At 44.2% G+C, this 119,556-nt stretch overlaps 1 long non-coding RNA gene and 3 pseudogenes across 1 annotated transcript; 3 read left to right on the top strand and 1 right to left on the bottom strand.

Annotated features, from left to right (window-relative positions):
• Window positions 1-11,302: 11,302 nt before the first annotated feature.
• On the top strand, window positions 11,303-13,098 carry LOC124023817 (annotated as a pseudogene).
• Window positions 13,099-20,551: 7,453 nt separating this feature from the next.
• LOC124023818 lies at window positions 20,552-45,882 on the top strand (annotated as a pseudogene).
• LOC124023819 lies at window positions 36,504-37,259 on the bottom strand. Its single transcript, XR_006836801.1, has 3 exons — window positions 36,929-37,259; window positions 36,686-36,826; window positions 36,504-36,556 (listed from the first exon to the last, which is right to left on the bottom strand). It is a non-coding gene; the product is annotated as an uncharacterized LOC124023819 (long non-coding RNA).
• A 5,358-nt stretch (window positions 45,883-51,240) lies between the features above and the next one.
• LOC124023816 lies at window positions 51,241-113,311 on the top strand (annotated as a pseudogene).
• The last annotated feature ends 6,245 nt before the right edge of the window (window positions 113,312-119,556 follow it).

The following is a 119,556-nucleotide window of genomic DNA, read 5'->3' as shown; positions in this document are numbered from 1 at the left end:
GTTTTGACCATAGACTGTATAATATATCACCTGTGTTTTGACCATAGACTGTATAATATATAACCTGTGTTTTGACCATAGACCGTATAATATATCACCTGTGTTTTGACCATAGACTGTATAATATATCACCTGTGTTTTGACCTGAGTTTCAACACATTGGCCATGCTCCAGACTCTATGAGAGAACTGACGTGGTCTCAGTGTATATTTCTCCCTGATCTGATCTAATCAGGGAGAGATGTGACCTGGGTAAGCAGCATGGAGGTTATACACTAGCATTCAGGCAGGGTCACGGCGTTTCAACATATATCACATCCTACAGCTGTCCCTCTGAGGGAGATTTGCTAATGTCTTTTAGAAAGTTCATGGGAAAATATGGTTAGGTCAGTTGGAGAGACACTGGCCCATTTTAGCTTATCCAAAGACACACAGATCATCTTACTAAATTAGGTTTTGTCTACATGTTTAGAATATGTCAATTAACATTAATTTGGTTAAATAAAAACATACAATATATAAATAACCAGAAGGAACTATTTTTCTCTCGGGTTGAAATTCCTCTCCCCAAATGTTGCCAGTAACAGACACTTTTAGATTACATCAACATCCGTTCAAACGTTGTAAAATACTTTGTTGTACCAATCCATCATTATAAATCTCTGAGAAGAGTCTCAACTGAGGACATTTTTACTCCGTAAACCCAAACACTGTGGCCACCAAAATAAATAATGTGACTTCTCAATGGTCAGCAACCAGATTTTCTGTCAGCCAGTCAGTCAGTCAGTCAGTCAGTCAGTCAGTCAGTCTCAGTCAGTTAGTCAGTCAGTCAGTCACTCACTCAGTCAGGCAGGCAGTCAGTCAGTCACTCAGCCAGTCAGTCAGTCAGTCAGTCAGTCAGTCAGTCAGTCACTCAATTCGCAGTCAGTCATTCAGTCAGTCAGTCACTCACTCAGTCAGTCAGTCACTCAGTCAGTCAGTCACTCAGTCACTCACTCAGTCATTCAGTCACTCCAGTCAGTCAGTCAGTCACTCACTCAGTCACTCACTCACTCACCAGTCACTCAGTCACTCACTCAGTCAGTCACTCACTCACTCACTCACTCACTCACTCACTCAGTCAGTCAGTCAGTCCTCAGTCACTCAGTCACTCACTCAGTCAGTCAGTCAGTCAGTCAGTCAGCCAGTCACTCAGTCAGCCACTCAGTCAGCCAGTCAGCCAGTCAGCCAGTCAGTCAGTCAGTCAGTCAGTCAGTCAGTCAGTCAGTCAGTCAGTCAGTCAGTCAGTGTCAGTCAGTCAGTCAATGCTGATCTTCTTGCTCTGTGTACTATCTGCTTAAGTATATTACCCAAAACCCACCCGTCTTTCACCATCACCGCTGAGAAAAGAGAGGAACCCATGAGAATAGGCAACATGGCGGACATACGCAAATATCCCTTTTGTTTATCGGTTCAACATGTTTGAGCATTAATTCCATTAGTCGAGGATACAGCATGATTGTCTAATCTCGTGTGTGCCCAGTGGTGGATCCTGTGTGACTCTGCCTGATGGATGTTAAGGCACAAAATCATTTATAGTCAAACTGCCTCCACACATCATGTTCTGTGTGACTCTGCCTGATGGACGTTAAGGCACAACATCATTTATAGTCAAACTGCCTCCACACATCATGTTCTGTGTGACTCTGCCTGATGGACGTTAAGGCACAACATCATTTATAGTCAAACTGCCTCCACACATCATGTTCTGTGTGACTCTGCCTGATGGACGTTAAGGCACAACATCATTTATAGTCAAACTGCCTCCACACATCATGTTCTGTGTGACTCTGCCGTTCAACATAATTTATAGTCAAACTGCCTCCACACATCATGTTCTGTGTGACTCTGCCTGATGGACGTTAAGGCACAACATCATTTATAGTCAAACTGCCTCCACACATCATGTTCTGTGTGACTCTGCCTGATGGACGTTAAGGCACAACATCATTTATAGTCAAACTGCCTCCACACATCATGTTCTGTGTGACTCTGCCTGATGGACGTTAAGGCACAACATCATTTATAGTCAAACTGCCTCCACACATCATGTTCTGTGTGACTCTGCCTGATGGACGTTAAGGCACAACATAATTTATAGTCAAACTGCCTCCACACATCATGTTCTGTGTGACTCTGCCTGATGGACGTTAAGGCACAACATCATTTATAGTCAAACTGCCTCCACACATCATGTTCTGTGTGACTCTGCCTGATGGACGTTAAGGCACAACATAATTTATAGTCAAACTGCCTCCACACATCATGTTCTGTGTGACTCTGATGGACGTTAAGGTTTCTTTACCTACTTTACCCAAAACATGTCATATGGAAAATCTTCAACAATACAATAGTCTTCTGTTTTTAAAGGCTTGATAGGGAAAATGCTGCAGTATCTTTTCAGATGGTGTTTTGTTCTCAGGGCCCCTAGGCTGCTTATAGGAGGAGATCCCACAATCTGAACAGATCTGTTTTGTTCTCAAGGCCCCTAGGCTGCTTATAGGAGGAGATCCCACAATCTGAACAGATCTGTTTTGTTCTCAAGGCCCCTAGGCTGCTTATAGGAGGAGATCCCACAATCTGAACAGATCTGTTTCTGTTTCTCAAGGCCCCTAGGCTGCTTATAGGAGGAGATCCCACAATCTGAACAGATCTGTTTCGTTCTCAAGGCCCCTAGGCTGCTTATAGCAGGAGATCCCACAATCTGAACAGATCTGTTTTTTTTTAAAAAGAGGCCCTCTGACTTAAAACACTTAAAGCCACAGAGCTGTTTGAGGTATACAGACTCAAACAGAGACAGCAGTTTAGGCCAGGCGACACAGCAATATGTGAGAGGAGGAAGTACCAGTGAGCTCTATCTATTAAGCCAAACATCCTTCCATCTCTAAATGGATCAACGCTGTTTCTGGAGTGCAATGGACATGCCATTATGGTCTATATATATTTGTCTGTGTATCAAAATAAAAGAAGGGAGAAAAAGGACAGGCATGGGGATGAATGACGCTGTAAACTGACACACAATAAATGAACACAATAAAAATCCCAGTGAGAGCCTGGTAAAACCAACCTCAATCAAAGTTGAGAGATCTAGGCTGGCATCACTCTGGCGCCAGGAGGCCCCTGGATGGAAACTCCATTCCCGGGGACTGAGGGGACGCCAGTGGCTCCAGGCGGGCACAGTGGGCCAGGGCCTCACAAGCAGGGGTGAGGGCTCACACGCTGGGGCTGGCACAGTAAACAATGACACTACTAGGCAACCACATTCTCACGCCTTCCGCCCAGCAAGGCAGGCAGGCAGGCAGGCAGAGTAGGGGCATGGGAATAATAACTGGACTGGGCAACCTGGACTCAGGGGTAGACATAACATAGTAAATGTAAATCCAGTCATTTATTTGTGACTGTCCATCATCCATTTTGTATGATCTGTTACTTTTACAATTCATATGATATGTTATGAATTCCAATGTGTTGTGGCTAACACTAATTAGGGCTCATGGTTCCACCTGTCACCAGAGGATGGCAGAGACCGTCCTAGAGACATTAACGCCACTCAGGTGTGTCCAATTTACTCATTATGAATTCCTGTGTTTTCTGTTGTCCTTTGCAGAAGCTTGAAATATTTCCTGAGTGAGTTTGAGACTTAGTGTTTGCTTTTTTTCCCTTTCCAGTGTACTGTGAAATATTATGTTTATCCTTAAATACTGATTACTCATCTGGACTCTTTGCACCTGGGTCTAACCTTACCACGTCACATTAGGAGGCTAGGTGGCTAACGTTAGCTAGGTGGCTAACGTTAACTAGGTGGCCTAATGTTAGCTAGGTGGCCTAATGTTAGCTAGGTGGCTAACATTAGCTAGGCTAGGAGTTAGGGTTAGGGTTAAGGTTAGGAGTTAGGTTAAGGGTTAAGGTTAGGGTTAGGGTTAGCTAACATGCTAAGTAGTTGCGAAGTAGCTAAAAAGTAGTAAGTTGTTGCAACATTGCTAATTAGCTAAAGTTAGCTAATCTCAACCGAGATCAGATTTGAACACTCAACATCTAGGTTGCTAAATGTTCTCATAATACGCCTACCTATTCACCCTGACCAACCACCCTACTTTTTGTTTTAGCCTTTAGCCTTCTTAAGTAACCTTCAGTCTTATGTAACCATATCAATCGTAACATATCATACAATTTTGAGTGTTTACTATGTTACGTCTAGTTTATGAGACCAGGCTGGACTGGGAGTACTCCTTCATGTTCAGTATTTTTAGAGCCAACCTCAATGCTCTAGAAGTGTTTAACCTGGAAACAAACCACCACTGAATAAAAAAACGGTTTATTTTGACAGCTAGTCTAGTAAATAAAGGATGTTGCTGAAAAGATTAGATAGGGCTTCCTGAAAGACCTTGGAGGGTTGTGAACTTGTGACCTAACATTGTGTCATGAGCGTTATGTAATGCCCAAAGGACATTTTCAAGCAGACAGAACAGAAAGTCATATTCAATAGTCCAGAAGCTTTTCATGATTCAAGTGTGAGTCCTGCAAACATGAAACTCGTCAGGATTGAGGGACGAGAACCACCGTATTCCTTCCGAAGGGATTACTGAGCCATAAAGGTTGGTAGAGAGATCACTACTAATTTGATGCCTCCTTTACCCCTGTTGGGTTGGGAGTCAACTATTTGTCTTTTAACTGTCTAATGAATATACACATTTATTTGGGAGATTCATGATTCAACTGACTTCAGCCGGCTGAAATGGGAGCTGTAGTGTAATATTCCGAAAACAAACCCTTCTGTTTGAAGACATCTGAAAGAGTAACTGCTGTGACAAGATTCTACAGTATGTTGTGTCTTCTCTGGGAAATAAAACAACCATTTCTCAAGAAGTAACGGGACAACAAATAACACTCTGTTGCTACGTCTGTTGGGTATCAAGATAACATCTAAAAATTATTTTTAAAATGATCTTCGTAATGACGTAACATTTTAGTACTGCCAAATACACACTCCATCCACCCTCCATCATGAATGTCATACCAGTTTGATAAATGAACACCAAAGCCATGTTAAAATAACATAACATGTACATGTGTCCAGAGGCAAGAGAGAAAGGTCAGGCTAGAGAAGGAAGCTAACCTTTAACCTGACTGGTGTGAGAACAGAGAGATAAGACTTTAACCCTCTTCTCTCCATGGCCATGGTCTGTGGGAATGGCCACAGTAAGATCACATCCCTGCATTGTCCTCTACCACACGATACACACACACACACACACACACACACACACACACACACACACACACACACACACACACACACACACACACACACACACACACACACACACACACACACACACACACACACACACACACACACACACACACACACACACACACACACACACACACACACACACACACACACACACACACACACACACACACACAGACACAGACACAGACACACACGCCAGGTCGCAGTTGTAAATGTGAACTTGTTCTCAACTGGCGTACCTTGTTAAATAAAGGTGAAATAAATCTAAATAAAACACAGTCGGTAGAAGGACTTTGGTGAAAGGGCAGTTTACTGTCAGGGCCGTATACACAAAGTGTCTCAGGGTAGGAGTGGGGATCTAGGATCTGTTCATATAATATTATTAATTATGATCTAAAAGGCTACACTGAACCTAGATCAGCACTCTGAGACGGTTTGTGGACAAAGGGCCCAGGTTTCCACGTTTCAATCACTTCTATTTCTCTTGATGAGTGGCAACGTTGATGTCCTCTCTTCTCTCCCATTATAAAACCAACATGGAAACGTTCTGACATGTATATTAATTGACCGTGGGATAAGCACTGAGAACAGAGCTGAACAGAACAAAACAGGGTAGGACCCTCAGAATGGCATAATGTCTCAAAGTGGACCTGGATTTACAGGGAATTAAACACAGTCTCAGAGACAGAAAAGGGTGTTTATACAAGATGGCGGCTAAGGCTGACCTTTCCTGCTGCCCAGTTCCTGTTCCTGCCCACATTGGTAGTCCTGTGCCTGGGCTGAGGCCTAGGATCCTGTTGCTGCCCATATTGGTAGTCCTGTGCCTGGGCTGAGGCCTAGGATCCTGTTCCTGCCCATATTGGTAGATGGGCTGAGGCCTAGGATCCTGTTCCTGCCCATATTGGTAGTCCTGTGCCTGGGCTGAGGCCTAGGATCCTGTTCCTGCCCATATTGGTAGTCCTGTGCCTGGGCTGAGGCCTAGGATCCTGTTGCTGACCATATTGGTAGTCCTGTGCCTGGGCTGAGGCCTAGGATCCTGTTGCTGCCCATATTGGTAGTCCTGTGCCTGGGCTGAGGCCTAGGATCCTGTTGCTGCCCATATTGGTAGTCCTGTGCCTGGGCTGAGGCCTAGGATCCTGTTCCTGCCCATATTGGTAGTCCTGTGCCTGGGCTGAGGCCTAGGATCCTGTTCCTGCCCATATTGGTAGTCCTGTGCCTGGGCTGAGGCCTAGGATCCTGTTCCTGCCCATATTGGTAGTCCTGTGCCTGGGCTGGAGGCCTAGGATCCTGTTCCTGCCCATATTGGTAGTCCTGTGCCTGGGCTGAGGCCTAGGATCCTGTTGCTGCCCATATTGGTAGTCCTGTGCCTGGGCTGAGGCCTAGGATCCTGTTCCTGCCCATATTGGTAGTCCTGTGCCTGGGCTGCCAGGATCCTGTTGCTGCCCACATTGGCAGTCCTGTGCCTGGGCTGAGGCCTAGGATCCTGTTCCTGCCCATATTGGTAGTCCTGTGCCTGGGCTGAGGCCTAGGATCCTGTTCCTGCCCATATTGGTAGTCCTGTGGCTGAGGCCTGGGATCCTGTTGCTGAGTCCTGTGCCTGGGCTGAGGCCTAGGATCCTGTTCCTGCCCATATTGGTAGTCCTGTGCTCTGCTGGGGCCTAGGATCCTGTTGCTGCCCATATTGGTAGTCCTGTGCCTGGGCTGAGGCCTAGGGATCCTGTTGCTGCCCATATTGGTAGTCCTGTGCCTGGGCTGAGGCCTAGGATCCTGTTGCTGCCCATATTGGTAGTCCTGTGCCTGGGCTGAGGCCTAGGATCTTAATTTGATCCAGTTTGCTACAGCAGGAAAATAATCTTGCCTCAACAGGAAATGTGAATTATTATGTGAATGACAATTAATGGACATTCTTTGTAGGGGCTGATACATTTTTCATTGGGGCGAATCAAGTCTGACATATTAAAGTGAAATCACAAACTTTACAATCTTTTTCAAACCTCAAAATACACTATAGGTTTGCATTTCCTTCTGTACAGGAACATTCTCAAAACAAAAGTGTGATCAAATGAAGATCCTCTGCCAGTAGGTCCTGGGCCTCCTTCAGCCACTTATCCTCCCCCGTCCAGTCCCCATCATTGTGTTTCCACACACAACAGCACAATGGATCATTCATTTTGTCAGGGCTCTGACACGGCGATGGGACAGCTGATATGTATCTGAGTGGCACCACAGAGAAACATACATTTCATTGTTTATCTTTGATTGTCACAAGAACACAAACATCCTCTCAGCTTACTGAGTCTCATTGGATATGTCATTGTTCCATAGGGGGAAACAAATTCATTTAGTTTCCAAACAACTGGCATTTAAGGGTGTGTTTGTTTATGTGTCTGCATCTGTCTGTCTCTGTGCATATGTCTGTGTGGAAAAAAAGTAGTCAGTCTCTCAGACCCAGTCACGCATCATGCCAGTAAGGCGGTCAATGCTACAACTTGTCTCATCAGATAAATAAATGGTAAGGTTCGCCATCTAGTGGTTCGTTTCATGACTGACTATTTACCTTGGTAACCCGGGACACACTGATGATGTCATAGAAGAGTTGACACAATGTTTTTAGCAATGTGTACATAAGGCTCTCATGACACACTGTTAAAGCAACTGTCAACTAATCGAGTAGTTGTCCACCGCATTCAACAGTTGGTCCTGGGTTCCCAGATAAAACAAATAGAATTTAGTGATAAAGTGATCAACAAGAAACAGAAACAAACACAAACAACAACAACATGCATATTACATAACCACATTCTCGGTCTAGCCTGGAGTTTGTTCTGTTTCATCCATATACGTTTGGATTCCAGGCTAGGTTTCATTATTAGTGCCAGTCAGTGGAGGCTGGTGGAAGGAGCTATAGGAGGACGGACTCATTGTAATGGATAGAATGGAATCGATGGAATGGAGTCAAACATGTGGTTTCCAAACTTTGATGTGTTTGATACCGTTCCATGTATTCCATTCCAGACATTACAATGAGCCCGTCCTCCGTAGCTCCTCCCTCCCTCATCCACTGGTGCCAGTGGCCTTGGCCTGTGATGCGCCTGCTGACATTTTGAGGAGTGTGACCCTTCACCCGCCACTGGTCTCCTGGAACCACACATGTATATCTCTCTGAAGTACACTGTCTACCCTGTCTGCTCCCTTCCACCAGTCCCATAGCACCACCCACTGCAGGACCAGGCAGCACATGACTCTGTCTCTCAACATTACTGGAAGGGCTGGGACAGGCAGGTTCAGAGAAGTCTTGCATCACCACAACCTCATGCGTTTGTTGTGGTACTCTAGGGATGCTGGAGTGGTCAGTTACATGGCTGTTGATATACTCAAACTGTGAATGTATATTTTATGAGTGTTTTCTGGGGTGAACAGATGAAAGGATGGATGATCTATTCATGATTCAACATCAAATGTTGTGTACTAGAAAGCACCATTCAGTGATGATATCATATGCACAAGATAATAAGGAAGGTGTGATATCGGGCACAGCATCCACAGGTGAGCTATCTGGGCTACAGGTGAACTAAACTACAGTACCTGTGAACCAGTGCAGGTAGAGATGACAGTCAGTATACTGTGTGTCTGTCCTAAACTACAGTACCTGTGAACCAGTGCAGAGATAGTATACTGTGTGTCTGTCCTAAACTACAGACCTGTGAACCAGTGCAGTAGAGATGACAGTCAGTATGCTGTGTGTCTGTCCTAAACTACAGTACCTGTGAACCAGTGCAGGTAGAGATGACCGTCAGTATACTGTGTCTGTCCTAAACTACAGTACCTGTGAACCAGTGCAGATAGGGATGACAGTCAGTATACTGTGTGTCTGTCCTAAACTACAGTACCTGTGAACCAGTGCAGGTAGATGACCGTCAGTATACTGTGTGTCTGTCCTAAACTACAGTACCTGTGAACCAGTGCAGGTAGGGATGACCGTCAGTATACTGTGTGTCTGTCCTAAACTACAGTACCTGTGAACCAGTGCAGGTAGGGATGACAGTCAGTATACTGTGTGTCTGTCCTAAACTACAGTACCTGTGAACCAGTGCAGGTAGGGATGACAGTCAGTATACTGTGTGTCTGTCCTAAACTACAGTACCTGTGAACCAGTGCAGGTAGGGATGACAGTCAGTATACTGTGTGTCTGTCCTAAACTACAGTACCTGTGAACCAGTGCAGGTAGGGATGACAGTCAGTATACTGTGTGTCTGTCCTAAACTACAGTACCTGTGAACCAGTGCAGGTAGAGATGACAGTCAGTATACTGTGTGTCTGTCCTAAACTACAGTACCTGTGAACCAGTGCAGATTAGGATGACAGTCAACGTGGCACAACCTGACACAACACTCCTCCATGGTGGTGTCTGATACCTGTCCCTAAACTACAGACGATTGGCCCCATCTTCTTCTCTACGCCATATCCAGCATGTTGACATGATTACACCCACGTGACTAATGTCCCCCTACACCTCCAACGTGGCACAACCTGACACAACACTCCTCCATGGTGGAAATGTTTGGGATACCACCCCTGCAACCAAGCCCATGTGCATGAGTACACCCCCCTGTGTACAGCACCTGTTATTTTGTTGTTGCTGGTTTTCAGAGCGGCTCAATGAGTACCATGGATGTTCTTTGTTGTGGTGTGTGATGTGGACAGTGTTGCACAAGCTGCTGTGATCACCCGGACTGGGTCGACCGTGTCCTACTGGGGTGTCAATGAGGGCACATAACTTTAATGTTTAACTTTGTTTACAACCCCCAAACTTTCCAGAGTTGTGCAACACACACACACACACAATGAGGGATCTTTTAATGTCTTTTTGTGCAAACACACACACACACACACACACACACACACACACACACACACACACACACACACACACACACACACACACACACACACACACACACACACACACACACACACACACACACACACACACACACACACACACACACACACACACACACACACACACACACACACACACACACACACACTGTCTTTTAGGCTATGCAGGGGTACAGGGTAAAGGAAGAGGGGGAGGGAACCTGGCAGAGGATAGGACATGACATTCTATTTCTATAATGTGTACTACCAGCTCAGTCACTCTTCTCTGTAGACATATAGTAGAGCAATATGGCACATTCTACCTGCTCTATTACAAACTATGTGGATTCTACAACTTGTGTTCATTCTATTTCTATAATGTGTACTACCAGCTCAGTCACTCTTCTCTGTAGACATATAGTAGAGCAATATGGCACATTCTACCTGCTCTATTACAAACTATGTGGATTCTACAACTTGTGTTCATTCTATTTCTACGTTGTTTAATCTGTCAAATCTGTATTTTTTCTGTCAGCCACGGATTACATTTACAGTCTGCTAGAGCATCTTCAAGAAAACCAGCATGTTTACAATTTCTCTGTATAACAGCAGAATGTGGACATGTTTATGTTATTACTAATCTCCATTAACCCAGAAGCATAATTTGGTCAGATGCTTATTTTTATGTTGACGTAGTCTGTCCACGAGAGATGAATTTATAACATACCTGATGTCTGGCTATGAGAAGGCATATGCATTACGTCTGACCTATTTCTGCAGAGGCCGAAAGGGGTCAATCTAAGATGTAAACAGATGTGAACGACCCTAATCGTGTTTTGTGGTGTGGTGGGTGACCTGTTGTTATTGGGGTTGTTTGGCCAGTTGTCTATTGATTTAGCCCCTCCCACAGAAAGAGAGAGAGAGGGGAGGGCGGGACGGTGGGTGTTGCTAAGTATGACGGCCGGGGCCAGAAGGGGTTAATTATCTCAGAATTGAGCCTTGCAAACAAGCAAAGGGTGGGACCCGTGCCTCAGACCGCGTGGAGGCTCGGGTGTCACGGCCAGCCCAGCAGTATAAATTGTCAGCTGTGGCCCGGAGAGTGGCTAGATCAAAATAAACCAGTGGAGAAAGCAGTCACTATACCAGACTGCAACAGAAGGAGAGACAGACAGAGAAAGAGCCACACCACCTAAGACAAAGCGCCTAGGCCACCCACTCAGAACATTAAGGACTTATACCTTGTAAGAACAGAGAAACACATCTATCCAGACATGGATATCCAGACCGGCCAGGTGACGCACCAGCCCAGCCCCAGGGAGAGCCTGGAGAGCCAGCTGAGCTGCCCCATCTGCCTGGAGATGTTCCAGAAGCCCGTAGTCATCCTGCCCTGCCAACACAACCTGTGCCGCGGCTGCGCCAGCGACCTCTACGACTCCCGCAACCCTTACCACTACTCCGGGGGCATCTTCCGCTGCCCCACCTGCCGCTTCGAGGTCGTCCTGGACCGCCACGGCGTCTACGGCCTTCAGAGGAACCTGCTAGTGGAGAACATCATTGATATCTACAAGCAGCAGCCGGAGAGCGGCGGCGGAGAAGTAGGAAGTAACGTTGCAGACCCACCGCTGAAGGACAAAGACACCAAGGAGCCCATGTGTACGGAGCACGAGGACGAGCGCATTAATATTTACTGTGTGACCTGCCAGACGCCCACCTGCTCCATGTGCAAAGTGTTCGGCCAGCACAAGGACTGTGAGGTGTCACCCCTGCAGAGCATCTACGATACCCAGAAGGCCGAGCTGCGGAACGCCGTAGATCTCCTTGCGGCGGGTAACAGCTGTGTCCAGGCCGTGATGGCTCAGATGGAGGACACATGCAAGAGCATCGAGGAGAACAGCCAGCTTCAGAAGAGACGTCTGGGGGAGAGCTTGACTTGCTCTATGCCATCCTGGAGGAACGTAAGGGCCAGCTCCTGGAAAAGATCACCCAGGAGGAGGAGAGGAAGCTGGGGTTGCTGAGGTCCCTGGTGGAGAGGTACACGGAGCAGCTCCAGGCTAGTATCAACCTAAAGGAGAAGGCGGCCCAGACCATGGAGAAGGGCAATGCAGCCGAGTTCCTGATTAGTGGGAAGGAGCTGATTGCACAGGCCAAAGAGGCAGCTAAAGGCTCCAACTTAGAAAGGCCCGAGCCTGGGTTCGAGAACATGGAGCACCTTACACTGTGCACAGAAGAAGTGGAGGTCATCTTGTACCAAATGGGCTTTGGACTGGGGGATGATGATGATGATGATGTGGTGACAGAGGAAGAAGAAGGAGGAGGAAGAAGAAGAGGAGGAAGAAGAGGAGGAATAGTAAAACTCTAACTCAAGACTGTATTAGAAGTACTGTATTATTGCAGTTGAGGAGAGGTTTGGGCTAAGAGATAAGGATTGGTTTGATGAACAAGCTGCTTTTTAGAAAGAGTAACTAGTTATTTATCAACTAGTTATAACTAGGATATTCACTGTGGTGAATACACAATTTAGAGCCAAGGTGGAAAGTGCAATTCTGAAACGTAGATTTTTTTCACTAACAAAATGCAACATTTTGTTTAGACTTGTTCTTTTTTTTATACTTTTGTATTTCTCCGTTTAACCGGTACTGTTTGTTGATATCTACTGAAATCTCATGGAAATAACTAAGTTTACACTTGAACTCTTTTCACATAATGTACATTGCTCAAGTCTAGACTAGATTGAAAAATAAAATCAAAAATATAGCAAAGCATTATTCATGTTGTGTATAATAATATATCGTTGTCTGTCAAACTATTGAAAACTTGAATTGCTGCAAAATGCACTTAATTCACTTGGTGTTGTTTTTTTAACACAACTGTAATTTTTCTAATGTAATTAACAGTTTAAATAAATAAAGTGTTGTGGAAATACTTTGCTCGTCCTGTCAATATCCCACACCTCACCGACAGGGCTTTATTTAGATCTACACATTTACATGGCTCATGAATTTAGACCGTAGCCTTACTTAGTGTTCTTGCTAGTGAAAAATAGGGTCTATTTTTACAGGGCTAGAATGGGAGAGGTGGTGAAGGGCCTTAAAGGTCTGGAATAGATCAGTGTAGGGTGGGTAGAGGATTGGTGGGGGTCTCATGTTTCCCTCTCTGACCTAGCCTCTTTTCCACTTGTCTTGATCATTCCAGTTGCTGTCTGACTCTGTCTGGTATGCCTATAGGTCAGAGGTCAAGCCTGATACCATTATCGGACATGAATGGAAAATAAAAGGGGTAGCAGCAGCACTTCACACAAACGGTCTGCGAGTCGAGACCACTTTGACCAGGGGTTATTTCTGATGGACAACGTACATGTTAAGCTGGTCACATGAATCCTTTGGTACATGCTCTGCATGCTAGTGCGATGACAATGTATTGAGTCAATAGGAGATGTTTGTGGTTTGAAGCAATGTACTGTAATCCGTTATCACTGTGGATCCTCTTCTGCAGATCGTCTATAAAACGATGACTTCAAATGATAGACGATGTTTAATCCATTCGCCATTCAACACCAACGACACATTTCTCTACAGTACAGTTCCCAGCGTGTGAATAGACTTGTGGGTCGTTCCATTTGACTCCAATCCCTTTTGACACAGCCCTTTAGTTTGGATGTAACTTCCCAGACATATTTACCCCTGTTAGAAGTGTCCGAAAGGGGCCTTTTGAACCAGAATGACTCAACATTTAGGAGATAGAGGTGCTTGAAGTTGAGCCATTTTGCAGACGCCTCCCTACCATGAGACATCCATGTCTATATTCTAGAGTCTACTGTGTCTCAACCGATGACTGGAACAACACAAACACATCAGATGACGTAAAATAGGATCTAAGCTACAACATGAAAATGAAAAGAATCGGAGTTTACGTGTTTTTAGATATTTGATGTTAAAGGAAAAATCATTTTAATAAAAACATTGTTTTTTAAAGAAAATTATTACATTTTTGACAACCCTGTTTGTAAGCTTTTAAATTATATTAAACTCAACAGTTTATATTTTCCAGTGATGAAGACATGGATGTCTCATGGCATAGTGGAGTATGAGACATGAGTCAACTTTGAGCACCTCTTATCTCCTAAATGCTTTGGCATTCAGGTCTGAAAGTTGCAAATATGTAGAGAAAATTGAGTTCAAATCAAAAAGGGTGCAGTCAAAAAGTGATTGAAATCAAATGGAACGACCCTTTTATGTAAGTAGCTGACATCAACATCAACAGCAGTGAAACTGTGTGGAACCAAAGCCTGTATCACCATCTCTAGTGGAACTAGAATTCATTTCTCTGACGTTGGTAGGGCTGTATCTTTATGGGAACGACCTGACTGCCCTCTGCTCTGGAGCCATCCATCTGACTGCTATCAGCCTCTCACTGACCCTGTGGTGCTGGTGAAGAACTGATAAAGACAGTCAACAGGCTGTCAGGCTGCACTCACTGAGAGAGCACAGAAACCTCACCACCACCACTCACTGAGAGAGCACAGAAACCTCACCACCACCACTCACTGAGAGAGCACAGAAACCTCACCACCACCACCACTCACTGAGAGAGCACAGAAACCTCACCACCACTCACTGAGAGAGCACAGACACTCACCACCACCACTCACTGAGAGAGCACAGAAACCTCACCACCACTCACTGAGAGAGCACAGAAACCTCACCACCACTCACTGAGAGAGCACAGAAACCTCACCACCACTCACTGAGAGAGCACAGAAACCTCACCACCACCACTCACTGAGAGAGCACAGACACCTCACCACCACTCACTGAGAGAAACCTCCCACCACTCACAGAGCACAGAAACCTCACCACCACCACTCACTGAGAGAGCACAGACACCTCACCACCACTCACTGAGAGAGCACAGAAACCTCACCACCACTCACTGAGAGAGCACAGAAACCTCACCACCACCACTCACTGAGAGAGCACAGAAACCTCACCACCACTCACTGAGAGAGCACAGAAACCTCACCACCACCACTCACTGAGAGAGCACAGAAACCTCACCACCACCACTCACTGAGAGAGCACAGAAACCTCACCACCACTCACTGAGAGAGCACAGAAACCTCACCACCACCACTCACTGAGAGAGCACAGAAACCTCACCACCACTCACTGAGAGCACAGCACACTCACTGAGAGAGCACAGAAACCTCACCACCACTCACTGAGAGAGCACAGAAACCTCACCACCACCACTCACTGAGAGAGCACAGAAACCTCACCACCACCACTCACTGAGAGAGCACAGAAACCTCACCACCACCACTCACTGAGAGAGCACAGAGCACAGAAACCTCACCACCACCACTCACTGAGAGAGCACAGAAACCTCACCACCACCACTCACTGAGAGAGCACAGAAACCTCACCACCACTCACTGAGAGAGCACAGCACAGAAACCTCACCACCACCACTCACTGAGAGCACAGAAACCTCACCACCACCACTCACTGAGAGAGCACAGAAACCTCACCACCACTCACTGAGAGAGCACAGAAACCTCACCACCACTCACTGAGAGAGCACAGAAACCTCACCACCACTCACTGAGAGAGCACAGAAACCTCACCACCACTCACTGAGAGCACAGAGCACAGAAACCTCACCACCACTCACTGAGAGAGCACAGAAACCTCACCACCACCACTCACTGAGACAGCACAGAGCACAGAAACCTCACCACCACCACTCACTGAGAGAGCACAGAAACCTCACCACCACCACTCACTGAGACAGCACAGAGCACAGAAACCTCACCACCACTCACTGAGAGAGCACAGAAACCTCACCACCACTCACTGAGAGAGCACAGAAACCTCACCACCATCACTCACTGAGAGCACAGAAACCTCACCACCACCACTCACTGAGAGAGCACAGAGCACAGAAACCTCACCACCACTCACTGAGAGAGCACAGAAACCTCACCACCACTCACTGAGAGAGCACAGAAACCTCACCACCACTCACTGAGAGAGCACAGAGACCTCACCACCACCACTCACTGAGAGAGCACAGAAACCTCACCACCACTCACTGAGAGAGCACAGAAACCTCACCACCACTCACTGAGAGAGCACAGAAACCTCACCACCACTCACTGAGAGAGCACAGAAACCTCACCACTCACTGAGAGAGCACAGAAACCTCACCACCACTCACTGAGAGAGCACAGAAACCTCACCACCACCACTCACTGAGAGCACAGAAACCTCACCGCCACTCACTGTAGTGACTGTACAGTACCAGCCAATGTAGGCAGAGCCCAGAACCCCCCCCCCACCACCATCACCACCACCACAACCACTCTACTCTACCATGCAGCTACTGAGCCAGGAGGCACACAGTGTTATGTAGGGAACCAAATATTTTGTGTGTTGCCGCTGGCTAGCAGTTTATGTTAAATGTCTGTCACCAAAGACTATGTACGGTTAGTTATGTCCTACCACATTAGACTGCAGGCTACTGTAAAACAACCCATACTGTCCTACCATATTAGACTGCAGGCTACTGTAAAACAACCCATACTGTCCTACCATATTAGACTGCAGGCTACTGTAAAACAACCCATACTGTCCTACCATATTAGACTGCAGGCTACTGTAAAACAACCCATACTGTCCTACCATATTAGACTGCAGGCTACTGTAAAACAACCCATACTGTCCTACCATATTAGACTGCAGGCTACTGTAAAACAACCCATACTGTCCTACCATATTAGACTGCAGGCTACTGTAAAACAACCCATACTGTCCTACCATATTAGACTGCAGGCTACTGTAAAACAACCCATACTGTCCTACCATATTAGACTGCAGGCTACTGTAAAACAACCCATACTGTCCTACCATATTAGACTGCAGGCTACTGTAAAACAACCCATACTGTCCTACCATATTAGACTGCAGGCTACTGTAAAACAACCCATACTGTTCTGCCATATTAGACTGCAGGCTACTGTAAAACAACCCATACTGTCCTACCATATTAGACTGCAGGCTACTGTAAAACAACCCATAATGTCCTACTGTATTAGACGGTAGTCTACTGTAAAAAAAAAAGAACTGTACTACCGTATAAGACTAAAGTCTACTGTAAACCAACCCATACAGTCCTACTGTATTAGATGTTAGGCTTCTGTAAAACAACCCATACTATACTGCCATATTTGATGGTGGGCAAAAAAAGACATACTGTCCTACCGTATTATACAGTAGACTACTGTAAAACAACCCATACTGTTTTACCGTATTAGATGGTAAGCTACTGTAAAACAACCCATACTGTATTACCGTATTATACAGTAGACTACTGTAAAACAACCCATATATTGTGTATTAGACAGTAGGCTACTGTAAAGCAACCCATACTGTAATACAGTATCATATGTAGGCTACTTAAACAAACCCATGCTTTACTCTCATATTACATGGTAGGCTACCGTAAAACAACTCATACTGTACTAGACGGTAGGTTACTGTAAAACAACCCATACTGTACTAGACGGTAGGTTACTGTAAAACAACCCATACTGTACTAACATATTAGACGGTAGTCTAATGTAAAACAAGCTAGACATGACGAAGGCGACGGCTGCGTTTCCTGACTCTGCAAACAAAACTTCACACATCTGTCTTCAAGCTTCTACTCTTTAGACCACTCAGCCCAGGCAGAGTGTGAATGTGAACTGACTGTATGGAATTTAGATCAGCTGGAATTGTACACCATAATTGTCAAAGTAATAATAATAATAATAATATATGCCATTTAACTTGTCAAAGTAGCATTGACATGATCTGAGATGATAAGTATATTTGAGATGGTGGTGTATTCTTGGCTCTCTGCCACGTCCAGGTGGTCAGTTATAGACCTATGGAAACCTGCCAACGTGTGCAATGCCTATAGCTGTATGAAGCCTATAGGTCTCACGTGTCTGGTATGTGAGAGTGCATGGCCTAGGGCCTAGGGCCTCATATTACAGACGGTGTATGTGGATGTACAGTGAGGGCCACGACAGGCACCAGACAATGTGGCCCTGTCAATCTCAATCTAATGCAGTGTACAGCATGGTTTACATAGGAGAGGAAAAGTCGTTTTGCTGTTATATCATCGTACAAATGCAAATTTGTTACAGCTCACCTTAGGTTGGCAAACTGGGCATCAATGACTAGTCAATTCACTAAAGCTCAAGTAAAACTGGCCCTTGACTCTTACATGTGTACAGTCACTACAGTACAGCTGGCCAATCAGCTAACCTTTGCCTTTCATTTCTAATCTTAGATCTTTCTAAAGGTCTGCTCTCTACTGTAACCTTAAAGTGTATTGACCTGCTCCACATTTGGGCTTGATTGGGCTGCAAGGTCGATCGACTTTGTGCTGCAGTGGCCAGCTCTTTCTAAGTGTAGCAGCCAGCAATGCAGCAATGTTTTACTAGGTAAGAGTAGTGCCAAAGTATGAGTGCTGATCTAGGATCAGTTTGGCTTTTTAGATTATAATGAGTAACATGATATGGACAGAGGGGTCCTGATCATAAATCAGCACTTCTAAGTGTAGCAGCCATAGCAATGCAGAGTCTTACTAAATAAGAGTAGGACCAAAGTAAGAGTGCTGATATACGATCAGTTTGGGATTTTAGATTATAATGAGTAATATGACATGGACAGAGGGGTCCTGATCATAGATCAGCACTTCTAAGTGTAGCAGCCATAGCAATGCAGAGTCTTACTAAATAAGAGTAGGACCAAAGTAAGAGTGCTGATATACGATCAGTTTGGGCTTTTAGATTATAATGAGTAATATGACATGGACAGAGGGGTCCTGATCATAGATCAGCACTTCTAAGTGTAGCAGCCATAGCAATGCAGAGTTTTACTAAATGAGAGCTGGACATCCCCTGAAAGGCTACCAGTGCCCTGCCGGCTGCTAATTTTAGAGCCTTGAATCAGACTGCCCCTGTTAAGCCAGGAAGTGGGCCAATGCTTTAGTTAGACGGATGGTTGCAGGGAGTCGGGGACTAAAAGAGGACCACATAATGTGTAAGGACCTTTCAGACCTTCAAGGCTTGTGTTTGGCCCTTGAAACGACAACTACAGCATACTGTCTCAATGACCAAACCTAGCCAGCATGCATGGTTGAGTCCTTTACTGATAAAATATCATACAGTACATTTATATGAATTACTGTCGAAGGAATTATTTTGTTGAAAAACTATATTTTTGTATTTTAGTCCCAAAATCTTTTGCATGTCAGCGGTGAAGCGAATTGTCAGTTGCCACATCATGATGATGATGCGTTTTGAGACAGTTTGCTACAGCAGGAACATAATCCTGCAGCAACAGGAAATGTGAATGATTATGTGGATTTCATACATTTTCCGTAAGGGAAAATCAAGTCTGAAATTTCTGTCTGAAAAGTGGAAATTACAAACATCAGAAGCATTTTTAAAACTTCAAATGAACTACAAGTTGTATATTTCCTGTAGGAAAGTTCTCTTGCAACAGGGTGATCAGATTAAGATCTTACATCTGTATCCTGTCCACCACAATAAGTTGCCATCAAATACAGGGGAAAGGAATCAAGTTTCCAGAAACAAAGTCTTCCTGACTGGGCTAATGTGCCCTCTTCCCTCTGTGTGGACAGCCAGTGCTATCTTTATGCTGCTAAGGGCACCTTTCTCCAGCACACTGTCAACAATAGAGGCCTTCATGTTGTTGATGCTCTATTTGATGGTTGTAACTTATCACTGTTCAAAATAGCTTTTCACACCAAGAGTGCAGTGAGAGTGCAGTCACCAATGTGCAGTGAGAGGTAAAAATGGGATTAGGAGTGAGTGAAACTCAAGCCTAGACGTTTGGTGAGTATTATAGCAACACAAGGTGTCAGTGGTCTGTGTTGAAACAGGTAGAATAATGCAGACATTTAATGAAGTGATAAAGCCAGAGAAGTCTGTGTTTGGAGGATATATTGGCATGGGCAAAGTTGGCAAACCGTGCTAATATATCCTCCAAACACCGGCTTCGAGGGCATTATTGCTTATTTAAATATACAACGGGTTAAAGAACATATTCAAATAATGATTGACATATTTTCATTAAAAAAATATTCTGATGTATTTATTCATATTCACATAATAACACATGCTATTTAAAATATTACACAACTCTTCAGTGTCCTTATTCATTTATCAGGAAAATATTTTGTTTTCTAATAGCTGTACTCATATTTACTCTGTTGGGGAAAACATACTTACTGATATGATGTTATTTTGGTATCTTTTGGGGTTACTGCCATCCGAGGCCCTTACATCAGTATATTATGACTGAATTCAAATTTGGCAAAAATACAGGCCATTTTGACCTGTTATTTAGTTGTTAAAACTACTTGGGGTTGGAGGAGGGGTGAGAAGCTCGCTCATCCTCTCTCTTCTGTGAGACTCAGAGCATGTGATGAACAACCGACTTCTTCAGGCCATTCGCAGATGTGTTGCCTCAACTCCAGGGAATTAACAGCTGACCTCACAGCTGTCTGCTCTGCGCCGGGCGTAAAGGTAATTCATGATATTAATATGCTAAATCAAAGATTATGGTTTTTGTAGCATACGTGATTTCATTTCCATGCAGCGTATTTTCTCTAGAAAAGTAAGTACAAGAAAATGTATAAACATGAATTAGAAAATCTATTCAGAAGTTGCTTTTTAAATCAATCTGGTGATATATTCTGGTTGACTAGACTGACCGCTGGCTGCACTCACAGTAAAACGATGTTAAGATGAGGGGTCAGTCTAGTCAACCGGGCTAATCTGGTCCACCCTGTGGAGTAAGTGGACATTTATCAGGGGTGTCAATGTATCCTTATGTTGTGTTAGCTTGGGTACATGGGTGATAAACCCATATTCTCACTAGTTTTGGTTACTTTACAGGGACCATATTCTCACTAGTTTTGGTTACTTTACAGGGACCATATTCTCACTAGTTTTGGTTACTTTACAGGGGCCATATTCTCACTAGTTTTGGTTACTTTACAGGGACCATATTCTCACTAGTTTTGGTTACTTTACAGGGGCCATATTCTCACTAGTTTTGGTTACTTTACAGGGACCATCTCTGTGTTGCTGTAGAGTACTGGTTCATATTCTCCATAACCATGGACCTGACCGCGCTTTCAGACGACGAGGCCAAGCACGTCTGGGAGGTCATACAGAGAGACTTCACCCTCAGGAAGATAGAAGAAGAGAGACTGGGGTAGGTCACTTTTCAAAAAGGTTCAATATCATATTTCAGAGGTTTAGTGAGAAAATATTAAATTGAATCAATGTTGAAGGGTGGAAGGCTTGGATGTGTTTTTCAATAGCATATCTGACATAACAAACCCCTTGTCTGTATGTGACATATAAAATCATGAAGTCTTACGCTGACAGCATTTAGGACTCTACAACATTGGATACTTATTGTCTGTCTTTTATCTGAATGCCAACACTATAGATTCCATACGAGTCGATCACACTGAGGTCCTCAGCGAACTATATATTAGCCATATGTTTTCCACTGTGTGTGTGTGTGTGTGTGTGTGTGTGTGTGTGTGTGTGTGTGTGTGTGTGTGTGTGTGTGTGTGTGTGTGTGTGTGTGTGTGTGTGTGTGTGTGTGTGTGTGTGTGTGTGTGTGTGTGTGTGTGTGTGTGTGTGTGTGTGTGTGTGTGTGTGTGTGTGTGTGTGTGTGTGTGTGTGTGTAAGTGTAAGTGTAAGTGTGTTCAGGCTTCTGGAATGTAAGTGTGAAACAGGCCTGCTGTTGTGAGTCAGCTCATCACAGTGATCATGGCTTAGTCACAAGGCCCGTTCTGCCTGTACTGTGTCCCAGGGAAAACAAGTTGCCAAGAGGCCTATTCTCTCTGGGACACAAAGACTCCTCTGTCTGTCTTCCTCATCTTGTCATACTTTTAAAGGAAAACAGACTTCCTGCCAGACATCACTTTATTTTATTCACAAACTGTCAGAAGGACATTGTGTTAAATGTTCTCGATAAGTTATGTAATGTAGTCCCTGCTGAAACTGACCAGAACAGAATGGTACATTATAAGTGTGATTCTGCATGCATGATTCCACAGAGCCAATTTTAAACTGATTTATTATAATCCATGGAGTTAACAGGGACTTAATGTTATATTCTTAATGCTATATACTAATCTACTGTATACTGATTTAATGCTATATACTAATCTACTGTATATATAACTATATATTCATCTACTGTATAATGATTTAATGCTATATATTAATCTACTGTATACTGATTTAATGCTATATACTAATCTACTGTATAATGATTTAATGCTATATACTAATCTACTGTATAATGATTTAATGCTATATACTAATCTACTGTATAATGATTTAATGCTATATACTAATCTACTGTATAATGATTTAATGCTATATACTAATCTACTGTATAATGATTTAATGCTATATATTAATCTACTGTATAATGATTTAATGCTATATATTAATCTACTGTATAATGATTTAATGCTATATATTCATCTACTGTATACTGATTTAATGCTATATACTAATCTACTGTATAATGATTTAATGCTATATATTAATCTACTGTATAATGATTTAATGCTATATATTAATCTACTTTATAATGATTTCATGCTATATACTAATATACTGTATAATGATTTAATGCTATATACTAATCTACTGTATAATGATTTAATGCTATATATTAATCTACTTTATAATGATTTCATGCTTTTTTTGTTAGTCTATTTGCGTTGTTTGTAACTTATTTCTTGACTTATTTTATACATAATGTTGCTGCTACAATGTCTTATGACTGAAAATAACTTCTAGACAACAGGACTGCGATTACTCACCACGGACTGGCAGAATCCTTTTTTCCCTTTCACGACGCCTGGTTATACGATGTACCGGCAGGATAGAACAGTGGTGTCTGGTAAGACAAGGGGCGGCGGACTATGTATTTTTGTAAATAACAGCTGGTGCACGATATCTAAGGAAGTCTTGAGCTATTGCTTTCCTGAGGTAGAGTTTCTCATGATACGCTGTAGACCACACTACCTACCAAGAGAGATTTCATCTGTATTCGTCGTAGTTGTTTACATACCACCACAGTCAGAGGCTGGCACTAAGACAGCATTGAATGAGCTGTATTCCGCCATAAGCAAACAAGAAAACACTCACCCAGAGGCGGCGCTCCTAGCAGCCGGGGACTTTAATGCAGGGAAACTTAAATCCGTTTTACCAAATTTGTATCAGCATGTTAAATGTGCAAACAGAGGAAAAATAACAATAAAGTGGTCAGATGAAGCAGATGCTAAGCTACAGCACTGTTTTGCTAGCACAGACTGGAATGTGTTCCGGGATTCCTCCGATGGCATTGAGGAGTACACCACATCAGTCACTGGCTTCATCAATAAGTGCATCGATGACTTCATCCCCACAGTGACCGTACGTAAATACGCCAACCAGAAGCCATGTATTTCAGGCAGCATCCGCACTAAGCTAAAGGCTAGAGCTGCCGCTTTCAAGGAGCGGGACTCTAACCCTGAAGCGTATAAGAAATCCTGCTATGGCCTCTGACGAACCATCAAACAGGAAAAGCGTCAATACAGGACTGAGATCAAATCGTACTACACCGGATCGTCGCTCGTCGGATGTGGCAGGGCTTGCAAACCATTACAGACTACAAAGGGAAGCACAGCCGAGAGCTGCCCAATGACACAAGCCTACCAGACGAGCTAAACTACTTCTATGCTCGATTTAGGCAAATAACACTGAAACATGCATGAGAGCACCAGCTGTTCCGGAAGACTGTGTGATCACGCACTCCGCAGCCGACGTGAGTAAGACCTTTAAACAGATCAATATTCACAAGGACGTGTACTGCAAGCATGCGCTGACCCACTGGCAAGTGTCTTCACTGACATTTTCAACCTCTCCCTGTCTGAGTCTGTAATACCAACATTTTTTAAGCAGACCACCATAGTGCCTGTGCCCAAGAACACTAAGGTAACCTGCCTAAATGACTACCAACCCGTAGCACTCACTTCTGAAGCCATGAAGTGCTTTGAAAGGCTGGTCATGGCTCACATCAATACCATCATCCCAGAAACACTAGACCCACTCCAATTTGCATACCGCCCCAACAGATCCACAGATGATGCAATCTCTATTGCACTCCACAATGCCCTTTCCCACCTGGACAAAAGGAACACCTATGTGTTTCCAAGATGGCGTAGCAATCAGATGTCTTTGTCCTCGTCTTGTCATGTCCCGTGTATATATATTTATATTTTTTTCTTTGCATATATTTTCTTTTTTTCTAAACCTCAACTTCAAAATACTCTCCTGCAACACGCCTCACCCAATTTGGTGTGGATCTGCTTTGTTTCTAAAGTATTTTTCTTTACTTCTGAACCGGAATCCCCCAACAGAAGCAGCCAGCTAACTAACTACTAGCTAGTAGTCAGCTAACCACTGCTAGTGGTCATCAGCTAACCTATAGCTCGGAAAACTCTCGGCAGTTTGCACAACTCGATTCAAACCAGAGCATAACGGACCTATTTTCTCTCCATATCCCCGGATTCAAGCTCTGAATGGAACCCTACTAATCCATCACGACTGGTCTATCGACGTAACCGCACGAGGAGGCTATAACAGACTTCCTCCGTCATGACGTCCCTCTAAGGCCTTCTGCTAGCTTGCTAGCCCCGGCCTGCTATCTGTCTGAATCGCCGTCTCTCCAGCCAGCCTATCTACTCACTGGACTCCTATGATCACTCGGCTATGCATGCCTCTCCCTAATGTCAATATGCCTTGTCCATTGATGTTCTGGTTACTGATTATTGTCTTATTTCACTGTAGAGCCTCTAGCCCTGCTCAACATGCCTTAGCCAACCCTTTAGTTCCACCTCCCACACATGCGGTGACGTCAGCTGGTTTAAATGTTTCTAGAGACAATATCTCTCTCATCATCACTCAATGCCTAGGTTTACCTCCAACGTATTCACATCCTACCATACCATTGACGGTACATTATGCCTTGAATCTATTCTATCGCGCCCAGAAACCTGCTCCTTTTACTCTCTGTTCCGAACATACTAGACGACCAGTTCTTATAGCCTTTAGCCTCTGTTCCTCTGCTGATGTAGAGGTTAATCCAGGCCCTGCAGTGCCTAGCTCCACTCCTATTCCCCAGGTGCTCTCATTTGTTGACTTCTGTAACCACAAAAGCCTTGGTTTCATGCATGTTAACATTAGAAGCCTCCTCCCTGAGTTTGTTTTATTCACTGCTTTAGCACACTCTGCCAACCTGGATGTCCCAGCCGTGTCTGAATCGTGGCTTAGGAAGACCACCAAAAACACTGACATTTCCATCCCTAACTATAACATTTTCAGACAAGATAGACCTGCCAAAGGGGGCAGAGTTGCAATCGACTGCAGAGATAGCCTGCAGAGTTCTGTCTTACTATCCAGGTCTGTACCCAAACAATTCGAGCTTCTACTTTTAAAAATCCACCTTTCTAGAAACAAGTATCTCACCATTGCCACTTGCTATAGACCACCCTCTGCCCCAGCTGTGCCCTGGACACCATATGTGAACTGTTTGCCCCCCATCCATCTTCAGAGTTTGTGCTGCTAGGTGACCTAAACTGGGACATGCTTAACACACCGACCATCCTACAATCTAAGCTTGATGCCCTCAATCTCACACAAATTATCAGTGAACCTACCAGGTACAACCCCAAATCCGTAAACACGGGCACCCTCATAGATATCATCCTAACCAACTTGCCCTCCAAATACACCTCTGCTGTTTTTAACTAAGATCCCAGCGATTACTGCCTCATTGCCTGCATCCGTAATTGGTCAGAGGTCAAATGACCACCCCTCATCACTGTCAAACGCTCCCTAAAACACTTCTGCAAGCAGGCCTTTCCAATCGAACTGGCCCGGGTATCCTGGAAGGATATTGATCTCATCCCGCCAGTAGAGGATGCCTAGTTATTCGATAAAAGTGCCTTCCTCACCATCTTAAATACACATGCTCCATTCAAAAAAATGTAGAACCAGGAACAGATATAGCCCTTGGTTCACTTCAGGCGTGACTGCCCTCGACCAGCACAAAAAACATCCTGTGGTGTACTGCATTAGCATCGAACAGCCCCCGTGATATGCAACTTTTCAGGGAAGTTAGGAACCAATATACCCAGGCAGTTAGGAAAGCTAAGGCTAGCTTTTCAAACAGAAATTTGCATCCTGTAGCACAAACTCAAAAAAACGTTCTGGGACACTGTAAAGTCCATGGAGAATAAGAGCACCTCCTCCCAGCTGCCCACTGCACTGAGGCTAGGAAACTCTGTCACCACCGATAAATCCACTATAATTGAGAATTTCAATAAGCATTTTTCTACGGCTGGCCATGCTTTCCACCTGGCTACCCCTACCCCTGTCAACTGCCCTGCACCCCCCACAGCAACACTCCCAAGCCTCCCCATTTCTCCTTCACCCAAATCCAGATAGGTGATGTTCTGAAAGAGCTGCAAAATATGGACCCCTACAAATCAGCCGGGCTAGACAATCTGGATCCTCTCTTTGTACAATTATCTGCCAAAATTATTGCAACCCCTATTACTAGGCTGTTCAACCTCTCTTTCGTATCGTCTGAGATTCCCAAAGATTGGAAAGTTGCCGCGATCTTCCCCCTCTTCAAAAGGGGAGACACTCTAGACCCAAACTGCTGCAGACATATATCTATCCTACTCTGCCTTTCTAAGGTCTTCGAAAGCCAAGTTAACAAACAGATTACCGATCATTTTGAGTCCCACCATACCTTCTCCGCTATGCAATCTGGTTTCAGAGCTGGTCATGGTTGCACCTCAGCCACGCTCAAGGTCATTAAATTATATCATAACCGCCATCCATAAATGACATTACTATGCAGCCGTATTCATCGACCTGGCCAAGGCTTTCGACTCTGTCAATCACCACATTCTTATCGGCAGACTCAACAGCCTTGGTTTCTCAAATGACTGCCTCGCCTGGTTCACCAACTACTTTCATTGTGTCAGTGTGTCAAATCAGAGGGCCTGTTGTCCGGACCTCTGGCAGTCTCTATGGGGTGCCACAGGGTTCAATTCTCGGGCCGACTCTCTTCTCTGTATACATAAATGATGTCGCTCTTGCTGCTGGTGAGTCTCTGATCCACCTCTACGCAGACTACACCATTCTGTATACTTCTGGCTCTTCTTTGGACACTGTGTTAACTAACCTCCAGATGAGCTTCAATGCCATACAACTCTCCTTCCGTGGCCTCCAACTGCTTTTAATTGCAAGTAAAACTAAATGCATGCTCTTCAACCGATCGCTGCCCGCACCTGCCCGCCCGTCCAGCATCACTACTCTGGATGGTTCTGACTTAGACTATGTCGACAAGTACAAATACCTAGGTGTCTGGCTAGACTGTAAACTCTCCTTCCTGACTCACATTAAGCATCTCCAATCCGAAATTAAATCTAGAATAGGCTTCCTATTTTGCAACAAAGCATTCTTCACTCATGCTGCCCCAAAGCCAATTCCCCTTTGGCCGCCTTTCCTTCCAGTTCTCTGCTGCCAATGACTGGAACAAACTGCAAAAATCATTGAAGGTGAAGACTCATATCTCCGTCACTAGTTTTAAGCACCAGTTGTCAGAGCAGCTCACAGATCCCTGCACCTGTATTGCTTGCCTCACTTCTAGGGAGTTTTTCCTAGCCACCGTGCTTCTACATCTGCATTGCTTGCTGTTTGGGGTTTTAGGCTGGATTTCTGTACAGCACATTGAGATATCAGCTGATGTACGAAGGGCTATATAAATACATTTGATTTGATTTGATTTTATCTGTAAATAACCCATCCAACTACCTCATCCCCTTACTGTATTTATTTATCTTGCTCCTTGCACCCCAGTATCTCCTCTTGCACATTCATCTTCTGCACATCTGTCACTCCAGAGTTTTATTGGTATATTTTAATTACTTCGCCACTATGGCCTATTTATTGTCTTAACTTGCCTCATTTGCACACACTGTATATAGACTTTTTCTACTGTATTATTGACTGAATGTTTTTTTATTCCACTTGTAACTCTGTGTTGTTGTATGTGTCAAACTATTTTGCTTTATCTTGGCCAGGTCGCAGTTGTAAATGAGAAATTGTTCTCAACTAGCCTACCTGGTTAAATACAGATGAAATAAATCAAATCAAATAAAAATGTGAGAATGTTATTCATTGACTACAGCTCAGCACTCAACACCATCGTGACCTCAAAGCTCATCAATAAGCTAAGGACCCTGGGACTAAACACCTAAACACCACCTCTGCAACTGGATCCTGGAGACTCCTGAACATCTAGTCAAATGGCTATTTGCATTGCCCCCCCCCCTTACACCACGGCTACTCTCTGTTGTCATCTATGCACAGTCCCTTTAATATCTCTACCTACATGTACATACTTCCTCAACTAACCAGTGCCCCCGCACATTGACTCTGTATCGGTACCTCCTTGTATATAATCTGGCTATTGTTATTTTACTGCTGCTTTTGTTATTTTACTTACTCTTTAATGACGTGTTACTTTAACTCTTATTTTTATCTGTATTTTGTTTAAACTGCATTGTTGGTTAGGGGGCTCGTAAGTAAGCATTTCACTGTAAGCTCAAGTACACCTGTTGTATTCGGCGCAAGTGACTAATAGAATTAGATTTTACTTGATATATACTAATATACTGTATAATGATTTCATCACTTCTCTATCCCCTCCCCTCCTCCTTCTCCTCTCCTCTTCTTCCCCTCCTCTCCCTCTTCTCCGCTCTTCTCCTCCTCCCCTCCCCTCCTCCTTCTCCTCTCCTCTTCTTCCCCTCCTCTCCCCCTCCTCTCCCCTCTTCTCCGCTCTTCTCCTCCTCCCCTCCCTCCCCTCCCCCTCTCCTCTAGGGACCTAAAGACTAAGATAGAGAAGGAGGACACTAAGATTGAGCTGCTGGGTACTCAGACCACCCTGGTAGACTCTCACTGTATCCGCTGTCTGCAGCCCTTTAAGTTCCTGGTCAACAGTAAGCGACAGTGCATAGACTGTAAGATGTACACCTGCAAGGCATGCAGCCGCTACAACAAGAAGGATCACGGCTGGGTGTGCGACCCCTGTCGTATGACAAGGTGGGGGCCGTGGGTGTCAGGGCATCCTGAACACACAGCATTAAGAGATTCTCCTGAACACATAGTAATAACAGATGAGTTTGGAAACATTTGCAATCGTGTTTGACTGACCAGGTCTTGAACCCAGATCGTCTGTATCATTATGAAGCTTCAGGCAGTCAGAGAAGAGGGCCAACTCTTAAAAGGCTAGTGATAATATATAGTTAGAGAAGAGGGCCAACTCTTAGAAGGATAGTGATAATATATAGTTAGAGAAGAGGGCCAACTCTTAGAAGGATAGTGATAATATATAGTTAGAAGAGGGCCAACTCTTAAAAGGCTAGTGATAATATATAGTTAGAGAAGAGGGCCAACTCTTAAAAGGCTAGTGATAATATATAGTTAGAGAAGAGGGCCAACTCTTAAAAGGCTAGTGATAATATATAGTTAGTTAGAGAAGAGGGCCAACTCTTAGAGAAGAGGGCCAACTCTTAAAAGGCTAGTGATAATATATAGTTAGAGAAGAGGGCCAACTCTTAAAAGGCTAGTGATAATATATAGTTAGAGAAGAGGGCCAACTCTTAGAAGGATAGTGATAATATATAGTTAGAGAAGAGGGCCAACTCTTAAAAGACTAGTGATAATATATAGTTAGAGAAGAGGGCCAACTCTTAAAAGGCTAGTGATAATATATAGTTAGAGAAGAGGGCCAACTCTTAAAAGGCTAGTGATAATATATATTTAGAGAAGAGGGCCAACTCTTAGAAGGATAGTGATAATATATAGTTAGAGATGAGGGCCAACTCTTAAAAGGCTAGTGAGTTAAGGGCCAACTCTTATAGATAATATATAGTTAGAAGAGGGCCAACTCTTAAAGGCTAGTGATAATATATAGTTAGAGAAGAGGGCCAACTCTTAAAAGGCTAGTGATAATATATAGTTAGAGAAGAGGGCCAACTCTTAGAAGGATAGTGATTATAATAGTTAGAGAAGAAGGGCCAACTCTTAAAAGGCTAGTGATAATATATAGTTAGAGAAGAGGGCCAACTCTTAGAAGGCTAGTGATAATATATAGTTAGAGAAGAGGGCCAACTCTTTAGTGATAATATATAGTTAGAGAAGAGGGCCAACTCTTAGAAGGATAGTGATAATATATAGTTAGAGAAGAGGGCCAACTCTTAGAAGGATAGTGATAATATATAGTTAGAGAAGAGGGCCAACTCTTAGAAGGATAGTGATAATATATAGTTAGAGAAGAGGGCCAACTCTTAGAAGGATAGTGATAATATATAGTTAGAGAAGAGGGCCAACTCTTAGAAGGATAGTGATAATATATAGTTAGAGAAGAGGGCCAACTCTTAGAAGGATAGTGATAATATATAGTTAGAGAAGAGGGCCAACTCTTAGAAGGATAGTGATAATATATAGTTAGAGAAGAGGGCCAACTCTTAAAAGGCTAGTGATAATATATAGTTAGAGAAGAGGGCCAACTCTTAGAAGGATAGTGATAATATATAGTTAGAGAAGAGGGCCAACTCTTAGAAGGATAGTGATAATATATAGTTAGAGAAGAGGGCCAACTCTTAGAAGGCTAGTGATAATATATAGTTAGAAGAGGGCCAACTTCTTAAAAGGATAGTGATAATATATAGTTAGAGAAGAGGGCCAACTCTTAGAAGGATAGTGATAATATATAGTTAGAGAAGAGGGCCAACTCTTAGAAGGCTAGTGATAATATATAGTCAGAGAAGAGGGCCAACTCTTAGAAGGATAGTGATAATATAGTTAGTTAGAGAAGAGGGCCAACTCTTAGAAGGATAGTGATAATATATAGTTAGAGAAGAGGGCCAACTCTTAGAAGGATAGTGATAATATAGTTAGTTAGAGATAATATAAGAGGGCCAACTCTTAGAAGGATAGTGATAATATATAGTTAGAGAAGAGGGCCAACTCTTAGAAGGATAGTGATAATGATAGCCAACTTAGAGAAGAGAGAGGGCCAACTCTTAGAAGGATAGTGATAATATATAGTTAGAGAAGAGGGCCAACTCTTAGAAGGATAGTGATAATATATAGTCAGAGAAGAGGGCCAACTCTTAGGATAGTGATAATATATAGTTAGAGAAGAGGGCCAACTCTTAGAAGGATAGTGATAATATATAGTTAGAGAAGAGGGCCAACTCTTAGAAGGATAGTGATAATATATAGTTAGAGAAGAGGGCCAACTCTTAGAAGGATAGTGATAATATATAGTTAGAGAAGAGGGCCAACTCTTAGAAGGATAGTGATAATATATAGTTAGAGAAGAGGGCCAACTCTTAAAAGGCTAGTGATAATATATAGTTAGAGAAGAGGGCCAACTCTTAGAAGGATAGTGATAATATATAGTTAGAGAAGAGGGCCAACTCTTAAAAGGCTAGTGATAATATATAGTTAGAGAAGAGGGCCAACTCTTAGAAGGATAGTGATAATATATAGTTAGAGAAGAGGGCCAACTTCTTAGAAGGATAGTGATAATATAGTTAGTTAGAGAAGAGGGCCAACTCTTAGAAGGCTAGTGATAATATATAGTTAGGATAGTGAAGAAGGGCCAACTCTTAGAAGGCTAGGATACTCTTAGAAGGATAATATATAGTTAGAGAAGAGGGCCAACTCTTAAAAAGGCTAGTGATAATATATAGTTAGAGAAGAGGGCCAACTCTTAGAAGGATAGTGATAATATATAGTTATAGAGAATAGAGCCAAGAGTCCTGTTCAGGTGACATGGTCAGGAAACTATTCTAGCTCTATGGGGTTCATATACATTCCATTGATGATGGGGTTCATATTGAGACTGGAGTGACTCTCCTAGCTCTATGGGGTTCATATTGAGACTGAAGTGACTCTCCTAGCTCTATGGGGTTCATATTGAGACTGGAGTGACTCTCCTAGCTCTATGGGGTTCATATTGAGACTGGAGTGACTCTCCTAGCTCTATGGGGTTCATATTGAGACTGGAGTGACTCTCCTAGCTCTATGGGGTTCATATTGAGACTGGAGTGACTCTCCTAGCTCTATGGGGTTCATATTGAGACTGGAGTGACTCTCCTAGCTCTATGGGGTTCATATTGAGACTGGAGTGACTCTCCTAGCTCTATGGGGTTCATATTGAGACTGAAGTGACTCTCCTAGCTCTATGGGGTTCATATTGAGACTGGAGTGACTCTCCTAGCTCTATGGGGTTCATATTGAGACTGGAGTGACTCTCTCTATGGGGCTATTGAGATGGGTTCATATTGAGTGACTCTCCTAGCTCTATGGGGTTCATATTGAGACTGGAGTGACTCTCCTAGCTCTATGGGGTTCATATTGAGACTGGAGTGACTCTCCTAGCTCTATGGGGTTCATATTGAGACTGGAGTGACTCTCCTAGCTCTATGGGGTTCATATTGAGACTGGAGTGACTCTCCTAGCTCTATGGGGTTCATATTGAGACTGGAGTGACTCTCCTAGCTCTATGGGTTCTATGGGGGTTCATATGGGGTTGAGACTGGAGTGACTCTCCTAGCTCTATGGGGTTCATATTGAGACTGGAGTGACTCTCCTAGCTCTATGGGTTTCATATTGAGACTGGAGTGACTCTCCTGGGGTTCATATTGAGACTGAGGAGTGACTCTCTCTCTAGCTCTATGGGGTTCATATGAGACTGGAGTGACTATGGGGGAGACTGACTCTCCTAGCTCTATGGGGTTCATATTGAGACTGGAGTGACTCTCCTAGCTCTATGGGGGTTCATATTGAGACTGAAGTGACTCTCCTAGCTCTATGGGGTTCATATTGAGACTGAAGTGACTCTCCTAGCTCTATGGGGTTCATATTGAGACTGAATTGACTCTCCTAGCTCTATGGGGTTCATATTGAGACTGGAGTGACTCTCCTAGCTCTATGGGGTTCATATTAGCTCTATGGGGTTCATATTGAGACTGGAGTGACTCTCCTAGCTCTATGGGGTTCATATTGAGACTGGAGTGACTAGCTCTATGGGGTTCATATTGAGACTCTCTCTAGCTCTATGGGGTTCATATTGAGACTGAAGTGACTCTCCTAGCTCTATGGGGTTCATATTGAGACTGAAGTGACTCTCCTAGCTCTATGGGGTTCATATTGAGACTGAAGTGACTCTCCTAGCTCTATGGGGTTCATATTGAGACTGGAGTGACTCTCCTAGCTCTGGGGTTCATATTGAGACTGGAGTGACTCTCCTAGCTCTATGGGGTTCATATTGAGACTGGAGTGACTCTCCTAGCTCTATGGGGTTCATATTGAGACTGAGTGACTCTCCTAGCTCTATGGGGTTCATATTGAGACTGAAGTGACTCTCCTAGCTCTATGGGGTTCATATTGAGACTGGAGTGACTCTCCTAGCTCTATGGGGTTCTATTGAGACTGGAGTGACTCTCATATTGAGACTGGAGTGACTCTCCTAGCTCTATGGGGTTCATATTGAGACTGGAGTGACTCTCCTAGCTCTATGGGGTTCATATTGAGACTAGCTCTATGGGGTTCATATTGAGACTGGAGTGACTCTCCAAGCTCTATGGGGTTCATATTGAGACTGAAGTGACTCTCCTAGCTCTATGGGGTTCATATTGAGACTGAAGTGACTCTCCTAGCTCTATCGGGTTCATATTGAGACTGGAGTGACTCTCCTAGCTCTATGGGGTTCATATTGAGACTGAAGTGACTCTCCTAGCTCTATGGGGTTCATATTGAGACTGAAGTGACTCTTGTGTTTACCTTGCAGGGTCCTGAAAATTGGAACAGTGGGATGGTACCATGACAACGTGCGCACCCGTTTCAAGCGCTTCGGCAGTGCCAAGGTGATGAAGTCTCTTTACAAGCGACTCAATGGAGAGGGTGGGTTCTTTTTGTTTGATTATTGATTCATTGTGCATACTTCTAAATGTAATCACATGTTACAGTTGTGGTTGTTGTTGAGAGTGTCCAAGTGTCACATTTTGGTCACCAAATGATCAGGAGTGTGACACATGGCTGGCTGTAATGAAGAGTCACATGGTAGGGCCTGTAATTGACACCGGGGTGACACAGCCATGCTATGATGACATATGGTCACCACTGGCAGCTGGTGGGAGGAGCTATAAGAGGACGGGCTCATTGTAAACAGAATGGTATCAAACACATTAAACATATGGAAACCACATGTTTGACTCCGTTCCATTGATTCCATTCCAGCCATTACAATGAGCCTGTCCTCCTATAGCTCCTCCCACCAGCCTCCACTAATGGTTACATGTAGCGTTCTAGAACTGGGAACAGTGTTCTAGAACTGAGTGACTGTTGTCTGTTCTGTATTCTAACAGTCCTCTTGACCCAGACCTCACATAGGACGAAGAGATGATTTGAAGTACAGTACCAGTCAAAAGTTTGGACACACCAACTCATTCAAGGGTTTTTCTTTATTTTGACTATTTTCTACATTGTAGAATAGTGAAGACATCAAAACTATGAAATAATCTAGAATCATGTAGTAACCAAAAAAGTGTTAAACAAATCAAAATACATTTTCGATTCTTGCCTTGAAGACAGCTTTGCACACTCTTGGCAGCTTTGCACACTCTCAACCAGCTTCACCTGGAATGCTTTTCCAACAGTCTTGAAGGAGTTCCCACATATGCTGAGCACTTGTTGGCTGCTTTTCCTTCACTCTGCGGTCCAACTCATCCCAAACCATTTCAATTCGGTTGAGGTCAGGTGATTGTGGAGGCCAGGTCATCTGATGCAGCACTCCATCACTCTCCTTCTTGGTCAAATGGAGGTGTGTTTTGGGTCATTGTCCTGTTGAAAAGCAAATGATGGTGCCACAAAGGGCAAACCAAATGGGATGGCGTATTGCTGCAGACTGCTGTGGTAGCCATGCTGGTTAAGTGTGCCTTGATCATCCATTCATCCAGATCATCCAGATCATCCATTCACCTACTCTGCGTCTCATAAAGACGTGGCGATTGGAACCAAAAATCTCACATTTGGATTCAACAGACCAAAGGACAGATTTCCAACGGTCTAATGTTCAGTGCTCATGTTTCTTGGCCCAAGCAAGTCTCTTCTTATTATTGATATCTTTTAGTAGGGGTTTCTTTGCAGCAATTCGACCATGAAGGCCTGATTCACGCAGTCTCCTCTGAACAGTTGATGTTGAGATGTGTCTGTTACTTGAAGTCTGTGAAGCATTTATTTGGGCTGCAATTTCTGAGGCTGTTAACTCTAATGAACATATCCTCTGCAGCAGAGGTAACTCTGGATCTTCCTTTCCTGTGGCGGTCGTCATGAGAGCCAGTTTCATCATAGCGCTTAATGGTTTCTGTGACTGCACTTGAAGAAACTTTCAAAGTTCTTGAAATGTTCCGGGTTGACTGACCTTCATGTCCTAAAGTAATGATGTCCTCTCGTTTCTCGTTGCTTATTTAAGCTGTTCTTTCCATAATATGGACTTGGTCTTTTACCAAATAGGGCTTCTGTATACCACCTCTACCTTGTCAGAACACAACTGATTGGCTCAAATGCATTAAGAAGGAAAGTAATTCCACAAATGAACTTTTAACAAGGAACCCTGTTCATTGAAATGTATTCCAGGTTACTACCTCATGAAGCTGGTTGAGAGAATGCCAAGAGTGTGCAAAGCTGTCATCAAGGCAAAGGGTGGCAACTGAAGAATCTCAAATATAAAATATATTTTGATTCCATATGTGTTATTTTATAGTTTTGATGTCTTCACTATTATTGTAATATGTATAAAATAGTAAAAATAAAGATCTTGGAATGAGCAGGTGACTGGTACTGTCTATATAACTATTAATAACAGAATATCACTTCTCTCTGTCTGCACAGGCGCCCGTCGTGACAGTGACACACAAAGCATGCCTGATTTCCGCAGTAAGTAGAATAGACGAAGGCAATGGGAAAAATATATCAATATTTCAACATACCTGAAAACTGCTTAACCCTGTGGTACTTTTGCATATCATAGTGGAGTTGACAACACCAGCATAAGCACTATGATATGCAAACGTAACAAGGGTTACACAATTTGAGAAGAAAAGAAGTCACCCCTTCTTCTCCCTCTCTCCCCTGTAGATGACAGGTACAATGGTCATGATGAGGACTATGCAGAAGCAGAAGCTCAGCGATACAAAATGGTAAACAGTTTCTCCTCTCAATATCGTTCTGGAGAAACTGGATATCATATCCCAGACTCACCACTTCTCTTTATGTCTCCATCCTGTTGTTCTGTCAGATGCGAAAGAACAAGCGCCTGCTCTCTGTTCATCCCATGGACTTGGATGTGGATATAGAAGAGTATTTTCCACCCCACTCTCGCACTCACTCTCGTCGACAATCCTACCAGGTAGACGGACAAAACAGTCCTGGTTTCTACTAGCCAAAAGTAGTGTATTGTGGGAATAGGGGGTTATTTAAGGTTGTGATGGTTATGTCACCTACAGCAGATCCAGGAGGAGCGAGGTGGTGGTCACCGGGGTGACATGGAGTTCATGGATTCCATGCAGCAACAACAACACCGCATGAACCGTAGGAAGAGCCTGGATAGGTACAACATGCGCCCTGGTAAGCAACAAGCACACACACACTCCCACACAAACACAGACATTAAATCAGAGCTGGTTAGTTTGCGATGTAATGGCATTACAATACTAAAACAACAGTAATCTCACGCCAAACCGACATTTTGTAATATAACCTGAGCTAAAGCGATGGTCCTCAGACGATGGGCAGTATGGGATGGTGCGTGCCCGCTCCCTATCCAAGATCAGCTCCTCTATGAACCGCCAACACTATGTGGACACGTCAGAAGAGGAGGAGGGAGGGCGCAACACCATGTACCAGACCCCCTATCGCCGACGCCCTTCCTACAGCCGAGTTGGCTCTCACGAGAACCTGCAGGCCCCAACACAACAACCGGTAGGATGTGTGTTGGTGTGTGTGTGTGTGTGTGAGAAGGAGAGAATGAAATAGAGCTGAAACAGAGATGAGACAGATGACGTCTCTCTCCACTATTAAACTACCCTGACATGAGACAGATGACATCTCTCTCCACTATTAAACTACCCTGACATGAGACAGATGACGTCACTCTCCACTATTAAACTACCCTGACATGAGACAGATGACGTCTCTCTCCACTATTAAATGACCCTGACATGAGACAGATGACGTCTCTCTCCACTATTAAACTACCCTGACATGAGACAGATGACGTATCTCTCCACTATTAAACTACCCTGACATGAGACAGATGACGTCTCTCTCCACTATTAAACTACCCTGACATGAGACAGATGACGTCTCTCCACTATTAAACTACCCTGACTTGAGACAGATGACATCTCTCTCCACTATTAAACTACCCTGACATGAGATGACGTCTCTCTTCACTATTAAACTACCCTGACATGAGACAGATCTCTTCACTATTAAACTACCCTGACAGATGAGACAGATGAGACAGATCTCTCTCCACTATTAAACTACCCTGACATGAGACAGATGATGAGACAGATGAGACAGATGTCTCTCTCCACTATTAAACTACCCTGACATGAGACAGATGACATCTCTCTCCACTATTAAACTACCCTGACATGAGACAGATGACGTCTCTCTCCACTATTAAACTACCCTGACATGAGACAGATGACGTCTCTCTCCACTTCACTACCCTGACATGAGACAGATACGTCTCTCTCCAATTACCCTGACATGAGACAGATGACATCTCTCTCTTCACTATTAAACTACCCTGACATCTCTCCACTATTAAACTACCCTGACATGAGACAGATGACATCTCTCTCCACTATTAAACTACCCTGACCATAGAAAATGAGCCACATTAACTGAGAAACAAGGGTGGGCTTGTCCTTCCACTCAAGCCTGGGAAGATGGATTTCAAACACTGTTGGGCTGATTTACATTGTACATGTATTTATTGGAAGTTTTGTGTCTCAAGTGATGCATGCTGGGGTTTTTAGTGGATTGAACTTCAGAGAGCAGAACAAAGACAACTTTGTTTCTTGATTTGGATAATTAAAGATTTTTTTAAATTTGTATTTTATTTTATTTTACCTTTATTTAATTAACCAGGAAGGCAAGTTGAGATCAAGTTCTCATTTACAATTGCGACCAGGCCAAGATAAAGCAAAGCAGTTCGACACATACAACAACACAGAGTTACACGTGGAGTAAAACAAACATACAGTCAATAATACAGTAGAAACAAGTCTATATACGAGCAAATGAGGTGAGATAAGGGAGGTAAAAATAAAAAGGCCACGGTGGCGAAGTAAATACAATATAGCAATTAAAAACACTGGATTTGCAGTAGGTGAATGTGCAAAGTAGAAATACTGGGGTGCAAGGGAGCAAAATAAATAAATAAATACAGTAGGGGGTGAGGTAATTGTTTGGGCTATTTATAGATGGGCTATGTACAGGTGCAGTGATCTGTGAGCTGCTCTGACAGCTGGTGCTTAAAGCTAGTGAGGGAGATAAGTGTTTCCAGTTTCAGAGATTTGTGTAGTTCATTCCAGTCATTGGCAGCAGAGAACTGGAAGGAGAGGCGGCCAAAGGGGGAATTGGCCCTGGGGGTGACCAGTGAAATACACCTGCTGGAGCACATGCTACGGGTGGGTGCTGCTATGGTGACCAGCGAGCTGAAATAAGGCGGGACTTTACCTAGCAGTGTCTTGTAGATGACCTGGAACCAGAGCGTTTGGCGACAGGTATGATGCGAGGGCCAGCCAACGAGAGCGAACAGGTCGCAGTGGTGGGTAGTGTATGGGGCTTTGGTGACAAAACGGATGGCACTGTGATAGACTGCATCCAATTTGTTGAGTAGGGTGTTGGAGGTTATTTTGTAAATGACATCGCCAAAGTCGAGGATCGGTAGGATGGTCAGTTTTACAAGGGTATGTTTGGCAGCATGAGTGAAGGATGCTTTGTTGCAAAATAGGAAGCTAATTCTAGATTTAACTTTGGATTGGAGATGTTTGATGTGAGTCTGAAAGGAGAGTTTACAGTCTAACCAGACACCTAGGTATTTGTAGTTGTCCACATATTCTAAGTCAGAACCGTCCAGAGTAGTGATGCTGTATGGGCGGGCAGGTGTAGGCAGCCATCGGTTGAAGAGCATGCATTTATTTTTTACTTATATTTAAGAGCAGTTAGAGGCTACGGAAGGAGAGTTGTATGGCATTGAAGCTCACCTGGAGGGTAGTTAACACAGTGTCCAAAGAAGGGCACACTGAACTCTATAGGAAAAGTAGTTGGTGAACCAGGCGAGGCAATCATTTGAGAAACTGAGGCTGTTGAGTCTGCTGATGAGGATGTGGTGATTGACAGAGTCGAAAGCCTTGGCCAGGTCAATGAATACGGCTGCACAGTATTGTTTCTTATCGATGGCGGTTATGATGTCGTTTAGGACCTTGAGCGTGACTGAGGTGCACCAGCTCTGAAACCAGATTGCATAGCAGAGAAGGTACGGTGGGATTCAAAATGGTCGGTAATCTGTTAACTTGGCTTTCGAAGACCTTAGAAAGGCAGGGTAGGATAGATATAGGTCTGTAGCAGTTTGGGTCAAAAGTGTCCCCCCCTTTGAATAGGGGGATGACCGCAGCTGTTTTCCAATCTTTGGGAATCTCAGACGACACGAAAGAGAAGTTAAACAGGCTAGTAATAGGGGTGGCAATAATTTTGGCAGATCATTTTAGAAAGAAAGGGTCCATATTGTCTAGCCCGGCTGATTTGTAGGGGTCCAGATTTTGCAGCTCTTTCAGAACATCAGCTGACTGGATTTGGGAGAAGGAGAAATGGGGAAGGCTTGGGCGAGTTGCTGTGCTGGGTGCAGTGCTGTTAACCGGGGTAGCGGTAGCCAGGTGGACAGCATGGCCAGACATAGAAAAATGCTTATTGAAATTCTCAATTATGGTGGATTTATCGGCGGTGACAGAGTTTTCTATCCTCAGTGCAATGGGCAGCTGGGAGGAGGTGCTCTTATTCTCCATGGAATTTACAGTGTCCCAGAACCTTTTTGAGTTTGTGTTGCAGGAAGCAAATTTCTGCTTGAAAAAGCTAGCCTTGGCTTTTCTATGCCTGTGTATATTGGTTTCTTACTTCACCGAAAAGTTGCATATCACGGGGGCTGTTCGATGCTAATGCAGAACGCCACAGGATGTTTTTGTGCTGGTTAAGGGCAGTCAGGTCTGCAGAGAACCAAGGGCTATATCTGTTCCTGGTTCTACATTTTTTGAATGGGGCATGCTTATTTGAGATGGTAGAAAGGCATTTTGAAAGAATAACCAGGCATCCTCTAACTGAAGGGATGAGGTCAATATCCTTCCAGGATACCCCGGCCAGGTCGATTAGAAAGGCATGCTTGCTGAAGTGTTTCAGGGAGCGTTTGACAGTGATGAGTGGAGGTCGTTTGACCACTGACCTATTACGGTGTCTTTGTAGGGCAAGTTGGTTAGGTTGATATCTATGAGGGTGCCCGTGTTTATGGTTTTGGGGTTGTACCTGGTAGGTTCATTGATAATTTGTGTGAGATTGATGGCAACAAGCTTAGACTGTAGGATGTAGAATAGGGTGTCTCTCCTGTCATTTTGTATTGGTCTCACCTCACTTGGTCTCACCTCACTCCCTCCTGTCCTGTCATTCTCACCTCACTTGGTCTCACTCCTCTCCTGTCATTTTGTATTGGTCTCACCTCACTTGGTCTCACCTCACTCCTCTCCTGTCATTTTGTATTGGTCTCACCTCACTTGGTCTCACCTCACTCCTCTCCTGTCATTTTGTGGTCTCACCTACCTCACTCCTCTCCTGTCATTTTGTATTGGTCTCACCTCACTTGGTCTCACCTCACTCCTCTCCTGTCAATTGTGATAAACAAGCGAATGTCAGCCATAGAGAGTCTCCTGAACCGGCTGGAGTCCAAGATGACTCTACCCCCGACGATGAGGTAAGAAAGGGTTAAAAACCTTACTACTGCTCTCCTAACAGAGCTTCTTATTGCTTATTGCCTAACCCTTTCTTGGAATAATCATATTAGAGAGAATCACAGCTGTTCATCAAAGGGTAACTTGTTAGCTAACTCTGGCCTTAACCTGTTGTTGCCCAACTAGAGTTGGGACATAAGCAATTCAACTCCTAAACATTCAAGTCTTAAACTGACGAGAACCTAGATGGAACTGACCCCAACCCTGTTTCTGTCCACCTGGAATAAAGTCAAGAAAACTGCCCAGAACAGAGTTCACTGGAGATGCACTGTTGAGGCTCGAGGTTCCAATAGCAGCAAAATGGAAAATAGTCTAGTAAGTCAATCCTGTTTGTATCCACAGGAGACGCCCCCGACCGCTGCACAGATAGAGGAGGAGAAGCTGAGGAGGAAGCTGAGCGAGCTGGCAGGGAACATCAGTGTTCCGTCCTCCGACGAGGAAGCAGGAGGGGGGAAGAAGACCCCTTTATTAAAGAGGGCCGCTGTGAAGAGTAACCTCCCAGTCCTCCCCCTAGAGCCCCTCAGTTCCTCCAGCGATGAGGGGCCCACCGAGGCTCAGCAGGTGAATTTTGGGGGTCCTGTTACCCTGTTACATCTCAGACACACACCAAAAAGCTGTAGCGGAGGTGATAGGATCCAACCACTGATGTGTATAAACCCTGGATTGCTGATGCTATGTAATGGCCAATGAGATGTTTTCAAGCCCCCTGCCTCCATATTGGGACTCTTCCATAGGAGAACTACATAGGAGAACTAGGAGAACTCCATAGGAGAACTACATAGAGAAACTAGGAGAACTACATAGGAGAACTACATAGGAGAACTACTTAGGAGAACTACATAGGAGAAACATAGGAGAACTACATAGGAGAACTACATAGGAGAACTACATAGGAGAACTACATAGGAGAACTACATAGGAGAACTACATAGGAGAACTACATAGGAGAACTACTTAGGAGGAGAACTACATAGGAGAACTACATAGGAGAACTACATAGGAGAACTACTAGGAGAACTCCATAGGAGAACTACATAGGAGAACTACTTAGGAGAACTACATAGGAGAACTACATAGGAGAACTACTTAGGAGAACTCCATAGGAAACTAGGACATAGGAGAGGAGAACTACCATGGGAGAACTCCATAGGAAAACTACATAGGAGGAGAGAACTACATAGGAGAAACTAGGAGAACTACATAGGAGAACTACATAGGAGAACTACATAGGAGAACTACATAGGAGAACTCCATAGGAGAACTACATAGGAGAACTACATAGGAGAACTACATAGGAGAACTACTTAGAGAACTCCATAGGAAAACTAAGGAGAACTACATAGGAGAACTACATAGGAGAACTCCATAGGAGAACTACATAGGAGAACTACTTAGGAGAACTGGGAGAACCATAGGAGAACTACATAGGAGAACTACATAGGAGAACTCCATAGGAAAACTACATGGGAAAACTACATAGGAGAACTCCATAGGAGAACTACATAGGAGAACTACATAGGAGAACTCCATAGGAAAACTACATAGGAGAACTACATAGGAGAACTACTTAGGAGAACTCCATAGGAAAACTACATAGGAGAACTACTTAGGAGAACTACATAGGAGAACTCCATAGGAGAACTACTTAGGAGAACTCCATAGGAAAACTACATAGGAGAACTACATAGGAGAACTCCATAGGAGAACTACTTAGGAGAACCCATGGGAATTAGGAGAATGGAATTCTACAGTATTTCAATAAAATGTATCAAGAACAAAATAACATGTATTTAGGTATTTCTTTTTCAATAAAATGTGGGGACAAAATATCATTTAGGTACAACATATCAACAATAAACAATAAACATTTTAAGGAATACATTTTGTATTTTTATGTTCAGTTCACATGAAATAAATGTGTTTTTGTTTTTTTGTATTTTTTTACCCCTTTTTCTCCCCAATTGTTGGTAAGTCTTGTCCCATCGTTGCAACTCCCCTACGGACTTGAGAGAGGTGAAGGTCGAGAGCCATGCGTCCTCCGAAACTCGACCATGCCAAGCTGCACTGCTTCTTGACATACTGCTTGCTTAACCCGCCACAATGAGTCACGAGAGCGCAATGGAACAATGACATCCCGGCCTGCCAAACCCTCCCTGAACCCGGACGACGCTGAGCCAATTGTGCGCCGCCTTATGGGTCTCCCAGTCACGGCCGGCTGCAACACAGCCTGGGATTGATCCCGGGTCTGTAGTGACGCCTCCAGCATTGTGATGCAGTTCCTTAGACAGCTGCGACACTTGGGAGGCCCCACATAATGTCATTTAAACGTATGCATTAAAGTGTCTGTAATAGAATATACTTGTCAAAAACCAATGTAGACATTAATAAATGCAGGGGGAGTACCAAAATGGCCGTATGGTGGCATCAAAACAACACCCCTGTCAGTCATCTAGGGTTTACATCATTGGCTCCAACCAGGGACCTCTCGTACGCAGAGCTAACATCTTAAAACAATCCCTATCACTCTTTCTAGCACTAATACTCACACTTGTCTTTTCTCACTCGCACTTCAGCACTTTGCTGATAGCTGCTTTACTGAGGAAAAGTTGGACTTACTATGACTGTGATATGTGGTTGCACCAACCGTCAGTCCCTCTGGATAAGAGTCTCTTGCTAAATGACCGCAATGTCAATGTAAATGTCTTCACCATTAGACCAAGACAAAATTCTTGTGGTCTCAGGGTGACATGTGGGCTAGCAAGTCTCAGGCAGGGCTACCTGATCACGAAAGTGTGATTCCAAATCACCTCCGCTACATATAGGAGACGTAGGTACTTTCCCACCGGCTAATTTCTGTTCCCTTACATGGCTTTCAGAGATCCACCGCGGCGGCCCTCTGTGACATCACCAAAGAGTTTCTAAGAACCATTAATGCCGCTGAAAGCGCCATGAACGAGTACTTCCCCTCAATAACGTCTAATGACAGCCCTATGATAACTGACGTGGCTGACGTAAGGAAAGCAGCTGAGTCTTACAGAGAACTTGAGGAAAATGTAAGCTTAAAAATCACACTCTTTTCCTCCTAAGCAATCATAATCCAATCAAAATAGCTGTGTGTCAAGTGTAGGTCTGGAGCCTTTTGTTTAAAGCATGCGAAGAGACGTCTTGTGTTGTCTTAAAGCAGAGATTCGCTTTGTATTCCAAGCAGTCTGGAAACTGTTAGCTTGCTAATGGTGTTTGGTTAGCAGCTCGTCTGTAAGGGTACATTTGTGGTGGTTGTCCTGTGCCCTGTTCCAGGTGTACATGACCTCAGGCAAGTCCTTTGATCTGGAGAAGAAGCTGAGGCATCTGGAGCAGAGTGCCAAGAACCGCTTCGGAGGGGCCACAGACTCGGAGCTGTCTGACCTGGAGGACGTGGTGGCTCTGACTGCACATCGGGTCCAGAGCACTGAGAGTGAGGTAGGTGACGAGGCTCTACTGCGGATTCTACTGAGCAGGCTTTCTACTCAACAGGGATGTGCTGTATGGACTGAAAAGCACACTGTGAACTGTAGATTTCCAAGAACCATTGTGGCCTACAGAGACGCATGAAGAAATAACAATAAAACACAAGAGCTCGTTTAGTTGATCTATTATTTTCAGATAACTTGTTTTCCTTCAGAAGGGGTGTAATTTGTACTTTCTGTCTTTTCCTTCTCTCTTAGGTGTCTGATTTGGAGAACAAACTTGCTGCTCTAAGGGCCTCAGGGAAGAAAAAGGTGAGTATGTTGTGCAGTTCAATAATTCTCTTCAGACCCTCTTGGCTTGCTTTGATGCTTATTGTTGTCGCATGCTGTTGTCTAAAACAACTATTCTATCTGACAGATATCAGGTTCACAGAACAGGAAAAGGTTTAACCAAGACTTCCCCACAAGTAAGGCCCAAAGCATATTGTGATGCCCCTAATATGTTGTCTTTCAGTCCTGACCAACTGTGCTTATGACCATCTCCTCTTGTTTCCACCATCAGAACCCAGCAACGGCTCAGGATCCCTACGGAAATCCAATCACATGTAGAATGACTGTACGACGAATACGCCCAATGAAACTGTCTGTATTGTCTTAGTTACTGAAATATACCTTCAACCTTATCTGTCACTGATCCACTGTATATCTGATGTAAATCTCATATTCACATTGTTACAGTATGTTAATGGTATAACCACACCCACAATGCACAGTAGTTCTGTGCTGTAAAAGCAGGCTACACCATAGCTGTGTTCAATGCAAAAACAACCCTGGTTTACTGCCTGAAAGTCATACGCATTATAAAGTATCCTCTCAGTCTCAATGTCTCTGATGTCTAAACTCATGAAATGCTCTGATGTGATTGGTCAAAAGGGCAATTTGTGGGAAAAGATATCAGAATTGGGCTTCCTGCTGCAAAACAGTCTAAGTTTCCTGATTTAAAAGATGAATCTGTGCCATATAGGCTACCAATATTCAAGCAGAGGCCAAGGTGACTTTCTGTGTTAAAATGGAGTTTGATTAGTGAACACTGGTAAAGTGGTAGTTACTGTAGACTATCATGACCTAGTCTAATAATGACCTTTTGGGTTGCATGGGATTCTGGGAAACAAGCACCACGACTTACTATCTTACATCACCAACTGTGTTACATTCAAATAACAGAGTGTCTGTTACATATTGTCTTAGTACATATCTTTCTGAAAAAGTGAAATGTTGTCTTGACACTGACCAGACAAATATGATATGAAATAACAAGTTATCTAGTCTGGATAATGATCTCTGTTTTCTCTCAATTCATATAAAAAAATATGTCTGAAACCGTTTTCAAGACAATTATAAATATTGCAGTAGGATGAATATATATATATATATACTGTATCATTTGAAAAGCTGCAGTGCGTTTGTTGTCACTGGGCTTCTGCTTCTAATAAATTGTATCACATCTGTTTGAGTGTTTCTATTCTGAGGGGATCTTAACATACACTACAGGTAAGAAGGCCCGTTCTGCCATGCCCATATTGGTATAGTGATTGCAGGCAGACACGTGCTGCCACATTTGAAAAGCTAGTGACACAGCGTTTTCACATTCATACATTATTGCTTTTTAAACAAACACGTGTACTTTTAAGATTTGATTAGACTGTAATAACATATCAATGACACTAAAAACATCAATTAAACTGTAAGACCATATCAATGCACTCCACACTGCCCTTTCCCACCTGGACAAAGGAACGCACTATGTGAGAATGCTGTTCATTGACTACAACTCAGCGTTCAACACCATAGTGCCCTCAAAGCTCATCACTAAGCGTGGTCCTGTAGCTCAGTTGGTAGAGCATGGCGCTTGTAACGCCAGGGTAGTGGGTTCCCCCTGGACCACCCATACGTAGAATGTATGCACACATGACTGTAAGTCGCTTTGGATAAAAGCGTCTGCTAAATGGCATATATTATTATTATATTACTAAGCTAAGGGCCCTTGGACTAAACACGCCCCCAGGTGGTAAGGGTAGGTGACAACACATCCGCCACGCTGATCCTCAACACAGAGGCCCCTCAGGGGTGCATGCTCAGTCCCCTCCTGTACTCCCTGTTCACTCATGACTGCACTGCCAGGCATGACTCCAACACCATCATTAAGTTTGCTGATGACACAACAGTGCTATGCCTGATCAACGACAACGATGAGACAGCCTATAGGGAGGAGGTCAGAGACCTGGCAGTGTGGTACCAGGACAACAACCTCTCCCTCAATGTGAGCAAGACAAAGGAGATGATTGTGGACTACAGGAAAAGAAGGACCGAGCACGCCCCTATTCTCATTGACAAGGTTGTAGTGGAGCAGGTTGAGAGCTTCAAGTTCCTTGGTGTCCACATCACCAACAAACTAACATGGTCCAAGCACACCAAGACAGTCGTGAAGAGGACACGACAAAAACTATTCCCCCTCAGGAGACTGAAAAGATTTGGCATGGGTCCTACAGCTGCACCACCGAGAGCATCCTGACTGGTTGCATCACTGCCTGGTATGGCAACTACTCAGCCTCCAAACGCAAGGCACTACAGAGGGTAGTGCGTACGGCCCAGTACATCACTGGGACCCAGCTTCCTGCCATCCAGAACCTCCTCTCTATACCAGGCAATGTCAGAGGAAGGCCCTAACAATTGTCAAAGACTCCAGCCACCCCAGTCATAGACTGTTCTCTCTGCTACCGCATGGCAATCAGTACTAGAGCGTCAAGTCTAGGTTCAAGAGGCTCCTAAATAACTGCTACCCCAAAGCCATAAGACTCCTGAACAGCTAATCAAATGGCTACCCAGACTATTTACATTACCTCCCCTCCCCCCGGAACGCTGCTGCTACTCTCTGTTATTATCTATGCATAGTCACCTTAATAACGCTACCTCCATGTACATATTACCTCAATTACCTCGACACCGGTGCCCCTGCACATTGACTCTGTACTGGTACCCCCTGTATATAGCCTCCACATTGACTGTGTACTGGTACCCCCTGTATATAGCCTCCACATTGACTCTGTGCCGGTACCCCCTGTATATAGCCTCCACATTGACTGTGTACTGGTACCCCCTGTATATAGCCTCCACATTGACTCTGTGCCGGTACCCCCTGTATATAGCCTCCACATTGACTCTGTACCGGTACCCCCTGTATATAGCCTCCACATTGACTGTGTACTGGTACCCCCTGTATATAGCCTCCACATTGACTCTGTGCCGGTACCCCCTGTATATAGCCTCCACATTGACTCTGTACCGGTACCCCCTGTATATAGCCTCCACATTGACTGTGTACTGGTACCCCCTGTATATAGCCTCCACATTGACTCTGTACCGGTACCCCCTGTATATAGCCTCCACATTGACTGTGTACTGGTACCCCCTGTATATAGCCTCCACATTGACTCTGTGCCGGTACCCCCTGTATATAGCCTCCACATTGACTCTGTGCCGGTACCCCCTGTATATAGCCTCCACATTGACTCATTGACTCTGTGCCGGTACCCCCTGTATATAGCCTCCACATTGACTCATTGACTCTGTGCCGGTACCCCCTGTATATAGTCTCCACATTGACTCATTGACTCTGTGCCGGTACCCCCTGTATATAGCCTCCACATTGACTCATTGACTCTGTGCCGGTACCCCCTGTATATAGCCTCCACATTGACTCATTGACTCTGTAATGGTACCCCCTGTATATAGCCTCCACATTGACTCTGTCCGGTACCCCCTGTATATAGCCTCCACATTGACTCATTGACTCTGTGCCGGTACCCCCTGTATATAGCCTCCACATTGACTCATCTGTGTAATTGGTACCCCCTGTATATAGCCTCCACATTGACTCATTGACTCTGTGTAATGGTACCCCCTGTATATAGCCTCCACATTGACTCATTGACTCTGTGTGTACCCCCTGTATATAGCCTCCACATTGACTCCCTGTGCCGGTATATAGCCTCCACATTGACTCATTGACTCTGTAATGGTACCCCCTGTATATAGCCTCCACATTGACTCATTGACTCTGTAATGGTACCCCCTAGTCCACATTGACTCATTGACTCTTGGATAAAAGCGTCTGCTAAATGCCTCCACATATAATGGTATATATATAGCCTCCACATTGACTCATTGACTCTGTGCCGGTACCCCCTGTATATAGCCTCCACATTGACTCATTGACTCTGTAATGGTACCCCCTGTATATAGCCTCCACATTGACTCATTGACTCTGTAATGGTACCCCCTGTATATAGCCTCCACATTGACTCATTGACTCTGTAATGGTACCCCCTGTATATAGCCTCCACATTGACTCTGTAATGGTACCCCCTGTATATAGCCTCCACATTGACTCATTGACTCTGTAATGGTACCCCCTGTATATAGCCTCCACATTGACTCATTGACTCTGTAATGGTACCCCCTGTATATAGCCTCCACATTGACTCATTGACTCTGTAATGGTACCCCCTGTATATAGCCTCCACATTGACTCATTGACTCTGTAATGGTACCCCCTGTATATAGCCTCCACATTGACTCATTGACTCTGTAATGGTACCCCTGTATATAGCCTCCACATTGACTCATTGACTCTGTAATGGTACCCCTGTATATAGCCTCCACATTGACTCATTGACTCTGTAATGGTACCCCCTGTATATAGCCTCCACATTGACTCATTGACTCTGTAATGGTACCCCCTGTATATAGCCTCCACATTGACTCATTGACTCTGTAATGGTACCCCCTGTATACAGCTCCACTATTGTTATTTACTGCTGCTCTTTAATAATTTCTTATTCTTATCTCTTACTTTTTTATATGTATTTTCTTTAAAACTGCATGGTTGGTTAAGGGCTTGTAAGTAAGCATTTCCCTGTAAAGTCTACTACTGTTGTATTTGGTGCATGTGACAAATACATTTAATTTGATCTGAATGACACTAGAAAACATCAATTCAACTGCAGTAACATATGAATTACACTAAACAAACAATCATTCAGGACAAATCTGTCATCTGTCCTCACTACAGGATGGGAGACCAGATGCTGCTGGAAATGGTGTTGGAGGGCCAGTAAGGAGGCATTCTTTCCTCTGGTCCCCAAAAATATCCCAAATTCCCGCCCTCAGGAGACTGATTGGGGACACTGCCCTGTGTAGGGTGCTGTATTTTGGATGGGACGTTAAACGGGTGTCCTGATTCTCTGAGGTCATTAAAGATCCAATGGCACTTATCGTAGGAGTGTTAACCCTGGTGTCCTGGTTAAATTCCCAAGCTGTCCCTCATACCATCACAGTCACTTAATCATCCCCAGCTTACAATTGGCTCATTCATCCCCCTCCTCTCCCCTGTAACTATTCCCCAGGTCGTTGCTGTCAATGAGAACATGTTTTTAGTCAATTTACCTGGTAATGAAAAGGTAAAAGTGGTTAGAGCATTAGGCCAGTAACTGAAAGGTTGCTAGATCAAAACCCTGAGCAGACAAGGTCAAATCTGTCGTGAACTGTTCCTAGGCTGTTCCACTGTTCCTAGGCCGTCATCGTAGTTAAATGAAATATAGGAAGTGATTTCCCCGCAGTAGCTATGGATTGGCACTGAGCTCTCAGGTCTTATCTTTCTCCACTAGAGGGAGTAATTTCCCACCAGTTCCTATGGATTGGCACTCAGCTCTCAGGTCTTATCTTTCTCCACTAGAGGGAGTAATTTCCCACCAGTTCCTATGGATTGGCACTCAGCTCTCAGGTCTTATCTTTCTCCACTAGAGGGAGTAATTTCCCACCAGTTCCTATGGATTGGCACTCAGCTCTCCGGCATAAACAGAAGGCGTTCATCTAGTTTACTGACTAGACATGAGGTCAGAGTTAACGTTACAGATTAAAATAGTCTGATATTATAATTCAGGTTTGAATCAGAAATGCATATAAATAAAGGAGTAAGATGAACACAGCTATTCAGAGAATTGCCATACAGTCCTATGCCACAATTTTGACATGGCAAGTGAGATTTATTTGGTTGAACTCAGTGCTGACCTTCCTTCTAAAATAGCAGTAGGATAATAGTCTGTTCGCATCGAGACTATTGGAGACGTCTAAAAGACCGTGTCAACTGAACGCCCTGCTTCGTGCATTCCAGGGTAATTCCATTCGGGTCATTAGACTACAGAATATTTGTTAAGGCATCACACCATTCTCAAACTATACGATACATTCTGAACGAAAACACCACAAAGGAACTGCTTTGACTATTGTATGACCAGTAAAATTCGACTGTTTGGAGGACACCCATCCCGTCCATACTGCGGCCACCATCTATCTCCAGCAGGCTCGAGGCTCTGCCCCGGAACGTGTATTCATCCCGCTGTGGTCATCATCCGGGATTGCGCTGCAATAAAACTTTCGTCCATCTGCTTTGACATCTCGGCGACTCCCGCGTTCTCTGCTAAAGCGAAGAACGAGGACATTATTCATTCAATGGCTATTAGGTCTTACCTACAGAACGATTATTTATCAGGCTCGTTTGTGTTTTTTTTTTTTTGTTTCATACCGAAACTATGATATGATGACAATTGCATAGGATTAGCTAGATGACAATTCGTTTTCTAATGTTCCCAAAGAGGGAAGCATGATGCTATGAGGGTGTTTTGACACATCAAAGTGACGCGTGTGATGTTAGTTGTTTATCAGCAACAGGAATCAAGGATATTCGTAATGCAGTTTGTTACGTTTGAAGGCGGTTACATTGAAACAATGTACCATAATGGCATCACGTCTCGTGCCTGGGAAGCGAATTGATGATGGATTGTTGTTACATTGTAGCTACCCGATTGTAATAGTTTACTTCTTTTTGCGTGTTATTGGTGAGCTATTTTTCCATTACGTGGAGATGGTGATTATATTTTTCCAGCGTGCCCTTCATCGTCATCATTCGACTCCTGTGTTCCATTTTTGAACTTCTTCGAGGCTGACACGTATGCTACAGTAAGGATTTTATCACAGAATACACAAACATGGGAACTCAGATTACTGGCACTGGAAGAAAAAGAATCCCCAACAGGGAGAGACTGACCGCAGAGGACGATGCCCTCAATCAAATCGCTCGAGAGGTAAGTTTTGGGATATGTTTTTTCTTTCTTATTTTGGGAGGCAATGCTCGTCATACTGCGCCAAACCTATTCCACGGAGTGCCTTCAATTTAAGCCTATGTTATACATATAGATATTATGTCAACATAAAGACACGAGCATGTCTATCATACATGTAAAGTATAGCCTAGACCAGACGTTCCCGACCTGGGGTAGTATAGGACCCCTGGGGGTACTTGGCCTATCCACAGGGGGTATTTAAGAAGACCCTTGAGACTATAACCTTACTGGTAAAATGCACACGAGGGGGTACTTCAGGGGTACTCCGGACAGAGCTAAATTTAGTTGGTGGTATAGTAACCGAAAAAGGTTGGGAACCACTAGCCTGGGCTACACTAGGACTATTCAAAAAGCATGCATCAGTTGCTGCAGCCCCACACCCTCCTCAACTGACGAACACAGCGTGGTAATTATTATTCACTGGGGGTAATGGATGTGGCTCGTGCTGCCTCTCCGATGCTGTATGCAAGACATTCCCTAGACTAACAGACAAAGACGCATTATTTGTAAAAGGAAACACGGACATTGTTTGCTTGGCCTACATAAACTGGCATGTGGCTGGACAGTGGATCAAAGTGACACAATGAATGGGGGATTGTTGAGGGGTAAAATTGCTTGATAAAGACAGATGGGGATGACCTTCGTGGCAAGGACACGTTTGCACGTTGAAATGGGTACCAACTGTAATGTCAGACTTCCTAGCTATTGATCCATGTCCTATTCATCTTTCACCTATCATCTATCACCTGTCATCTGTCACCTATCATATATCATCTATCATCTATCATCTATCATCTATTCATCTATCAGGGCTATCATCTATTCATCTATCAGTCATCTGTCACCTATCAAATATCATCTATCAGATGGGTCATCTATCAAATTCATCTATTCATCTATCATATATCATATATCATCATGGAGGCTGGAATGAACTCTGCCTTGTTGTAGGACCTGGGGACTAGGCGTTGTATGGCATGGTGTCATATCACCCTATCACCTCTGTCATATATCATATATCATATATCATCTTCATTCATCTATCATCATCTATATCATCTATCATCTATCATCTATTCATCTATCATCTATTCATCTATCATATATCACCATATATCATCTATTCATCTATCATATATCATATATCATATATCATCTATCATCTATTCATCTATCATCTATTCATCTATCATCTATTCATCTATTCATCTATCATCTATCATATATCATCCATATTCATATATCTATCATCTATTCATCTATCATCTATTCATCTATCATCTATTCATCTATTCATCTATCATCTATATCTATCTATCATCTATTCATATATATCATCTATTCATCTATCATCTATCATCTATTCATCTATCATCTATTCATCTATCATCTATTCATCTATTCATCTATCATATATCATATATCATCTATCACCTATCATCTATCATCTATCATCTATTCATCTATCATCCTCATCTATCATCTATTCATCTATCATATATCATCTATCATCATCTATCATCTATTCATCTATCATATATCATCTATTCATCTATCATCATCTATCTATCATCTATCACCTATCACTATCTATCATCTATTCATATCTATCATATTCATCTATATATCATCTATCACCTATCATCTATCATCTATCATCTATCATCTATCATATATCATATATCATCTATCACCTATCATCTATTCATCTATCATCTATCATCTATCATATATCATCTATTCATCTATCATCTATCATCTATCATATATCATCATATATCATCTATCATCTATCATCTATCATATATCTATCACCTATCATCTATTCATCTATCATCTATTCATCTATCATCTATCATCTATCATCTATCATCTATTCATCTATCATCTATCATCTATCATCTATCATCTATCATCTATCACCTATCACCTATCATATATCATCTATTCATCTATCATCTATTCATCTATCATCTATCATCTATTCATCTATCATCTATCATCTATTCATCTATCATCTATCATCTATCTATCTATCATATATCATCTATCATCTATCTATCATATATCATCTATTCATCTATCATCTATTCATCTATCTATCATCTATTCATCTATCATCTATCATCTATTCATCTATCATCTATCATCTATCATCTATCATCTATCATCTATCATCTATCATATATCTATCATCTATCATCTATCATCTATCATCTATTCATCTATCTATCATCTATTCATCTATCATCTATTCATCTATCATCTATCATCTATTCATCTATCATCTATCATCTATCTATCATCTATTCATCTATCATCTATCATCTATCATCTATCATCTATCATCTATTCATCTATCATATATCATCTATTCATCTATCATCTATCATCTATTCATCTATCACCTATCATCTATTCATCTATCATATATCATCTATTCATCTATCATATATCATCTATTCATCTATCATATATCATCTATCACCTATCATCTATTCATCTATCATCTATCATCTATCATCTATCACCTATCTATCATATATCATCTATTCATCTATCACCTATCATCTATTCATCTATCTATCTATCATCTATCATATATCATCTATCATCTATCATCTATCATATATCTATATCATCTATTCATCTATCATCTATTCATCTATCATCTATCATCTATTCATCTATCATATATCTATATCATCTATCACCTATCATCTATCATATATCATCTATTCATCTATCACCTATCATCTATCATCTATCATCTATTCATCTATCACCTATCATCTATTCATCTATTCATCTATCATATATCATCTATTCATCATCTATCACCTATCATCTATTCATCTATTCTATCTATCATCTATCATCTATCATATATCATATATCATCTATCATCTATCACCTATCATATATCATCTATTCATCTATCATCTATCATCTATTCATCTATCATCTATATCATCTATCACCTATCTATCATCTATCATCTATTCATCTATCATCTATCATCTATTCATCTATCATCTATTCATCTATTCATCTATTCATCTATCATCTATTCATCTATCATCTATCATCTATCATCTATTCATCTATTCATCTATCATCTATTCATCTATCACCTATCACCTATCATCTATTCATCTATCATCTATCACCTATCATCTATTCATCTATCATCTATCTATCTATATCATCTATTCATCTATATATCATCTATCATCTATCATCTATTCATCTATTCATCTATCATCTATCATCTATTCATCTATCATCTATCATCTATCATCTATCATCTATCATCTATTCATCTATCATCTATCATCTATTCATCTATTCATCTATCATCTATCATCTATCATCTATCATCTATCATCTATCATATATCATCTATTCATCTATCACCTATCATCTATCATCTATCATCTATCATATATCATCTATTCATCTATCATCTATCATCTATCATATATCATCTATTCATCTATCATCTATCATCTATCATATATCATCTATTCATCTATCACCTATCATCTATCATCTATTCATCTATCATATATCATCTATTCATCTATCATCTATCATCTATTCATCTATCATCTATTCATCTATTCATCTATTCATCTATCATCTATTCATCTATCATCTATCATCTATCATCTATCATCTATCATATATCATCTATTCATCTATCATATCATCTATTCATCTATATCATCTATATCATCTATCATCTATTCATCTATCATCTATCTATCATCTATTCATCTATCATCTATCATCTATCATCTATCATCTATCATCTATCATCTATCATCTATCATCTATCATCTATCATCTATCATCTATCATCTATTCATCTATCATCTATTCATCTATCATATCATCTATTCATCTATCATCTATCATCTATCATATATCATCTATCATATATCATCTATCATCTATCATCTATCATCTATCATCTATCATCTATCATCTATTCATCTATCATATATCATCTATCATCTATCATATATCATCTATCATCTATCATCTATTCATCTATCATATATCATCTATTCATCTATCACCTATCATCTATTCATCTATCATATATCATCTATTCATCTATCACCTATCATCTATTCATCTATCATCTATCATCTATCATCTATCTATCATCTATCATCTATCATCTATCATCTATCTATCATCTATTCATCTATCTATCACCTATCATCTATCATCTATCATCTATCATCTATCATCTATCATCTATCATCTATCATCTATTCATCTATCATCTATTCATCTATCATATATCATCTATTCATCTATCATCTATCATCTATTCATCTATCATATATCATCTATTCATCTATCATCTATCATCTATCATCTATCATCTATCATCTATCATCTATCATCTATCATCTATCATCTATCATCATCTATATCATCTATCATCTATCATCTATTCATCTATCATATATCATCTATTCATCTATCATCTATTCATCTATCATCTATCATCTATCATCTATTCATCTATCACCTATCATATATCATCTATCATCTATCATCTATCATCTATCATCTATCTATTCATCTATCATCTATTCATCTATCATCTATTCATCTATTCATCTATCACCTATCATCTATTCATCTATCATATATCATCTATTCATCTATTCATCTATCATCTATCATCTATTCATCTATTCATCTATATCATCTATTCATCTATTCTATCATATATCATCTATTCATCATCTATCATCTATCATCTATTCATCTATTCATCTATCATCTATCTATCATCTATTCATCTATCATCTATCATATATCATCTATTCATCTATCACCTATCATCTATTCATCTATCATCTATCATCTATCATCTATTCATCTATCACCTATCATCTATCATCTATCATCTATCATATCATCTATTCATCTATCATCTATCATCTATCATCTATCATCTATCATCTATCATCTATCATCTATCATCTATCATCTATCATCTATATATCATCTATCATCTATCATCTATCATCTATCATCTATCATCTATCATCTATTCATCTATTCATCTATCATCTATCATCTATCATCTATCACCTATCATATATCATCTATTCATCTATCACCTATCATCTATTCATCTATCATCTATCATCTATCATCTATCATCTATCATCTATCATCTATCATATATCATCTATTCATCTATCATCTATCATCTATCATCTATCACCTATCATCTATCATCTATCATCTATTCATCTATCATCTATTCATCTATTCATCTATCACCTATCATCTATTCATCTATCATCTATTCATCTATCATATATCATCTATTCATCTATCACCTATCATCTATTCATCTATCATATATCATCTATTCATCTATCATCTATCATCTATTCATCTATCATCTATCATCTATTCATCTATCATATATCATCTATTCATCTATCATCTATCATCTATTCATCTATCATATATCATCATATCATCTATCATCTTCATATATCATCTATCATCTATCATCTATCATCTATTCATCATATATCATCTATTCATCTATCATCTATTCATCTATCATCTATTCATCTATCATCTATCATCTATCATCTATCATCTATTCATCTATCATCTATTCATCTATCATCTATTCATCTATCATCTATCATATATCATCTATCATCATATATCATCTATTCATCTATCATCTATTCATCTATCACCTATTCATCTATCATCTATTCACCTATCATATATCATCTATTCATCTATCACCTATCATATATCATCTATTCATCTATCACCTATCATCTATTCATCTATCATCTATTCATCTATTCATCTATCACCTATCATCTATTCATCTATCATCTATTCATCTATCATCTATCATCTATTCATCTATCATATATCATCTATTCATCTATCATCTATCATCTATTCATCTATCATATATCATCTATTCATCTATCTATCATCTATTCATCTATCATCTATCATCTATTCATCTATCATCTATTCATCTATCATATATCATCTATTCATCTATCATATATCATCTATTCATCTATCATCTATTCATCTATCACCTATTCATCTATCATCTATTCACCTATCATATATCATCTATTCATCTATCATCTATCATCTATCATCTATTCATCTATCATCTATCACCTATCATATATCATCTATCATCTATCTATCATCTATCATATATCATCTATTCATCTATCATCTATCATCTATCATCTATCATCTATCATCTATCACCTATCATCTATTCATCTATCATATATCATCTATTCATCTATCATCTATCACCTATCATATATCATCTATTCATCTATCACCTATCATATATCATCTATTCATCTATCACCTATCATATATCATCTATTCATCTATCATATATCATCTATTCATCTATTCATCTATTCATCTATCACCTATCATATATCATCTATTCATCTATCACCTATCATATATCATCTATTCATCTATCACCTATCATCTATTCATCTATCATCTATTCATCTATCATCTATTCATCTATTCATCTATCACCTATCATATATCATCTATTCATCTATCACCTATCATCTATTCATCTATCATCTATTCATCTATCATATATCATCTATTCATCTATCACCTATCATCTATTCATCTATCATCTATTAATCTATCACCTATCATCTATTCATCTATCATCTATTCATCTATCACCTATCATCTATTCATCTATCATCTATTCATCTATTCATCTATCATCTATTCATCTATCACCTATCACCTATCATATATCATCTATCATCTATCTATCATCTATCATCTATCATCTATTCATCTATCATCTATTCATCTATCATCTATTCATCTATCATATCATCTATTCATCTATCATCTATTCATCTATCATCTATCATCTATCATCTATCATCTATCATCTATCATCTATCATCTATCATCTATTCATCTATCATCTATCATCTATTCATCTATCATCTATCATCTATCATCTATCATCTATCATCTATCTATCATCTATCATCTATCATCTATTCATCTATCACCTATCATCTATTCATCTATCATCTATCATCTATTATCATCTATTCATCTATCATCTATCACATCTATCATCTATTCATCTATCATCTATCATCTATCATATATCATCTATCATCTATCATCTATCATCTATTCATCTATCATCTATTCATCTATCATCTATCATCTATCATCTATCATCTATCATCTATCATCTATCATCTATCATCTATCATCTATCATCTATTCATCTATCATCTATCATCTATCATCTATCACCTATCATCTATCATCTATTCATCTATCATCTATCATCTATTCATCTATCATCTATATCATCTATCATCTATCATCTATCATCTATCATCTATCTATCATATATCATATTCATCTATCATCTATCACCTATCATCTATTCATCTATCATATATCATATATCATCTATTCATCTATCACCTATCATCTATTCATCTATCATATATCATATATCATCTATTCATCTATCACCTATCATCTATTCATCTATCATATATCATATATCATCTATCACCTATCACCTATCATCTATTCATCTATCATATATCATCTATCACCTATCATCTATCATATATCATATATCATCTATCACCTATCATCTATTCATCTATCATATATCATCTATATATCATCTATCACCTATCACCTATCATATATCATTGGCAGGGTAGCCTAGTGGTTAGTGTGTTGGACTATTAACCGAAAGGTTGCAAGTTCAATTCCCCGAGCTGACAAGGTACAAATTTGTCATTCTGCCCCTGAACAGGCAGTTAACCCACTATTCCTCATTCTGTCATTGAAAATAAGAATTTGTTCTTAACTGACTTGCCTGGTAAAATATATATTTTTTAAATCATCTATCCATCTATCATCTATCATCTATTCACTGATCATCTATCCATGATGCTTATTAAAGAAGCAGGAAAGCGAGAGAGAAAAAGATAGATGTAGGTCATACTGCAATGAGGGGTGCATCTCAATATGAGAGGGAGTCTGAACTGGTTTCCTCCTCTCTTTACAACAATTTGAGGTCACACGATAGGTGAAAACAAATCAGTGCAGACAGGAGGTAAAGGAAACCACATCATATCCACATTTAGCAGATGCTTTGAAACACTTTTCATGTGGCAATCACAGCAGGAATTGAACCCACAACCCGAGCATTGTAAGCATCATGCTCTACTTACTGAGCCACAGAGGACCACATTTGATGTGAGATGATGTTTTTTGGGTGGAGGAAACACAATCAGAAGTTGATGGGGATACAATCATAGGGAGATTGACAGACAGTTTGTCATCATACCATATTGAAGTCTGGCGCAGGTAGCCTAGTAGTTAGAACTTTGGGCCAGTAACTAAAAGGTTACTGGATCAAATCCCTGAGCTGACAAGGTAAAAATCTGTTGTTGCCCCCCCCCCCTGAATAAGGCAGTTAACCCACTGTTCCCCGTTAGGCTGTCATTGTAAATAAGAATTTGTTCTTGTCTAGTTCAAATAAAAAGTCCAGGACTCGAGTAAGACTCCGGCTAGTATTTGTAAGGACAGGCTTCTGACTAACTATAGACTGAAGTCTGTTGACCAGTGACCACAACATCTTGAAAATATTGACTGGCCACGCCCGGTGCCCATTGCAAATGGCCTCCAAAATGTCACTAGAGCCCAGCTCTTACATTTTCATCTGGTTGATTTTATCAACATGTAACCGCGGTCCTTGATGATGTTAAAACAACTCACCAGTGTAATGCTGTGCTGTAGGTTCTGACCAGCCACGACTGTAAACTGAAGTAAAAGCCTCACTATGTGGACCATAATATTCCCCCTGAAAGGTTCTAAACGTCCTCACTAAATATCAAAGGGCTTGTTATGCTCTGCTGCTCCCCTGCCATTCTTCTACATAAAGAAGTATACAGGGTAATAAGTCAATGTGCAGTAAGAATCATATGTGTCGGTACAGAAACACAGAAAGGTTCTATCAGTCAGAACCACTAGTCAGATCCTTGAACACATAAACGTCCCTAATTGTCATGGGTGTGGTGGGAGCTAAGCAACCAGGAAGGCAGAGTTTTGTTTAGTGCTGACATCAGAGGGCTTAGTCACCATATGAGTGACAACATGATGTGAAGGGCCTTCAGAAGACACTCCCACCCGCATGCTAATGAGAATACAATCTGAAATGGGATGTTGGGATGTTGTCATCCTGGAATATAATAACACACTGTGTGCCTCATAACAGTGTTGACAAAGCCATACAGCTGTTCTTAAGCAGAATATTTGGTTGTTTTGAACACACACACACACGCATACACATACACACACACACACACACACACACACACACACACACACACACGCACACGCACACGCACACGCACACGCACACGCACACGCACACGCACACACACACACACACACACACACACACACACACACACACACACACACACACACACACACACACACACACACACACACACACACACACACACACACACACACACACACACACACACACACACACACACACACACACACACACACACACACACACACAGAGGAATTTTCAAATGCAACTACTGCAATATAAAATATGCTTCCTCCAGTCCTGTCTCTCTCCCATCTCTACACACTATAATCTATGACACTGATAAGACTCCATAATACTCCAGTCCTGTCTCTCTCCCATCTCTACACACTATAATCTATGGACACTGATAAGACTCCATAATACTCCATCCAGTCTGTTGGACATGGTTCTCAATGAGACATCAAGTGTCTCTCAAACCAAACCAAGTGCAGTGAGGCCTGAAGCCCCCAGTCATGTGATAACAAGCCGTTGAGAGCTGCAGATGACAGACAGACATCATTAATCCAGGGCCCAGGCACGATGATACTGCCATTCTGCTGTCATCCAGTGATATTCAAGGTACCTGCTAGTCATATCATTAGTGCCAGAGTGTTGTTTGACAGTGATATTCATCAGGTACCTGCTAGTCATATCATTAGTGCCAGAGTGTTGTTTGACAGTGATATAGTGCCAGTGTTGTTTGCAAGCAGGTACCTGCTAGTCATATCATTAGTGCCAGAGTGTTGTTTGACAGTGATATTCATTAGTGCCAGGGTGTTGTTTGACAGTGATATTCATCAGGTACCTGCTAGTCATATCATTAGTGCCAGTCATATCATTAGTGCCAGAGTGTTGTTTGACAGTGATATTCAGCAGGTACCTGCTAGTCATATCATTAGTGCCAGAGTGTTGTTTGACAGTGATATTCATCAGGTACCTGCTAGTCATATCATTAGTGCCAGAGTGTTGTTTGACAGTGATATTCATCAGGTACCTGCTAGTCATATCATTAGTGCCAGAGTGTTGTTTGACAGTGATATTCAGCAGGTACCTGCTAGTCATATCATTAGTGCCAGAGTGTTGTTTGACAGTGATATTCAGCAGGTACCTGCTAGTCATATCATTAGTGCCAGAGTGTTGTTGTGATTGACAGTAGTCATATCATTAGTGCCAGTGATATTCAGGTACCTGCTAGTCATATCATTAGTGCCAGAGTGTTGTTTGACAGTGATATTCCAGGTACCTGCTAGTCATATCATTAGTGCCAGAGTGTTGTTTGACAGTGATATAAAGCAGTACCTGCTAGTCATATCATTAGTGCCAGAGTGTTGTTTGACAGTGATATTCATCAGGTACCTGCTAGTCATATCATTAGTGCCAGAGTGTTGTTTTGACAGTGTCATATCATTTCAGTGTTGTTTGACAGTGATATTCAGCAGGTACCTGCTAGTCATATCATTAGTGCCAGGTGTTGTTTTGTTTGAGGTAGTGATATTCAGCAGGTACCTGCTAGTCATATCATTAGTGCCAGAGTGTTGTTTGACAGTGATATTCAGCAGGTACCTGCTAGTCATATCATTAGTGCCAGGGTGTTGTTTGACAGTGATATTCATCAGGTACCTGCTAGTCATATCATTAGTGCCAGAGTGTTGTTTGACAGTGATATTCAGCAGGTACCTGCTAGTCATATCATTAGTGCCAGAGTGTTGTTTGACAGTGATATATGTCATATCATTAGTGCCAGAGTGTTGTTTGACAGTGATATTCAGCAGGTACCTGCTAGTCATATCATTAGTGCCAGAGTGTTGTTTGACAGTGATATTCATCAGGTACCTGCTAGTCATATCATTAGTGCCAGAGTGTTGTTTGACAGTGATATTCATCAGGTACCTGCTAGTCATATCATTAGTGCCAGAGTGTTGTTTGACAGTGATATTCAGCAGGTACCTGGTAGTCATATCATTAGTGCCAGAGTGTTGTTTGACAGTGATATTCAGCAGGTACCTGCTAGTCATATCATTAGTGCCAGAGTGTTGTTTGACAGTGATATTCAGGTACCTGCTAGTCATATCATTAGTGCCAGAGTGTTGTTTGACAGTGATATTCATCAGGTACCTGCTAGTCATATCATTAGTGCCAGAGTGTTGTTTGACAGTGATATTCATCAGGTACCTGCTAGTCATATCATTAGTGCCAGAGTGTTGTTTGACAGTGATATTCATCAGGTACCTGCTAGTCATATCATTAGTGCCAGAGTGTTGTTTGATCATTTGCCAGAGTGTTGTTTGACAGGTACCTGCTAGTCATATCATTAGTGCCAGAGTGTTGTTTGAGACAGGCCAGATTCAGAATCCTTAGTCAATGGTGTTAGGGGGTGTGTCCCTGTGGAATTAGGAGGAATTAACAGATAGACAGCTCCAGTATTAAAAGGAGGGGGGGGGGGGCAGTACAGGGGTCCATGGTGGGCTTGGGTCGGGGGTATGTGAGGGGGAAGCGATGGGCTTTTGGCTGACTTTCATGTTCTAGCTGGTGAAGTCTGACCTACTGGACAAGCTGACAGCTGTTCCCTTGGTTGCACATTTATGTGTGTATTGGTGTGTGTACATGTTTATGTGTGTGTGTCCACTTCTGTGTGTGCGGGTGTGTTTGTGTATATGTGTGCATGCGATCTGTGCACGTGTGTGTTTGTGTGTAAAAGCACTCAGCAGCCCCTCTGCACCAGGGGATTGGACTGTGTCTATGCCAGTGACCTGCATCTCTTAAGCCTCTCAGCATCATCCACATCCTGCTTTAATCGCAGGTTGACATTTATTGTCACGAGTCTTGTTCTAAAGGCAGAACTGAACAATTTCCCCTTAGATAGACCAGCTGGAAAGTCAAAATTGGCTATATTGTAAAAATGACTGAAAACAAAAATGTGCTTTTTGATCTTAATTTAAGGTTAGGGTTAGGCATTAGGGTTAGCAGTCTGGTTAAGGTTAGGGATAAGGTTAGGGTTAGGCATTAGGGTTAGCAGTCTGGTTAAGGTTAGGGATAAGGTTAGGGTTAGGCATTAGGGTTAGCAGTCTGGTTAAGGTTATGGATAAGGTTAGGGTTAGGCATTAGGGTTAGCAGTCTGGTTAAGGTTAGTGATAAGGTTAGGGTTAGGCATTAGGGTTAGCAGTGTGGTTAAGGTTAGGGATAAGGTTAGGTTCAGGCATTAGGGTTAGCAGTGTGGTTAAGGTTAGGGATAAGGTTAGGTTCAGGCATTAGGGTTAGCAGTCTGGTTAAGGTTAGGGATAAGGTTAGGGTTAGGCATTAGGGTTAGCAGTCTGGTTAAGGTTAGGGTTAGGCATTAGGGTTAGCAGTCTGGTTAAGGTTAGGGATAAGGCATTAGGGTTAGCAGTCTGGTTAGCAGTTCTGGTTAGGTTAGGGTTAAGGTTAGGGATAAGGTTAGGGTTAGGCATTAGGGTTAGCAGTCTGGTTAAGGTTAGGGATAAGGTTAGGGTTAGGCATTAGGGTTAGCAGTCTGGTTAAGGTTACGGTTAGGCATTAGGGTTAGCAGTCTGGTTAAGGTTAGGGATAAGGTTAGGGTTAGGCATTAGGGTTAGCAGTGTAGGGATAAGGTTAGGTTCAGGCATTAGGGTTAGCAGTGTGGTTAAGGTTAGGGATAAGGTTAGGTTCAGGCATTAGGGCGGTGGCCCGTTCCTGTAGGTTCATGCTCTACAACATCCGCAGAGTACGACCCTGCCTCACACAGGAAGCGGCGCAGGTCCTAATCCAGGCACTTGTCATCTCCCGTCTGGATTACTGCAACTCGCTGTTGGCTGGGCTCCCTGCCTGTGCCATTAAACCCCTTCAACTCATCCAGAACGCCGCAGCCCGTCTGGTGTTCAACCTTCCCAAGTTCTCTCACGTCACCCCGCTCCTCCGTTCTCTCCACTGGCTTCCAGTTGAAGCTCGCATCCGCTACAAGACCATGGTGCTTGCCTACGGAGCTGTGAGGGGAACGGCACCTCAGTACCTCCAGGCTCTGATCAGGCCCTACACCCAAACAAGGGCACTGCGTTCATCCACCTCTGGCCTGCTCGCCTCCCTACCACTGAGGAAGTACAGCTCCCGCTCAGCCCAGTCAAAACTGTTCGCTGCCCTGGCCCCCCAATGGTGGAACAAACTCCCTCACGACGCCAGGACAGCGGAGTCAATCACCACCTTCCGGAGACACCTGAAACCCCACCTCTTTAAGGAATACCTAGGATAGGTTAAGTAATCCCTCTCACCCCACCCCCCCTAAGTTTTAGATGCACTATTGTTAAGTGACTGTCCCACTGGATGTCATAAGGTGAATGCACCAATTTGTAAGTCGCTCTGGATAAGAGCGTCTGCTAAATGACTTAAATGTAAATGTAAATGTAGGGTTAGCAGTGTGGTTAAGGTTAGGGATAAGGTTAGGTTCAGGTATTAGGGTTAGCAGTGTGGTTAAGGTTAGGGATAAGGTTAGGTTCAGGCATTAGGGTTAGCAGTCTGGTTAAGGTTAGGGATAAGGTTAGGGTTAGGCATTGGGGTTAGCAGTCTGGTTAAGGTTAGGGATAAGGTTAGGGTTAGGCATTGGGGTTAGCAGTCTGGTTAAGGTTAGGGATAAGGTTAGGGTTAGGCATTGGGGTTAGCAGTCTGGTTAAGGTTAGGGATAAGGTTAGGGTTAGGCATTACGGTTAGCAGTCTGGTTAAGGTTAGGGTTAGGCATTAGGGTTAGCAGTCTGGTTAAGGTTAGGGTTAGGCATTAGGGTTAGCAGTCTGGTTAAGGTTAGGGATAGGGTTAGCAGTCTGGTTAGGGTTAGGGCATTAGGGTTAGGGTTAGCAGTCTGGTTAAGGTTAGGGATAAGGTTAGGGTTAGGCATTAGGGTTAGCAGTCTGGTTAAGGTTAGGGATAAGGTTAGGGTTAGGCATTAGGGTTAGCAGTCTGGTTAAGGTTAGGGATAAGGTTAGGGTTAGGCATTAGGGTTAGCAGTCTGTTTAAGGTTAGGGATAAAGTTAGGGTTAGGCATTAGGGTTAGCAGTCTGGTTAAAGGTTAGGGATAAGGTTAGGGTTAGGCATTAGGGTTAGCAGTCTGGTTAAGGTTAGGGATAAGGTTAGGGTTAGGCATTAGGGTTAGCAGTCTGGTTAAGGTTAGGGATAAGGTTAGGGTTAGGCATTAGGGTTAGCAGTCTGGTTAAGGTTAGGGATAAGGTTAGGTTAGGCATTAGGGTTAGCAGTCTGTTTAAGGTTAGGGATAAGGTTAGGGTTAGGCATTAGGGTTAGGTTAGTCTGGTTAGCAGGTTGGGGATAAGGTTAGGGTTAGGCATTAGGGTTAGCAGTCTGGTTAAGGTTTGGGATAAGGTTAGGGTTAGGCATTAGGGTTAGCAGTCTGGTTAAGGTTAGGGATAAGGTTAGGGTTAGGCATTAGGGTTAGCAGTCTGGTTAAGGTTAGGGTTAGGCATTAGGGTTAGCAGTCTGGTTAAGGTTAGGGATAAGGTTAGGGTTAGCAGTCTGGTTAAGGTTAGGGATAAGGTTAGGGTTAGGCATTAGGGTTAGCAGTCTGGTTAAGGTTAGGGATAAGGTTACGGTTAGGCATTAGGGTTAGCAGTCTGGTTAAGGTTAGGGATAAGGTTAGGGTTAGGCATTAGGGTTAGCAGTCTGGTTAAGGTTAGGGATAAGGTTACGGTTAGGCATTAGGGTTAGCAGTCTGGTTAAGGTTAGGGATAAGGTTAAAGGTTAAAATCCTCCTCCTATGACTTTGTGGCTGTGCCAGCTAGTACTCTGCAGACTTGCCTCCAGAACAAGATTTATGAAGAAAAACGTGAACCTGCACTTTAATCACTGCTGGAGTAGTGGCATGGCAACAGTAACCAGCTTTTACTGTATTCTGGCTAAATCATTAATCATGTCTCACAACATTATTTGACCCATTTAATCTAAAAGGGATTCCCAACGAGTGAGGTTGGGTGAGGTGGCAGGCGATTAGTGAAGTGTGATGAACAGGCGATTGGTCTAGACTTCCAGCTACCTTTGACCTCCCATCAGCGATCATGATTCAATACATCTACTGAGCCAGAGGCCTAACCTTCCTTCCTTGAAGTGCTGTAGTCACTGTTGTCTGAAATGATCAGGTGAACGTGAAGGTTTGACTGCTTAGCTTACAGCGACACAGGTATGCCAGATATCTGAAACATGGAGTCATTGCTACATGTACCGGCTCTCTTAACTTGTCCTCCCAGACTGTGTTAACATTAGGGGATGTGACTGTACTGCCACCCTTCTCCTTCCCCTCACTTCCATCAGCATGTTGGGCATCACGGCAGAGCAATTTTGTCCATTAAGTGTCTTTATAATATGGTCTAAAGAGCCTAACACACACACACACACACACACACACACACACACACACACACACACACACACACACACACACACACACACACACACACACACACACACACACACACACACACACACACACACACACACACACACACACACACACACACACACACACACACACACACACACACACACACACACACACAGCAGAAGTCTGCTGCTCTTCAAAGTGCATATATCTCTGCATGAGGCTCCTCCTAAGAAGATTACCACAGTAAAATTCTGCTATGTATATATCAGCGCTCTGGCCTGTACAGGGATGTATCAGACAGACAGACACCATGTGTTCTCTGGATGGACATTAGTCTCAAACAACCCAGAAAACTCCAAGCTAAGTGCTCAACCCCCACTACTGCTTCAACACAGCATGAGACTAGAATGTGCTGTTATAGTATTATGGGGTTGTCACAACACACCTGAATGGGAAACTCTACTCTGCCCCCCAACAAGGCCTCATGAGCACAGCATGAGACTAGAATGTACTATAAAGTACAGTGTGTTACGCTTTTACTAAAATATTTAGGTTAAAGTGATCAACTGTTTATAATGATCACATTTTCCTGCACTTATGTGTTCACGATGGGGCGAAGCATAACTTTCATTGAGGTCAATGGCAGAACAGAGAGAGGATTTCGTCCTAACGGGAAGTTAGGATTTGCCCCTATGAGAGGAGTGCACTGAATAACTTCCAAGAGACTTTATTTTCCAGTAAGTGTTGAGGTGGCCCTTCCCTCTGCTCTCACTCAGAGAGCCTGGCTATGAATAGATCCGTAGGGATGCATCATGCCTGTGAAGGTCTTGACACTGGTGAAGGAAAACATCTGGAGTTACAAATCTGTTCTGCTTTTAAATCTCGATGAGGTCTGTTCTGGATGGGAGCTGCTGCTGTCCAGGCCAACTAGTGTAAAGCTTCCAGGCCTCTAATAGTACTGACCAGTGTTGCTGCTCTCCAGGCCGACTAGTGTAAAGCTTCCAGGCCTCAAAACTAGCCACTGGTCAGTACTATTTAAACTGAGCAGTCTTTAAGAACTGGACTCGCGAGTGACTCAGCGGTCTAAGGCACTGCATCTCAGTGCAAGGGGTGTCACTACAGTCCCTGGTTTGAATCCAGGCTGTATCACATCCGGCTGTGATTGGGAGTCCCATAGGGCGGCGCACCATTGGCCCAGTGTCGTCTGGGGTAGTGCTTCCAGGCCTCTAATAGGTTGTCATTGTACAGCTTGTGGTCCTGTAAGACTGACCATTTGTTCTTAACTGACTTGCCTAGTTAAATAAAGTGCTGCTGTTCAAAGAAACCAGGGGACTGTTTTGTCTGGAAAGGGATGAATGCAGCCAGTTGTAAACATCCTGGATGATATTTCTGGTATTTCTGTCCTGTATATAGGCCCACAATATGCCATCCAACGTTACTCTTTTGTGTGACCAGAGATATACAGTTATGGCTTGAAGCTTAGACACCATTTTCACAGGTTCACCTTTCATTACTTTTTCCCCAATGAAATGGTATAAGTACTGTTAACTTAGTCATTCACTTTATTGTCACATGTCCCTAAACTTGAATTTGATTTAGTGGTGATATTTCCAAAGATCCACTTAGTTTCACAACCCTAGTGGTTAAAATGACAGTACGGAGGGTAGTGTATACAGCCCAGTACATCACTGGGGCCAAGCTTCCTGCCATCCAGGACCTCTATACCAGGCGGTGTCAAAGGATGGCCCTAAAAATAGCCAAAGACTCCAGCCACCCTATAGTCATAGACTGTTCTCTCTGCTACCGCATGGCAAGCAGTACCGGAGCACCAAGTCTAGGTCCAAGAGGCTTCTTAACAGCTTCTAATCCCAAGCCATAAGACTGCTGAACAGTAAGAAAATGGGCTATTTACATTGACCCCCACCTCCACCCTTTTTTTACGCTGCTGCTACTCGCTGTTTATAATCGATGCACAGTCACTTTACCCCTACCTATATGTACATATTACCTTAATTACCTCTACTAACTTGTACCCCCACACATTGACTGAGTACTGGTACCCCCTGTATATTGCTTTCAATGAAAATGACAGATCTATAACTCAATTCCTCTGTGGATGTGGTTGTGTCACCCAACAAGTGACATATTACAGTTGTAAGGCAGGCTATGATGTGAATGAGTGTCTGCAATGATCCACGATGCTTAATCTGATATGGTCTACACTTGTCTAGGCAGCCCCAGACCACCCTCCTCATCAGTCTTTGTTGACAGGCAGCCCCAGACCACTCTCCTCATCAGTCTCTGTTGACAGGCAGCCCCAGACCTCCACCCTCCTCATCAGTCTCTGATTGACAGGCAGCCCCAGACCTCCACCCTCCTCATCAGTCTCTGTTGACAGGCAGCCCCAGACCACCCTCCTCATCAGTCTCTGTTGACAGGTAGCCCCAGACCACCCTCCTCATCAGTCTCTGTTGACAGGTAGCCCCAGACCACCCTCCTCATCAGTCTCTGTTGACAGGTAGCCCCAGACCACCCTCCTCATCAGTCTCTGTTGACAGGTAGCCCCAGACCACCCTCCTCATCAGTCTCAATGAAATGGTATAACTACTGTTAACTTAGTCATTCACTTTATTGTCACATGTTAAACTTGAATTTGTTGACAGGCAGCCCCAGACCTCCACCCTCCTCATCAGTCTCTGTTGACAGGCAGCCCCAGACCTCCACCCTCCTCATCAGTCTCTGTTGACAGGCAGCCCCAGACCACCCTCCTCATCGGTCTTTGTTGACAGGAAGCCCAGACCACCCTCCTCATCGGTCTTTGTTGACAGGCAGCCCCAGACCACCCTCCTCATCAGTCTCTGTTGACAGGCAGCCCCAGACCTTCACCCTCCTCATCAGTCTCTGTTGACAGGCAGCCCCAGACCTCCACCCTCCTCATCAGTCTCTGTTGACAGGCAGCTCCAGACCACCCTCCTCATCGGTCTTTGTTGACAGGCAGCCCAGACCACCCTCCTCATCGGTCTTTGTTGACAGGCAGCCCCAGACCACCCTCCTCATTGGTCTCTGTAGACAGGCAGCCCCAGACCTCCACCTTCCTCATCGGTCTCTGTTGACAGGCAGCCCCAGACCACCCTCCTCATCGGTCTCTGTAGACAGGCAGCCCCAGACCTCCACCCTCCTCGTTGGTCTCTGTTGACAGGCAGCCCCAGACCTCCACCCTCCTCATCAGTCTCTGTTGACAGGCAGCCCCAGAACACCCTCCTCATCGGTCACTGTTGACAGGCTGCCCCAGACCTCCACCCTCCTCATCAGTCTCTGTAGACAGGCAGCCCCAGACCTCCACCCTCCTCATCAGTCTCTGTTGACAGGCAGCCCCAGACCTCCACCCTCCTCATCGGTCTCTGTTGACAGGCAGCCCCAGACCTCCACCCTCCTCATCAGTCTCTGTTGACAGGCAGCCCCAGACCACCCTCCTCATCGGTCTCTGTTGACAGGTAGCCCCAGACCACCCTCCTCATCAGTCTCTGTTGACAGACAGCCCCAGACCACCCTCCTCATCGGTCTCTGTTGACAGGCAGCCCCAGACCTCCACCCTCCTCATCGGTCTCTGTTGACAGGCAGCCCCAGACCTCCACCCTCCTCATCGGTCTCTGTTGACAGGCAGCCCCAGACCTCCACCCTCCTCATCGGTCTCTGTTGACAGGCAGCCCCAGACCTCCACCCTCCTCATCGGTCTCTGTAGACAGGCAGCCCCAGACCTCCACCCTCCTCATCAGTCTCTGTTGACAGGCAGCCCCAGACCTCCACCCTCCTCATCAGTCTCTGTTGACAGGCAGCCCCAGATCTCCACCCTCCTCATTGATCTCTGTTGACAGACAGCCCCAGACCTCCACCCTCCTCATCAGTCTCTGTTGACAGGCAGCCCCAGACCTCCACCCTCCTCATCGGTCTCTGTTGACAGACAGCCCCAGACCTCCACCCTCCTCATCAGTCTCTGTTGACAGGCAGCCCCAGACCTCCACCCTCCTCATCGGTCTCTGTTGACAGGCAGCCCCAGACCTCCACCCTCCTCATCGGTCTCTGTAGACAGGCAGCCCCAGACCTCCACCCTCCTCATCAGTCTCTGTTGACAGGCAGCCCCAGATCTCCACCCTCCTCATCGATCTCTGTTGACAGGCAGCCCCAGACCTCCACCTTCCTCATCGGTCTCTGTTGACAGGCAGCCCCAGACCTCCACCCTCCTCATCGGTCTCTGTTGACAGGTAGCCCCAGACCACCCTCCTCATCGGTCTCTGTTGACAGACAGCCCCAGACCTCCACCCTCCTCATCGGTCTCTGTTGACAGGCAGCCCCAGACCTCCACCCTCCTCATCAGTCTCTGTTGACAGGCAGCCCCAGACCTCCACCCTCCTCATCGGTCTCTGTTGACAGACAGCCCCAGACCTCCACCCTCCTCATCAGTCTCTGTTGACAGGCAGCCCCAGACCTCCACCCTCCTCATCGGTCTCTGTAGACAGGCAGCCCCAGACCTCCACCCTCCTCATCAGTCTCTGTTGACAGGCAGCCCCAGATCTCCACCCTCCTCATCGATCTCTGTTGACAGGCAGCCCCAGACCTCCACCTTCCTCATCGGTCTCTGTTGACAGGTAGCCCCAGACCACCCTCCTCATCGGTCTCTGTTGACAGACAGCCCCAGACCACCCTCCTCATCGGTCTCTGTTGACAGGCAGCCCCAGACCTCCACCATCCTCATCGGTCTCTGTTGACAGACAGCCCCAGACCTCCACCCTCCTCATCGGTGTCTGTTGACAGACAGCCGCAGACCTCCACCCTCCTCATCGGTCTCAGTTGACAGGCAGCCCCAGACATCCACCCTCCACATCGGTCTCTGTTAACAGGTAGCCCCAGACCTCCACCCTCCTCATCGGTCTCTGTTGACAGGCAGCCCCAGACCTCCACCCTCCTCATTGGTCTCAGTTGACAGGCAGACCAGGCAAGCTGTAAGGCAGGTTGGGCTGGGCAGGCTGCCATATGATTTCTTCACAGTGGCCCATGAACCGGACTGAGTCTCACCAGGTTTACCTGCCTAATCTATCCTGACATAATCCTGTATCCTAATCTCTTTATTGGTGCTGCAGTCTTTTGACCCAATGAGGCCACCGTACTGTACCAATGACGCTCAATGTGAGACTATGAGCCGGAGACTCACAGCGTGGAATGCTGCTTGTTACTAATGAATAACCCATGTGTCTCAGTCTCAAGGCAGCATCCAAGCTATTTCACTTCTCTCCAACAGCCAAGCCAGATTGAATCCTTGCCTCAGTCTCTCAGTTCTCTCTCTGCAGGTTCTTGACTGCTTGAGGCAATAGGCACACAGCAGTGCAGTCACATGTGGTTGTAATTAGTTAGTAATACCTTTAGTGGTTATTGCATTTCCCTTTGTTTCTTGAGTTTGGTTTGTTTACTGGCTCGGCTGGCATTCTCATCCAGGTTCTATCTTCTGTTTGGTTTTGTATCGTTAGCGTGATGGTGTTGAATGCTTTGCACCACTAGCTCTCTTGGAGTGAGAACATTAATGCTCCTGAGTGCCACTGCGGTCTAAGACACTGCATCTCAGTGCAAGAGGTGTCACTGCAGTCCCTTGTTCAAATCCAGGCGACATCACATCCAGCCGTGATTGGGAGTCCTATAGGGCGGTGCACAATTGGCCCGGGGGAGGCCGTCATTGTAAATAAGAATTTGTTCTTAACTGACTTGCCTAGTTAAATAAAGGTTGATAATTCAGTTACATTTCATCCTGTTCAATTCATGTTAAAGGTCCTTTTTATCTCATTATTAAATCATTTCTGGGTAACAATTAAGTACCTTCCTGTCATTGTTTTCAATCCCCAAAAATACATTTTTTTAGCAAAGAGCAATTTTTCAAGCAAAAAAATGTATAGGACTGTCTGGGAGTGGTTTGTTAGTTAAAACTATCTGTTATTGGCAGGGAGGTTTGGAACCCTCTTTCTTATTGGTCTATTAACTAATTCACTGCCTGAGGCAGGCCAAAACTCCATCCCACCACAACGGGCTGTGATTTCAGGAGGTCTTTTCAAACAGCTCTTACACTAAAAGGGCTTTATCAAAATGTTCACAATTTCACAGTATTATTCCAACCTCCTCGTGTGGAAATAGATATAAAACACAGGAAATGAATCATGTTTTTGATGGCACTGGGCCTTTAACAGCCTGTGTTCATTTACAAACAGTTGTGCAGTATTGCTGCTCAAAGGGTTTCCTGTGTGCTGACTGCTATCTCCTTCCTCTCAACGAGCTGTGAAACAAACACAATGGGGAAAACAGGCCCGACTGGATCAAGGCCTTTCCAGGCTAACATAAAGCGCCAGCCTCAACTAGCAGACTGGTATTCCATGTACCTTTGTCTGTGTTGTAGTTAGGCAGAAGTGAGCCCTTCAGTAGCCTGATGATCTCTATAGTTACACCCTCTTCCATTGGCTCTGACTAAATCTTCCCAAGCCTGTGTGAACAAAATGATCACTTGGCCTCCCATCACAATTCACAACGGTAATTGAAAGTGAACAGACCAGATGAACTGGAAAGACATTCACACTTCCGGGTGGCCAAAAATAACTCATTGAAAGCCACGCCCTCAATAAGCCATGCCTCTGAATCTCCTCTACAATATTATTGAACAGTATTTGCATATTTGCCAGCAGTCTTTGCACAACAATAACAAATAACATTGCAACTATTCATTGAGGTTTGTTATGTGAACCAAATAGATGTACAAGTCATCAATACATTCAAATATTTAGTGGCATGTAGTGGCATTTTTTTAAAGTTACAAATTACCATGACTGGGATGTGTTGCTGTGCAAATGACATGTAGGCCCATCTTTCAGTTAAACAATGTAATGACTTTTGCAATGGTGTATAGTGTACAATTTCTAGTGCCTGCTATGCAGATACCTAGAAGGCCAATGCAACACTAGATAGTGAGAGTTTGCAGGCCCCCCATAGCCAAGGGCCCCAGTGCACACACATTGCCAGCACTGCCTGGCTCTATGCCACTGCCCTCCTCTCTTCACAGTACTTATACACATTCAGATTGAGAGTATGACAGTGGAGGATGAACTGGAATGGTGCCTTTGAATCCTCAACAATCTTATGGATTTGATCTCTTCTGCAAATAGACAACGAAACAAGCATTAAAGATGACATGGACATCAAAAAGTGGAATCTGATTATTTGAATATGTTTTAAAGGGAATCAGATGTGCTTGGTTGTAGGCTGGGCTGTTGCTAGGGGAAGCAGTGTTGTTATTGTCAGAGTGAGGGTGGGTGTGTCCTCACCAGTGCCCAGACAGAAATGCTGGCTCATCCACAGCCTCTAGTTCTCTCTCAGTAATAAAACGACATAGGGAACACTCCCCTCTTGTGGCTGCTGCTAGTCCTGCGTATTTCAGAATCACTTTAATTCTTGTGATTGAAGATTGTGGGAGAAGCTGTAAACGGGACGCATATGTCAAATCAAATCAAATCAAATTTTATTTGTCACATACACATGGTTAGCAGATGTTAATGCGAGTGTAGCAAAATGCTTGTGCTTCTAGTTCCGACAGTGCAGTGATAACCAACAAGTAATCTAACTAACAATTCTCAAACTACTGTCTTATACACAGTGTAAGGGGATAAAGAATATGTACATAAGGATATATGAATGAGTGATGGTACAGAGCAGCATACAGTAGATGGTATCGAGTACAGTATGTACATATGAGATGAGTATGTAGACAAAGTAAACAAAGTGACATAGTTAAAGTGGCTAGTGATACATGTATTACATAAGGATGCAGTCGATGATGTAGAGTACAGTATATACGTATGCATATGAGATGAATAATGTAGGGTAAGTAACATTATATAAGGTAGCATTGTTTAAAGTGGCTAGTGATATATTTACATCATTTCCCATCAATTCCCATTATTAAAGTGGCTGGAGTTGGGTCAGTGTCAATGACAGTGTGTTGGCAGCAGCCACTCAATGTTAGTGGTGGCTGTTTAACAGTCTGATGGCCTTGAGATAGAAGCTGTTTTTCAGTCTCTCGGTCCCAGCTTTGATGCACCTGTACTGACCTCGCCTTCTGGATGATAGCGGGGTGAACAGGCAGTGGCTCGGGTGGTTGATGTCCTTGATGATCTTTATGGCCTTCCTGTAACATCGGGTGGTGTAGGTGTCCTGGAGGGCAGGTAGTTTGCCCCCGGTGATGCGTTGTGCAGACCTCACTACCCTCTGGAGAGCCTTACGGTTGAGGGCGGAGCAGTTGCCGTACCAGGCGGTGATACAGCCCGCCAGGATGCTCTCGATTGTGCATCTGTAGAAGTTTGTGAGTGCTTTTGGTGATAAGCCGAATTTCTTCAGCCTCCTGAGGTTGAAGAGGCGCTGCTGCGCCTTCTTCACGACGCTGTCCGTGTGAGTGGACCAATTCAGTTTGTCTGTGATGTGTATGCCGAGGAACTTAAAACTTGCTACCCTCTCCACTACTGTTCCATCGATGTGGATAGGGGGGTGTTCCCTGTGCTGTTTCCTGAAGTCCACAATCATCTCCTTAGTTTTGTTGACGTTGAGTGTGAGGTTATTTTCCTGACACCGCACTCCGAGGGCCCTCACCTCCTCCCTGTAGGCCGTCTCGTCGTTGTTGGTAATCAAGCCTACCACTGTTGTGTCGTCCGCAAACTTGATGATTGAGTTGGAGGCGTGCGTGGCCACGCAGTCGTGGGTGAACAGGGAGTACAGGAGAGGGCTCAGAACACACCCTTGTGGGGCCCCCGTGTTGAGGATCAGCGGGGAGGAGATGTTGTTGCCTACCCTCACCACCTGGGGACGGCCCGTCAGGAAGTCCAGTACCCAGTTGCACAGGGCGGAGTCGAGACCCAGGGTCTCGAGCTTGATGACGAGCTTGGAGGGTACTATGGTGTTGAATGCCGAGCTGTAGTCGATGAACAGCATTCTCACATAGGTATTCCTCTTGTCCAGGTGGGTTAGGGCAGTGTGCAGTGTGGTTGAGATTGCATCGTCTGTGGACCTATTTGGGCGGTAAGCAAATTGGAGTGGGTCTAGGGTGTCAGGTAGGGTGGAGGTGATATGGTCCTTGACTAGTCTCTCAAAGCACTTCATGATGACGGAAGTGAGTGCTACGGTGCGGTAGTCGTTTAGCTCAGTTACCTTAGCTTTCTTGGGAACAGGAACAATGGTGGCCCTCTTGAATCTTGTGGGAACAGCAGACTGGTATAGGAATTGATTGAATATGTCCGTAAACACACTGGCCAGCTGGTCTGCGCATGCTCTGAGGGCGCGGCTGGGGATGCCATCTGGGCCTGCAGCCTTGCGAGGGTTAACACGTTTAAATGTCTTACTCACCTCGGCTGCAGTGAAGGAGAGACCGCATGTTTTTGTTGCAGGCCGTGTCAGTGGCACTGTATTGTCCTCAAAGCGGGCAAAAACGTTTTTTAGTCTGCCTGGGAGCAAGACATCCTGGTCCGTGACTGGGCTGGGTTTCTTCTTGTAGTCCGTGATTGACTGTAGACCCTGCCACATGCCTCTTGTGTCTGAGCCGTTGAATTGAGATTCTACTTTGTCTCTGTACTGACGCTTAGCTTGTTTAATAGCCTTGCGGAGGGAATAGCTGCACTGTTTGTATCAGGGCAAGACACCTTGCCCTGATTAAAAGCAGTGGTTCGCGCTTTCAGTTTCACGCGAATGCTGCCATCAATCTACGGTTTCTGGTTAGGGAATGTTTTTATCGTTGCTATGGGAACGACATCTTCAACGCACGTTCTAATGAACTCGCACACCGAATCAGCGTATTCGTCAATATTTTTATCTGACGCAATACGCAATAGTCCACGTGACGCAATAGTCCACGTGATGGAAGCAGTCTTGGAGTGTGGAATCAGCTTGGTCGGACCAGCGTTGGACAGACCTCAGCGTGGGAGCCTCTTGTTTAAGTTTCTGCCTGTAGGCAGGGATCAACAAAATGGAGTCGTGGTCAGCTTTTCCGAAAGGGGGGCGGGGCAGGGCCTTATATGCGTCGCGGAAGTTAGAGTAACAATGATCCAAGGTTTTACCACCCCTGGTTGCGCAATCGATATGCTGATAAAATTTAGGGAGTCTTGTTTTCAGATTAGCTTTGTTAAAATCCCCAGCTACATTGAATGCAGCCTCCAGATAAATGGTTTCCAGTTTGCAAAGAGTTAAATAAAGTTCGTTCAGAGCCATCAATGTGTCTGCTTGGGGGGGGGGATATATACGGCTGTGATTATAATCGAAGAGAATTCTCTTGGGAGATAATGCGGTCTACATTTGATTGTGAGGAATTCTAAATCAGGTGAACAGAAGGATTTGAGTTCCTGTATGTTTCTTTCTTCATACCATGTCTCGTTAGTCATGAGGCATACGCCCCCGCCACTCTCCTTACCAGAAAGATGTTTGTTTCTGTCGGCGCGATGCGTGGAGAAACCCGTTGGCTGCACCGCATCGGATAGCGTCTTCCCAGTGAGCCATGTTTCCGTGAAGCAGAGAACGTTGCAGTCTCTGATGTCCCTCTGGAATGCTACCCTTGCTCGTATTTCATCAACCTTGTTGTCAAGAGACTGGACATTGGCAAGAAGAATGCTGGGGAGTGGTGCGCGATGTGCCCTTGTCCGGAGTCTGACCAGAAGACCGCTACGTTTCCCTCTTTTTCGGAGTGGTTTTTTTGGGTCGCTGCATGCGATCCATTCCGTTGTCCTGTTTGTAAGGCAGAACACAGGATCAGCGTCGCGGAAAACATATTCTTGGTCGTACTGATGGTGAGTTGACGCTGATCTTATATTCAGTAGTTCTTCTCGACTGTATGTAATGAAACCTAAGATGACCTGGGGTACTAATGTAAGAAATAACACGTAAAAAAACAAAAAACTGCATAGTTTCCTAGGAGCGCGAAGCGAGGCGGCCATCTCTGTCGGCGCCGGAAGTTATGTTTCCTAAAGGCCACTTCAGTGGTGAACTAGAAAGTGAAAGCCGTTCTCATATGGTTTGGTTGTGGAATAGAGAGACAATCTTAAAGTAGTGGGTTTCTGTCCTGAATGGATTTTCTGTCTAAAGTTTCTCAGTTGAAGGTAAGACAGCCAGTGATTTGTTTAGTATTTTATTTTGGGGCCCTGATCTCAGCTTTCACTGAACGACTCGGGACCTTATTCATTTTTGGCGATGCAATCATGACCTCTGATAGCTGGTCTGGAAGCTTTGTGTCACCAGACCAGTAATCAGCTGATGCCATTAAAACGTGTGTGTGTGTGTGTGTGTGTGTGTGTGTGTGTGTGTGTGTGTGTGTGTGTGTGTGTGTGTGTGTGTGTGTGTGTGTGTGTGTGTGTGTGTGTGTGTGTGTGTGTGTGTGTGTGTGTGTGTGTGTGTGTGTGTGTGTGTGTGTGTGTGTGAGTGAGTGAGTGAGTGGATGAGTGGAGTAGTTTGTGAAATGACTGAAGCAAAGCTAGAAAAGACTGAAGTGGAACTAGAAATGACTGAAGCAGAACTAGAATAGACTGAAGCAGAACTATAATAGACTGAAGCAGAACTAGAATAGACTGAAGCAGAACTAGAATAGACTGAAGCAGAACTATAATAGACTGAAGCAGAACTAGAATAGACTGAAGCAGAACTAGAATAGACTGAAGCAGAACTAGAAAAGACTGAAGCAGAACTAGAAAAGACTGAAGTGAAACTTGAAACGACTGATCATACGTATCAAATCATTTTTGTTCTTTGTTTAGAATAATATAATAACAATAATATTGGGCGGCAGGAAGCCTAATGGTTATAGTCTTGGGCAGGTAACCGAAAGGTTACTGAATCTAATTCCCAAGCTGACGAGGTAAACATCTGTCGTTCTTCCCCTGAACAAGGCAGTTAACCCACTGTTCCCCGGTAGGCTGTCATTGTAAATAAGAATTTGTTGTTAACTGACTTGCTTAGTTAAATAAAGTTTTTTTTGTTTTTTTTACAAAAATAATATCATACAGCGTATTAGAATAAGTGGATTACCTGGAACCAATACAGCAATCAGCTCAGAATCGTGTGTGTGTGTGTGTTTGTGTTTGTGTGTGTGTGTGTGTGTGTGTGTGTGTGTGTGTGTGTGTGTGTGTGTGTGTGTGTGTGTGTGTGTGTGTGTGTGTGTGTGTGTGTGTGTGTGTGTGTGTGTGTGTGTGTGTGTGTGTGTGTGTGTGTGTGTGTGTGTGTGTGTGTGTGTGTGTGTGTGTTAAGCATGGCTATTGGTCACCATGGTATTCTCTTAAACAATGAAATGAGTGACGAGATCACAGCAGCATTGATAACCAAATGCTAAAGGTTATTGAGGACGGGCAGACTTAAACGCACTCTGATCTAATTTAACTTCAAAGGCTTGTTTCAAGCTATATTAGCCAGCTAGCTGCATAGTAAACACTAACAGAAAGACAGGAACCACAGCCTCAACACCAAGCTCCCAGTCCCTCACTCTTAGCTGCTATGGTAACGCTTCCCTCTCATTTGGAACTTAATAATGAACTATTATTTCATTAACTGTTTCCATGTCAATTACTACTTATTTGATGGCAGCACGGCTCAATGTGTCATCTTTACCTAATGGGCTTACTGAGTTTTATGTTGAACTTTCTGCTCAGCTTGCTTAAGCTAACGCTAGCAGTAATGGCAGTCATTGCAGAGGTAATGATTAGAGACCATGGAATATTTTATGGTCTGCTTTGATTTGACTGTTATACATACACCCTGTTGAATGTATATTGTCTCTCTCTGTTTGTGTCTTCTTCAGGCTGAGGCGAGACTGGCAGCGAAGCGGGCGGCCAGAGCAGAGGCACGGGAGATACGCATGAAGGAACTGGAGAGACAGCAGAAAGAGGTGACACACACACACCTCTGCACGGTGGTAATATACTTGACCAAAAACCTGTTCGTCTTCCATACTAACAACATGTCCTAACCTACTGTCTTTCTATTGTCCTGCCTTCTCTTCTCCGTGGTGTCCTGCTCCTTCTGTCCACCATGTTGTTTTAGATGTATCAAAGCCAGAAGGTAGGCCTCCATTTTGTTTTAGGTGTATCAAAGCCAGAAGGTAGGCCTCCTTGCTTCAAAATTTCTCCTTCTCTCTTTCCTGTTCACCTTTCACTCCTACTGGCATCTGAATGCTAACTGTCATTGTCAGATCAAAGATCAATGAATGTATCTTTCAAATCCCTTGACCTAAATCAAATAACTCGCTGTGTGTATCTTTTGTCAAACATGTACGATTATTTGGGTTCAGCACTGTTAAAAAACAAGTCGCTTTTACCTCTCTCCATTTCCTTGTCTCTCCTTTCTAATGTCTTCCTTCCTCTGGTCTCCTCTTCCTGCCCTCTCCTCTCCGCCCCCAGAAATACTATGGTCTGGACAACAAATGGGGCCACATTGAGCAGTGGATGGTAGGACGTGTACTGCAGTATAAGATCCCAGCTAGTTTCTGTTAGACTGCTGTGATTGATGCTGCTGCATGATGACTCTGATAATATAATATATACTGTCTGTTGAAACAGCTCACTACACTCTGATAATATAATATATACTGTCTGTTGAAACAGCTCACTACACTCTGATAATATAATATATACTGTCTGTTGAAACAGCTCACTACACTCTGGTAATATAATATATACTGTCTGTTGAAACAGCTTACTACACTCTGATAATATAATATATACTGTCTGTTGAAACAGCTTACTACACTCTGGTAATATAATATATACTGTCTGTTGAAACAGCTTACTACACTCTGATAATATAATATATACTGTCTGTTGAAACAGCTTACTACACTCTGATAATATAATATATACTGTCTGTTGAAACAGCTTACTACACTCTGATAATATAATATATACTGTCTGTTGAAACAGCTTACTGCACTCTGATAATATAATATATACTGTCTGTTGAAACAGCTCACTGCAAACCCTAGGTAGTAGTAGTGTTTGCACTGTGTACAGTGCATTGTCTGCATTGCCTGCATCGCCTGCATCGAGGAAGTGTTTAGTAAATGTGAGGCATGCACATTGTTGAACACACTGCCTGTGTTGTGCAATATATGTGTTTAGTATTCTCTATTTCAATGTCCCATCCTGTTGATAATATCACAGTTGTCCTGGATACAGCTGGACCTAGTAGCTTGGCATGTGTATGTACTCTCAGACAACACAAGGGAAGCATGTGTGCTTTTAAAGGTCTGTTGTGAACCAGGCCAGACAGGGACAGAGCTGATCCTCATTTCACTAGATCCTGTACCGCTACGGGGGTCTCCCATGCCATCTGACAGGGGTTAAACCCTTTTCACGGTACTGGGATCGCCATGACAACCCACCGGGAAGATTAAACCCTCACCCCACCCCCACCTCTCTCTGGGCTTGTCTAACCAGTGGCTGTCTGCCTGCATCAGAGTAGAGAGGCCAGGGAATGCATAAGTAGTGGACTGTAAATAAACGCATGCAGCGTCATGTCATGTCCAGACATGGGTTTGATTCCATTTCAATTTCAGTCATTTGGAGATGTTCTATATCCAGGTCAACTGACAGGAATGGAAATGGAAATAACCCCAGCCCAGTCCCAGTGTTCCCAAAACCAATCCAGTTTTACCCTGTGCAGAATGTGGTTTTGTTTGGTCTTTGTCTATAAAATCCACATCTGGTGGCAGAACCAGAACTACTTCCTTCTTGACCTTTCCTCCTGACCTCTAACCTTTAACCGGGTACTTTCTTTTCCTCTTTCCTTCCGGGCCTTCCAGGAGGAGAGTGAGAGGTACTCCTCCCGTCCTTCACGGAGACACACGTCGGTCTGTATCCTCACCCTGTCTTCTCCTCTCTACCGTTATACAGCCTGCCTCACCCTGTCTTCTCCTCTCTACCGTTATACAGCCTGACTCCCCCTGTCTTCTCCTCTCTACCGTTATACAGCCTGACTCCCCCTGTCTTCTTCTCTCTACCATTATACAGCCTGCCTCCCCCTGTCTTCTCCTCTCTACCGTTATACAGCCTGACTCCCCCTGTCTTCTCCTCTCTACCGTTATACAGCCTGCCTCCCCGTCTTCTCCTCTCTACCGTTATACAGCCTGACTCCCCCTGTCTTCTCCTCTCTACCGTTATACAGCCTGACTCCCCCTGTCTTCTTCTCTCTACCGTTATACAGCCTGACTCCCCCTGTCTTCTCCTCTCTACCGTTACACAGCCTGACCCCCCCTGTCGTCTACTCTCTACCGTTATACAGCCTGACTCCCCCTGTCTTCTCCTCTCTACCGTTATACAGCCTGACTCCCCGTCTTCTCCTCTCTACCGTTATACAGCCTGCCTCCCCCTGTCTTCTCCTCTCTAACGTTACACAGCCTGACTCCCCCTGTCTTCTACTCTCTACCGTTATACAGCCTGACTCCCCCTGTCTTCTCCTCTCTACCATTATACAGCCTGCCTCCCCCTGTCTTCTCCTCTCTACCGTTATACAGCCTGACTCCCCCTGTCTTCTCCTCTCTACCGTTATACAGCCTGACTCCCCCTGTCTTCTCCTCTCTACCGTTATACAGCCTGACTCCCCCTGTCTTCTTCTCTCTACCATTATACAGCCTGCCTCCCCCTGTCTTCTCCTCTCTACCGTTATACAGCCTGACTCCCCCTGTCTTCTCCTCTCTACCGTTATACAGCCTGACTCCCCCTGTCTTCTCCTCTCTACCGTTATACAGCCTGACTCCCCCTGTCTTCTTCTCTCTACCGTTATACAGCCTGACTCCCCCTGTCTTCTCCTCTCTACCGTTATACAGCCTGACTCCCCCTGTCTTCTCCTCTCTACCGTTATACAGCCTGACTCCCCTGTCTTCTTCTCTCTACTCCCCCGTTATACAGCCTGACTCCCCCTGTCTTCTCCTCTCTACCGTTACACAGCCTGACTCCCCCTGTCTTCTCCTCTCTACCGTTATACAGCCTGACTCCCCCTGTCTTCTCCTCTCTACCGTTATACAGCCTGACTCCCCCTGTCTTCTTCTCTCTACCGTTATACAGCCTGACTCCCCCTGTCTTCTCCTCTCTACCGTTACACAGCCTGACTCCCCCTGTCTTCTACTCTCTACCGTTATACAGCCTGACTCCCCCTGTCTTCTCCTCTCTACCGTTATACAGCCTGACTCCCCGTCTTCTCCTCTCTACCGTTATACAGCCTGCCTCCCCCTGTCTTCTCCTCTCTAACGTTACACAGCCTGACTCCCCCTGTCTTCTACTCTCTACCGTTATACAGCCTGACTCCCCCTGTCTTCTCCTCTCTACCGTTATACAGCCTGACTCCCCCTGTCTTCTCCTCTCTACCGTTATACAGCCTGACTCCCCCTGTCTTCTTCTCTCTACCATTATACAGCCTGCCTCCCCCTGTCTTCTCCTCTCTACCGTTATACAGCCTGACTCCCCCTGTCTTCTCCTCTCTACCGTTATACAGCCTGACTCCCCCTGTCTTCTCCTCTCTACCGTTATACAGCCTGACTCCCCTGTCTTCTTCTCTCTACCGTTATACAGCCTGACTCCCCCTGTCTTCTCCTCTCTACCGTTACACAGCCTGACTCCCCCTGTCTTCTACTCTCTACCGTTATACAGCCTGACTCCCCCTGTCTTCTCCTCTCTACCGTTATACAGCCTGCCTCCCCTGTCTTCTCCTCTCTACCGTTATACAGCCTGACTCCCCCCGTGTTCTCCTCTCTACCGTTATACAGCCTGACTCCCCCCGTCTTCTCCTCTCTACCATTATACAGCCTGACTCCCCCTGTCTTCTCCTCTCTACCGTTATACAGCCTGACTCCCCCCGTCTTCTCCTCTCTACCATTATACAGCCTGACTCCCCCCGTCTTCTCCTCTCTACCGTTATACGGCCTGACTCCCCGTCTTCTCCTCTCTACCGTTATACGGCCTGACTCCCCGTCTTCTCCTCTCTACCGTTATACAGCCTGACTCCCCGTCTTCTCCTCTCTACCGTTATACGGCCTGACTCCCGTCTTCTCCTCTCTACCGTTATACAGCCTGACTCCCCGTCTTCTCCTCTCTACCGTTATACGGCCTGACTCCCCGTCTTCTCCTCTCTACCGTTATACGGCCTGACTCCCGTCTTCTTCTCTCTACCGTTATACAGCCTGACTCCCCGTCTTCTCCTCTCTACCGTTATACGGCCTGACTCCCGTCTTCTCCTCTCTACCGTTATACGGCCTGACTCCCCGTCTTCTCCTCTCTACCGTTATACGGCCTGACTCCCGTCTTCTCCTCTCTACCGTTATACGGCCTGACTCCCGTCTTCTCCTCTCTACCGTTATACGGCCTGACTCCCTGTCTTCTCCTCTCTACCGTTATACGGCCTGTCTGACAAACATGTGCTTTCTTTTCTATATGTTATTGTGTATATAACTAATGATTCCGGAACGCTCTGAGGTAGAGGCTGCCTCTATACACAGCTCTAGGATCAGCTCACCCTCTCCAAATCCAAACCAGAACTGGGTTAGGATTCAAATGGGATCTTTTGGTCCTTAGGTCAGTGTCTAGGGGCAGCTTCAATCCACTGCTACAGCTGAACAACCCACAATGATACACAATAATGTGTAATTGATTGAATGTTGTGTGTTTATGTGTCCCTTTCCCTCCCAGATCTCAGACGATGAGGAACGGATGTCGGTGGGGAGCCGAGGAAGCCTTAGGGTTAGTATATACCATAGAGATCCTATTAAATGACTAATTCTATGATATCTACTTCCTGCTTCTCTAACATCTCATAGTATAAGGCCAACTGTATATAGGACAGACTAAGAGCTCCATTCAATCTGTATCGCTGCAGTAAAGGCAATGTTCCCACATTAGCGAAGACTGCATTCACCGTAAGCACTGCATATGTCAGCTCAACACATGTCCATCACGCAATCTGTAATGCTTCAGCTATCCAGGCTGAATGGAGCCCTGACGTAACACACAGCTCATTACATGTCCATCATGCAATCTGTAATGCTTCAGCTATTCAGGCTGAATGGAGCCCTGACGTAACACACAGCTCATTACATGTCCATCATGCAATCTGTAATGCTTCAGCTATCCAGGCTGAATGGAGCCCTGACGTAACACACAGCTCAATACATGTCCATCACGCAATCTGTAATGCTTCAGCTATCCAGGCTGAATGGAGCCCTGACTTAACACACAGCTCAATACATGTCCATCACGCAATCTGTAATGCTTCAGCTATCCAGGCTGAATGGAGCCCTGACGTAACACACAGCTCAATACATGTCCATCACGCAATCTGTAATGCTTCAGCTATCCAGGCTGAATGGAGCCCTGACTTAACACACAGCTCATTACATGCCCATCACGCAATCTGTAATGCTTCAGCTATCCAGGCTGAATGGAGCCCTGACGTAACACACAGCTCAACATTACATGCCCATCACGCAATCTGTAATGCTTCAGCTATCCAGGCTGAATGGAGCCCTGACGTAACACACAGCTCATTGACCTCCCACTGTTCATATATGACATCAAGAATGTCAGCAATGAGACGGTACGGGTTGTAAAAGTCTCTTCCTCCATGTGTCGTGATGTCTCAGAGATACTTCACACGACTGAGGTAACATTCCGGAACATGTATCCGGTATCAGAGTTGGAATGTGGCCTTGGAAACATGGTTTAACCGTTGCAGAAGTCTGGGCGATGTTCTCTACCTTTTTAAAGGAACTCCTCCATGCCTCGTCTCAACATGGTGATGTTCTCTACCTTTTTAAAGGAACTCCTCCATACCCAGTCCCAACATGGTGATGTTCTCTACCTTTTTAAAGGAACTCCTCCATGCCCCGTCTCAACATGGTGATGTTCTCTACCTTTTTAAAGGAACTCCTCCATGCCCCGTCTCAACATGGTGATGTTCTCTACCTTTTTAAAGGAACTTTTCCATGCCTCGTCTCAACATGGTGATGTTCTCTACATTTTTAAAGGAACTCCTCCATGCCTCGTCTCAACATGGTGATGTTCTCTACCTTTTTAAAGGAACTCCTCCATGCCCAGTCCCAACATGGTGATGTTCTCTACCTTTTTAAAGGAACTCCTCCATGCCCCGTCCCAACATGGTGATGTTCTCTACCTTTTTAAAGGAACTCCTCCATGCCCCGTCTCAACATGGTGATGTTCTCTACCTTTTTAAAGGAACTCCTCCATGCCCCGTCTCAACATGGTGATGTTCTCTACCTTTTAAAAGGAACTCCTCCATGCCCCGTCCCAACATGGTGATGTTCTCTACCTTTTTAAAGGAACTCCTCCATGCCTCGTCTCAACATGGTGATGTTCTCTACCTTTTTAAAGGAACTCCTCCATACCCAGTCCCAACATGGTGATGTTCTCTACCTTTTTAAAGGAACTCCTCCATGCCCCGTCTCAACATGGTGATGTTCTCTACCTTTTAAAAGGAACTCCTCCATGCCCCGTCTCAACATGGTGATGTTCTCTACCTTTTTAAAGGAACTCCTCCATGCCCCGTCTCAACATGGTGATGTTCTCTACCTTTTTAAAGGAACTCCTCCATGCCCCGTCTCAACATGGTGATGTTCTCTACCTTTTTAAAGGAACTCCTCCATGCCCAGTCTCAACATGGTGATGTTCTCTACCTTTTTAAAGGAACTCCTCCATGCCCAGTCCCAACATGGCGATGGGACCCCGCCTGATGTGAGAACACCACCTGTCGTGTGAAAAACACCTCTATTTAAATCTGAGGTGATGATGATGGAATCACTGACGGTGAAGGTGTTCTATTCAAAAGGGGTTTTGAAGACACACAAGGTTCAGACACTGAGAGTTGTGGCATTATCAAACAAACCAGACGACATGGGTTTAAGCTATAGGCTAGTTAACACTGGTACTCAGACAGTTGTTATGGTAATGATACTGTAGTCTTTTTGGCCGGAAAGGCATCTGCGTGGTTGAAATGGCTCATGACCCAACTAGTTATCAGCACACCCCAGACAGTGAACGTGGTTTAACAGGACGGTCTGGTTGTCGGCTGTATTGTCACTTCCCTTGTCATAATAACTGTCACTAATGAATGTCTGAAATGCCTATAGACATAACAACATGCCTTTTTGTTTTGGTCCCTTGAGGAGTTGACAAGGGACCAAACACATGTTTATCTCTCTCTGTTGGGTTAATTATCCAGAGGAATCATTTCTCTATTCTTATTTTGCTTCTCTCTCTTTCACTCTCCCCTCATCTTTGTGTGTGTCTCTCTCTCTCTCTCTCTCTCTCTCTCTCTCTCTCTCTCTCTCTCTCTCTCTCTCTCTCTCTCTCTCTCTCTCTCTCTCTCTCTGTGGTGTGGCATTGTAGAGAAAGTTCTCATCTGATCTGTACTGCAGCTCCAACAGTCTCCCCTCACTCAGACATCAAAATTCCACTCAAAATGGCCGGGTCTGTCCCCACTCATTTATTCCTCTCTCCTTCATGTCTCATCCCTCTTTCCATTTCCCAATGATGCTCCACTCCCTTTTCCCCCCTCCCTCCCTCCTTCCCTACCCACTCAACCTCTCCCTCCTTCCCTACCCACTCAACCTCTCCCTCCTTCCCTACCCACTCAACCTCTCCCTCCTTCCCTACCCACTCAACCTCTCCCTCCTTCCCTACCCACTCAACCTCTCCCTCCTTCCCTACCCACTCACCCTACCCACTCACCCTCTCCTTTCCTCCTTCCCTACCCACTCACCCTCTCCTTCCCTCCTTCCCTACCCACTCAACCTCTCCTTTCTTCCCTACCCACTCACCCTCTCCTTCCATCCTTCCCTACCCACTCAACCTCTCCTTCCCTCCTTCCCTACCCACTCACCCTCTCCTTCCCTCCTTCCCTACCCACTCAACCTCTCCCTCCTTCCCTATCCACTCACCCTCTCCTTCCCTACCCACTCAACCTCCCCTCCTTCCCTACCCACTCAACCTCCCCCTCCTTCCCTACCCACTCAACCTCCCCTCCTTCCCTACCCACTCAACCTCTCACTCCTTCCCTACCCACTCAACCTCCCCCTCCTTCCCTACCCACTCAACCTCTCCCTCCTTCCCTATCCACTCACCCTCTCCTTCCCTACCCACTCAACCTCCCCCTCCTTCCCTACCCACTCAACCTCCCCCTCCTTCCCTACCCACTCAACCTCCCCCTCCTTCCCTACCCACTCAACCTCTCACTCCTTCCCTACCCACTCTGTCATGCAGGTGAAAGAGGACCCAAAAGCGACTTAACAGAAACAGAGTTTATTTAAGTCCAAACAGGGAATAACAGAAATCCTCTAGTCTGTAGAGGGGAATAACTGGAGAAGCGGCCACAGACTGCAGGTCGCTTCGGGTAGGCGCAGGCCGTAGTAGACAGAGACACCTGCTCACACGCAGCATCTGATGAAGGCAAAAAACACGACAGGACAGGGCGATACACAATCACAGCAAAAACACGACAGGACAGGGCGAAACGCAATCACAGCATGGTGAATACTAAACAAGGAACCGACGGGACAGGAACGGAACACAAAGGAATAAATAGGGACTCTAATCAGGGGAAAGGATCGGGAACAGGTGTGGGAAGACTAAATGATGATTAGGGGAATAGGAACAGCTGGGAGCAGGAACGGAACGATAGAGAGAGGAGAGAGAGGGAGGGGGAGAGAGAGGGATAGAAAAAGGGAACGAACCTAATAAGACCAGCAGGGGGAAACGAACAGAAGGAAAAGCAAAATGACAAGATGATATAAGACAAAACATGACAGTACCCCCCACTCACCGAGCGCCTCCTGGCGCTCTCGAGGAGGAACACTGGCGGCAACGGAGGAAATCATAGATCAAACGGTCCAGCACGTCCCGAGAAAGAACCCAACTCCTCTCCTCAGGACCGTAACGAAAAACGATAAAAAGGGAAACTAGGGTACTACTCTAAAAAAAAATGAGAACTAGGGACAGACTGAGACACAGCAAGGGCAGGAACAAGAACAGGAGAGATGCGATGGCAGGGAACAGACTGAGACCCAGCAAGACCAGGAGCAGAAGCAGAAAAAAATTACCAGACTTCTTCTGCGCGCAGTCTGAACACGCAGCCACGAAACGGCGCGTGTCACGCTCCTGAGTCGGCCACCAAAAGCGCTGGCGAATAGACGCAAGAGTGCCTCGAACACCGGGATGACCAGCTAACTTGGCAGAGTGAGCCCACTGAAGAACAGCCAGACGAGTGGAAACAGGAACGAAAAGGAGGTTACTAGGACAAGCGCGCGGCGACGCAGTGTGCGTGAGTGCTTGCTTAACCTGTCTTTCAATTCCCCAGACTGTCAACCCGACAACACGCCCATAAGGAAGAATCCCCTCGAGATCAGTAGAAGCCACAGAAGAACTAAACAGACGGGATAAGGCATCAGGCTTGGTGTTCTTGCTACCCGGACGGTAAGAAATCACAAACTCGAAACGAGCGAAAAACAACGCCCAACGAGCTTGACGGGCATTAAGTCGTTTGGCAGAACGGATGTACTCAAGGTTCTTATGGTCTGTCCAAACGACAAAAGGAACGGTCGCCCCCTCCAACCACTGTCGCCATTCGCCTAGGGCTAAGCGGATGGCGAGCAGTTCACGGTTACCCACATCATAGTTGCGCTCAGATGGCGACAGGCGATGAGAAAAATAAGCGCAAGGATGAACCTTATCGTCAGACTGGAAGCGCTGGGATAGAATGGCTCCCACGCCTACCTCTGAAGCGTCAACCTCGACAATGAATTGTCTAGTGATGTCAGGAGTAACGAGGATAGGAGCGGACGTAAAACGTTCTTTTAGAAGATCAAAAGCTCCCTGGGCGGAACCGGACCACTTAAAACACGTCTTGACAGAAGTAAGAGCTGTGAGAGGGGCAGCAACTTGACCGAAATTACGAATGAAACGCCGATAGAAATTAGCGAAACCTAAAAAGCGCTGCAACTCGACACGTGACCTTGGAACGGGCCAATCACTGACAGCTTGGACCTTAGCGGAATCCATCTGAATGCCTTCAGCGGAAATAACGGAACCGAGAAAAGTAACGGAGGAGACATGAAAAGAGCACTTCTCAGCCTTTACGTAGAGACAATTCTCTAAAAGGCGCTGTAGAACACGTCGAACGTGCTGAACATGAATCTCGAGTGACGGAGAAAAAATCAGGATATCGTCAAGATAGACAAAAACAAAAATGTTCAGCATGTCTCTCAGAACATCATTAACTAATGCCTGAAAAACAGCTGGCGCATTGGCGAGACCGAACGGCAGAACCCGGTACTCAAAATGCCCTAACGGAGTGTTAAACGCCGTTTTCCACTCGTCCCCCTCTCTGATGCGCACGAGATGGTAAGCGTTACGAAGGTCCAACTTAGTAAAGCACCTGGCTCCCTGCAGAATCTCGAAGGCTGATGACATAAGGGGAAGCGGATAACGATTCTTAACCGTTATGTCATTCAGCCCTCGATAATCCACGCAGGGGCGCAGAGTACCGTCCTTCTTCTTAACAAAAAAGAACCCCGCCCCGGCCGGAGAAGAAGAAGGCACTATGGTACCGGCGTCAAGAGACACAGACAAATAATCCTCGAGAGCCTTACGTTCGGGAGCCGACAGAGAGTATAGTCTACCTCGAGGAGGAGTGGTCCCCGGAAGGAGATCAATACTACAATCATACGACCGGTGAGGAGGAAGGGAGTTGGCTCGGGACCGACTGAAGACCGTGCGCAGATCATGATATTCCTCCGGCACTCCTGTCAAATCGCCAGGTTCCTCCTGGGAAGTAGGGACAGAAGAAACGGGAGGGATGGCAGACATTAAACACTTCACATGACAAGAAACGTTCCAGGATAGGATAGAATTACTAGACCAATTAATAGAAGGATTATGACATACTAGCCAGGGATGACCCAAAACAACAGGTGTAAACGGTGAACGGAAAATCAAAAAAGAAATAGTCTCACTGTGGTTACCAGATACTGTGAGGGTTAAAGGTAGTGTCTCAAATCTGATACTGGGAAGATGACTACCATCTAAGGCAAACATGGGCGTAGGCTTGTCTAACGGTCTGAAAGGAATGTTATGTTTCCGAACCCATGCTTCGTCCATGAAACAACCCTCAGCCCCAGAGTCAATCAAGGCACTGCATGTAGCACCCGAACCGGTCCAGCGTAGATGGACCGACATAGTAGTACAAGATCTAGATGAAGAGACCAGAGTAGTAGCGCTCACCAGTAGCCCTCCGCTTACTGATGGGCTCTGGCCTCTTACTGGACATGAATTAACAAAATGTCCAGCAACTCCGCAATAGAGGCACAGGCGGTTGGTGATCCTCCGTTCCCTCTCCTTAGTCGAGATGCGAATCCCTCCCAGCTGCATGGGCTCAGTCTCAAAGCCAGAGGAGGGAGATGGTTGCGATGCGGAGCAGGGAAACACCGTTGATGCGAGCTCTCTTCCACGAGCCCGGTGACGAAGATCTACCCGTCGTTCTATGCGGATGGCGAGAGCAATCAAAGAGTCCACATCTGAAGGAACCTCCCGGGAGAGAATCTCATCCTTAACCACTGCGTGGAGTCCCTCCAGAAAACGAGCGAGCAGCGCCGGCTCGTTCCACTCACTAGAGGCAGCAAGAGTGCGAAACTCAATAGAATAATCCGTTATGGACCGTTCACCTTGGCATAAGGAAGCCAGGGCCCTAGAAGCCTCCCTACCAAAAACTGAACGGTCAAAAACCCGAATCATCTCCTCTTTAAAGTTCTGGAACTTGTTAGAGCAATCAGCCCTTGCCTCCCAGATAGCTGTGCCCCATTCTCGAGCCCGGCCAGTAAGGAGTGAAATGACGTAAGCAACCCGAGCTCTCTCTCTAGAGTATGTGTTGGGTTGGAGAGAGAACACAATCTCACACTGCGTGAGAAAGGAGCGGCACTCAGTGGGCTGCCCGGAGTAGCAAGGTGGGTTATTAACCCTAGGTTCTGGAGGCTCGGCAGGCCAGGAAGTAACAGGTGGCACGAGACGTAGACTCTGGAACTGTCCAGAGAGGTCGGAAACCTGAGCGGCCAGGTTCTCCACGGCATGGCGAGCAGCAGACAATTCCTGCTCGTGTCTGCCGAGCATGGCTCCTTGGATCTCGACGGCAGTGTAACGAGCGTCTGAAGTCGCTGGGTCCATTACTTGGTCGGTTCCTTCTGTCATGCAGGTGAAAGAGGACCCAAAAGCGACTTAACAGAAACAGAGTTTATTTAAGTCCAAACAGGGAATAACAGAAATCCTCTAGTCTGTAGAGGGGAATAACTGGAGAAGCGGCCACAGACTGCAGGTCGCTTCGGGTAGGCGCAGGCCGTAGTAGACAGAGACACCTGCTCACACGCAGCATCTGATGAAGGCAAAAAACACGACAGGACAGGGCGATACACAATCACAGCAAAAACACGACAGGACAGGGCGAAACGCAATCACAGCATGGTGAATACTAAACAAGGAACCGACGGGACAGGAACGGAACACAAAGGAATAAATAGGGACTCTAATCAGGGGAAAGGATCGGGAACAGGTGTGGGAAGACTAAATGATGATTAGGGGAATAGGAACAGCTGGGAGCAGGAACGGAACGATAGAGAGAGGAGAGAGAGGGAGGGGGAGAGAGAGGGATAGAAAAAGGGAACGAACCTAATAAGACCAGCAGGGGGAAACGAACAGAAGGAAAAGCAAAATGACAAGATGATATAAGACAAAACATGACACACTCAACCTCCCCCTCCTTCCCTACCCACTCAACCTCTCCCTCCTTCCCTATCCACTCACCCTCTCCTTCCCTACCCACTCAACCTCCCCCTCCTTCCCTACCCACTCAACCTCCCCCTCCTTCCCTACCCACTCAACCTCTCCCTCCTTCCCTACCCACTCAACTTCTCCTTCACCCCTTCCCTGCCCACTCAACCTCTCCTTCCCTCCTTCCCTACCCACTCACCCTCTCCTTCCCTCCTTCCCTACCCACTCAACCTCTCCCTCCTTCCCTATCCACTCACCCTCTCCTTCCCTACCCACTCAACCTCCCCCTCCTTCCCTACCCACTCAACCTCCCCCTCCTTCCCTACCCACTCAACCTCCCCCTCCTTCCCTACCCACTCAACCTCTCACTCCTTCCCTACCCACTCAACCTCCCCTCCTTCCCTACCCACTCAACCTCTCCCTCCTTCCCTATCCACTCACCCTCTCCTTCCCTACCCACTCAACCTCCCCTCCTTCCCTACCCACTCAACCTCCCCCTCCTTCCCTACCCACTCAACCTCTCCCTCCTTCCCTACCCACTCAACTTCTCCTTCACCCCTTCCCTGCCCACTCAACCTCTCCCTCCTTCCCTACCCACTCAACTTCTCCTTCCCCCTTCCCTACCCACTCAACTTCTCCTTCCCCCTTCCCTACCCACTCAACCTCTCCCTCCTTCCCTACCCACTCAACTTCTCCTTCCCCCTTCCCTACCCACTCAACCTCTCCCTCCTTCCCTACCCACTCAACTTCTCCTTCCCCCCTTCCCTACCCACTCAACTTCTCCTTCCCCCCTTCCCTACCCACTCACCCTCTCCTTCCCTACACACTCACCCTCTCCTTCCCTACCCACTCAACCTCACCCTCCTGTTGGTTTCTTAGAATGACAGAACATGAGATTCTCAAAACAGAGAGCTTTTTCCAGTTGTACATACTAGATAGATACATACTGTTGTTTATCACTTACAGTACAATGTTGGATTGTTTCTCTCTCTGTCCATCTTCAGCCCTCCATGCTCTTTATTGATGGTCCACGCACCCAGAGTCACAGGGTTGGTTCCTCTTTCCTATGACCTCTGACCCTTCACCGCTTGCTTAGACAGTAGATAAATAGATAGATAGATCTGTGATGTGTCACTACTAGTGTCATTATAAGGCATGTGAGAATGGTTTGGCAGAGGGGCTAGATGTTGTCAAGACCCACATACAGTCCTGGCCCTAAAAGTTACATTTCCAAAGCACTTTGATGTGTGAAGGAGAACGTGAGACAGTAAGCTGAGTTGCAGAAGCACAGTGGTGTCTTCAAGGTGGCATGCTGTAAGACATTATGGGATGTACAGCTGATCCTTCTGATCCTTTTCCTGCATGATTACTGAGATGGATGTGTCTGTATACATTCCTGAGTTGAAGTCTGATGCAGTGTGTGTGTGTGTTTGTGTTTGTGTTTGTGAGTTGAAGTCTGAGTGTGTATGTGTACGTGCGTGAGGTGAAGTCTGATGCAGTGTGTGTATGTGTGTGTGCGTGAGGTGAAGTCTGATGCAGTGTGTGTATGTGTGCATGCGTGAGGTGAAGTCTGAGTGTGTATGTGTGTGTGTGTGCGTGAGGTGAAGTCTGAGTGTGTATGTGTGTGTGTGTGCGTGAGGTGAAGTCTGAGTGTGTATGTGTGTGTGTGCGTGAGGTGAAGTCTGATGCCGTGTGTGTGTCTCTCTCCTATCTACAGGGCTCTGTGTGTGACGAGGCTGTGCAGAGTCGCACACGGCGCTTTAGTGGCTCCATCTCTCACGGTGTAAGAAGCCCTGACGCCCCCTCTCTTACCCCGAGGGAGGTTGCTTGGCATGCCCCCTCTCTTACCCCGAGGGAGGTTGCTTGGCATGCCCCCTCTCTTACCCCGAGGGAGGTTGCTTGGCATGCCCCCTCTCTTACCCCGAGGGAGGTTGCTTGGCATGCCCCCTCTCTTACCCCGAGGGAGGTTGCTTGGCATGCCCCCTCTCTTACCCCGAGGGAGGTTGCTTGGCATGCCCCCTCTCTTACCCCGAGGGAGGTTGCTTGGCATGCCCCTCTCTTATGCCCCCCGAGGGAGGTTGCTTGGCATGCCCCCTCTCTTACCCCGAGGGAGGTTGCTTGGCATGCCCCCTCTCTTACCCCGAGGGAGGTTGCTTGGCATGCCCCCTCTCTTACCCCGAGGGAGGTTGCTTGGCATGCCCCCTCTCTTACCCCGAGGGAGGTTGCTTGGCATGCCCCCTGTGGGGATTGCATAGTTCAGCGGTGGTCAACCCTCCTCCTGGAGACATATAGCTACTGGGTATGCAGGCTTTTGTTCCAACCCTGCTCTAACACGATTCAGCTAATCAACACCCAGGTGAGCAGCTGATTAGTAGAATCAGTTGTATTGGAGCAGGTCTGGAGCAAAAGCCTGCACATCCAATAGGTTTCTGGGAAGACAGTCTGTCACCCCTGGCCATAGTCTGTCTGCATGACAGTGTTGTCAGTCTCTACTTCTATCAGGGTCAGTGGTGTCTTCTGTTTTTATCAGACTCACCAAACAAGGAACCCTTCTTTAATTTGTTGTATTCCACTAATTCCCACCCTGTCTGGTGTGTTGATGACTTCTGGAAACACAGTGCAAAGTCCTAGTGAGATTGTGTGACGGTTTTCAAGTCCAAAGGGAGGCTTGAATAGACAGCATGCATGGAATGTATCACTGTGTTACCCTGATGAGGGGGCTTTGCTTGGCATGCCCCATGTGCCAACGTGGAATTGCATTGTGGGGTCGACCCACCCTCCTCTTGAAGCGATACTAGTGGCAGGCTGGGTGTGCAGGCTTTCATTCCAGTCCTGCTCGAACATAGCTGATTCTCTCCAGTGGGAGGGTTGGCCACCCCAGGAGAAGTCTGCATGACAGTGTCGTCACCCCACTACTTCTTTCTATGGAGGTGTCTTGTGTCTTTCCCACATGTAGATTTCAGACTTCCAGAAGAAGGAATCCATGTTTTCAGTTCGCTGTATTCCACCAATAACCATCCTGAATTGTCTTGTGTGTCGATGACCTTTACAAACACTGTGCCAAGTCACAGTTTAATTGTGACTTTGCTGCGTGGGGTTTGCAGTATGTCTAGAACGGTGGAGTCTAGAGTGGAGAGTACACGTGGAATTGTATGTGTCTGGGTTTTGATGTGTGGGAGGGTTGTCTCTGGTCTAACAGGGCCTGGTTGACTTGTCTATCAATGTATTCTCTTGTCTCTTCAGCTCTGTCTGTCCCTGCTTCAGCTCTGTCTGTCCCTGCTTCAGCTCTGTCTGTCCCTGCTTCAGCTCTGTCTCTCCCTGCTTCCACTCTGTCTGTACCTGCTTCAGCTCTGTCTCTCCCTGCTTCAGCTCTGTCTCTCCCTGCTTCCACTCTGTCTGTACCTGCTTCAGCTCTGTCTGTCCCTGCTTCAGCTCTGTCTGTCCCTGTTTCAGCTCTGTCTCTCCCTGCTTCAGCTCTGTCTGTCCCTGCTTCCGCTCTGTCTGTACCTGCTTCAGCTCTGTCTCTCCCTGCTTCAGCTCTGTCTGTCCCTGCTTCAGCTCTGTCTGTCTCTGCTTCCACTCTGTCTGTCCCTGCTTCAGCTCTGTCTGTCCCTGTTTCAGCTCTGTCTGTACCTGCTTCAGCTCTGTCTGTCCCTGCTTCCGCTCTGTCTCTCCCTGCTTCAGCTCTGTCTGTCCCTGCTTCAGCTCTGTCTGTCCCTGCTTCAGCTCTGTCTGTACCTGCTTCAGCTCTGTCTCTCCCTGCTTCAGCTTTGTCTGTCCCTGCTTCCGCTCTGTCTGTACCTGCTTCAGCTCTGTCTCTCCCTGCTTCAGCTCTGTCTGTCCCTGCTTCAGCTCTGTCTGTCCCTGCTTCCACTCTGTCTGTCCCTGCTTCAGCTCTGTCTGTCCCTGCTTCAGCTCTGTCTGTCCCTGCTTCAGCTCTGTCTGTCCCTGTTTCAGCTCTGTCTGTCCCTGCTTCAGCTCTGTCTGTCCCTGCTTCCGCTCTGTCTCTCCCTGCTTCAGCTCTGTCTGTCCCTGCTTCAGCTCTGTCTGTCCCTGCTTCAGCTCTGTCTGTCCCTGTTTCAGCTCTGTCTGTCCCTGCTTCAGCTCTGTCTGTCCCTGTTTCAGCTCTGTCTGTCCCTGTTTCAGCTCTGTCTGTCCCTGCTTCAGCTCTGTCTGTCCCTGCTTCAGCTCTGTCTGTCCCTGCTTCAGCTCTGTCTGTCCCTGCTTCAGCTCTGTCTGTCCCTGTTTCAGCTCTGTCTGTCCCTGTTTCAGCTCTGTCTGTCCCTGTTTCAGCTCTGTCTGTCCCTGCTTCAGCTCTGTCTGTCCCTGTTTCAGCTCTGTCTGTACCTGCTTCAGCTCTGTCTCTCCCTGCTTCAGCTCTGTCTGTCCCTGCTTCCGCTCTGTCTGTACCTGCTTCAGCTCTGTCTCTCCCTGCTTCAGCTCTGTCTGTCCCTGCTTCAGCTCTGTCTGTCTCTGCTTCCACTCTGTCTGTCCCTGCTTCAGCTCTGTCTGTCCCTGTTTCAGCTCTGTCTGTACCTGCTTCAGCTCTGTCTGTCCCTGCTTCCGCTCTGTCTCTCCCTGCTTCAGCTCTGTCTGTCCCTGCTTCAGCTCTGTCTGTCCCTGCTTCAGCTCTGTCTGTACCTGCTTCAGCTCTGTCTCTCCCTGCTTCAGCTCTGTCTGTCCCTGCTTCCGCTCTGTCTGTACCTGCTTCAGCTCTGTCTCTCCCTTCTTCAGCTCTGTCTGTCCCTGCTTCAGCTCTGTCTGTCCCTGCTTCCACTCTGTCTGTCCCTGCTTCAGCTCTGTCTGTCCCTGTTTCAGCTCTGTCTGTCCCTGCTTCCACTCTGTCTGTCCCTGCTTCAGCTCTGTCTGTCCCTGTTTCAGCTCTGTCTGTCCCTGCTTCAGCTCTGTCTGTACCTGCTTCAGCTCTGTCTCTCCCTGCTTCAGCTCTGTCTGTCCCTGCTTCAGCTCTGTCTCTCCCTGCTTCCACTCTGTCTGTCCCTGCTTCAGCTCTGTCTGTCCCTGTTTCAGCTCTGTCTGTCCCTGCTTCAGCTCTGTCTGTCCCTGCTTCCGCTCTGTCTCTCCCTGCTTCAGCTCTGTCTGTCCCTGCTTCAGCTCTGTCTGTCCCTGCTTCAGCTCTGTCTGTCCCTGTTTCAGCTCTGTCTCTCCCTGCTTCAGCTCTGTCTGTCCCTGCTTCAGCTCTGTCTCTCCCTGCTTGCTGACTGACAAACTCTGTGACTAACATCTCTCTCTTTCTTTTTCATTTCCTTCTCTTTTCCTATTTTATCCATCTTCTTTTTGTGCCAGCCTTCAGACTACAGTGGTTTTCTGGGCTCCAACTCTCGGGCCTCGTCCAGGGCCAGCTCTGCCCGTGCCAGCCCGGTGGTGAGCTCTCTTCATTGGTCACTCCCTCTAACCCGCAGCCTTCTTTAGGCCTAGTCCTTACATCCTTTTATCTGTTCTCTATTCTGTTAAATGCCCACTTAATATCATCCCAATGAAGAGTGCATTGTCCAGAGAACTGAACTCTATGGTCCTGTCCTGTGTGTCCTCTGCACCAAGGTAATGCTCATAGACAGCTGACAGTGCTCAGGTCCCTTATGCCCCCTGGTGGACATTACAAAGACTGCAGCTTTGGTACAAGCAAAGAATATATGGTCCTGATCTGGCCAATGTGAGGTGGGCCTCTGTGTGGACGCATTGATGTGTGGGTGACACTGACAACTAACATGCAGCCTGGACTGGAGTGGATATGATATGACTAACTCTGTAGTGTCCAGTGATATGACTAACTGTAGTGTCCAGTGATATGACTAACTCTGTAGTGTCCAGTGATATGACTAACTCTGTAGTGTCCAGTGATATGACTAACTGTAGTGTCCAGTGGATATGATATGACTAACTCTGTAGTGTCCAGTGATATGACTAACTGTAGTGTCCAGTGGATATGATATGACTAACTCTGTAGTGTCCAGTGATATGACTAACTCTGTAGTGTCTAGTGATATGACTAACTCTGTAGTGTCCAGTGATATGACTAACTGTAGTGTCCAGTGGATATGATATGACTAACTCTGTAGTGTCTAGTGATATGACTAACTGTAGTGTCCAGTGATATGACTAACTGTAGTGTCCAGTGGATATGATATGACTAACTCTGTAGTGTCCAGTGATATGACTAACTGTAGTGTCCAGTGGATATGATATGACTAACTCTGTAGTGTCCAGTGATATGACTAACTCTGTAGTGTCCAGTGATATGACTAACTGTAGTGTCCAGTGGATATGATATGACTAACTCTGTAGTGTCCAGTGATATGACTAACTGTAGTGTCCAGTGGATATGATATGACTAACTCTGTAGTGTCCAGTGATATGACTAACTCTGTAGTGTCCAGTGATATGACTAACTATAGTGTCCAGTGGATATGATATGACTAACTCTGTAGTGTCTAGTGATATGACTAACTCTGTAGTGTCCAGTGATATGACAAACTGTAGTGTCCAGTGGATATGATTTGACTAACTTTGTAGTGTCTAGTGATATGACTAACTCTGTAGTGTCCAGTGATATGACTAACTGTAGTGTCCAGTGATATGACTAACTGTAGTGTCCAGTGGATATGATATGACTAACTCTGTAGTGTCCAGTGATATGACTAACTGTAGTGTCCAGTGGATATGATATGACTAACTCTGTAGTGTCCAGTGATATGACTAACTGTAGTGTCCAGTGGATATGATATGACTAACTCTGTAGTGTCCAGTGATATGACTAACTCTGTAGTGTCCAGTGATATGACTAACTGTAGTGTCCAGTGGATATGATATGACTAACTCTGTAGTGTCCAGTGATATGACTAACTGTAGTGTCCAGTGGATATGATATGACTAACTCTGTAGTGTCCAGTGATATGACTAACTGTAGTGTCCAGTGGATATGATATTACTAACTCTGTAGTGTCCAGTGGATATGATATGATTAACTCTGTAGTGTCCAGTGGATATAATATGAGTAACTCTGTAGTGTCCAGTGGATATAATATGAGTAAGTCTGTAGTGTCCAGTGGATATAATATGAGTAAGTCTGTAGTGTCCAGTGGATATAATATCAGTAACTCTGTAGTGTCCAGTGGATATAATATGAGTAACTCTGTAGTGTCCAGTGGATATAATATGAGTAAGTCTGTAGTGTCCAGTGGATATAATATGAGTAAGTATGTAGTGTCCAGTGGATATAATATGAGTAACTCTGTAGTGTCCAGTGGATATAATATGAGTAAGTCTGTAGTGTCCAGTGGATATAATATGAGTAACTCTGTAGTGTCCAGTGGATATAATATGAGTAACTCTGTAGTGTCCAGTGGATATAATATGAGTAACTCTGTAGTGTCCAGTGGATATAATATGAGTAACTCTGTAGTGTCCAGTGGATATAATATGAGTAAGTCTGTAGTGTCCAGTGGATATAATATGAGTAAGTCTGTAGTGTCCAGTGGATATAATATGAGTAAGTCTGTAGTGTCCAGTGGATATAATATGAGTAACTCTGTAGTGTCCAGTGGATATAATATGAGTAAGTCTGTAGTGTCCAGTGGATATAATATGAGTAACTCTGTAGTGTCCAGTGGATATAATATGATTAACCGTCACGTCTAATCAAGGTGGGTGGAATCAGGCGCAGAGAGCAAATAGCGATATAAAGTTTATTCTCCGGTGAACAAAATAAACACGGTCAACCCAAATACAAACAGGGTGAAATTATCCAAAAACAGGATAACAGACTAACCGGAGAATAATAAACACAAAAACACCGACAGACGAAACGAAATGACAAAACAAACAATCCCGCACAAAACAAGGGCGGGACAACCTACATTATATACAGATACTAATTAACTAAACAACACACAGGTGAAACCAATCAGACAAAACCAACAGATACACGAAAAGGGATCGGTAGTGGCTAGTAGGACGGTGACGACAACCGCCGAGCACCACCCGAACGGGCAGGAGAGCCAACCTCGGCGGAAGTCGTGACATTAACTCTGTAGTGTCCAGTGGATATAATATGAGTAAGTCTGTAGTGTCCAGTGGATATAATATGAGTAAGTCTGTAGTGTCCAGTGGATATAATATGAGTAAGTCTGTAGTGTCCAGTGGATATAATATGAGTAACTCTGTAGTGTCCAGTGGATATAATATGAGTAAGTCTGTAGTGTCCAGTGGATATAATATGAGTAACTCTGTAGTGTCCAGTGGATATAATATGAGTAACTCTGTAGTGTCCAGTGGATATAATATGAGTAAGTCTGTAGTGTCCAGTGGATATAATATGAGTAACTCTGTAGTGTCCAGTGGATATAATATGATTAACCGTCACGTCTAATCAAGGTGGGTGGAATCAGGCGCAGAGAGCAAATAGCGATATAAAGTTTATTCTCCGGTGAACAAAATAAACACGGTCAACCCAAATACAAACAGGGTGAAATTATCCAAAAACAGGATAACAGACTAACCGGAGAATAATAAACACAAAAACACCGACAGACGAAACGAAATGACAAAACAAACAATCCCGCACAAAACAAGGGCGGGACAACCTACATTATATACAGATACTAATTAACTAAACAACACACAGGTGAAACCAATCAGACAAAACCAACAGATACACGAAAAGGGATCGGTAGTGGCTAGTAGGACGGTGACGACAACCGCCGAGCACCACCCGAACGGGCAGGAGAGCCAACCTCGGCGGAAGTCGTGACATTAACTCTGTAGTGTCCAGTGGATATAATATGAGTAAGTCTGTAGTGTCCAGTGGATATAATATGAGTAAGTCTGTAGTGTCCAGTGGATATAATATGAGTAAGTCTGTAGTGTCCAGTGGATATAATATGAGTAAGTCTGTAGTGTCCAGTGGATATAATATGAGTAACTCTTTAGTGTCCAGTGGATATAATATGAGTAACTCTGTAGTGTCCAGTGGATATAATATGAGTAAGTCTGTAGTGTCCAGTGGATATAATATGAGTAAGTCTGTAGTGTCCAGTGGATATAATATGAGTAAGTCTGTAGTGTCCAGTGGATATAATATGAGTAAGTCTGTAGTGTCCAGTGGATATAATATGAGTAAGTCTGTAGTGTCCAGTGGATATAATATGAGTAAGTCTGTAGTGTCCAGTGGATATAATATGAGTAAGTCTGTAGTGTCCAGTGGATATAATATGAGTAACTCTGTAGTGTCCAGTGGATATAATATGAGTAACTCTGTAGTGTCCAGTGGATATAATATGAGTAAGTCTGTAGTGTCCAGTGGATATAATATGAGTAACTCTGTAGTGTCCAGTGGATATAATATGAGTAACTCTGTAGTGTCCAGTGGATATAATATGAGTAAGTCTGTAGTGTCCAGTGGATATAATATGAGTAAGTCTGTAGTGTCCAGTGGATATAATATGAGTAAGTCTGTAGTGTCCAGTGGATATAATATGAGTAAGTCTGTAGTGTCCAGTGGATATAATATGAGTAAGTCTGTAGTGTCCAGTGGATATAATATGAGTAAGTCTGTAGTGTCCAATGGTTCCGTGGTTCAGAATCAGATGGTGATCCAGAGAGGGTAGGGTATGAGAGGGTATGACTCTATGATGCTTGTTGTGATGCAGTGTGTGGATATACAGACACGGTGTCACGCCCCGGCCTTAGTATTTTGTGTTTTCTTTATTATTTTGGTCAGGTCAGGGTGTGATATGGGTATTTATGTGGTGTGTTTTGTCTAGGTTTTTTTGTAGGTCATGGGATTGTGGTTTAGTGAAGTAGTCTAGGTAAGTCTATGGCACTCTCCCTGCGTCGGCCGCCGACCTGTCTATTTCCTTCCAAGTCGTATAGTCCTGACTTCGCTGCTCCTGCTGCCGCTGCCTGTCACCACGCCGCTTGTTCCTGTTGTGGTGGATGATTCTGTTACGGTTTTCTTCTGTTGAAAGTGCAAAATGCAGCGTGGTTATCTTTATACATCTTTAATAAAATATGAAAAATGAACAATATACAAAACAAGAAACGTGAAAAACCGAAACAGCCCTATCTGGTGCAACAAACACAGAGATAGAAACAGACACCCACGAAACAGAAGAATCAAAGAATATGGTTGCCTATAGTGGTTCTCAATCAGAGGCAGGTGTTTATCGTTGTCTCTGATTGGGAATCATATTTAGGCAGCCATAGACTTACCTAGACTACTTCACTAAACCACAATCCAATTACCTACTAAAAAAACCTAGACAAAACACACCACATAAATACAGATGTCACACCCTGGCCTGACCAAAATAATAAGGCCAGGGCGTGACAGACTGATACAGTATGGGCATGGCCTGGACATACGGTGTGTCAATCAACTACATTTGTGACATTGTAAATATGTGTATCTCCTCTCCTTATCCTCTCCTAAGAGTAACCAAGTTGTTTTACCCTCTACAGGTGGAGGAGAGATCAGACAGGGACTTCCTGGAAAAGGTACGGGTCACACACCTGATCTGAAACTCCAGCTTTTAATCTATTAAAGATGAAGTAGGGAATATGACTGTTGTGAAACAGCCTTCAAGACGGCCCTGTCCTGTTTCCTCCCAGGGTTCCAGGACTGCCTCTACCCCTCTCAGCAGCCACTCTAGCATCGCTGGGAGGGCCCTCCTCTCGCAGAGGCAGCTGTGACACCTCTATCTCAGTAGAGACAGAGGCCTCCATTCGAGAGATAAAGGTAGGACCATAGAGATACTTCTCTGAGTAGGACCATACAGTAGTATATCTGGGAAAGAGATGGTCTAACGTCCATGTTTTTACAATTATTTTGTTGACTCCAGAAACACTTCTGATAATTACAGTAACTATTCCACGGTTGAAGACGTCTGCGTAGTTGTTTTTGAGATATTAACTGCTTAACTGTTTTGCTTTGTTTCTCCCCTGACCTCTCACCCCTCCACTGTCCTCCATTTTGTCTCTCAACAGGACTCCCTGGTGGAGTCTGAGGAGAAGTACCGTAAGGCCATGGTGTCCAACGCCCAGCTACACAACGAGAAGTCCAACCTCATGTACCAGGTGGACACGCTGAAGGACTCGCTCATTGAGCTGGAGGAGCAGCTGTACGAGTCTAAACGAGAGTACAACGACAAGGCCAAGGAGTTTGAGAGGGAGAGGCACGCCCACAGTGTTCTGCAGCGCCAGTTTAACGAGATGAGAGAGACGCTGAAACAGAGTGAAGAACTGTTAACCGTGAGTACTCAGGTCATCGCAAAGACTTCCTGCTAACAACAATACGGTAACTAAAACAGTACTTCCACTCAGAACATCACACTAACATAGATCTAACTTAGGTCTCTTGCTAAACTTGCTGTAGTCTCTTTTCCTGCTGCAAACTCTCTGCATGCTGATTGTCTCTCCCTTCTCCTCTGTCCCTTCTCCTCTGTCCCTTCTTCTCCTCCATCTTGCTTTCGTCCCGTGGCCAGGAGGTGGGCCAGCTGCGTCTCAAACAGGTCAGCTGTGTTAGGGAGATCTCCGACCTGCAGGAGACCCTCGGATGGAAGGAGAAAAAGATTGGGGTACGCTCGCGGAATAGAGGGTGAACCCCAAACCGTTAGCTGAATCATTGTTCCAGGAAGTTCTACAGGAAACGCTTCCGTTCCTCTGTCAGCTACTCAAGTTTAATGCTCCAAACTAACCAAGACATTTCCACTGTATCTCTTTTTTCCTTCTCAATGCTTCTCTCTTCCTTTACTGTGTTTATCCTTCCCTTCTTTACCCACTCTTCCTCCTCCTCCTCCTCCCCCCCCCTGCTGCTGCTGCTTGGGTATGGCTCAGGCCTTAGAGAGACAGAGGGAATTCTCAGACGCCGGCGTGCGGGATGAGCGGGATAAGCTCAGGGATCAGGTGGTCCACCTCAAAGACACTCTGAAGGTACAGCACCTTGAAGTACTGCTGAGGGAAGGTTTCCTCATCATGACTTCCAAGAGGGCCTCTGTGCGCATGTCAGCAAACACTAGAACAATAGGAAGTTCTAATGGGAAAAAGACTTTCTGAAAGATTATTCAGCTTTATTTGCCTCGTTCTCTCCCAAATCAGAAACATGGGATAGTGCTGTCACCTGACGTAACCACCAATGGGGATGCAGGACAGATGATTGACGGGCCTCGCAGTGCAGACTCTACCTCCCGATTGGCTCAGGAGTCCCAGCCATCCCATGGTGGGGAGAGCATGCTTGGTAAGAAAATAACCCACCGGTGCCGTTGCTCATATCTGATCTCTGCTTATTTACCACCATCCTACTCAAATCATGTTGAATGATATTGTGCAGTCATGTGTTTTATTTCACGTGTCTTCTGTCATTCGGATGAATCACCGTTAGAAATGTCAGGGTTATGTTTGTGTTGCATGATGGGATACAAAACGAGGATGGTTGGCTTTCTTTTTCTTTTTTCTGATGTCATTGTTTTGCACTATTGTCCTCCGTGGGATTATCATCATAATGTTAATTAATCCTGTTGAGTCAGTTGCTGATTCTGCATTCTAATTCAGCCGGGATCAAGGCCTTGATTCTATTCTCTACAAATGTCTCCAAATTAATTCCCCCTCCAGCGATCATTGAATTTCTGTGCTTGCACTGTCAGACGCTGAAGAATGACCTGTGTCTGGCCCTCCAATCTATTCCCTGTGATCTTCCAGGCGAAGCACCAGAGATGCAGTTTGACCATGGCGAGGTGAGGACACCAGGGGGGAGGCAGACTTCTACATGAGGCTGACAACTACTCACATGACCAGGAGAGGGCACTACTGGAGATAGAATCTTCGGACAAGTTGAACCAAGACAAGTTGAATGACAGCCTGCAGCAACAAACAGACACTGAAGCAGAGCAGTCCAAGTACTGTGACCAAGAGACCCAGGTGGATGTTGCTGTACCTGAAGAAGCCATTTTGGTGCATTTTGGTGACAAAGAGACTCAGATTGAATATGAAGTAGAGAAACCCCAATACTGCGACACAGAAACTCTGGTGGAACCTGCGGAACTTGAGGGAGCCATTTTGGTTCAAAAGGAATATACAGATGGTGACAGTGACAATGGAGAGGGGTTGAATCAAAGAGGATTTGAACCAGAATCCCAGGAACAGGCAGAGAATGAGGAAAACAGTGGAGAAAGTAACAAGGAAGCTGTACCAGTAAGCGGTGCCACTGACGGACAATGTGAGGAAAACCCAAACCTTGAGAAAGGACGGGAAAACACAGAGCTTCTCACAGCTGTGTCTACTGACTCTGAAGAACAGGACATCTCTGGCCCAACTCTCTGTGATGAGACAGAGGCAACTCTTAGTCGAATCCAAAGTGACCTGCAAGGAGAGAACACCCAGGAGTATGATCCTGGGACTAAAGGTCAAGTCATTCCAGAAAACTCAAGGATCACGGAATCTGAGATGATTAAGATGATTCTGAGGATTTCTGTATGTCTAGGGGAGGCAAAGACCAGCCCAAATCAGATCTCTCAGGGATCATTAAAGAAAACAGAAACAATAGGGATGGAGATGAAGAATCATCCAGGGCATCCTGCAGAGCATCAGGCAGAAACTGGCCAAGTAACATCTACTGGAACATCTGCTATCTCATCTACAGTCTCTGTTGAACTGTTTATCTCTGAATGTCCTGACGAGGTTGGAATTGGAACAGATCCGCTCATAATAAACACTTTAAGTGAATTTGAGAAAGACACACAGAATTCTCTAGAACATCAGCAGCATCAGAATTTCAGGACAGAAAGCTCTGTGGAAATTGTGCCAAAGATCACAGACTCTGACGGACAGAAATTATCTGAGAGGGTTGAAGAGCTGGAGTCGAGTTCAGTGGAGAGCAAGCCAGATCAGATTTGGCAGGAATCTGTATGTGGCATGAAGGAAGATGAACCAAATACTAAAGTGCTTCAGGCAAAGGAGCCCCCATCCACTATCTCTGACAAAATGGTAACACCTATCATAACAGAGGAGGGGAAGACTAGACTAGACCAACAGGTGATCCCTGATTTACCAGAGAGGCTAGAGACCAGCTTAGAAAATACCTTACCAGGAGTTCAAGGTGATCAGAAGATGGATGTAGCAGAATCAAGGGAGAAACAAGGATGTACCTGTAAATGTACATGTAAACAATCCGAGAGTGATCAAGTACTGACGGAAAACTCACTGGATGTAGCTCTAACTCAGAGGATCAGCGACTCTAGTGGCGAGGTTATCTCAGACAGGACAGAGGCGGTAGAGCCCAGCCCAGACAGGATCCAATCAGAATCACCCAGTCGTGTAGAGAGAGAAGAATGGTGCATCATTGAGGAGAACATCTATGAGGAGAATCTCCAGCAGGAAGCCATTCAGGAGGAGCAACAGACAGAACAGCGGGAGGCTTCAACAAGTTCACCAGCAGGGGGAGACAATGAGTTAAACGATGGGGCCTCCGCTGGATATATAGACAGTTGTGAAGAAGCCGTTCTAATTGTGAAAGAGGAGGAAACCTATCTATCTGTAGAAGAAGAGCACATCAGCTCCTCACCCGGACCCTCGGCACTTGGCCAAGAGATACAGCCATTACCAGAGGCGGTGGAGGAGGGAAGAGAGCGCCCCCCAGTGGAAGAAGCCCAGAAACAGGAGAGCGGTGTAAGAAAGGGACAAAGGGGCAATAGGAAGGGCAAGGGCAAAGTTCCTTGCAAAGTAAACTAGTTGACGAGCACTGTACTCTCAAAGTGTTATTTGATGTGTAATAGACTACTGACTGAGGTTGCAGCCAGTCTCTGTGGGTTTCTTTGTCTTACTCAAAGGAATTACAGGTTTTATTTAATGCATTATTTAGTGCCTTGAATAAATTAACCATGTTGAAGCTTCCATTTATCCACAGCGATCGGTTTTGTTTTATTTTGCACTATTGCATACTGATTTCTGGCTTCCATTTATCCACAGGGGGTCAGATTATATTACACAACAACAGTTCATTTATCCACAGGGGTCAGATTATATTACACAGTTCTGTATTGTCCACCAAGCTTCCATTTATCCACAGGGGGTCAGATTATATTACACAACAACAGTTCTGTATTGTCCACCAAGCTTCCATTTATCCACAGGGGTCAGATTATATTACACAACAACAGTTCTGTATTGTCCACCAAGCTTCCATTTATCCACAGGGGGTCAGATTATATTACACAACAACAGTTCTGTATTGTCCACCAAGCTTCCATTTATCCACAGGGGTCAGATTATATTACACAACAACAGTTCTGTATTGTCCACCAAGCTTCCATTTATCCACAGGGGGTCAGATTATATTACACAACAACAGTTCTGTATTGTCCACCAAGCTTCCATTTATCCACAGGGGGTCAGATTATATTACACAACAACAGTTCTGTATTGTCCACCAAGCTTCCATTTATCCACAGGGGTCAGATTATATTACACAACAACAGTTCTGTATTGTCCACCAAGCTTCCATTTATCCACAGGGGTCAGATTATATTACAGAACAACAGTTCTGTATTGTCCACCAAGCTTCCATTTATCCACAGGGGGTCAGATTATATTACACAACAACAGTTCTGTATTGTCCACCAAGCTTCCATTTATCCACAGGTATTTATATTACACAACAACAGGTATTGTCCACCAAGCTTCCATTTTCCACCAATTACAGGGGTATTACACAACAACAGTTCTGTATTGTTCACCTGTCAGGTTTTTACATGCAACATACTAGATAACAATTACATGATTAAATAGGTAATAAGTGGGAGAATATATCAACCCCATGTTATCTCCACTCAGTTGTATGTGTCATCTGTTTAAAACTATTTTCATCCAGACTCACAATCCCTCCAACTCACTGTACAGTATTTCAGCAGTAAGCAACTGTGTCCATATTCTCAGGTTTTCAATCAACTGCAGATTGGGATCATTTGGGTGAAATGTTTTATTATTGCAATGAATTAAGTATATAGTGTTTATTTATACAGTCCCAGTCAAAGGTTTGGACACACCTACTCATTCCAGGGGTTTTCTTTCTACTATTGTCTACATTTTAAAATAATAGTGAAGACATCACAACTATGAAATAACACATGTATGAATCGTGTAGTAAAAAAGGGTTCAACAAATCAAAATATTGTTTATATTTGAGATTCTTCAAAGTAGCCACTCTTTGAATTGATGACAGCTTTGCTCACTCTTGGAATTCTCTCAACCAGCTTCATGAGGTTGTCACCTGGAATGGATTTAAATGAACAGGTGTGGCTTGTTAAAAGTTCATTTGTGCAATTTATTTCCTTCCTCCTGCGTTTGAACCAATCAGTTGTGTTGTGACAAGGTAGAGGTGGTATACAGAAGATAGCCCTATTTGGTGAAAGACGAAGTCCATATTATGGCAAGAACAGCTCAAATAAACAAAGATAAACTACAGGACATTGTCAGTCAATCCGTAAAATTTCAAGAAGGTTTTAGGAGGTCATAAGGTGAATGCACCAATTTGTAAGTCGCTCTGGATAAGAGCGTCTGCTAAATGACTTAAATGTAAATGTAAATGTAGTGTGTTAACTGCCATTTATTCAAGTGCAATCACAAAAACCATCAAGCGCTATGATGAAACTGGCTCTCATGAGGACTGCCACAGGACTTATTTAGTGCCTTGAATAAATGGAAGACCAAGAGTATTTATTTTTTAAATGTCACCTTTATTTAACTAGGCAAGTCAGTTATAAACAAATTCTTTTTTTCAATGACAGCCTAGGAATAGTGGGTTAACTGCCTTGTTCAGGGGCAGAATGACAGATCTTTGCCTTGTCAGCTCAGGGATTTGATCTTGCAACCTTTTGGTTACAAGTCCAACACTAGGCTATCTGCCACCCCAAGAGTAAGATCATTAGAGTTACCAGACTCAGAAATTGCAGCCCAAATAGATTCTTCACAGATTTCAAGTAACAGACACACCTCAACATCAACTGTTCAGAGGAGACTGTGTGAATCAGGCCTTCATGGTTGGATTGCTGCAAAGAAAGAAAGAAGAAAGAAAGAAAGAAACCCCTACTAAAAGACACCAATAATAAGAAGAGACTTGCCAAGAAAAAAGAGCAATGGACATTAGACCGGTGGAAATCTGTCCTTTGGTCCAAATGTGTGTTTTTTTGTGTTGTCGTTCCAACAGCAGTGTCTTTGTGAGACACAGAGTAGGTGAATGGATGATCTCCGTATGTGTGGTTCCCACCATGAAGCATGGAAGAGGGGGTGTGATGGTGCTTTGCTGGTGACACTGTCAGTGAATTATTTATAATTAAAGGCACACTTAACCAGCATGGCTACCACAGCATTCTGCAGCGATATGCCATCCCATCTGGTTTGCGCTTAGTGGGACTATCATTTGTTTTTCAACAAGACAATGACCTAATACACACCTCCAGGCTGTGTAAGGGCTATTTTACCAAGGAGAGTGATGGAGTGCGCATCAGATGACCTGGCCTCCACCATCACCCGACCTCAACCCAATTGAAATGGTTTGGGATGAGTTGGACCGCAGTGAAGGAAAAGCAGCAACAAGTGCCCAGCATATGTGGGAACTCCTTCAAGGCTGTTGGAAAAGCATTCCTCATGAAGCTGGTTGAGAGAATGCCAAGAGTGTGCAAAGCTCTCATCAAGGCAAAGGATGGCTACTTTGAAGAATCTAAAATCTATTTTGATTTGTTTAACACTTTTTGCTTGTTACATGATTGCATATGTGTTATTTCATAGTTTTGATGTCTTCACTATTATTCTACAATGTAGAAAATAGTAAAAATAAAGAAAAACCCTGAATGAGTAGGTGTGTCCAAACGTTTGACTAGTACTGTGTATATATATAAAAAAAATCTGAGTAATTAAGTACAGTGTGTTGTATGTATTTAAAAAATTATACAGATTAAAAACTAAAAAAACAAGGCTGTTAATTGAACCGTGTGGTAAATGTTGACGTACAAAACGACTCTATTACTGATCTCGACTACTCAAACTACCTATTACTAACCAACTATTAGAATTTCATGCTGTTGATTCAAAGTCAGCTGTCTGTTTGTATTGCAGAAGTCAGACTGAGGAAAATAGTTGATGAGAGGGAGAGTTTAGCTGATCAGGTGAAGAGGCTGAAGTCTCAGCTGGAGGGAAACAGAGGAACGGGACAGAGGGTTTGAGTCCTGAGGAGGACGGACTTGAGAACGGCATGGACCCCCACATCCTCGACTTACAGAGTGAGTCACATTTCACCTTTACTAAGACAGATCTAGCCTTTTACCTGTCTCCTAGTATACTTTGTCAAGTGTCTAAGTGTAGTATACATTATGCAAACCTATACAACAAAATTTGACTCACATCCTTCTATCTTTATTTCTTCTTCTACAGGGGATGCCAACCGGCAAATCAGTGACCTCAAGTTTAAACTGGTGAAATCAGAACAGGAAGTCACAGCCCTGGAACAGAATGTAAGTAGCGTTTTAGTTCCTAAACAGAGGAAGACATGTATGACTATATCCATGAAACACCTGACCAATCCGTTCCTCATGGTAAACGTGAGATAATAAGCAGTATCTTGTACAGTCTGGGTTGGAGACTATTGACCATTTACATCCACTAGGAGCTCCATGGAATGTAAGTTACGTCTTCATCCATCAATCCATTTATTCACCCCTTCATTTCTCTCTTGGCCAGATCATCCGGTTGGAGGGTCAGGTGACTCGTTACAAGTCGGCCTCTGAGAGCGCAGAGAAAGTAGAGGACGAGCTCAAAGTGGAGAAACGCAAGCTACAGAGAGAGGTAGGCTACTATAATGTCAGGTTTACAAAAACAGCCAAAGAATCACAGAACCCACAAGTTGTTGGGTCATATCTAGTATGTCAACCCCACATGTTTTGGTATCAAGTCTACACCAGGTATACGTTGTTGCCTTCAGGTTGCTTCTCCGTCTCAAACTCTAAACCTTTTCTCTCCGTTCTCTCTAGCTGAGGTCTGCCCTGGACAGGATCGATGAGCTGGAGGCCAGTAACAGCCACCTGGCCAAGCGCCTGGAGAAGATGAAGGCTAATCGGAGCGCCCTGTTGGCCCAGCAGTGATGTACTTATTGGTTGTCATGGCAATTTGCATCCATGACCTCCCTATGACCTTTGATCTATCAGGCACTCTATTAAAACACACCCAGACAATTCAAACCAAGCGAGGACTTGCTGGAGAAAAAGCTTCAATGAAACATATCCACACATATTGTAATCACAGATTCATTCAGTGTTGTGCCCATCTGTACAGTATATCCAGTGATTCACCAAGAGACACAGAGGGAACGTGTTACTGACCCTGGGAACACTCCTCACTGACTGTGACCGAGGCAGGACTTCTCAACTAACTGGTGAAGGGGAATATTCTGCACAAACGAACAGCAAAGAGGACCTATCTCCTCCTATAGCTCTTAAGAGGACCTATCCTCCTCCAATAGCTCTTCAGATGACCTATCCTCCTATAGCTCTTTAGTCGCCCTGTGCCATGATTACCCCTAAAGCATTTCTTCCCAATCATTCATCTCTCTCTGTAACACATGGCACTATCTCTCTGTGCTACTTGGGCTCCATGTCTCTGCTCCAGTAAGTTTATCCATCACGGAGAGGAAGAAAGACTCAAAAGGAGTGTGTTTCATGTATATTATTTTATTGTCAATATATTTTGAAGTGAAAATGCAATCTGCTCCCTCCTGTCCCCCAAGCCAAACTCTGATGTTAATGTGTGCGGTGATGTTTATTTTGATGTGTGTATGTCTCCATAGGTATATGTCAAGTACATGGAAATACACGGGGCACAACATTAATTACGCAATAAGGCCCAAGGAGGTGTGGTATATGGCCAACATACCACGGCGAAGAGCTATTTGTTGGCCATATATCACAAACCCCCGAGGTGCCTTATTGCTATTATTAACGGGTTACCAATGTAATTAGAGCAGTAAAAATACATGTTTTGTCATAACTGTGATATACAACGGCTGTCAGCCAATCAGCTTTCAGGGCTCGAACCAACCAGTTTATAATCAGGATTGTCCTTTACATCTCATTGTTTGTGCCACATGATGAACAGTATAATGGTACTTGAGGAGAAATATCACCAGGTCTTAACGTCTGAAATACTATGTCCTCCCTTGAGCAATTTAAAACGACTCATTGGGAACGACAACTCGAACTCAGTTGAATAATGTACTTCTACTGCAACAGTTTTGGAACCATTCAAATCGTCTGTCGCAGTAACACTTGCTGTAAATGTTCGACAATCTGACAAACCAGATCTCATGCAGATAAAACAAAACATCAGTTATATTCTGACATAAAGAGAATTTTCCCTTATTGTCCCGCTCCTCAGTCTCAAGCATGTCATGCCTTATTGAGGGGGGGGCATTGTTGTTCACTTGTGCTTTGGACATAACGTTTCCCTTGCTACCCCCTATACATTAGTTAAGCTCGGACATCTACTTTTGGGAAGTTCCAGCTGTTTACATGCTTTAAAACTATTATTTGTCCATGAATGAAGCTAATTGTAAACATTGTGCAATATTGGAAATGTCTTTGGGAAGGTGAGGCTGTATGGTCCTTGCTTTACTTGAGAAATGTAAATGATGTTTGAGGTAGCGTTGACAAACACCACATTAAACTAATGCAAACTCTCTTCTAAAACGTTATTTGTCCATATGTGAATAGTTTGGTAAAAGATGCCAAACGCATTCATGATTTATGACAACCAGCAGAGGGGAAGAAGCCTGATGCCGTGTCACATTATGGGATGCTGAAGAGAAACACGGTCCGTGTTAAGCAGAATTTCTTCACTTTGGACATTCAGAAGTTGCCAGGGGAAAAGTGTTGACACTGCCGTGTCTTTCTCTGTTGTGGTGCTGAGCAGGACTTTGGCAGGAGCTCACCGGAACTGAGTACCGGTGTTATAATACTGGCGGTTTGTCCGGACTGATAGTTTCTAAAGTAGTGCTTAGAACGGTTCAGCTCCAGCAGTGGCAGCGTCGGGGACCACAGTTATTGAAAACTACCATTTTCTTATCCAAACCTTATTCTCAACTGCTGCGTTAATTATGTTGGGTAAATTCAGGTAGGTCCATCAGCTTCGTTTTCCTCCATTTAAGAAAATACTTGGCGGGACTCGTATTTGTTTTGTTATTCCATTGACATGTTTTGCTTGTCAGACATCCAGCTACAATATGTCACTTTCAAAATACAGAACTCATCCATGTATGATGCATTTGCATCATGATACAAAGCAGACATCCAGGAAGATGTATTTTGAAGTTAAACATCTTGAATACTTGATGGCTGACAAGCAGCTGGAAAGGCAGCACAGGCAACCAGCTTGTCATCTCGGATTTTGCCTGTGCTTAGCTACATTCTTTATCTGAAAAACTCCCCAGTCCTGAACAATTACAAGCATACCCATAACATGATGCAGACACCACTATGCTTGAAAATATGGGCGTGGTACTCGGTAATGTGTTGGATTTACCCCAAACATAACTTTGTCCTGAATACAAAGTTAATTGCATCACCAACTTTTTTTGCAGTATTACTTACCCATGTTGCAAACATGATGGATGTTTTGGAATATTCCTGTACAGGCTTCATTTTCACTGTCTGTATTGTGGATTAACTACAGTGGTGATCCATCACAGCCATTTCATTTAACCTTTAACGAGGCAAGTCCGTTACAAACAAATTCTTATTTACAATGACAGTCTACCAAAAGGCCTCCTGCAGGAACAGGGATAAAATAACAAAAACATTCAACTCCAACTGTTTTAAAGTCACCATTGGCCTCATGGTGAAATCCCTGAAGTTGCATGTGATCCACTTCCATTTCCTGGCTGTGTCGGGAAAAGTTGTGCAGCAGAAAATTGTTTGCGTGGGTCTACATTGGTCATAAAGACCGGCATAGGAGGAGGTCCACTACATGGAGGTCCACTACATGCTTCTCTACAGCTGCCCCTTATCTGTGATCCAGATCAACAAGCAGCAATGCTACACCGAGGACCAGGGGCAGACTGTTTCAAATTGGTGTCTTGTCTGGAACACAGGAGGGTGAGACTGCCCCTTCTGGAGACATTAATACATACACACATGCATGAACACACACTGACACAAATGTTAGTCTGAGCTATCTCTACATTGTCTTCTTCATACTAGGCTTTCCAACTTCCAGAAAACGCTGTGATCCCTATTGGAGGACAGGATTATGATGAGTTCTACCAATGACTACCTGTTGGTGTAAAGTGTCATTGTAAGGATAAGCAGCGATATGCTTTGATGATCATTGTTGATGGTTCTTCACTCTCCCCACTGATGTGTTCTTGATTCTACATTCTGCAGGAAATGGAACACAGATTGACTTCCTGGATGTGGATGAGAGCTTTGTGATGCATCAACCTGGAGACCATTAAGACCATCAAACCAGTAAGCATCCATGTACTTACTCTATTTCATGTGGATTTTTGATCAGGTCAACTGTGGTGTTATTAGTCTCTCCTCCTGTTATTAGTATCTCCTCTCTGCAGGGTGATGAGATTGCGGAGGAGTGCACCTATAACACAGCCACTCGCAAAGGAATCACGCAATTGGGGCTGGCCTCCACTGATGAGATGTGTCTGGCCTTTATCATCTACTACCCAGCCATCAGTGTTGACAAAGCTCTGAAGCTAGATTTAGGTTTTAATTAATTTGATTCCAGCCATTACAATGAGCCAGGCCTCCTATTGTTCCTCCTACCAGCCTCCACTGATGTGCACATAAATGTATCAAGGTGAAATTAGGGGACATTCTAGTTGGTTCCTGTAGAGAAAAGGCTCCTCGTGTCAACTGGGCTGAACTGAACTGCAATCTAATGGATCAAACAAAGTAAATGAGTTGAACTATAATAATTAGTATTGGTTGTCCTGCAAGTATATTTACAAACCCAAAGTCATATTGTATTCACCGAAAGAACCATGGAAGTTTGACATTTTCCCCTCCATCTAATTTCAAATTCAGTTTACCCATCCAAGTGAAAATTCCCAATATGATACCTCAATGAATTATCCTGAGCAAAACAGACCTGGCAGCAATATGATTTCTTCCCTGTGTGAATCTTCATATGCGTTTTCAGACCATTGCCAAAATTAAAATTTTCCACAATCATTACAGCAAAATGATTTCTCCCTGTGTGAATCCTCATGTGATAATTCAGATACTCAACACAGGGAAACCATTTGCCACATTACAGTAAATCCTGTTTGTGATATGATTTCTCCCCTGTGTGGATCAGTATTATAATGCATATTCTTGCCTGTGTGAAACCTTCCATGCGATTTCAGGTGTTCACTCTGATATGACAGCCTTTGAGTTTCTCCTTTGTGTGAATCATCCGATGACAATTCAGACCTTTAACATTAACAAAACCTTTGCCACAGTCCCAACAGAAAATCTCACCCCTTTGTGGGTCCTCATATGGTCATTCAGACTTCTACCATTAACAAAACCTTTGCCACAAACCTGACAATGATGCAGATTCAACCCTGTGTGGATCCTCATATGCGAATCCAGAGCTCAAAGCTTTCTCTCTCTTTTCTGTGTAACTCCTCCTATGCACTGGGGATTTCAGATCCATGGATGTTTATAACCTTGGAGCTTATAGTGTCTTTTCTGTCAGTGTCCTCTTTGATTTGCGCAGGGGCTGAGATTCACTGGTTGGCTCAGAGGAATCCTCTTCCTTAGGTTCTGTTTTTGATCTGCTCAGTTGAAGCCGTTTTGTCTATGTAGTCTTCACTTCGGATTTGTGAAAACTGAGTTGGGTACTGATCATAGTCAATTTTCACCCAGGCAGGAGTGAATACCGAGTCTTCATTCACCTGGATGATCCTCCATTCTTCCTGTTCCTCTTTAATCTGTATGGGGTTCATCATTTTGCCCCAGACTGGGGCTCAATCCTGCTTACAGTGTTGCTGTACAGGAGACAACTCCTCTTCAGAGACAATGAACTTCTGGAAATCTAAAGGGAAGGAGAAGGATACATTAGATTTGAGTGGCAGATGAGATAGGTGCTGATACGCTTCATCTGACAGAAGATAATGGAGTCTAGGATTAGAGGAGCCCATCTTCAGGATGTCCCACTTATGTGCTGTTGGTTGATCCTAACACTTTCTGAAGTGTCGATCATGGTCATTCAGTATTGTCAGTAGCGGCAATCTGACTGGACTGATTATAATGGAGAATAGCTCATTACTTGTCTAAACAGCACTAAATGTCCATTTTAAAAATGCAAGGGCAGTACAGCAAGCGATGGTCTTCATTTTGTTTATTCTATTCACAATTAAAATGATTAATATTGACGAGAATCCCTTGTTCACTTCTATTGCTATATAGAAACTGCAGTATTGATTATATTTTTCAGACTATTACATAACATGCACAGAATGTGAAAGACTGTTAGCTAGTTAGCATATTAAACTGTATCTAATTGACATTTTATCCGTATGTCTTTTCAATCAAAGATCAATGCATAAAATGGCATTGTTACTTTTTAAAACATTTTTTATGTACTTTTAAAATAATTTTCCTCAGCATAGAATGAATATATCTTTCAAATTATGTGGATGTTATTTAATAGTTGACTAATTGTATTCATATTTAACTGTTTAGCTAGTTTGTAAATGGTCCGTTAAGTAGAAAAACAATAAACACTTTTGATGTGCCCTTGTTGCCAGGCGTCATGAGGTGAATAGGAAGCTCAGGGTCGCGGTATCTTTCAGAAATCAGCATTTTCAAAACGCAGATAAAAAAATGACAATAATAATCATTCTGCGTTTTAAACCATTTCACCTGGTATTTATATTGGAAGTCAAGTGTTTTGTTGTTGTTGCTTTAATGGAGTGATAAGAGGCGTGCAACTACGGCTTTCATCTGACAAAATAAATAAATGCAAAACATTCGGCAGAAAGTAACCGTATTCATCAGATGACAACAGATGTGCATCATTATTTGGCTAACAGCCACACAAAAAAAGTATAGTAGCTTACAATTAAAGAGCAAGGTATTTCTTGCAAAGACGTTGCATGGCCATCTTATTTGTATATTTACCATAGAAAGAATGTAGCTAGTGTTGGTGTTTCATACCGGAGAGGAATGCAAAACAACGACGCTGGACAGAGTGGAATCAGGTGTATCAAAAGGCAGTTTATTGGTCAAAGTTATCTTGTCCTGCCGTTTATCGTGCACAGACCTAAGGAATGTGACTCTTGTGAGGAGTCAGAACAGTTAGGCTGCTCAGCCAGAGTTTACTGCAGAATGTATACACAGAATAATGTAGGTGGAGTCTCGTCGTGTTGATCTTCCTGACTGGTCCTGAAGAGTTGGAGGCGGGCCTTGCTCTAGCCAGAGCGGGCCCCCTTGGTGCACAACAAAGTCCTTTTCTCTTGGCACCCGACCAGTAGGGGGGGGGGGTGAGTGCGAGTGTACAGTGCTTCATATAATGTATGTGTCAAGGAAACGTGGATATTGGTAATGTCTGCTTTAGGCTCAGGTGTTTCCTGTCTTTGCAGGTGCATGCAGGGTTCAATGTCAGCGAGATAGCTTGGCACTTCTA

The sequence above is a fragment of the Oncorhynchus gorbuscha genome, unplaced genomic scaffold (genome assembly GCF_021184085.1).
Source record: "Oncorhynchus gorbuscha isolate QuinsamMale2020 ecotype Even-year unplaced genomic scaffold, OgorEven_v1.0 Un_scaffold_1683, whole genome shotgun sequence".
Classification (NCBI taxonomy): Eukaryota; Metazoa; Chordata; class Actinopteri; order Salmoniformes; family Salmonidae; genus Oncorhynchus; species Oncorhynchus gorbuscha.
This window is presented reverse-complemented; position numbering and strand designations above follow the sequence as displayed.